At 40.6% G+C, this 144,179-nt stretch overlaps 4 protein-coding genes across 8 annotated transcripts in view; 2 read left to right on the top strand and 2 right to left on the bottom strand.

The window, feature by feature from the left end:
- Positions 1-33,609, bottom strand: part of LOC121869096 (rab GTPase-binding effector protein 1-like) — a 48,206-nt gene extending 14,597 nt beyond the window's left edge. The window contains exons 1-8 of one of the 4 annotated variants that reach the window (XM_042370252.1): positions 33,433-33,609; positions 30,440-30,565; positions 25,613-25,816; positions 6,593-6,723; positions 4,388-4,594; positions 2,919-3,125; positions 921-1,064; positions 566-716 (exon numbers count right to left, since the gene is read on the bottom strand). In XM_042370252.1, the coding sequence (XP_042226186.1) occupies positions 566-716; positions 921-1,064; positions 2,919-3,125; positions 4,388-4,594; positions 6,593-6,723; positions 25,613-25,816; positions 30,440-30,565; positions 33,433-33,481 (1,219 nt within the window). In that variant the 5' untranslated portion in view covers positions 33,482-33,609. Of the gene's footprint in view, positions 1-565; positions 717-920; positions 1,065-2,918; positions 3,126-4,387; positions 4,595-6,592; positions 6,724-9,498; positions 9,599-20,180; positions 20,486-25,612; positions 25,817-30,439; positions 30,566-33,432 lie in introns of those variants that run through there. The other 3 variants (XM_042370253.1, XM_042370254.1, XM_042370255.1) reach the window with 3 other exon arrangements.
- A 3,130-nt stretch (positions 33,610-36,739) lies between these two features.
- Positions 36,740-55,535, top strand: LOC121869094 (peflin-like). Of its 2 annotated transcripts, XM_042370248.1 has the most exons (6): positions 36,740-37,020; positions 42,936-43,016; positions 50,422-50,593; positions 51,381-51,542; positions 52,626-52,769; positions 54,573-55,535. In XM_042370248.1, the coding sequence occupies exons 1-6, from the start codon at positions 37,015-37,017 to the stop codon at positions 54,794-54,796; spliced, it is 789 nt and encodes a 262-aa protein (XP_042226182.1). In that variant the 5' UTR covers positions 36,740-37,014; the 3' UTR covers positions 54,797-55,535. The 2 variants fall into 2 exon arrangements, with proteins under 2 accessions (XP_042226182.1, XP_042226183.1); XM_042370249.1 differs by lacking the exon at positions 42,936-43,016.
- Positions 55,536-60,122: 4,587 nt separating this feature from the next.
- On the bottom strand, positions 60,123-142,341 carry LOC121869093. Its single transcript, XM_042370247.1, has 14 exons — positions 142,296-142,341; positions 112,284-116,358; positions 98,302-98,381; positions 95,810-96,071; positions 94,906-95,055; positions 93,632-93,761; positions 92,692-92,788; positions 78,194-78,858; positions 76,930-77,610; positions 74,868-75,071; positions 68,727-69,671; positions 67,390-67,641; positions 65,800-66,489; positions 60,123-64,165 (listed from the first exon to the last, which is right to left on the bottom strand). Exons 1-14 carry the CDS (start codon positions 142,315-142,317, stop codon positions 64,037-64,039), a joined length of 8,382 nt encoding a protein of 2,793 aa, XP_042226181.1. The 5' UTR covers positions 142,318-142,341; the 3' UTR covers positions 60,123-64,036.
- LOC121869095 (probable 28S ribosomal protein S25, mitochondrial) lies at positions 101,408-105,430 on the top strand. The gene is made up of 3 exons (XM_042370251.1): positions 101,408-101,635; positions 104,240-104,344; positions 104,931-105,430. The coding sequence occupies exons 1-3, from the start codon at positions 101,549-101,551 to the stop codon at positions 105,246-105,248; spliced, it is 510 nt and encodes a 169-aa protein (XP_042226185.1). The 5' UTR covers positions 101,408-101,548; the 3' UTR covers positions 105,249-105,430.
- Positions 142,342-144,179: the final 1,838 nt, after the last annotated feature.

Below are 144,179 nucleotides of genomic sequence, written 5' to 3'. Positions count from 1 at the left end.
CAATGCAAATTATAAATACCAGGTACTGTGCTTAGTAATCTTTACCTGCTACTAAAACAGATAATATTTTAGTTCGTCAATTACTGTAGTTCTTTCCCCATTATATTATTGTTTCATTCCACCGTTCAAGAGAAACGTTTCACAAATGACCAGAATCAGATACTCCACGGGTCACCCTAAAAACGGGACAAGTTTTCCCACTATCAACGGCAAACAACATCTGGAGCTTAAACTGCGGTACCAACGATAAACTAACAATCTGGTGCTATGGTAAACGTTGCAGGTATGTACTGTACTGGATAAATGATTACAAATGTTAAGACTTAAACTATAACAGATTTATATTTCAATGTTATCCGTGATATGGAGGGTTTAACACCAATCAGACCCTCGACATAATAGATTTACATCTCCATACAGTTCGTTAGATGGAGGTTTCAAATCTAACGGTCCCTCGATATAACGGACTTTCATCTCTATATACTCCAATAAATAGAGATTCCACTGTATATTCTAAAGACAAAAATAAACCAGCAGTACTGACGGGGGAATCGGTCGTGCTCACCTTCCAATCTCCGCTGCTGGTCGTGGGTTAGAAAAGACTGCATCCTCCGCATGTCGGCAAGGTGGAGCCTCTGTGCCTCGAGGAACTGGTCATTAGCCCGCTGCCAAGTGTGCTTCAAGTCTCGGTGTTGGCGGCGCTCCGTCTCGTACAACTGTGGAATGATTTACTCGTCTGTGATTACTTGTGTAGCTCATGTCTACTGTAGTGCTTAGTGACTACGTTGTATGGTAGTATTGTATGGTAGACCACTCACATCTACAAGGTTCAAGTGGGTGTGTTGTATGGTAGTAGTAGTGTATGGTTGACCCTTAACTATGCGGGCACCAGAACACCGAACACAGAAATGAACACCTACCATTCTCAACTCAGTCAGCTGTGTGCGCAATCTGTCGACGTCGTCAGTCAGGGCCGTCTTCTGTGTGTTGAGAATGGCCGTGTACAGTTCTAAATCTGCTCTGGATGACTTCTCTGCTTCCAAGGTGCTGCTTACGCCCTTCAGCTGAAAAAGATAATTAACATAAGTGTTGCAAAATGAATGCCATCAATATGTGAATAAGACAAGAGATCGAACACCACACAATCGGTTTAAAGGTGTTAGATCCTTCTCCCATCTTATATTACAATGGCAATCAATAGGTAAAACAAGAGATCAAACACCATACCACCACACAACAGCTACAATATAAAGGTGTTAGATCCTATTCCCATCTTATAATACAGTGTTCCTTTTTTAATTTACAGTCACACAAACATCACCACCACCATTATACAGCCACTGTCCATGCTTCTCTCTCCATTATAAAGTACAGTACACCCGAGTCACAGCTACAGTACTATGATCAACGTGTTAATAAGTCCTACAGTACAGATATATTTAAAAATTAAGAAGCTATTTACCTTAATATCTCAACCTATGTCAAAATCAGTTCAGAGAAAGTGAGACATAAAATAAAAAGTTTTAAAGTAGAAAGTAATATATTTCTTTGGTCCCTAAACTTAAAACACAAAGCTGTTTTAGAGTTAGATGGTGGGCAGATGAGTGTCACTTCAAGCCAGGCAGATAACATGTGTACTGGTATCATATCTTTCTGGCCACTGTTATTATTTTCCAAAAGTGGTGTTTAATTCTAGGTAGCTAATATTAAATTTGATTTACATACATACAGTACTTTATGTCTGAGATAATTATGAGGTACAATGATTAATAATAATGATAATAATAGTTGGTGTTCTATTTCTCAAGAGTACTTATTTTTTTAAGGTACACTGTAATTGTAATGACATACAACATACAAATTTTTTTATGAAGCCAACATGAACGACAAACACACGAACATTATAACAGCAGCAACAGCTATAGTGTACAGTATAAGAAAAACAGCATACTTAAAGTCTCTAATCAATGTTTATATTTCAGTGTGTAAATGAGTTATACATTGGTTAAGGCAACACCAGTGGGAATCCATCAAGACTAATACTGTACTGTATATGAGAAGGATCAATAAGACCACATCTATATACTGTATTATAATCCATGTTTCTAACTGCATAATTTGGTCTTATGTGATTGAACAAATGAAATCATGGTCTGTGCCACTTCCTGCCTAACAACACTGTACGGTTGCTACTCGTCAAGTGAGTGAACTCCTCAGATCTAACCTTATATGCAAAATCATTTGTAACACTAATCTGCCCATCATGAAGACAATCACACCTATACATTATTGGTGCTGGCTGCTACATGGCCACTGTTTTAAATTTTGTATGAATCAAGCCTCACACACCTGCCACCTCTCATGTATAAATATTCTATAATTTATATTTAAATACTTAAATATGTGGTAGGCATGTATTACCTCAAGAATTTGTGACCCTGCCTTGCATTGCCAACTGTTCCCATTTTGTGAATTGACATTAAGAAGGGCATCCAGCCAAAAAACTTTGCTACATGCCAAATGACATCTGTATCACCAGAGCTGTGCCCATCCCCTGGTTTCTGTCGCATTTTCTGGGCTGGCACCCTGGGTCTGCAGTGGTGAGAGGAGGGAGGGGAGCTATCATTGGGTAATCATGTCTAGCCCAGGCCAGCTTGGATAATGGCCATACAACGTTGATGATGATGATATTTCTAACTACTGTACATATACAGCATAACTTATCAGAAAAAGCTACATGCTCATACTTGGCACACACTCCACATGACAATCTTTAGAGCTACAGTACAGTACTATGTTTTGGGGTCAAACATCAGAGGTAAAGATCACAACTTTGAATACAGGTACTATCCGCCATGAGTTAGTACCTCACTTGAGTGCGGTCTTGTTCAACTGATACAGTACTCGACGTTACCTACCTTCTCATCAAGCTGTTTTACCACCTGCGCTGCATCCATTCCCTGCAGGAGTGGCGCTACAACATCAGCAGTGTGAAGAGCAGCTGCCTGTTGGGCTTCATGAGCTCGTAACTGGGCGTCCTGTGCTCTGATCTTCTCCTTGAGAGCTTGTATTTCCTCCTCCAGCGGTTCCACCAGCGACCGTAATAGATCAGCATCTTCCTGGGCCTAGCGGAGTTTAATCTTTATAAGTGATCACAGGGTGGGAGGTCACATCACAGTGGACACCAAACATCCGTGGAACACCTTCTTAAATTATTAAAAACTCAAACAATTTAAGAAAAAACTTTTTATAAGAAATTAAATTCAGAAGTTCAGAAAAATCTCACAAATTCAACCTGTATGAGGGTCTGGGTGAGTGAATTAGCCAACAATATGATTTATGGAGCACAATTTGTAAATGTATTCCAGTGTATCCACACAACAAAAACTGATGGTAAAAACACTGGCCAAGCATGGTGGGCAAGGCAGTGCAGTGAGGGGTTGTGGGCTGAGCAAGACAATGGACAGTAGGGGATGAGGGACAAGGCAGGAGGTTGGCAGAGAGGGGTGGTGGGTCATAAGAGGTGGTGTGCTGAGCCTCCAGACCAAAGGGGTAGGTAAGAGGCTCTGCACCCTCAACACCCCTTGGATCTGCCTATGTTATGTACACTGCTTGAAAATAAAAGTACTAAACAAGGTCAAACAGGTTAACAGCCTGGAAGCTGAAAAAACAAGCCGTGCTTGACAACCACGAGGTATAAGAGGGTCCAGGACCTGTCACTGGCAGGTCAGGGGATTTAAGAGACTAATTTAAAGGTAATGTCTTAGTAGTTATAATCTTGAATGCTCATTTATTTCATTAATAATACAACCAGTCTTGAGTAAGTTGAAGAGGAAAGGAATGTACTTCAAATGCACAAGCTTGAAATGGGAAAAATTTTGTTGTCTACCTAATGCAACGAATAAATGGGTAAAAATTAGATTTTTGCATACATCAACCTGCTTTAAACATGAAAACAGATTTAATCTTAACAGACAAATCACTCCTGAAGTGTATGAACTCTTAAAGGGTCTTATCAGGGGTTCAAAGTGGACTTGGCACTACTTTTGGAACATGTGCATGTGTACTGTATAAAAAAGACATTTACAGGGTGACTGTGAGTCTAAAACTGTGTCATGCCAACTTAAACAGATATAAAAAATTAAATGTGTTGAGATATCTCTCTAACACACCTGATTTTTTTTGTAGACAATTAAGTTCAAGAATTCAAAGTTACCATAACACTAACTTTTTAGCCCATAGACACACATCTTTCAACAAACACACACAGAAAAGTAGAGAAGTTCCACACCAGTACAACACCAACTGTGAAACCTAGATATGATTCCTTTATAAATTCATACATCCTACTTGGTAGTGTCAAAGTGATGAGGTCTGTGGTACTCACTCTCTTCATACTGTCTTCCAAGTTTTCTGCATCAACCCCTGTGCCTAATGAGGAAGGAGTTCCTATGGCAGAGCCAGAAGTGGTCTTTTCTGGGGTACTTAGTGTAGATGGACTTAGACTGGGGACTCTCTTGGCTAAAGACTTTGTGACGGCTGACAACACTCCCGGGCTCAGTAAGCTTTCACTCTTTGTTCGTATGTCAGATTCCTGTGAGTGACAAATATTACACAATATGACCAGGTATCAATTAATTTCAAAGGACTGGAAAGTACTGGCAACCTACAGCACTAAGGTCAAAAAGAGAGACCAAATGATCTAAGGTCACTGATAAAAAAAAAAGGTCACATACTCCCAGGATCAATAATACCCAGCACCAGTTCTATTACACTTCACTAGTTAAAGGAAAATTACACTAGGTATACGAGTTGGTATTGTTCAAGTTACTGTACTAGCATATAACACAGTCATCTATGCCTCCAGAGTGACGACCAACTACATTATATAGCCAATGTTAAAAGAAACTGCAGGGATGCCACATTCTGGTGTTGTGAAGGGATTTTCTCTCCTTTAAATAGAATCAAAACACATTGTACAAGTGTGCTAATGAAGAGCTTATATCTTTATGCTTCATTCATAATATCTTGACATAAAGCAGTTTACATCATTCTTCCTTGTACTTGTCATTAGAATCAGTGGATAAGTTAATAGAGGGTCTAGGAATATTTCAGGAGTTACAATGGGTTTGACTGGATACTGTGTAACATGGAGGAAGTCTATGGGGTTCAGTACAGGAAAGGGAGGATGGGTAAGATCTCACCTGGCAACTCATATCAGCAGGGAAAGCAATGCTGTGAAGCTGTCTATGAAAAGTAATTGTGCTGACACTGTTACAATCATCATGTACTTAAGACCTGCACAGTATACAAATGAATCTTGTGAGATTTGTAAAGTGATCCACCCTAGTGCACTAAAGATATATGTACTACATTATCCGTCACATTTTCCCAGTTATGCCATATTGCCACAATTTACTAATTACAAAATCCCTTAACAAGAATCCAACTATATTATGTCATCAAAACTTAAAACCCGAATTATTATTAACCTATCTTAAATTTGCTACTTTATCAATTTAGTATATTATCCCTCTTTTACGTGGGGTGGATCAAGAGGTACAGAAGCTATGAAGTAGAAGAGAGGAACTAACATGGAGATAATAGTGAGAACAGTGCAAGACAAGGTGAGGAAAAGTAACTGGAAAGCAATAGAATAACAAGCAGTAACACCCACAAATATTTGCCCTTATCTCCTTAACTTATGTACGTACAGAGTATGCAAAAAGTAAACCTCAGCTCCCACAGCGATTCACAGTACAGTACATCATCATATCTATTCACTAGTAATACTTAGTCAACAAGTTTGGTTCTGTTGTTACCAGTGATATATATAAAACACTCCAATTCATGATTCTCAATAACTGCTCAGGCATTACTGAACAAATTCACCTAAGTTATCCATCCATTTTTTTCTGTTTCCCTCTCGGTGTCATGCCATCAACTATAACCTTCACAGCATTTATTTTTAACACAATTCTCCCACAAATTTCATCAAAATACACTAACCATTCTTTCCATCAGACTTGACTAATAGTACAGCAGCCTCCGTGGTATATATCCTGTGCCCTGCTGTGTCATCATGTCTCCGTTTCATATTACATTCATTTATTTCCACATACAGTATTCAACAGACATATACTGTACGATGTAACTCGGATTCAGAGGAGTTTGTTTCTAAAGCAATCCTATGTACAGTACTGATGTATTGGCACTACATTGTCAATACCTCGATAATCTGATGCAAAAAAAACAACAACATCTGGGGGAGCAGTAAAGAAGTAAGCCAAATTAAAATACTGTACTGCACACTCATCTCACTATAGCTGTACATATGAAGCCTTTACTTAGCAGCTGTGTTAGGCAAGCTCTATGGGCACTATTTAGTGGAAGATGCAATTCATATATGGATCATCTAGTTTAATAAACTGTACAAAGCTAAAAGAAATTATATAACTCACAAAACTGAAATGCATCGTTTTCTCTTGGTTCTTGACTCAGATGTTCACTCTAGTAGTTTAAATAGTGCATTGTGCATAAAACAATAAAAATCCTCTTAAGATATATTCCGTAGTAAAAAATAAAAACTTACCTCAAGCTGTCTTTCATAGAGTCGACGGTAATGTTGTTTCTCAGCGTCCAATCGTTCTGTGAGTTTTTTTAACCTCTTGATTTCCCCCTCGTAGCGGCCACCTGTCTGTCCAACTGCACTTGCCACCTCCTCTGTTGGTGATTGACACAACTTAGTATAAGATATATTTTCTAACTTATAAATGCATTTGTTACTCATTTTACAGCTGCACTGTTTTGTTATCTTATACCTCAGTTACTCCCACACAACTTGACCCAAACTATACTATTCTGTCTTAACCACAGCAGGTCTAATGTTACAGATGACCTGAACATTAACCCCTGCAGCTTATTTCACCTTATGATTAACCACCCTAATAATACTACTACTTACTACTTTGCTGTCACTCGGAATTGAGTATGACAATGATCCAGATATGACAAAATGATACGAGTTATTAGGGATGTCACCGAGGTTAGTGAGTTTTGAGGTGACTAAAGAGGCCGATACGGGACCGGCAGAGTCGTCCACATTCGTTGCACATGTGGAGGGCTCTATCTACTGTGGGAGGGGCGGTGTCAGTGTCTTTCCGACGTTGGCGCTTATCTGCCTCAGTATGTAGTTGGACTAACTCGAAAACACCTAACCATACAATAACCTAACACATTCAAACCTAGCCTATCCTAACCTAACTCTACACTAATGGCGTTTATTGTAAGGCAATTTAAGATGCACGGAATAGCTTTCCCGGACTGTCATTAAAAAATACGACATTGTAATGCGTCTTTGGAATAACTATTGTACAACACAGTCTTCAGAAAACACTAAAATTAGAAGAACTGTTTTTTTGGACACAATACAGAAAGAAATAGTGAAGGAAAAATATAGAAAATTATGGAAAAAAGACAAAAAAGGAAAAAAGGTGATCAGTCAACAATAAATAATAAAAACAAAATTGGGCCCGTTGTACAGATAATTTCTCCCGGATCGTGAAACCCCACAAAATGACTAGAGTAGCTGTACGCTTCTTCTCTCAAAGCTAGGTGTTCGCATATTTGTATATGAAATACGACAAATTTCAGGCTCGTTTAAGTCTAAATTTTTGCACTTACAGAACTGTAATAAACTTGTTCACCCTTATTTAAAGTATCTTATGAGTAATGATATTTAAGTTTTAATCATATTTGAGTAATTATCAATATTGTTACACCAAGTCACCAACGGCTAATGAAATCAGACAGCCCCCACTTAAAAATGGGCGGAGCCAAAACTGGTTTCAACTTGGGGCGATCCTTTTCAATTCTTTCACACCTCACACTTTGTTTAAGGTCCTATCCAATATACAGTACTACCGTATATAGAATTATTTTCATTATTATATCACAGTTTTTTATTGCCTTACATGCCCCCAACTCTTCAATATTAATCAAAATATTCTCCATAAGCAGCCATAATCCGCGTATTTTCAGTGGAAGAAATCGCTGATTGGTTGTTAGCTATCTGGGCCGCTTAGGTGCTGCACAAGGCTGATGCCTGATCGAGGTGTTCGCATTTCCCTCTGAATGTGTCATGGGCACAACACAAAAGTAGCATCAGCGCTTACAGAATAGTTGACGCGTTAGCTATTCCGTGCATTGAAAACACCTAAACCTAACACATTCAAACCTAGCCTATCCTAACCCTACACTAACCTAATAATAAAACCCTGGCCTATCCTAACCTAACAATTAAACCTAGCCTATCCTAACCTAACCCTACACTAACCTAACCTTCAAACCAACTCCACCCTAATACCAACCTAACCTAACCCTCCCTTGGAAACATAAAAGGCATTTAATCAGATAAAATAAGCAGAGGGGTTAATCTTCAGGTAATCAAATGTGTCATATTCTGACGTGAGAGTTACAGTATCATCTAACACCACTCGGCATCAACCAACAAAAAAAAATGAAAAGTCGACCACATGAAAATTCTGAGTGACGAACCAGAAGATGGATTTTCGTCATTTAAAATAACTCAATACCCGTCAATATAAATATGCAACGGAAAATTATTATAATCTTGGGCATAATTTCAAACACTGACTAATAATTACTCACTTACAGTACAGGTTTCATATCAAAATGTCCCCCCTCGGGTAAATAATTCACACATGTGGTGGCATGGCTGGGGACCTATAATTACATATAATTCACTTGCGAGCGAGAAATAAAGCAAGTTGTGCATACCATCTATAATCCTTTCACTATGAGACTTCACTTTTAAAATTTAATAAAAGGTAATCACAAGTCAATAACGAAATGTCAGTAACCAAAAAAGACCATCAATAACCACAACAAACCATCAATAACAGCAAACACTCAATAACCACAACAAATCAATAACTAGAACAAATCATCAGTAAAATAATCAATAACTAACAAATACAACAATAAACACAACAATCCATAACCACAACACCATCAATAACCACAACAATCACTAAACACAACACCATCAATAACCACAACAATCACTAAACACAACACCATCAATAACCAAAATTAACCATCAATAACTATAACCAAACCATAACCACAACAAACCATCAATACCATTAAACTCAATAACGACGTATCAATAACCACGAGTATAAAACATTGACAAATAAACCATTAATAAAAAACTATGGATAATAAATTGGGTTTGTTTTCTACCGTACCTGTGTTAATGAGCACGTGTACCGTACCTGTGTTAATGAGCACGTGTACCGTACCTGTGTTAATGAGCACGTGTACTGTCACTGTATAATTATTGAAGGTCATCTCAATCTAACCACTCCCTCCCCTTGGTCGACGATTTTTTTGGTTATAGTTAATTACCAACAAACTAGAGACATTACTCACCATAGAAAATATATTATAAAGTGCCATTATAAATCTGCATACCGTAATTAGTGTTGGTAGAGTTCTGTGAAGTGCCTAGTCGTAGTGCCAGTGAGTATGATGCGGGTGTACCATGTATGCTCTCCATGCTGATTACGGGGGTAGGGGGTGAATCATTCAGTTCATACTGTACTATGGGCTGCCGATATTTACAAACCGATAAGGACTGACTGAGACAGATATTTATATCAAGTGTATGTCATCGGTTGATTACTTCCACTATACCATGTAATGAGGGGGGAGGTAAAGGAAGATATATATTTACACTTATGCTTAGAAACTGGGTATTTTCATCAAACGTGGAGGAGGAACATTACAAAAACACGAGTTTTTATTGTATATAAAAAGGACCAACAGGTCTTCATTTTACTTCGCCATTGCGCCTCATCTCAAAGGTGACAGGACGCTCATCTCTCATCTGCACCCGGGGACCCACAGCCCATCCAACTGTGCATTGGTACCTTACCAAGCTTATAAATTAGAAATGTGCCAATCGTAATGACTTTTTGTGTACCGAAGACCGGAAGTTAAGTAGACTGTGGTCCAGGCGTTATGTCTGGGGTCTACTTCCACAATGAAAGCAACCTCCCAATTATACTGAACGGTATTTATTGTTATGGGGGAATGGACAAGAACAGGGATTCACAAAGGTTGGTATGTATGTGCTTCGCAGATGATGGTGCAAGAATGTACCTTGCTGTTTGACTTAGGTTAATGAAAAATTTACATCCAAATTAACAGAAAAATTACAGCAAAAAATCTTGTCTCCTAACCAGTGTTAGTCTCTCGGTGTAATTATTTTTCATGTTATTTTTGGATGTATTTTTGGTCTACCTAAAGTCAACCACTCAGGTGCTTTCTTTTATTTACAGTTACGAGGAATATTCACCGTTCGAATCTTCGTTAATTTTCGCAAATGTCAATTATTTCACCCTAATGAATAGTGTGAAGTTGTAAGTCACCATCACACCTCAGTCCCTCACAACACCCCCCCCTCCCCCTTGCCCGGCAGACATGACGTGTACCGGATTTTTTTTTTTGTGGCCGTAACAACACCAGGATACACTATTGTCCAGGAAGGATTATTAACCAAAACAACAAAAACATGACGTATCCTGCGATCAATGGCACCACACTTTATCACTGTCAGCACTACAGTTGAACAGTTACTACACAAGTAATCACTAACAATATAACTATCCGTAACACCATATTTTGATCACAAACATAACATTAACTATGGCTATAAACATAATGCTTGAAAAAAAACACGAAGCAAGTCACTGGAGACACGTACAGTGATTACCATAAACAGCTTAAGCTCTGATCACTGACACATAGAGCTAACACCAACCAACCAAGACCCTGACCATAGCATCACCATCAAACATGTTCAATCCACTGTTCACCAGGATATCACACAGTTCACTTATTAATGATCACACACTTCAATGGTCACTTAATAATGATCACACCACTGTACACAATGATCACACCACTGTACACACGTTGATCACACCACTGTACACACTGATCACACCACTGTACACAATGATCACCCCACTGTACACACCACTGTACACACCACTGTACACACTGATCACACCACTGTACACACCACTGTACACAATGATCACACCACTGTACACACTGATCACACCACTGTACACACTGATCACACCACTGTACACACCACTGTACACACTGATCACACCACTGTACATGAACACTTTAACGATTACTGACACTCGGATCCTTTGCACTTAACAATATTCTCACAAGGCTGGACAGAGAAGCCTGGGTGATAAAACATTGAACTCTCGTGTAGGTGACAAACGTGGTGACACATACACGACACATCAATCTGTGTCGTGTGTGGTTAACCTCATTCAGGCGTGTATGTAATCGCCTAACCACATCAAGGTTAAATGCGAGCTGTGAATGCCGGTGTGTGCTTAAGATTAAAGTACCAAATGAATGAGTCATATAGAGAGCTCTTAGTGTATGTATGCGATGATCAATGTGCTCTATAAGCATGAATGGGTGGAACACTGGAATATCAAACCACAGATACATACGCGTAATGCGGTGAAGTTATGCACACCACTATGCACCCAATGCAGTGTAGACGCAGATATATTGTTATAATAGGGGGATATGTACAAGGAGTAGGGTGTATGTGAGTGTGTGTCTATGTGAGAGCCACGAAGGATATACAACCACTGAGTACAGTAGTGAGCAGTAGGAGATAGAGCTAGAAGCAGCTGCGGCCGCGTACAGTCAATGCCGGCAACCGTTCCCGCTCCACCACCGTCGTCAGGGCTGCCAACATCGCCACAGGTCTCCCTCCACCTGCATGATCCACAAGTGTGCACCACTCATTCACACACACGCACAAATACACGTGACGACGTGCCCTGCAAAATAGGCCCAAGGGGAACACCACCTCTCTATCTCACAGCACAAAAATCACATTAACTTCATGTGTGTAGCCCACTGACGACACCAATTTACTGAATTGAATTGAATTGAAACATTTTAAATGTTGTACCTCCTTATCAATCTTGTCACCTTATTCCATGTGTGATTTACGGGATAAAACAGAATCACCACTCCAGGAGCGTTCCGCGCTATGCATTCATGACTTCCGGTCTAACCATGTTCATAACCTTGGCAATCTGAGACGAAACCAAACCGGGCCTATTGCCGTTATTCATGTTTACGATTGACGAGTCGTATTGGCTGTTCTAAGTTGACATGATAGTATTTCTGTAATCTAAATAGTTGTTCTTGAAAATAAAGACGTTAAAGATGTCTCGGAGTAAAAAAAATCGGTGAACTTGCAAAAAAAATTGAAGTTGGTTAAAATATGTGTACATCTCCCAACAAACCTCAATGTCTGTACATGTTCAATATTAAAGGATCAAAGTTGGCATGGCACTGAATTTTAAGCTTCTATGCACTATAAACATTTCACTGCAGACAGAGGTTCCCTAAGCCTTACCGTGCCCATTCTTGAACCCCCAGATAAGGCCCCTGAATGAAGTATACATAAGTATCGAATTTCAGCAGGCGTCAGCTCAGTCTCCTCAGATCTACACTTTGTCGTGGCGGCCCTACAAATATCCGATGCATATCAAATAATCAGAATACCTCCCGACCCTCCCCGTGTTATTCGCATGTTATTTAACGTATATATTAGTATACAAAAGCGTAATTTCTTAGTATATTTAACGTATGTATTAGCATACCAAAGGCGCCATTTTTTTGGTATAAAGATGATTTGTTTTTTTAGGAGCATAAACTGGGCGCCGTTTCTCGTTTTGCCTTTTTTGTATCAGGATAAAATATCTCAAGCTTTCCAAGTATCCCTTATGTATTTTATGTTGTGTATGTTTGGTAATTTTACCCCTGTGTGTAATCACGTTAAATATATACACACTTTCCCCCAACATTTATATTGATCTTTCATACATTTTACTGTACTGGACACACTTTCTCCCGTGTTAAGACTACAAGGACACTTTCCCTGCGAGCTTTATTCTGTCTGCATTCAACAGGTTCCCCCAGTGTAAACATCTACAATGTACATTTTCCTTGGTTGCTTAACCTTGTCTTGCCTATCAGTTATCAATGTTGGTTATATGCTCACACGCAAAATTTACCAGCGTGTGTATGTTGTATGTATGTATGTATGTATGTATGTATGTATGTATGTATGGAGACAATTTTCTTTGTCTGCGCCTTATTCCTTGAGAAACAACACTTTTCCAGGCCAGTCACTGAGTCACCATTCAATTTTATACCAAACAAGGGGGCGCACACACACCAACTAAGACGGTACAAGTCAGACATTACACAAGGTCACATAAACACAAACCTAAATTGGTGGTACAACAATCAGAACACACACACACACAGTGGCGGTTCTACAATCAGAACAACACACACACCAAAAATATTGATGTCACAATCAGACAGCGTGTCCTCAACAACAGCCAAACCTTATGATATTGCTCAATACAGAACACGTTTCCCGCATCACCCTCACCTTACCCATTAACTATTATCACTGTCCTCAAACTTTATGAAGCAGTGAAAAGTACTTGTGATCGAACATTACAGTGCAACCAATCTTACTAACGTGTAAACATATATTATTAAAAATTAAAGCAGATATATTATCCCTTGAAAAATATTTATTTAATGGTGACATACAACTGCCATCCATTCTAAACTATAAATATTAATGACACGACAGGAAGATGTGACTCGTGTAGCCCAGCTGTTGGTGCGGGCAAGGCGTCAGCACTCAGCAGTCTCAGCACGCGCGACACACATTTACTGTCCTCTGGGCTATACTGGGTTCAATAATGTTCTTTTTTTTTAGATAATAGAATCCCGTTATCATTATCCTGGGTATGGAGACATCAGTTTTTTCTTGGTCATTCAGTATTCCCGCCCTCTACTAGCTAATACGTCACCTCTTCCGTTAAAATAATTGCTGTCCGTCCTTATGTCGCTCTTTCCGCGGGTACTTGTATTCTACAGCTCTTTTAAACGTCTTGTAACCTCACACTTCTTATCTCGTGTAAAATACCCCCTTATCACCTACATTAAAGTGCCAATTGTTTTGTGGGAACAACGCCCCGTATTATCGCCAGGTAGTGACCGATAATAAAAAAATAAGATAAGATTGAATTTTAAACCAGAACAATACGTCACCATGTTCTAGACACCATTACATAAGTCTCATTCTCTCAAGATTAAAAATAAATAAATTCAGTAGACAGTGTTATTGCCTTCACCCAATTTTTTTTAACAATCTTTGTCATGCTATCGCTAGTTTTAGTAAATATTTATGCCAAGATGATGAAAATAATAATAATAATAATACTAATAATAATAATAATAATAATACATGATATACCTGTACCACAATTTTCACTATTATGTTTTACTGGATTTTCTCCATCATCACGGGTGTTACAGGATTCTATCACTGATATTTTGTCCCTGCAGGCGGTATTCAATGGGTTATTTCCTCCTTCAACTGCGAGGGTCAGTCACTCGTTCTGGCTAACCAAAGTTGCCTCCAGTCTGCAGCTGTAGGCGCTAGGCTTCAGTGCACATCATAGACTACGTTGGAATAGGTTAATTAGACTATGTATAGAGGTTTCAGCGTACAATATTCTATCCAAAAGGTGTTGTTAGCTTTGGATTATATTATATCACGTTAATTTGGTTATACATATATACTAGGATGCGCCTCGCCTAAGCTATGTTAGGTTAGGATAGCTTAGGAGTGGATAAGACACATTGATCTAGGTTTAGGATGCCACTAAAATGAAGAACTTGGAGGGTGACAGAGGGAATTCAGTGCTTGCTTCCTGTCAAGCTGGTCACCGATTCATGTGAAGGGAATCCACAGGTCACCCAGTTGTTAATGAGTACAGTCAGTGCCTGTTTAATTATGTTATATGACGCATTTCTGAAAACCCATATGTTAAGTGGAAGTACATTAAACGGACATGTTACTTTCCCATAGAAACCCATGTTATAAACTGAGGTATGGTCCAGAACATTCCCCCAAAATTCTTCTCTTATCCCGAACTGCCTCAATATGGAGAGAATGATGAAATATGAGTAAATAAACTTAATTTATTGTATCCATTCATTCACTGGCCTTGAGGAGTAATTACAGATGAGGGGCAAAATTATTGCTTGGGGGGTAGAGGGTGACTCGGAGATTTGATATGTACACAGTTGCCTTTTGTAACAGTGATGTTTGGGGAAGTTGTGCGTCCTTCAACTTTTTATACGAATTCATCCAAAAAAAAGTTGTTGGGTTGCCTTTTCACTCACAGTAAGGTAACTATAATACTAAAAGTGTGTGTGTTTGCACAGAGGGTGGTGAAATGCATCTAGTGCAGCAGCATTATGTTAGTGTTAAGGTGTAAGCACAGCTTGTTCCCTCTCGCTTTCAGCTACCGCCACTGGCTAGCCCTCGTGGCGAACAGGGAAGCAACTTGCATAAGTTTTCCCCTGCCAGTACACAGCCTCGTCACCATCAAGACTCCTGCAGTGCCTCCTCTCGGCAACACACGGCAACTGGGTGCCTCGTGGGCCCAGGCTAGACCAGCAGGGGATCTCAGAGTAGCAGTAGGCCCCCCAGAGGGAGGGCGCATAGGTCCACTGGCAGGTGGACACGTCCTGGCGCCTACCAACCATTGCCCCGCTGCCTTGCGGATTAACCTCGGTAGGTATAAGGCTAGGGGAGTAAACTACGAACGAAAGATCTGCGGTGGAGCCCCGCATCAGGCAGACATGCTTACAGAGCTCCAACAAGACCCCAACGGCAGTATAGGCAGAAGAGGTGATCAACAATGGAACCCAGCGACTACACTGGCGGACGAAGGTAATGTCTGATGGACAGGCTACTAAGATGAAACCCAACAAACTGGGCTATCAGCAGTCCATTGCAACTCTCCCTCTCCCCAGTCATTGCAACACTTGCACCACTGGATCAGGAAAAAGGGAGAGCCAAGATGTTTGGTTACAGCCTGCGCTCCTGCCTCACCACATGAATCAACTCAAGCGCAGCCATCATCCAGCTCATCATACTTATCATCATCAAAATCCCTATACCACCAAAAGTCCTATGGCGACGGACGAGTGGCGATGGGGACAGGCAGAGATGACTGCCGGGAGTCTCTAGTCACAACTCTGCACATGGGTGGCACAGATAAGATGGTCATGTATGCATTGGGATCTAGGCAGCAGTGCAATCCGGTCCTGTTTGTGCGACTGAGCAGCCCTTTCGAGGAGCCACTCTGCTCACCCCACCTGGAGAGGGGGCTAGAAAAGGTGACCTAAACATAGCCTGCTTAAAAAACCAACCGGACTGGGCAACCGCACCTAGTAAGGTCATCCTTATGCGGTCGAAAACACAATTAAAATCACAAATCGAAACAAAAACTAACTATACAACCTCTCATGGTCGCTCCATGGAATGTCAGGACCCTTCTGGATACTGGCACAAATGAACATCCTGAAAGAACTGCCCTTGTGGCAAAAGAGCTGGCTAGGTATAACATCGACATAGCAGCCATCAGCGAGTCCCGGTTCCCAGACGAGGGTCAACTCACAGAACGGGGTCTGGCTACACCTTCTTCTGGAAGGGTAAGCCTACTGCGGCGAGAAACCACATTTATGGAGTTGGCTTTGCCATCCGCCAACGCATCCTACACAGGCTAACTGAAATGCCTATTGGGATCAACGAGCGCTTCGTGATGCTCCGAGTCCCACTGAATCACTCACGTCATGCCTTCTTCATCAGTGCATACGCCCCAACACTGAATGCAGAAGATGACACCAAGGAGACCTTTTACGCTGACCTCAACAGAGTGCTTAACCTCTATCCCCAGAGAAGATAAGGTTGTGCTCCTTGGTGACTTTAATGCCAGAGTTGGCACACATTTGGCAGGGAATCATAGGGAGAAATGGACTAGGCAAGTGTAATCCCAACAGCCTACTACTCCTCAGCAAATGTGCTGCACAAATCCTCACTATCACCAATACCTTGTTTAGGCAGGCTGACAAGTTCAAGGGTTCGTGGCAACACCCGTGATCCAAACACTGGCATCTCATTGACTACATCATTGTCAGAGAAAGAGATCGCTGAGATGTCCTCATCACCCGTGCCATGAGTGGCTCAGACCTCTGTGACACTGATCATCGGATCGTCAGAGCCAAGCTCTCACTTCACATCACCCCAAAATGGCGAAGGCAGCACGCCTCAAGAAGAGGTTTTAACAATAAGCATCTGGAGGATCCAGAGGCAGCACATGCTTTTCAGAGAGCAGCTCAAACAAGGGCTGATAAACAACCAGACAACAAACAACCCAAATCCCAGTGCCAAATGGGAAATTCTGACACTGTCGTGACAAAAACCTGCAGAGAGACCCTCGGAGACATCGAAAGGATACACCAGGACTGGTTTGATGAAAATGACCCAACAATCAATGTACTCGATGATAAATGTGCTGCTTAAACTGAATGGCAGAACAACCCTTAGTCTCGGATCAAAGCTGATACCTTCCACAAGAAGAAAGCAGCTGCCCAGCGGGAACTTCGCAATCTAAGGAACGACTGGTTTAAAAATAAAGCATGTGAAACACAAAAATTTGCAGATCAGCACAAGATACACGAATTTTTCAATTCCACTAAAACATTTTATGGGCTAATCACTCGACCTTGAGGTGAATGTACACAAGAGTCAGACTCTCTTTCAGCCTGACCCTGGTTCAGCCACACCTCCACCATCCATCCAGCTTAACGGTACTACCATCACTAATGTTACCCACTTTCAGTATCTTGGCTCCCAACTGTCCACCACTGCAGACATCAATGAAGAGATTCAGCATCGGATCACATGTGCATCTCAAGCCTTTGGCAGACTTCGAAACCGTGTTTCAGCTGTAGGGAGCTGAAATTATCTACAAAGTTACACGTATATCGAGCAGTGGTTCTCCCCAACCTGCTATATGGCAGCAAGACATGGGTCACATACAGGAGGCACCACAAGGCACCTGAAAACTTTCACCAACGTAGTCTACATTCCATCCTCCGAGTTCCCTGGGAAGACGAGAACAAATGCCAGTATTCTCACTGACACCAACTGTAGGAGCATCGAGGCTACCATTATCCATTAACAACTACGTTGGATTGGCCATGTTACCCACATGGACGACAGTAAACTGCCAAAGCAGCTACTTTACAGTCACTGAACGAATGGTAAACATAATGCTGGCGGGCAATGGAAAAGGTATAAGGATAGTCTAAAGACAAACCTGAAAAGGTGCCGTAATGCTTCGAGGAGCACCACACAAGAAGGTGTCAATACTCTCAAGCTAGCCCGACTGCATACCGAGGCAGACAAGCGCCAATGCTGGAAAGAAGCTGCCGCTGCCCCTCCTGCACTAGATGTAGCCCTCCACACATACCACACCTGTGAATGACTCTGCCGGTCCCGTATTGGCCTCTCTAGTCAACTCAGAGCTCACCAACCTAGGTGACATCCTTAATACCTCATATCATTGTATCATAACTGGATGATCGTCATACTCGATTCCGAGTGACAGCAAAGTACTGTATATACATCCAGTATAGTCTCGATTTACGCGGATTTTGTTTATGCGTTTGGTCATTTACGCGGCACCTTGCCAGAATGAAATTTTTTAATTACGCGGTTAATTTCATCATTTACGCGGCGAGCGGCGCGAGAGGTCCAGACGCGCCGCGCCATTTTTTATTCACGCTGGACCCCCACCACCCCAGAAAAACCTTGAACCTGGACCAAGCCATGGTTATGTGAAGGAAGTCATCAAGTTGGGGGAGAAAATCAAGCTCATCCTTGACAAAGACACATTCAAGCATCCCACCACAACCACAGCCAGCCCAAGTCAGTGATAGTGACAGTGACGATATGGACTTTGAGGTGTTTATCAGAGAGGCCCTGCAAACCTTTGTGAATAGTGATAGTGATTCACCGGAGGACAACTAATCTGCCCTCTGCCTCGGAACCAGCCGCCATTCAAGTATGCCGACCCATCTCTTCTACTAACGTAAGTGTTAAACCTTGATTTTTCTTTTACCCAGTACACTATATTATTCTCTTATTGATATTTCTCTTCTATATTATGTGTGTGTGCATACCATCATAAAATTAAGATACTATTTTTACTACAACGTACGTATTGTGTCGGAAAAAGTGGAGTTTGGGGGTTGGCCCAGTCTCTATTTCAATTAATCCCATATGTTCTGTTATTTCGTTTACGCGTTTCTCGCTTTACGCGGACCTGTCAGTCCCAATGTGTTTAAGTATTTCACAAATTTATTCCATTTATCTCTAACACTTGTAGAGTTCCTCAGTCTACAGCTAAGCTTTCACTGTGTCATTCTACTACCATCACCAGCACAAGGAGTGAGCCGGAGCATAAGAGGGGCAGAAAAAGAGAACATTAGATTTAAAGTTATAGGTTTTGAAGAGAACTTAGAGCAGTGAGAAATTAATTACATTCATACTTTTAAGGACATAACCCAGACAAAAAGCAGGGACCACCCATACTCCAAAAGAATACCCATAAATATCTAATATCAACACCACAACAACAACCATACACTACAGTACACAGTATTAATATTATTACTTATTCAGGAAAAATTTAGCACAACACTATTTCAACCTTATGAACTGAGTGTTATCATTGATAAACACTATCAAATGAAGTGCAGTCAAACCTTCAAACAGATAAAGCCTTGTGAACCTATTTCCCATAATATCTAAAGTCATGAATGCCACAAGCTTCCAGGGACACTCTCCCATCAGAGAAAACCAACAATAAATGACCCACAACACCAAAAACTTACCACAAAAACATAAAGAAAAACAAATTAAATACTGTACCACTGAGTGAAGTTTATCAAAAGTCTTTAACTCTATGTACTGTGCCCTTGTTGGTCATGCTAGATACAAGGGCATTTGGGTATCTTTTGTCCTAACAGTCACTCAATACTCTTAAACACTATGCCCCCCTCCACACACATTCTGGGTTAGGGTATTGTAAGCTAGAATGGGGCCCCAAGGCATAAACTACAAACACTGGCGACGTCACATAACCTGCCTTCGTGATCCAGGTTGAACAGGCGGGTGAATCTCCCCGTCACATTTTTCAAACGTTTGAGATTGTTATTCATGTTATTCACTTCCATATAGGTTGTTCTCATGGCCAGTTCTTGTTAAATATTCTGATAAATAATTCACGCACTACACGATTTATAACTGTTGGGCCGCGGTAATACGTTCACTGTCCACGTCGACGCTGCATTGCGGTATACTGCGTAATGTGTCTTTAGCACTGTAACGCCATACCGACACTCTACCCTCTCATCTACCACTACCGATGTAACATTACTGTACTCTATAAGATGTATTAACTCTGTAACACCACACTAGATATGGCACCACTGCCCCACACAAAAAAAAATTACAGTACAGTATGTCATTGCCCTTGTAATACAATAACACTATATGTCAACACCATAAGCATTACTGTATGACTTCCATCACCACTATAACACTATAACTGAGGAGTCACCATCACTCCAAAAAATTGTGTGTGTCATAATTACCAAGACACCATAACACGAGACATACGATCAGCACTGACTATTTCTTCATTAGCCTTAATATGATGTCTCAACAATATATCTACAATACAGTACATATAAACTTTCAAGTACTGTACGTTAACTCTAATGTATGTCCACTGCACTATGACACCTCTGCCACTTACACAATGCAGTACACATGCGCACACACAGACATCTTAAGAAACTTGTATCTAAATCCCAGTAGAGTCCAAGTGAGGAGTCATCCTAGAGATACCAAGGTTATTTAGTTCATATCTAACAGTGTTATCATCCTGTCATGATAACACCCTGGTTACCCTACAACTTATCATGCAAACGTATAAAATTATCTTAATGTTCGTGTAACCCCGCCTATCACTTAATGACTGTTTATTTGTTTAATACAAAACTTACTTCAATAGTAGATTTTTTCCTATGGTGCATACTGAACCATCCATGTTATCTCTCTTCCATACATATTTCCTAAAGTTATCAACCAGCAACACAAGTCTCTCCACCATAAATCTGTGTCACAGAAACACCAGCTGATGACAATGATAACAGCACAACAGGAAACATTACACACGTATTCTAAACTCTGACATGAGCAGCCATGGATACCGGTGTAAGATTTTCACAATTAAGAACTGAAACTTTTTAACACGTGCCCCATCTCTTACATATTAAGCCTAAATTTTGACTGAGATTTTCTGAATATGAAATACTGCATAAATATTATTTTTCTTTTTATGTTTTAATTTCTTCTTTGTGGCTCATGGGGGATTATTTGAAAAGGAATATATCCTGTATAGTAACTGATAACTGGTACAGTATACCTATCCTTCCCTGACCAAATACCTCCTCGACAACATTGACTCCTGTGATGTACAGGGTATTAAGTTTCCAACATCTTTGGGGAAAGATAAATGGTGTGCATTTCATGCAAACACTATTTTATGCCGGAAATGTCATGATAAGAGAGATGCTCATATTTTATCAACTGTGCAAAAAAAAAAATATGGTTGGCAGTGAAAAAGTTGATCGGAAAACTGGAGAAAAGATCATGAAACCAAAGGTAATCCTGGATTAACATAAATATGCATCTTGTGGATGTGAGTGTAAGAGAAAATCAATAAAGTGGTACAGTAAAAAAAAAAAAACTTCCACTTGACTGACATCACCCTGTTGAACGCATACAATTTATACAAGATGATATCCGAGAGGTAAACCTTAATTGATCGAGTTCAGAAACAGATCCTGTGCTAGAAACATAAGGTCACCAATTTGATGCTTCCTACAAGAACCCCCACAGTAATGTACAGTACCAAACCCAGACACAGAACACCTCACTGAGAATGAAAACAGAAGCACCAAGACACTTATTATTACTGTCCTGATTGTGATGCCAGACTGAGTTTCAAGGACTGTTCTATATTGAAGAACGTTTTAAGTAATGAAAATAAATATACTGTATGTAAGTGTTCAGTTTTACAAATACTGTACTTGAAAGTGTTAGACCGCATACAAACATTACAATAACAGCGTGAGACAAGTGCCTTTTGCTGGAACTGGACCCATTAAAAAAGTGTATGATCTATATTTCTATTATTTAGTGAGCAAGACAGGAACAGTGTAGGTGCATATAAAAGAATATAAAGAGAGAATAAAATTATTGAACTGAAACAGATAATTGTGTGAGAAAGTTGTTGGCAAGGTTACAGCTGCCAGCCATAACTACACAAGGTCCTTATTACTCACAAGGGAGACCAGAAATTGTCAGATAGCACAATATACTGTACCGTTTTACCACTAATTGAATCAGCGCTAAAATGGGTCATCATACTATTATATATATAAACAATACCTCACTAGTCAAGAATCGAACCCAGGATCTCCACATGTGAACAGAGACCGCTACCATGGCACCACAAGGGCAAAAAGTTATCCTAAGCTTTGTTGTATTTCACACAAAGCCTGCGCCTTCGTCTTGCTGCACTTGGTAAGGCAACTGTATCTCCATTACTAAACAAGAGTAGAAGAGGCAACCTAAACTGATGAAGGTGGTGGTGGTGAGTGAGGTTGTAATGAAGTGTTGAGCGAGACGATGTGCTGGTTGTTCATGGCAACTACTGCACTGCCTGGCACTAGTGGTCAGCTGATGTCTACAGCCTCAATTTATCATTATCAACAGTTTCTTTACTATCACTGTACATCTACATCATAACAATACTCATTATTAAACAATGATAACTTCCATTAAGACAGAAAACTGACAGTCTGGCACCCCCCCCAACACACTTACAAACACCCGCCCTTATGAACGGAATCCCAATATATTCATAAAAAAAATCTGTAACAAAAATTTAATTTCTTACATTACTTTCATTGTTCTATATTGTTTAACCTAACTTTATTTACTGTATTTACATTGTACGTTATGTATGGAATATTACTATTGTTTTGTATGGGCAGGGTCGTGCTGTAACCTAACCTAAACTATGAAATTAACACTGTTCCGACTTACAAACAGGGTCCAGGAACGTAAATTGTTCGCAGTTGGTGAATTTGCAGGTAACAATGACATGCTGTACCACAAACCTGGCCATCTACCATGAATCTTTCTCCCATAACCACTAAGTCAGGCTGATTTCTGTGTTTTTTGTACATACTGTTTGTTTTTATACTACTGAAAATGTTAATTTCTTAAGTTTGTGTCAAAAAGTTGTTTTAAGTTTGTCTTCTGATGTTATTGTTTTATTAACCCCTTGTACATGGTGTCCCCTCTGAGCTGAATAAAATCGTCTGACAGTAGCCAAATAAAATATTAAAAGTGGCATTGTTAGGTGGTCAAAGTGTTAACAATCTGGAAATAATTTAGCCGCTTCATCTTGTAAAAATCCTCGTGATATGATTCTAATAATCTCCTTATGGAAGCAGCATAATAACACTGAGAAAAAATGGCATAGGCAAAAAACTGATTCTTCTCAATAAGAGTACAATATAAATCTGCATACACAGCTGTTGTTTATTGGAATTTGTCCGACACAGCTGTTGCTTGACAATGTCTCCTCGAATGTAGAGTTTTCACTGAAGTCCAATCAAGACTGCCATACCCTGTACTTTTTCATTTTTTCATCTGGTTGGAGAGGCCAATGTTCTTGGCTAAATCAGGGAACTTAAGAATAGTTACTGTCAACCAGGCCTTATAAATGTACAAAAAAAATAGCCTTTGAACTGGCTCCTCCTTTTGTTACAGCAATTATTAATCTCTTCTCCATTTTGTAACACCCAATCACTCTTACTGCTGTAAAAGCCTCAAGAACCACCTGACACAAACCTTTCCTGTGACACACCAGTGATACAGGAACACAAAACTACCATCACCTCAATACACTCAACCCCCCCCCCCTCCAGTAACCCCTCTTAAAGTCTTAACTCTACCACAACAGCCTACAGGTCACCCTATCTACACAGCTTCTTCTCCTTCACCACTACCTTCATGGGGGCCTTGGCTCTCTGTACTGTACTCCTCTCTTATTCCTTTCCACAGTGATACTCGTAGATATCTCGGAGTTCATGAAGATTAGGAACCTCCCCCTACTTATTTCACATGATGATTAAAAGGATAAATGCTAACCAAACCTAACCTTAACCTCCCTCTTCCCCATTAGGTAGTTTTAATATGAAATGAGTGCACGAGTTTGAAAATCTCTCCATCACTCAAGTAATTTTCATCTTTGAGAACTGCATCGTGTAGACACATTATTAGCTCGTTATTCCTTTTGTTCTCAGCCTTACACGGTGAAAATGGATTCCACAAGCCTGACCGCATATGAGAGACAGATCAAATACTTTATATTATAGTCTTATCCCTTTATTTCTGTACACAAGAGATAATGCAGCCAAAAATGCAGTCAATTGCCTTCACTTTCCCTTTCACAGGTGGGTGGACTTGGGGAGCCCTGTCCATAAATCATCAAGCCCTTAGGACAGACAGCAAACACACTGGCTACTCAACAGCTACACCCAGTAATCAGAAGAAGAAAAAATATATATATATACAAACAAACCAAGAATTATGTTTTCCCATCTAATTCGACTTAAGACACCTGCTTCATAACCACCTTATTTCAGTCTCTGCCTCGTATATAAAAACAACATTAATTAAAAATAAATCTTGTGCACAGCCTTCTTTCACTTGCATCAAATTCAAAAACGTTCACTACATCTCCTCTCCACCTTTGCACATACAGTACTTAGGGAAAAAACTTAGTACAGTATAAAACTCGTATTCTCCTGTACACTGTACGTATACAGTACAGAACTTCAAAGACTTATTGCTATGTGCTCCAATCAATTCTTCTATCATATCCCTCTTCCAGTTCCACCAACCTTGTCTCCATCCACCAACACACTCCCTCTCTCTGATGACCTTCCATACACATCTTCACCACTCCAAGGTACTGTATTCACTCACAGCCAATACTTTTAATGTCACTTTGTTCTTTATCACCTTGTTTTGTGTTGTTTTATTTCTCACCTCTCCTCACTACTCCCTTCAACAACCTTTTCATTTACATAGACTCTTTTGTTCCAATCCTCAATTATGGAAATACGACAAAGTGACTTGAACTCTTGGTACAATCTGCTGGAGAGTGTTGTGATGACACCAAGGTCGTGAGCTCATTTAAGGCCAGACTTGACCAACACTGGTGCAGGTACAGATACAATCTGAAGCCAGTACTTGCCAACAGTGCATGACAGAGACGTGACTGACAGCCCAAGTGGCTAGCAGGCTGATCAGTTGGGAAAAAATAAAGTAAAGTTAAATAAAATAATTAGCCCCCTAGTGACTTCTCCTTTCTCCCTTGAATAAACAGGAGCCTTGCCACTATTCCCATCAGTCAAACAATGCAACACTCACCCTTCATAAGCTGCTGGACTGTGGCGATCTCCTCCTGACACTTGCGTTGCTCCACGGCGATGTCATTCTCGGCGGTGCACTGGGCGATGGTGACAGCACTGTGCGCCTCCTCTAGATCTGCCTGTAGTTGTCTTACCTGTGCACGCAGCACCTCTACTTCTGTTGCTACAGCACTATTCTGCTCACTCTGTAGTCGCAGCTCCTCTGTTTTAAAAATGTTGAAAAATATGTAGTACAAATAGTCCATATTTTTACAAAACCTCTCTCTATTTATGTAATTTTAGAATAACATGATGTATTAATTAGGGACAAAACTAATTTATGAAAGCAAAATCCCAATACTGTACTGTACTGGTGTTTTAAAATTTGTCAAGACCCTTGTTCCTACCACATGCTGTACAGTGTGGTCTGTTTAATATTGCTTTACTTGCACAGTATCTTCTGCAATCTTTGTTAAGGTTTATATATTCTTTATCTTTTAATTGCAGAAAAAATTAAAAAGCTTGAAAGATAATTAGCTCAGCCAAGAAAGTGAACATAAGGAGGCTCAGAGGACGAGAGAACTGAGGGCGGCAGGAATGGCCAGCAGTGAAATTTACTCTTCTTACAAATATATACAGTATGGTACTGAGTGCAGCTACTAATGTGAGGCATTTTTAAATAAACAGGCATGAAAAAATATAAATAATGTAAATCCGTGAATTTATTCAAAACACTTTAAGTTTAAGTTGCATTAGTGTCATACAGTATTTACAGGCAGAGTAAAGGACACAGCTGATGGTAGTGGTGTGAAGAAGCAACATAAGACCATTAACCTTGCTACGAAAATGGAGGTTTTAAACCGGGAGGAGGAGCCACCCGCCGGGTCTCAGTGACTCACCACCCTCCTCCTCCTCCTCCTCCTCCACTTCACTACCCACCACACACTCACTCCACCACCTCCGTTCATCAATGAGTACAATACAAAATGATTTAGTTTATTTATATACAGGTGCTCCTCGACTTACGAACTACTCGACTTACGGCCACCCAGGCATACGACCGCCGCAGCCGTATAAAAATTTTTTCTAATTCCGTACGTATTTTCTAGTACCGAAACGTTTCCTTCCCGTACGACAGTGTGGCGTGGGCTGGGCCGCCTCGTGATGTACGGAGTCCACGCCGTAATGTGCTCAGTTGGTGTTTAGCCGTCGTTGTTGTCATTAGTGATCGCGCTGTGTACCGACAATATTTTTGTTTCTAATTCCCTTTAAAATGACTGGCAAGCGTAAAAGTGAGAGTTCTGGTGGTGCTCAGAGAAAAGAGACAGTCAATTACTTTTGAAATGAAAATGAAAATAATAATACAATATGAAAATGGAAAAATGGTAGGAACCATTTCACACGACCTAGGCTTCTCTCACTCGACGATATCAATAATTTTGAAGGACAAGGAATGAATTCGTGAGGTAGTGAAAGGATCAGCACCTATAAAGGGAACAATAACAACTGTTTGAGGATTGGTTCCTAAGTTGTTTCATTCCACGAGTCAAGGAGTATTGTCTGCAACAAGGGGTTGCGTTCAAGATATTATTAATTTTAGATAATGCTCTGGGACACCCACCACACCTGGACGACCTGCACTTAGAGCGTATTAATTACGTATGACCTTCGCTCAAGCTGTTGTTGCTACTGAAGGTGAGAAAACGCAAAGAGAGTTTTAGAAGGACTACAACATTTTGAAATGTATAAAGAACATAGCTGCAGCATGGGATGAGGTTACAGGTCAGTGCATGAATGGAATATGGAAGAAAGTCCTGAAAAGATATGTGAACAGTTTCAAAGGATTTAATGAAGATGAAGCAATTTCTGAGATTAGTAACAAGATAGTGTAGTTGGGTAAACAGCTGGAGTTAGAGATTGATAATGAAGATGTTGAGCAGTTGGTTGAAAGTGTAGCAGAAACAAATGGCAGAGGCATTTGCTACTATTAATAAGGGGATACAAATGTTTGAAGAAATGGATAAAAATGTTGAGCATTTTGCAAAAGTTGACAGAATGGTCCAAGATGCACTTGCTTGCTACAGGGAGATTTACAATGAAAAGAAAAGGCAAACTGTGCAGTCTAAATTTGACATATATTTTATGAAGTCCCCCACTGCTGTCTCCTCACGCCCCACCACTGCTGCCTCTTCACTCCCTAAAGATGATACCAATACCTTCAACCAGCAAGTACGTTAGCCTGTCTCAAGAAAGCGAAATTGATGACTCACCCAGCCCTGTTTCCTCCTCTGCTTCATCCAATTAATGTAGTCTCCAAATTTAATTAAAATATTATTGAAGACCCATGTGCATCCAGCTGACTACATTAAGGGTAAATGCACAGTAACTCTCAATTCATTTTTCATTATTGATTACTTTTACTGTACCGTATTTCATTTTAGATTTTCTATGTATTATTTCCGCATTTTCGACTTACGACCAATTCGTCTTACGACCTGGCCATACTATTTTCTATAAAAATGCCATTGAATTTCTGTATATGTACTGTAATGTATTTCATGGGGCAAAGGGAGGCTGGAGAACGTAACTCCCGTGTTTTATCTATTTCTTATGGGGAAAATTGATTCAGTTAACGTTGCGATTTTCAGGAATGGAACCACGACGTTAAGTGAGGACTTACTGTATATCCATTACCCAGCAAATCTGGGACCAAAAATAAACAAGATTCTAAAGTTTTCCAATTTTTAGAAATAGCAAGCCTAGAATATACAATATGTACTGTAAATAAAATACTAAATAAGGTATGAATATAATATGAATATAATGAAGTTTAGAGGATGCAATTCCCAGAAAACCCCAGAATGAAATACCTGTACAGGTACGGTATATGAAGTACAAGTTTTATATTACCAAAAACACGATTATGATTTGTTAATTGAAGAAAATTTGAGCTCTATACATACAGGTAAAGTACCAAACCGTATTTATAAAAAGCTACAGAATTAGACAACCTATTGCTAAAGTTAGTTCTGACCGTTCATGGTACGGCATTGTCTTTTCCTCTCCTACGTGAGGAAGTGATAAACACTGGCATAGATTCCAGGCAAACTGAACCTCCACTCATAGGAGGGAGGGTGTGGTCCCTCCTCTCCCACTACTGTACCCAGACCACTGATCAATGCCTGTACTGTACTGTATCAACACTTCAACATCTCCCAAGGATGAAAAAATAAATAAATAAAAAATAAAATATAATATAATTTTAGGTGTTTTGTTCAAACAACAAAGCAAAGGATAACTTTATTTTTCACATGATCTAACCGTAAATCACACTGCAAATCATGATAACCACCAAAATGTGGGTCAAGTAGGGTCTTGTGAGTCGAGTTGGTGTAAGTGCTGTATGGCTCAGGCCGCCACCAATCACACAACATCTTACAGCAGTAAAAATGTACTGTACAGTTTTCCACATTACTGTTTTCCTCACAATCTAATTTTACATGTTGATCCAGTACTGTACTCAGGTTAACAAGGCCTAAGTTTGGAGATACATACACTGTACTGTTCTTCATTACACTGTACAGTACAGTGAGTTCTGCTATAACGCGTGTTTTGACAACGCGAATTTGCTCTAACGCGATTTATGAATTCGGAACAATATTTGTATAACGCGAACGCTTGTTTGCTATAACGCGATTTTTGCTTACTATTTCTCCAATTTTGTGGTATTAACTGTGAATATGGTAAAGAAGAATATCTCCAAAAAGCGTCCTGATGATAGAATTCCCGGTGATTATTGTAAAAGAAAGGATATAACACTTGAAAAGAAGCTCGATGTTATCAACCTCAAAATCACCCTTCTCCCCCATCAAGTTACATTCATATTTTTTCAAGGTAAAGTGTTAAATTTACTGTATGATTTCATTATTAGATATGAATGTAACATTTATTTAGACTGTGCTATCCTTTGTGTTAGGCTAACTACTAAATTTTTTCGATTTCGAGTAATCTGCACCTAACCCTATTTTCTCCATAAGCCCTGTTATTTCTATTACGCGACTTTCTATAACACGATATTTTACAAGAACACAATTATCGCGTTATAGCAGAACTACCTGTACAATACTAATGGAAGCCCCTCAAAATCGAGGATGGCCAGCCCAAGGGCCTCCAAGGCATGAATTTGTTTAAGGTGTAGAAGCTGTCGCCAACACAACAACCACACCCTGAGATAACAAGCTGCATGACCCAGTGTCAAGGAATAGTCCAGCTGCACTGGCTAACCATTACCCCGGAACACGATCCACAAATCAATTAACATCCAGGTTCCCAATTACTGCTGGGTAGACAGAGGCAAATGGCGTAAAGAAACTTGCCCATAGTTTCACCCTGCCCGAGGATTGAACCCGGGTCTGCTCACTTGCGAGGCGAGGACGCTGACCATTACACTACAGGTCACCATACTACACTATACAACACTACACTACAATATTCTACACTACACTATACTACACTACACTATACTACACTATACTACACTACAATATTCTACACTACACTACACTATACTATGCTACACTACACTACCTGCTTTTCCCAATGTTTGCTATTCAACATAATTTTCTTGCTCCATCACCCTACTCTTACCCTATTCTTCTTTGCTCATCCAGCTCTTACTCTCTCTTTCCTTCAACCTTCCTCTCATTCTTTCCTTCCTCACTTCTGTCCTCACTCAATTTCCTTCACCTTCCTCACTTCTCTCCTCCTCTCTCAATTTCCATCAACCTTCTTCACTTACCATCCTTCACCCTACTTCTTCTCCTCCCTCCCCTCCACACACACACACCTTCCTTCTGCAGGTAGAGTTCCTTCAGCTTGGCCCGCCGGTGACCAAAGTCCTCCTCAACACGTGCATGTTCCTCCCTCAGCTTGCGTTCTCGGTCCTCCAGCTCCTTTAACCGGGCCTGGAGCTCTGAAAACACCCGGAAATAATTATCTCATCATTCTATTAGGTAGTCAAAGCGAATTTAATCGAATCTATGCTACATATGTAAAGAATATCACCTGAAGATTTGACACACCAGTTTATGTCACCGGAGCATTAACGAACCTCAAATTACCTGGGGGGGGTTGGAATAGGTTAAGTTAGGATAGATTAAATTAAGTAAAGTTAGCATTAAGTTTGGTTAAATTAAATTGGTTAAAGTTAAATTAGATTAGGTGAGCATTAGGATGGTTAATCTTTGGGTGAAATGAGCCAGCATGAGTAATCTTCAGGTACTCAGTATAAAATCATCCGTAGGGGGATCAGACAGTCCCTACAAGAGGCACCACTACATACAGCGAGACAATAAGACATCCCTTCACGTTAGGCAAATCAAGGCGGGACTATTCAGAGTCATGGTAGGTTTCTGGCCTTCATGCTAGTAAATTTCAGAGTACCGGTGTGTTTCAGCATTGTATAATATATTTTAAGTATAATTATAGTACAGTATACTGGTTAGAGCTAAATAATACAGTATTGTCTAAAAAATTATGGGTCAATATTATCAATAACACTATCAGAATAAATCAATTTGTGGATTTCCAAAACAGCGTAGGTGATTGAGTCGGTTCACAGTGACGCTCCAATAAATATAATCATTGCCTTTAATTAATATCTAATTGTTGACAAAATATACACAAAGACGCTACTATTAACTTTAGCAAATAAATGTTACAATCATTTAATATTTCTTAGTACAGTACAGACTTAAGTGGGAAGCAGCATTAGAGAAAACATCATTGGTACGCCATTCTTGTATACCCGTACATCTATATCTATGGTCAACTATTACAGCAACTTTTTTGCTTTGAAGAAAAGTTGTTCCTCATCTCAAGAATATCCCCCACAATCACCCCCAGGAATTGCAATTTACATGCGGTGGGTGGGTGGGCGGGGGATTTATTTTTCCATTTATTTATTTCCGATAAATTCCGAGTTCAACTTTAAAATATGCAAAAACAACCTAACCTAAACTACCTTTCAGATCGTTCAGTGTGGTTAGGATTCGTTAAATTACCCCAGGTCGTGGATGGCTCGTGTCATCTTCAATTTAATGTCAAGCTCCGACCAACATCGCTTCCATACTGTACTGTATACCCTGTTGTATATGTGAAGACTAAAGAATTATTTTTTTTTTTTTTTCATTAGTCTGGTAGTAAAATGAGATGACCCCATACGCATAAAGACACCATTTAGGGCACAGCACGGCCGACACTGCACAAAACTGCATTCATTTCCCCAACCATAAAGTTAGGGTCCCGGATCTATTTACAGCGGGGTGACCTGGAAGTACCTCGGGATCAGACCAGAAACAATTGGGATAGGTGGCAAGTGATCTATCCTGCCACACTCCACATATTTTGATAATAAAACGGCAATATTAAAATGGTCAGGTGATAGAGCAGGCATCCCAGTTTATTTCACCTTATGATTAAATAGATTGAGAAGGGTTTAGAACAGATCAGGTCAAGTTAGGTCAGGTTATGCTGCATTACTGTACATTAGACTAGGTTAGGTTAGGTTAGATTAGGTTAGTCTTTTGGTGTTTAATCAAGTGAAATTTAGTTGGGTACTTAATCTGCAATTGATCCTATTAAAATACATATATTTTTTTAACAAATTTGAGATACAAAAATTTACATGAATCAAATTAACCAAAATTAGTATGAAGTAAAGACTGTTTGGCTAGGTTAAGTTAGGTTAGGTTAGGTTAGGTTTGGTTTGGTTATCTCATCTATCCTAAACTATTGATGCTAAAGTCTTGCACTCACGGCAACAGACGTACACTAATATATTTTTAATTTGGCATAACTGCATTTTCGGACAAGACGCCCCAATAGTTGTGCATTGTGTTTCCTGATGGCTTAGAAAATTTTATGACACATTTCTTCTATGGCGTTTCCATCGCAAATAACGTAAAATTACCTAACCTAACCAGTCTGCAAGGGAAACATCAGGGAAGAAAAATGCCTTAAAATTGTCTAAACCATAGGAAACACAACGTCTTCCATTTCATCCTGCAATAAGAGGCGGTGTTTAGTGAATATGTGAAATAAATTAGATTATGATTAAATATCCTAATGTTACCTATGAGGGTCAGATTAGATTAGATTAGGTTAGGTTAGGTTAGGTACCCCTGTAATAGTAAGTTAGGTTAGGTTATGTTAGCTTTAGGTTAGGTTATGTTAGCTTTAGGTTATGTTAGCATTAGGTTAGGTTATGTACCCTGTATTACTATGTTATGTTAGGTTATTAGGTGAAATAGCCTGGGATCTGGGATGTCTAATTTTCAGGTGACCCCAAAAATGCCCAATTACAGTAGTATAGTTACAGCTTTGTACAGTTAATGCAAATACTAAAACAGTGAGACCACCATCTAACAAAGTATATAAAGAAGAAAGTCCATTATATCGAGGGTTCGTTAGATGCGAAACCTCCATCTAGCAAATAATGAGACCAGTCAGTTATAAAACCATTCCACTGTATAAACATGAGCCCACAGGTATATATCCAGAGGCAGAATGACTGTATCTTATTAGCTTAGTCACAAAAGTTCAAAAGATCCTTAACCAAATTTAATTAATATTTAACATTGTCAGTATTCCTGCATTAGTACATTTTTAGTATACCTGTACTGTATTGTGTATGTATTCTGGATATGTATTCTGGATTGCCTATTCATATGCTGAGGTGACAAAGGACAAGAGTGAACAAGTGGTAAAAATCCACCTATGAGGTATAGTGTAAACGTCGAGGGTGAGCCACATAGTTTAAGGCTCGAGGAAGACACTCACCCTCGACAATGGGCTGTGGTTCTTTATGAGGGGCCTCTGAGTCCTCCATGATGGCGTTATCCTCCTCACCTCCCTCTCACTCAACACCTAGATGACATTCTCACCAATAATGTCATCTCTCTTCTCACTGGGAAATCAGCTGCTCGCGGCCCAACTCCACCGGATGTCGCTCCTACAACCCTACCAACACCGGGCGGACCAATCACAATGAGGTGTGTTTCTTAACCTTGTTCTGATTGGTTAAAGAATCATGAATGAGTCTATCCAGAAGATTTTGAAGTGTATTGATTAGATGGTCATTTTATGTTGTTTACACATGAGGTCAAAGGTTAATTGTTGTTTATATTCAATTTCTTTAGATCTTCCTTACATACAAATATAAAAGAAGTTATTAAATACATAAAACCCATTTTAATGAGCTTTAACGTGTCATGGCCGCAGTGAATAACTCTAAGTTACTGAACTTAAAATTCTGATTGGTATTTTTGTCTACTCACGGGAGTTTTATATTGCCATCATTAAATATAATATTTCAGGAGTTTATATGGACTTATAACTTACTATTGAACATCTGGAATGATTTCAGTGTGATTAGAGCTTTTTTATATCAATGAACTCAAACGCTACTTAAGTTCTCGCCTTCTCGGACCATCGTGAGGTGACTCAAGCTGTCACTGTAGGCCCTATAAGGTCGTTCACACACTTCATCAAAGGTGAGGTGCTTTCCCGTTAAGAGTACTGTCTGGTCCCCGAGACACATATACTAGAGACTGTCAGCTGATTGAAAATGTCCAAAGGAGGATCACCTACGGCACCTCAGTTACCTAAAGAAATTAGAACCCCTTGAACTGCCTGGCTTATACTAGAGATGGGCAAGGGGTGACCTAATAGAGGTTTATAAACATCTGAGAACATTACTCAGTCGAGTGTTCACACTTGGAGCTGGCGGATACCTTCCCCAATACGGGTCGTAGCTTTAGGTTGAAGAAAGTTGAAAGTTTAGAAAATTATCAGGGCAAACTTTTTTGGAGTGAGAATTGTAAACTATTAGAAAAATCTGCAAGAGAGTGCTGTGACACCGAGCGAGATCTTTATTCAAGACCAGACGTAACCATCATTGGCGCAGGCACTAGTCTGGCGGTCCCCTGGACATTTTCAAACTATACTGACAGTTTCTTGCATAATTCGAGGACCAGAGGGGAGGTCAGTACAGTACTTCAGACGGGGAAGCACCTCGCGTTTGAAGAAATTTATGAGGATCGCATCGTCTAGGTGTGTGAATTAACGCCCGTCTTATGAGACCTAATTTATTAGCTTGTGGGGCTCAGAGATATTGTCTCACACTCGGGATGGGTAGGAGAAAGGAAACTCACAATGTATATATATTGTAATGGATGTACAGTGTAGCTTGGTGTTGGGAAGTGGCAGTGTGGTTACAAGCCTGGAGTAGAGAGAGCTGGTTCGGGAGCGTGCCCAGAGGAGGTGTTGCTTGCTGTGTGGCTGAAGGTAGAAGAAGGGGCAGGTGACGGCGAGGTGAGGTCTTATATAGCGGGGGTAGGCGTGGCTTGATAGTTGACCTTAGACCACGAGGCGTTGGCTGGGGAATTCGAAAAGGGGTTGGCTAGTCAGCGACAAATGGCAGTTGTAGTTGTAGGGGAAATTTCCACTACAAGCTTAATTAGTTGCTTAATTCACCTTGTCACAACGGTCCGAGAACTTCAGTATGTGCACCCTTTTGCAGTTAGTGGTTAAATCTTAACAGCCATTCTTTTGACCATGCCTGAAGCTGCCAGAGATCTTCCTTTAAAATTTCACAGTCCGATTGATTCCTTATTTCTCTGAATAAATTGGCATCGCCCGCAAATAATTGTGTGGGTAAGTGTATACTTTTTACTTCGCTTTTCTCCTCCTCGCTGCTGCTGCTCGTTAGTGGCTTGGGTGCTCGGTCACGTGTGGGTGTGTTCCTTTTACTGAGCGTTCTTAAACCCCATTTCTATCACTGGGTCATTGAACCTGAACACATCAGTGAACTCTAAAATATTGTTTTTTTGTTTGCTGACTTTTGTTAGATACGGTATGATGACCCTTTATAATGTTCATTTTTGCGGTTAATATGTGCTTCTGTTTTAATTATAAATTTATAATGTTATTTGAACTGTTGTATAATGCATATAATGCTTTCTTTATTAAAATCTTGTAATATTTCACATGTTCTAGGGGGCTTTGTCCAAGGAAGGTTTTTGTCCAAGGGGGGTTTTATCCTAAGGTTTTTTGTCCGAGGTACATGCCCAGTACTTGCCAACAGTGCTTAACAGAGACGTGACCGATCGCCCAAGTGGCTAACGAGCCGACCAGTGGTGAAGAGGATAAATGATAGAAGATGTACGTGATTACCTGAAGCGACTGGCGACGCACTTCCTCGAGGACTACTGATTATATGTTCTGAAAATTTATGACTTAAATTCACACTAAATTGTCTGGTATATCGCGGCGTCCATCCATTTAAGGAACTTGTATAGTATATATATACATATAATCGTCTACGTAATCTAACGCATTACATTATCCTTGCAAAAGAAGTTGACAGCAATACTTGTTTTCACTGTTGTTCAACTGCCAAACCAGTCACTCAAATGACGTCACTCCAGGATTGACGTCTTTTTCACGAAAGCCGTACTGTGATCGAGGAAGTCACATGATTTAATAATGTTACAGGCGACACGACATCGGTAGACTATCCCGCCATCTTTGTCACACGTCCGGCTTCCTCCTTCCCTTGTACAGGCGTAAGAGAACTAGAAGTGAGGCCTGGGGGAGAGGGGTGACTGGGGGAGCGGGGTTACTGGGGGAGGGGTGACTGGGGGAGGGGGAGGGGGGTGACTGGGGGATGTGGCAGTGGTCAATATGGAAAACCCCAGAGATAAGGGACAGTCTATTACACGGGGAAAGAATTGCACCACTGATTTAAATGCAACTATTCTATAGGTTTAACTTAAATGTTATTTGTGCTTCTTGTACCCCCATAAAAGACATGATAGTGAGAGGTGTCCACAAGGAGTCAGTAGTAGGAGGTTAAGGTAACGGTACACTTAACAAAACCTTAAAAAACCCACGTTCAGCTTTCGTCATGCCGCCTCTTCCAATACACACACAAAAAAGATTGGAATATATTAGTAATGTATATAATAGAATTTTGTATACATGAATGATAATACATATATTATGATGTTAAGAAGTATTATTAAAGAGATTAGAGTTAAAAGGTTGTATATATTTGAGCGTTCTTGACCATGTTTACGTCAGTCAGCTGAGAGCTCCGGCCTTAGGTGGATCACGGCGGATCACTGTAGCCTTATCTCTTTTATCAGTCGTATTTTATCGTTAACTCATGGTGTTATGACCACAAGTGTTGTAGTCGGTGCCAGAGTGTAGCAGTAACAACATCCAGGGAGCATACTACCTTTAGAAATACTGTTAAAAGACTTAGAGAAATTAAGGTACACGTGACCGCTACCAGAGGAGTCAGTTTGTTAAGTCACCACAGTACCACAGCCTCCACAGCACCGCCCATATTCCTCTATCATGAGTGTATGTTCTTTCCTGTTCCATACAAATGTTAAACCAAATCAATATTTTCGTTTCAGCCGAGTGATCGTTTTTGAACTAATTGAAATACGAATAAGAATGTGAAGTTGATTTTATGAATGATAGAAGATGGATACCGTCACACCTGTTAAGTAATAACCTTTATAGTGTGAGGTTTAGAGGCGATATTATATTACTGTAGATAAATTTTGAGACAAATCTTAACGTTAAGAGTGACCCTTATGGAGTTCACTTTGTGGTTGGTAGTGGTGGTTCCCGGTGTTCCTGAAGTAGTCTACCACTTTTGTGTTAAAAAAAATGTTCGTGATGTAAAGCAGATTAAATGATAAGTGTAATGGTAATGTTGTATTAAACGGGAATTTACTGAAGAATGGTACCATATATATTGCTGTTTTATATAAATTATCGTTCATAAAGTGAACCAAATTAACCTGCCTAAACCTGACCTTCTGCTAAATATTAACACCATATGATTTAGGTTAGATTAGTTTGGTTTATTTTAAGGTAATGTCTGAGAACAGCACTACCACCACAAGGAGTTCTTTGATTTTGTTCATTTTTTCCACAGAACCTAATAGAACCTGACCTGACCTTACCTAATTTGGTAAATATTCGTCCATTGGCTGTCCTCAGGTTTTGATACAAAAATATATTTTTGGAACGTATTATTGTGTGCTTTACTCAGATTTGACCTTCATTTCTTGTGAAAAATTAGCATTTAAAAAAAATAAAACTTCATTTGTAACCGAAACGCTAATTTGCACCAAAATGGCAGTCAGGTTTTAGCAAAACGCACTAAAAAAATCTAATCTAACCTAACCTAGCAGGGGGAACTTCCCTGCTACTGTGGTGGAGGATACTGCTGGGTGATCTGGAGGATGGAAGTGGTGGAGGATAGTTTCTTGATTCTTAAAATCTGATTAAAATAAATACAGTATGTGCCAAATATTTATTATAGTGCTCCCTCCTGATGCCTCAACACAACACCCAGGTTTTAATATTTTTTTACACAAGCATTCAATATTTTGGGTATGGACGCTGTTTTGTGGATTCACAAAGTTATCACTATGGTTAACAGTCAAATGTGAGTAACCTGGATCACTCAAACCATTAGGAAGAACAAAGGATCAGTAGTATTAATGTCTGAGCGTCACGTTGGTCGACAGGCAAGATTAATTTTCTTTTACATTCACCTTCTATACCTCCAAGCACCTACACACCGTTAATTTGTCGTCCTCTACCGGACTTAGATTTTTCAAATTTTGACTCGTCCAACTCCACAACATCCCTGAACCACTAATTGCTTTCTGATTATGAAACCAGTTCTCGAACACCTCCCCACAGAACAAATGCCAGTTAACTGTAGTCTCAGAACTAAGATCAACTTGGTTTTCAGCATAAAACTGTGGAAAATGTTATTTAACATAAGTGTTGCAAAACAACTTCTTGCTGGGTGATAAATTTGCTTTTGTGGATGCTACTCACATGTCCTTAAATAAACTGACCTGAAAAGCACATTCAATAACTCGCTTTGAATTCTTGTCAGTACTGTACACTTAGGACACAGTCTTGATGTTGGTATGCCAACCGAGATCTTGTAATATTTGGATTGCTTCACTTTTGTTCTGATAAACTCGCTGAATAACAGCTAGATAAGGGAGTGAACACTTATCACACACCATCACGAGCCTTCAAAATTGCGTGGTGGAAGGCCAATGGATGAATATTAACCCCTAACTTCTCTGTCCCCCCTGGATCCCCCGCCATATTAAACAGAAACTATCGTACTTATATTGATATTTGGTACCAATGAAGAAACTTTATTGAAGCATCATGGTGTAATTTTATGTTTTTTGTGTACATGAGAGCACACTCAGACCGAGCAGGTCAGTTGTAAACAATTGGCAGATGATAACATGCGCTGACAGCGGCAGATATTTTGGAGGAGTTTTTACGTTAAATAATTTCTTTGTGTACAAAGCACATAGAGACATCATTTTAGTTTCACATGTTCAGTTTTTCACTATGTTTTATCCTGCAATTGCCCTGATCCTTCGTGCACTGCCTACTACTGGTGATTTATGATTATATATATACAGTCGTGAAAAAAAAAATTAAAATTTAAAGTTGTCGCCCCTCTTAAAATACTTACTATAATAATAAGAACATCTGTGTAAAAAATTAACAAAATAGAACAACTCATTCTAGTGTTAGTGCTGTTCTCAGACATTACCCAGTTTATTAATGAAAAATTATATAAAATACTGGTAACAGTACAGGTGCTCCTCTATTTATGAATGAATTGCGTTCCTGAGGCTTGTTTGTAAGTCCAACTTTACTTTTGTAGTTACCAAACATATTGTAAAAATTGAAAAGATTATGGATATTTAGTACAGCTATACCCTTTAATACAGCCTTAAAACCTGGCTCACTCTTCTCCTCTTAGGTAATGTTTGTTCTATCTGGAATTTTCTTCAAAATAATCCAGTCTCAGCCACATTAAACACCTGTTCAGGCAAGTAACCCCCTCAGTGATGATGTTTGTATCTGAAAGTTTGTAAGTTGAACGTTCTTCAGTAGAGGAGCACCTGTATCTGGTACCTTAGAAAGCTCTAAAGGCGCTTCTCAATTTACACTTGTTAAATACAATATTATTTTAACTTTGAGTGGTAGAGGAGACAATAGGTTAAATGTGTTAGGCTAACCCACTTATTGGCTGTATTAACACACTTACTTTTATCCTCTCTGCCTCTCCATATATGGCATGTCTGCATTCAACCAGAGGTGGACTGTTCCACATGTGGCATCGTTTTTGGTAATACAGTACTGTACTCGACTGTAAATATTTTAATAAGAAATCCCATAAAGTGATGAGGATTTGCAATTACATAATATTATTTTGTGAATTTTTTGTCTTTGAACACTACTGTAGTATACGTTGATGCGTTATGGTGCCTCTCAGTAAAGACATCTTCAGTATTTTCAGCTCTAAGTGTTATGTTCCATACTGCTCCACATACACAATTAACCAAGGCGATGATGTAGATTAGTGTTCAGGACAAAACATTTTGTTAGAAATATGATACTGTACCCCCCTGTACTGTACTGTAATATCATGTAAATTGCAATTTCTAGTCACTTTATGGAATTTTCTTGAGGTAGGAAAGCATTCAGTAAATAATATAGAAATATTAGCTAAAGTTCCTGGTTAATGTGTGATACAGTATCCAGAAATACTGTACCAGGGTTTCTTAGGTTTGACTGTGACTGACAAGTTAAATAGTAAATCTAACCTTTAACAGATTTAGTTTATTTTTTACCCGATCCAAAGGGACAATTGTTTATAATTTTTGGGTAATAGTTTATGTAGAACGTACAATATAAAGATAAGTAGAGTGCTGTACTAAGGTTGTTTTTCGTCATGGTAGCTGTAGTATCGTGCTCTTCTCTTCAAATTGACAAAAATTTTCCATAGAAGATAAAAATATATAAAAAGTGCAAAAGGAATATGCTTAGTGATATATCAGTTTTGATGTGCGAAGTGGCTGGAGGAATATGGCTAAACACGACCTTGTCACCAGCGCCATGTTTAGACTGTATGAATTGTTCTTTTAACAGGAATGAATTTTAATCTATTTTAGAAGAATATACTGTACAGGGTACTGTACTACGAAATAACTGTAGTAATTTAGGTTAGGTCTGGTAGGTTAGTTTGTTCTTTTATGAACAAATATTTATTAAGTAAATATATTTTGCTACTTGCTAGCTACAGAATGTTACTTATGTTTTGAGCACCAATGGTGCCATTTTTAAAATCACTTAAATTTTTTCACCACAGTAAATTTCAGAAAGATGTTGTTGAGATAACCTGTTCATGTTGTTTAAGAGATTATGTCAGATGAAAAAACAAACTTGGGTTGCTATTTGATCACCGTCATATGTAAATAGAAAAGAAAATCTCTGGGAAGAAGAACAACAGCAGAAATCTCTGAATGAAACGAACCAATGGTTCATCCCAAGAAGGTACAGTATACAGTATTGTACGTATAAACGGAGCAGGGGGAGGGTCGAGAGCTGCTGCCTCTTCATACACGGAAAAACTTCAAAAATCATAAGTGAAGTGATGCAAAACACAATTATTGTTCATCTTTTTGTGTTTCTCAAGGTAAGAAAGTTATTAACTTCTATGGAGAAATTGTCAGGTTGCTGCTACGTTCGGACCTCACTCGCCAAGTTCTCTGTACTGGATTACCAATAAAGAAACGATGAACTTGACCTCATCTTATCAGTAATTTATATTTTTGACCCTTAGGTTAGGTTTTGGTGTTATGCTTTCCTTGATTTAAAGGTTATATATATACTGTATATGAATCTCAACAAAATAAGTTTTGAGTACTGGACTTATAGTCCAAAGGTTTAGGCCTTTTTATTACAGAGTTCAATGATTGGATTTTTTCCATGATGTTCAACTAATAATTGTCATCTATTACATTAATATCAACCGTGATTCTGGTCTTTATAATTACTGTACTGTACCATGGGTAGTTAAGCTGTAGGTTAGGTTATTCCTTTGACTAAACTACTGTACGTACATTGTAATGGTAATTGGTAATACAGTAATTTACAGTACTTTTGTTTTGCATTATAACTGCTGGTTACAGTACTGTACTATACTGTATTTGGAAATGTATATACAGTACAGTGGTAGGCTGAAATTTTTTTTTGTACCATCCCAGTACAGGTACAATATTACCAATCACCAGATGTCAATTTTGATATATGATGGTTCTGTTTTATTTAGTACGTACAGTAATTTATTTTGAAGTACTGCAACTACAGGTTTGTTTTAAAATGTAATACTACTAAATATTGAAAAAATGAGAATGAATGCAAATTAACCATGATGATGTAATTAGATAATATTGTACTATTGCATTTTGTATTTATTGATTTTTAAGACAAATTTGAATAGGACCAACCAGAAAATTCTTTTAATATTGGAACCAAAACTCTGGTGACATTCAATAATGGATCATTAACTTGTTTTTAAAATCGATGTGTATGGATCTAAAGGTAATAAAGTTTTAATTTTTTTTTTGCATACCCTGTACATTCAAAGACAGTACAGTGCAGTGCAGTAGTTATGGGGTGGAAGGAAAGCGAAGTTTACATATACGGGTATTTTTGACTAAGTACAGTGTTAATCTGATGAAATTGAAACCGTTTCATTTTCTCCGAATTTAAAACTACGTGATGTCAGAAGAAGAGAAACTGATAATGGAAATACTGTATAAAGTGACCTTGTGATGTGTTACTGTCGTGTTAATAATGATCTGTTATGGAAGGTGTGGGATAAAACAGGTAAGATAAATCCACCTACGTCACGATCTGCCTTCAACTGTTTGGTTTATTCCGGCACAGCAACTGGATAAACTCGTCAGTGTTGAGATGAGTGAAATGTATTTATATTTCACACACTTGAACTTGATGGAGGTTGATGAAGTTTGCTTTTGTATATTTAGTGGAGTGTTTGGTCTACTCTGTTGTGTGAAGGTAGATGGATAATGCTCTATTTTGTCTTTTCAAACTGGGCAACTTGTATCTTGTTTTGAACTTTATTCTACAGTATTCTTTTTGTTGGAGACAGGTGAAGTTTCTCTTATCTCTTGAAACTGTGAATTACTTAATTTTTTTTTTCTTCCCCCCTTTTTAGCTATGACCAGCCCATCATTTTGTAGGTTGGGTAAATTTAATTTTAGAAAATTTTCCCTTGTGTGAGTTGTGACCTGGTCTGAGTGATCATTTAAACATGTACTACTGTAGGTGTAATGCAACTGTGGTTAAGGTGTCCTGGGATGGTGTAGGTGTCAGCTTTTCATGGAAGATGTTTCTTGCAGGGTTACCAGGGCTACGGTCAGCCCCAGAGAGGCTACCCAGGCCAGGCTCCGCCTTCGGGCTATCCCGGCCCGGCTCCAGGGGTGAGGCACACTGTCCTTGCAGCATGGAGTGTTCAGTATTGATAATAACTGCTTCCCTTGTTATTGATCTCACAGCATGATGTAATGGCTTCGGGATATGGTGTTGTAAGGCTGGGCTTAGGTTGTATGGCAATAGTCAGTATGGTAAGACTAAATCGTAGCATGTGTTGGGTGTGTGTTGCAGGGGTCCATGGCTTTTGTTGAGCATTTGTGATATACACCTGCCAGAAGGTGTGTGTACACATTGCATTATAACCCATGAGTCATATGATAAAAGTATTCTGTTCTCTGTTAAGTATTGGTTTGTGTAACAAATCACAATCAATAGTTAATGCACAACGAATATAGAACATTATGCTTCAAAGGTCACTTAGCAGTACTGTACTGTAGTGCAGTAATTGACCTGTGGCCTCAACTGCCTGCTCTTACCTTGACACTGGTGTCCAGTTTTAGACGAGTTTATTCTCAGTCCCTGGTTGTTAGTCACTCTAAAATACTGTATACCAGTTGTTCCGTATACTGTACTTTTGATATAATTTGATAAATGCAGTAGTACTACAAGTGTGCATATATTTGAAGTGATTTAATACACACAGAAAAGGCCATTTACACATATATAAATAGCAGTTTACACGCAGAAAGGACAGCTAACAATGAAGTTGGACATTGGTACAATACAGTATTGTACTGTACAGTATTTTGGAAAATGGGAGATATGGCATTTATATTGAGTGACTTAACATTTAAAAGAGACAGAGTTATCCTGGGGAAGGCTGGTAAGGTGTTGGGTGTGGATAAGAGGTGAAGAAATGATAAGTTGGATGACAAGAATATACAGTATGCTGGGTTACCACAAGCCAGGAAATTTTTTGGCAGTTGGGAAAGATTGTGTTTTTAAAGGTTGGGGAATTCCATATAAACTTTCAGAATTTTATATTTTCCAAATTTCTCAATAACTTTGCTGAGAGAGACACTTCAATCCATGAAACCCCTTCTCTGATTGACATAGTGATCGGTGGACTGCTTGCTGTATATTGTGGGTGCCTTTTGCTCTGTTTCTGCAGTCCCTCTGTTATTTGGTCAATGAGTCTCCAGCAAGAAGATCTGACTACACAACAAAGTGTTTCCCGGCCAGTTCTGTGGTACACGATGATTGAAGATTGTACAGTAGCAGAAGGGCCATCTTGATCTGGAAAAATGTCAAAAAATATCCAGTCTGTTGTTCATAAGGCTGTTAGTGACCCTTTAGCTTAGTGTATACAGCAGAGATAATGTATATAACCCTTCCTTGAAATATTTCAGTCTGATAAACTGATGACATCAATCGTTGAACGAGAAGTTGGCATGCTCTACAGGTCTGATGGAGAACTTCATTACAAAGGATCTATTATTAGAAGATCAGTCAGACTCATTTTTATCACCCAAGAAAGTTGACATTGAAGTATGGAAAGTAGGGATTGGATTTGCTGTCAAAACCACTCTGGATAAAGAAGTTGGTGTCCCAAAACAAACTGAATTTAAGCACCAGTGTCTTTCATGCTGTAGATCCATCTTGTTCTCAATACTGTACATGTACACTTACAAAAAAATACTCTGAAACCATCCACAACGATCACTGAGACAGAAGCTGTAATGGGTGCCAACAGATTTCTTGGTCCGGTGCGTCATATTGTATAACCCTGTAAAGGTGCACAATAAACTTTCAGTGAGTGTACATGGTAAATCATGCTAGTTTTAGTGATACAAAGTTTGAAGAAGTTCTAACAACAATAATTGAGGAAACAATCTTGCAACCCGTCGAATGTGATGAGCTTTTGGAGCAGTACAAATTATTATCCGATCTAAGGAAATTAGAAGAGTAAGAAGATTGTGCTCAATATATTACAGTGGGAGAGCAGCTGGATGTTCTTTCTGTTAATATTATTGGCGAAGAAACTGAATATACCGTAATAAACCTTGAGAGTTGATTAAGATACGTTTTACCTTATCACGTATAGTGTAGTGGAAACAGACTAGTGGCACAATGAGTGATCTGTGATGGGGTTTTGAAGAAGAGAAGGCGACGTGTTAAAGGTGACTGTTACCAAAGAAATGTTGAGGTATTGTAGTAGATTTGGATATAAAACCTACGTAAGTGAGAAAATAAATATACGTAGAGTGAGCAAGACAGATATTATAGTGTTGAAACTGAAAAATCTAGACTGAAAAAAATAGATGCAGAGAAGAAAATGGAGCTTAAACACAAAAATGATTTGGAAAAGGAAGCTGATGATTTAGCAGAAAAAGAGAAGAAATTTGTCTATACAGGTATCCCCCATTTAACGTTAATTCACTTTAGCGATGAAATTTTTTGACACCGTATCTCACTTATCAGGTCAAAATTCAGTTGAGTGATACACTAAGTCCTCGCTTAACGTCGGGGTTACTTTCCTAAAAATGCGACGTTATACGAAACTACGTGAAGCAGATCAAATTTCCCCATAAGAAATTGATAAAATACGGGAGTTACGTTCCTGAGCCTCCCTTTGCCCAATGAAATACATTACATATACAGAAAATCTTTGCTATTTCTATATAAAATAATGCATACATATACAACTACCAAGTTTGTGTTGGTAGTCACCGATGGGCGGAGGTGGTGAAGCAGAGGAGGGGGAGGGTGGAAGCAGAGGAGGGGAGGGTGGTGAGTCATTGAGACTGCGCCAAGCCGAGAGAGCATAGCGTGGCCAGACGATTGAGGGTGATGCACCGTAAAATTAAGTCTGTGATGACACAAAACGACGTAGTATTGGATCTCCGGGACATTAAACAAATTTTTGGTCTCAAGTTTTGCAACGTAGTACTGAAACAACGTTAAGCACAGACTTACTGTGTCTTGACTGGCTGGGGATTCTGAGCTCCAATTGCTCATCTCTACTGTGACTTGTCTTATGTTTACTATGTGCCACCTATCCACCCACACTAAGTGTTTACCACCTGCCGTTTGATTGTTTGCTTTCCATGCATCGCTAATATCCCTGTATATAGTATCGCTGTGCATCACTGTTATTGTTGTGACTTTTATGGGTTATTCAGTACTGTACTGAGTTTTGGATATTGTGTAAAGTGAGAGAATTTTGAATAATGTTGTGTGAACTTGCTGCTGTTTCACCTGCCTTCTCAGGCAAGGCCAAGCTCTCCCACAAGTCCATGAGCTTGGAGGTGAAGCTTGACATTATACTGTGTTACGAGAATGGTGAAGGGTCGAGCTCCATTGCGAAAGCATTTTGCCTTACGCAGTCAGTGGTGTTGACCATAATTAGGAGGACACTTGTGCTGATGGCTGCTGTTGAGCACATAGCTCTAGGATCATGAGAGTATGTGATCCAATTATGGATAACATGGAGCAGCTTTTGCAACTGTGGATTGAGGACCAGAGTCAACACTGAATGCCTTTCTCAACCATCACCATTACAGCCAAGGCATCAAAGCTGCAGGAGGTAATGAAGAAGGATGCGACCCCAGGGAGTACTACTGTTGAGTCACTCAAGGCCACTGCAGGATGGCTTGAGCTGTTCAAGATGATGAGGTGGGTGCTCAGGCCTTCCAAGGCTGCTCTGGAAGAAAATGCCCTTCAGGACCTTCATTGCCAAGGAGGAGATGGTGGCACAGTGGTTCAAGGCAGCCAAGGACTGTCTCACTGCTGCTGAGGGTGACCTTAAGCTGAAGCCGATGCTCGTCTCCCATGCTGAGAACCCCAGGGCACTGAAGGGTTACATTAAGGGCCATTTTTCATCATTTAACACTCTTAACTCCAAGGCATAGGTGACCACTGAGCTGAAGGAGTACATCAACAAGAACATCACTAATATATTTCTCCTGATCCAAAATAATGCACCTTTGCACCCTGCCAGTATGGAGAATTGGGCTGACAACACTGTCAGTCACGTCTCTGTTAGGCACTGTGGCACAACTACAACACTAAGAAGGCAACCAACAACATTGGTGCGTGGAGTGAGGTGAAATCATCAACACTGAATGGTGTGTAGCCCGAGTGTGTGTACACTGGGTTCGAGAGGGAGGAGACTCAGAGCAACATTGTGACTCTCGCACCAGGCTGGGTTTGAGGAGATCGACCAGGAAAATGTGACTGAACTTCTCTACAGCTACACTGATGAGCTCATCAACCTGGAACAGCAGTGAGTGGTGGAAGAGGAGGAAGTTGAGTTAGAGGAGCCTGTCAGGTTCCTCACCTCAGTATTGACATGTTTCAGCTAAACCTCTCCATTATTGATGACGTCCTTGCTAGTTCCCTGAAAATGACCCAAACCCAAACTGGAGTGCTGAGGTGAAGCGTTTGGTAGAGAAAGGCATTCAGTGCTACCGAAACCTCTACACTGAAAAGTGGCAGAAGTACCAGTTATCCGTCATCTACTTCTTCAAGCTGAAACAAGAGCCAACGACACTCGGCACCTTCCATCTCAAGCATCACCCGCTTCAGGCCAAAAGCTCTCACCCGAAACAGTGCAGACTCTCCAGCCTCATTTTCCGACGTGGAGAGTGAGTGACATGCCTGCCCTAGCAACATTTGTCCTCCAGCCTTGGAGAAGATACACGATAACGAATTTGCTCCCGGTGTGGACTTGTTGAGTGTTACTATGCTGTAGTTTACTATTACAGTAGCTACAGTAAACTATTGTTACGGTAAATGCAGTGTATTTAGGTGAAAAGATTCCTCAAAGACCGATTCTCCGTGTTAATCCCTCATTTAGTGATAATTTTGCTAAATGTTAGGTTTTCAGGAACACAACCCCATTGTTAAATGAGGATAACCTGTAAAGCTTCCTTAGAAATTAAAGGTGTTCGGGAAGATACAATTGCAAAAATGGTAAAACTTAAGGATCAGTTGAAAAAATTGAACTGTATTGCTTATTGTACAGCTACATCTCATTGAATTCCCACAGCCTGTCATGCCTTGCTTGTTTGCCAGGTAGAGTACTGTATTACAGTTACTGCATTGAGCACATTTAAAGACGAGATTTGCTTCTTTAGTAATGTATTGTACAGTATTTCTCTTTGGACATTGTTTTGCACAGGTTACAGTGTTCACCTATTAATTCTATTTTATTTGCATTATATTAATTTTGTATCTTGTGTTCAGTTGTGAATTATTGTTTGTTGAGTTCATGTAATAATTAATATAAAAAAAGGTCCATTGATTATAAAGTGGAGGCTATAAGGGGAGGAGGAGGCCTCAAATCCTTACATTATTTGTTATAGATTAAGTTTTACCAGACCACTGAGTCCTTATACTCATTTGGGTTAGCTGAAGAATTTAGGTTTATTCAGTTTTGATTATTTGTTTTGTTACAGGACAGTTGTCACGTTTCATGATAAAGTTGGTTGATGAACAATATGTTGGTGATGGTTGGTAGTGTTCCCTTGGGGTTAGCTCTTCAGGTGGGAACTAAATCTTCCCATGGTCAAGGCCAGAACCCCTGATGATGAGTAGTGCAAGAATGTAGGTGAATACATCCTCCAGTGTGTGACCACCATATCCTGCCTCACAGTCACTGGAAACATCAACTCAAACTTTTTCTGTCTCCTTTAAAAAGTCAGGAATTTGTCACAATTCAGTTAGGAAAAGTCAGGGAATTTATTTTGTTATATTTCTGTGGCAAACATGATACTGTATGTTGGAGGGAAAGCTGAAGATTAGACACCCCAGCTTATTTCACCTGATGATTAACCTTCTGTTACTCTTGGCTGTGGTCGGAAACCTCACCCCCTCGCTGTCTTTCGTCACAGGTTACGTCGGTAACAGGAATGTTTTTTTTTCTTTTTTTTTTCTTCATTTTAGTAAACATTGGGGAGAGTGATCCAGACCCAAACTGCACCCTAGAGATGCATCTGCCAGCCCACGAGGCTAGTGGGAGGAACTTAGGTGGTTGATATGGCCGGTCCACTGTTCCTGCATTTCTGCTTACAGGAGGGGTACTCTCAGTGTGAGATATGCCTGAGCAGGAGGGGTCAGGCCAGCACAGGAACGATTAGTGATTCAATTTGCGTCGAAAGACCACGAGAGGGTTAAACACCCTCAGTTACCTTCCCCCCAGGAAGGTAACTGTTTCCATATTTCAAAATGAATGTGATTTGTCTGACTGAAAATTTAGTAATCCCTATATATACAATAACTGTGAACTGTATAACATTGTACATGTATACAGTTATTGGGAATCTTTGAAAGATTTTGATATTACGCATTTTATTGAAATTAGCAATGATGTACTAAATGAATATGCTATTTCCTAGTGATCTCTTAATAATTTAATAATTTACATTAAAAAATAAGATGTGGTGAATCATTAACACTGTACACACAAGACTGAAGGTTTGGCAGAGTGAATTAAATTAAACCCTAAATACTGTACTGTATCTGGTAACATTGTAAGACCTTAACTGAACATACTTGCTACATTCTTCAAGAAAAACCATCATATTTGAGTAAACTTTCTATATATGACTTTGCATAGATAAAATTGATGACTAAACCAGCAGAGACCTTACATGTGGTATTTGCAGCTGTCACTGAGGCAGCCTTGCAATGTTGTGGTAAAGAATAGTTTTCAGAGTTGATTTGAAGATTTATTTTTGTTGTCAGTCAAAGTTATCATCTGTCTTTGCCCTTTCAAGTTTTACCTGAGTCTTTATCACCTCTAATTCACCACTTGTACCAGTCCTTAATGAAATGTCACAACTGTGAGATTTAGACTTCACTACAGTCATGTTCTGCCATTGTGTCAGCACAGTACTGGAGACCCCTGACCTCTGAACCTATGTGTAAACCACTGTATGTAAACACTCATGGCACACTAGAGAGCCTTATTGTTCATCCCCTGTTGTGTTGAAGACAGGCAGTGGGAGGGAGGTATGGAAACACAGTAATAATGTTCCTTCCGTCTTGTGACTGATAAATAGATGTAGAGTTTTGATGACATATCGTACAGTATTGTATGTGGATGTATCCTGACATGATCATTGTTCAGTTTGATAATCATTGTTATTCCTCCATATTTTGAGAAGTTATGGTCCATTTTGTCGTCGTGATGAGCTTGTTTCTTGTGTTGTCCGATCTTACTTGTGTTCCTATTATTGATTTCCTCTCGTGGTCTTCTTTATTTTTCCTGGTAACACATCTAGTTCTTGCTACATCTGGATTTGTGTTGTTGTTGATGGCTGCGAGGGCTTTCATTTTAATTTTTCCCGGACAGTCATTAAAGACTTGAATGGAAATTGTCACAGGGGATACTTGTACCTTCATTGGTTATAGTGTACAGTACATTGATATTGCAGTACAGTCTACCAAAATGAGGTTTACTGATAATGGTGTCGATTGTTAAATAGGTTTGTCTCATCTCACCAACAGGCACCACCACCTTCAGGCTACCCAGGTCAGCAGCCCTATGCTGGAAGCTACCAGCAGGCTCAGGGGGGCTATCCAGGCCAGCAGCCTCAAGGATATCCTGGCCAGCAACCCCATGGAGGTTATCCTGGCCAGCAGCCTCCTCAAGGATACCCGGGACAACAGCCCCAGGCAGGTAGGAGTCTATATGGGACCTCCTGGTGTTTGTTAATTTGATTTGAATTAGTGTTATTTTATACTGAACCATCCACATTAGACACAACTAAATGCTGTACTCAGCATTGATCTCTCTTTTTAATTGTTCCTGTGATTCAGATATACAGTATTTTAATTCTGTTTTATTTTTGATAGTTTGTTTCAATAGTTTTCAAACTGGTTTACATCCAAGTGGGGTCAAAAGGTTGAGCATTAGGGGTCATTTTTTTATGATTTCTTCCAGGTTTTCAGACAGGGCTGTAGTACAGTATTAGTAAAGGCTCCAGTACCACAAGGTTATTCTGAATGTCGAAATTACACTGACAGGTTGGATATATATTGTTCATATTTATGTTAATGAGCTGACTGCCTGCATATTATCTGTATTTTCAAGAAATTTCTCTGAAAAAATGGGGGAGGAGGGGGAATTCCAGGAGGGCACATGGCTTCCCCCTCCTTCCCTACCTGTATGTTGATGCTTACCCCACTATCTAGCAGTCTGTAGTTCCTTTAAATTTTCATAACTTGAACCTAAACACGAGTAAAGGTGAGGATATGAATCTCATTACAATAATACAGTACTGCACCATGTCAATACCTGTTGGAGTCTTTGAGTGTTAGTACATCTGTTCATTGTGTAACTATGGGGAGGTTTATGACTTTTACTTGAGTAGAAAATATTATCAATAACTTTTGCACTTTTGAATGTTTCAAAGGGAGAAAAGTACATTAGTGTAGTGTATTTCCCTTGTGTTTTCCTCTCTTAGGATACCGTGGAGCTCCCCCTGGCATGGACCCCAACATCGCCTCTTGGTTCCGTAGTGTGGATCAAGACAACTCCGGAGAGATCAACGCACCGGAGCTGAAACAGGCCCTGCAGAATGGCAATTGGTCGCAGTTTTCCGATGAGGCGTGTAGACTCATGATTTGTGAGTACTGTACTGTGCATTTGTTTTGTGATAAGTTGATAGCTTATTATGAGTAATTAGTATACAGAACATTAATAATAATGGTTAGATTACTGAAAGTAGTCATTATTTAATTTATTTTTGTTAATTAGTATAAAGGATGTCTGATAATATTGGTTAGATTATTGTAATTTTTCATTATTTGTACCATTAAACATGTTGATGCTCAGCTGTGCCCCAGAAAACACCATATAATATATAATTTACCTGGTATTCATTTTACTGTAAACAAGCATGGAACAGTTCATATTGGATACAGGAGTCCTTCACTCAAACAGCACTGGGGATTGTGTTGCTAGCGGAAGTCTGTGTAAGTTAAATTGGTGGAAACAAAGATACAGTACAGTAAACCCTCTCAGTAGGGGATATCTTTTTGTCTGGTATAATTATTGGACTCAGTCAGGATTTGTTAATGGGAACATCGTCCACTATTGACCAGATGCACTGCCTTTAATGTGCCTCAAAACCAACACAAAGGTGATGTTTGCAAAATGAAAACAAACTGCTGACTCATGGTTTTTAATGGAGAGAGTGCCCCTTCCCCATTGTGATGACTGTCTGGTCCCATTGACTGTTTGACATATCCTGGTGGAGTGCCCCAGTCTCAGAGATCTTCGTAAACACCTCTCCCAGTGCGGGGGGACGGGTCTTACCATCTCTCTTTGGTGCTGGGGGGAGGTGGATAATGTGGGAGGGGACGTCCTCGCTGGCCTTCTGCACAAACTTTTAATTTTATCTATTCACGTTTAGATATTTTTTATGAAAGTTCTATGCTATTTTTATTTGTTTTTTTTACCTTGTATTCTTTGATTTTAGTCTTTTACGCTTTTATTTTAATTCACCAACATATGACCTAATCTATTGTGTCACCAGGGAGGTAATTACCACAATCAATCGATCAATCAGTCCTTAATTTTTTATATTCTTATGAGATTTATTGCTTCGAAAACCATTGATTCCCTGTGCATTAACATTTCGTAGTCCACATATGCGTTGGCTATCGAGGTATACCTGTATTTATATACATTTTTTTTTATGTTGCAGCAATGTTTGATCATGACCGCACTGGCACCATCAACATCCAGGAGTTTGGACAGTTATTTACCTTTGTCAGCCAGTGGACGGAGGTGTACCGCCGCTATGACCATGACAACTCGGGCACCATTGATGAAAATGAGATGAACACAGGTGAGTACAGTACAGTACTTGTAGAGTAGAGTACAGTACTTGTAGAGGCTGTAGTAAGGTGAGGTGAGATTAATACAAGTGGTGGAATGGGAGGTGTGAGAGAGAGGAAGAGAGTAGTAAATTAGGGAGGTAAATAAAAATCAAGAAAGGGAGAGCTATAGAGTGTGGGATAGTACTGAGAGAGAGAGATACAGCTCCTACATATCATCAGTCATAATTGCCTAACTCATATTTAGTAGTTTTCAAAAGGCACCTGGATCAGCATGTGAAAAATGCCTAACTAACACTACTGATTTAGGCAGATGCATATTTTTGGCTGGAAATAGATTTGTTTGTTAATCACTTTGACACTTCTGCAGCAGTTGCACCTGCTGATGGAGAGATGAGTTCGGCATAAGGCTCAATCTGGCAGAAAATTGAGTTAGGCAGTCATGCAAGCCGGTGAGAGGGTAGTGAGCTGGACTGGTACAGGATATGTCAATCTGGAGTTACAAAAAATATTTATTTTTGTTTCATGATTATGAATGAAAAATCCAAAGTTATGAAAAATAATTTCACCATTTTTGTAAGTTTTCCTTAACTACAATAACATGAAATGTCAAAATAAAATTAAATAAGAGAAAAATTTTCTTTATCGTTTAATTTTGCTGCTGATTATGTACAACAAAGGTTTAGAGTTATGAGAAAAGGTGTGGAATTTGGAAGTGAACAAAAGTGTGAAGGTGTGGTAATTGTCGGCAACACACATGAGAGCATAAGTGTAGCGTCAACTGACTGATGGCAGTGTTCATGCTATGTTAACAAAGTAGCAGGAATTTTTACTTCGCTGTTCTCGGTTATTCGCGGGTGACACCTTGGATGTACTCAAGAATGTCTATGGGTAGTTTTAAAGTTGCCGGCATTTTCACGGCTGGGACAGGGAGCCTTTCATTCTAGAAACGGTAATTTCCTTTACCTGTAGTATTGTAAATATGTGTGTGTGTAGATGCACACATACAAGTAAATAATGATGGAAAATACTCTCACAAATAATCAGAAACAAATTTATTAAAAATTTGACAGTCTACCCTCAAGTCCGTGCTCTATTAATAAAGTACAGTACTCTAGTAGAGCCCGGAATTAAGGGTAGACTGTCACATTTTTAATAAATTTGTTTCTGATTATTTGTGAGAGGATTTTTCCATCATTATTTATTTGTATGTATTTTGTGCATGTATGTGTGTGTACACACACACATACAATACTATAGGTAAAAGAAACGAGTTTCCTGGGGGCAAACACATAAAGGGAATATACATTTCTTTGTACACAAGTAAAAATGTTTATTCGCAGATTTGGCGATTCGCAGCCTTTTTGAGAACCTAACCCCCACAAATTTGGGGGTCCCCTGTACTGTATTTGTGGCATTTTATCTCAACTTTTATGATGGGAGTCTCTTGAAAAATGTGATCCTAAATACAAAAAATCAATTTATGGAAGGTGTTTCAGGAACAACACTTTGGCAAATGGGGGAATACCTGTACTGGTTTTGTGTAACTTTTGACCATCCCTTCTGCACACTGTCAGGACTTACTCCAGGGAATCTTATGCCCTTCACACAAATTTCTGAGAGCTGTACAGTATTGAAGTTAATGGGACTTTAATTTTATTTATCCTTCATTTTTCATTTACAAGATATTTTACTCTTTGACCAAGTTGATTTTTTAACACATTGTGGACACAGTTGATGTTGTAAATATCTATACGTACTGTATGTTCATACTTGAAAGGGCTAAATTCAAACAATATTTTCTCCCCTGGCAGCCCTGCAGCAGATGGGGTACCGTCTTTCCCCTCAGTTTGTCAGCTTCCTGGTGTCCAAGTTCTCACCCAGGATGAGGAAGGTGACTCTGGATAACTTCATCGTCAGTAATATTCAACTTCGCAATTTAACAGAAGCCTTCAAGAGCCGTGACTGTGAGATGAAGGGTATCATCAGCATTTCCTATGAGGACTTTGTCTCCCTCGCTTTTACAAGCCTTATGTAGGGTTGGTTTTGTGCTGGTTGTCACACTTAATAGTAATTGCATTTTTTTCACCAAATGTCAACAATACTGTAAGGAGATTATCTTTCAGTTTTCACAATAAATTGTTGGATTATTTACAGATTCTACGAAATGGCATTTAAATCTCCCTTCTCCTGAAATAGTTAGTTTTCAGGAGGTAGGTGGAAGATTGTGGCCTTAGCTTAGATAGTTGTAATATTAATTTGCTCATTTTTTTACTATTGATTTACTCTAGCATCCAATGTCCTGCCATTACAAAGTACTAATTCATCTTGGTATATAAGTATTATGTGTTCTTATGTACTGAGTATTACCATTATGATCACGATATACAATGTATTGTTACACGTAAATTATTGAAAACAAATCTTCAATTTGATTATAATTTGTGTTATGCTGAGGTGCTGTAATACCAGGGAATACACTACATTAGTATAGCATGCAGAGCTCTGACTGTAGTCGACGTGTTCAGTATTGGTTGTTAAGAGAAATGGTGGTAAGGTGGTTGTACTTAGCTCATGGCTTGCAAACTTTTTTAGCTTTTGTAACTATTGTACTGACCTGTTCTTTAGCTAATGAAGTAAAACGATGGTAATATATATATTTTTTTGCTGTTACTAATTAAATGAACTGCCCTTTCATTCGCTTAAGGGGTAGTGATGTTATTACTATCTATATTTATAAAGGTTTTTAATGTTTGTCAATAAATGATGCAGTTTGATTATGGCTCTTTATTATATACTGACAAGTAGAATCCTCTTAGAAGTTCACACACAGCCTTATAGCTCAGTATCTTCATATTAGGTGTATAGTTATGCCTACTAACAAGAGTATTAGATTGTTACTCTTTTAGGATACTCATTTCAGAGTTGCAGTAATTGTATTGTAGTGATAAACCTAAAACACTACCATCAGCACCTCTCTCTAACTGATACAATGTTCTGTACTGCTGTAGGATGGCATGTGTCAAATCTCCTCACAACCAGTTAAACAAAAGCTGCACTATCAACATCACTAAAGCTCATCGTACTTACTTCATTGTGGCCCTTCTACCATAACTTTAGTGTCTTACTGATGTACAGTACAGTACTTCCATATACTGTATACTTATTACTTGTGCTCACATCAATACTGCAGCTTTTACCTTAATGTCGTCTTTCGGTAAATCCCTCTCGCATAATTCTTCACTTGGTCAACTCCACATCCACATTATAGAAAATCAGGTTCAACTGCTAACTCTTTATTTCAACTATACAGAGTCATCGACTTCCATCCACCCGCACTTACGCTCATTATATCAATATCTTTGTCTTAAGACTCACTTGACAGCTTTCTTTTCTCTTTTATTTTTATATTCATACATTTAACCATATTATCTGTGCTCCACCGAACAACTAGTGTGGTAATACAGTACAAAACCTATGTCAAATTCTAGTATTTTTCTAATGAAAGAGTTTGAATCCTCTCCACCTCCTCCTTTGGTCATGTTCTATATAATTAACCTCATCATAAAAAAGTCATCCCATAAACAGACATACAGTAGTTTACCATTTTTTTTTTTAAACAATTACATATACCCTGTAGATAATACATTATTACAGTTATCCCTTGCTATACCAACATTCTAGACTTGAATATTCGCTTGTACGTATTTCCTAAATTGTCACCACAATTTTGAGATACAGAAGCTTTCCTCACTTGTGTAAATTTGGGTCCCGGCCAAAATTAAAATTGTCAAATCACGCGCCCCCGGGAGTCAGCCTAAGCGGCCACATCCCCCAAGCACACACTATACCAGGCTGAGGTAGGGGTTTATGTTATGGTTATTTTTCAACTTGTATTTTCGAGTAGATAAACATAACTTTCTTTCATATTTTTTTATTCAGTTACATGCACACAATCCTACATACAGAATGTAGAAAAATAATTATCATAAGGTTAAAATGATAAAGGGAACAAATATTTATTCGTGCACCAGCAAGAGTTAGCAAGATGAGCTGGGGGTTATGATTATTTTTCAACTAGTTATTTCGGGTAGGCAAACTTAACTTTCTTCATATTTTTTACTCGGTTACATGCACACACAACCCTACATACAAAATAAAAAGTAAATGAAATAACTATCATAAGGTAAAAATAATAAAGGGAATATACTGTAAACATTTCTTTGTGTGTGAGAATGGGAGGGGGAGCATCCCCATTTGGGCTGGGTTGCCATGGTGAGGCTTGAGGGCAGCCAAACATGACAAAGCCAGTGTATGCAAATGGCAGCTGTGTTGAACTTTGATTAAGCTTTACCTTAATGTTTTAGCTGCATATTTTAATCTAGATAGTATTTTATTAATGTATTTAATGTGTTAAGTAGTAAATTACAGTAGTTGTGTACTATTATCATTGGTTAGGTAGGTTTTTTGTTGTTCGTGAACCAATTTCATGTTTTTGGGTACGATATTGGGGTCTTCTTGTCATTTGCGAACCGAACCCTATTTTTTCCGTGTATTCTAATCACTATACAAAATTCACGTAACCCTTAAAGGGCGGCAGACATCATAATTTTGATGTTTAGGTTTTTGTGCCATTGTTTGGGTGGGCTCATGACTGTGTTGTTGTCTGGTTACTATGATGACGTTGGTGGCTCATTTCAGAGCTGGAAAAACATGTACTCTCTGTTCAACTCATGATTTCTCCAAGAAATTATTATTTCTTGTGTTTATTAACTAAGTTTGAATTTGTAGAAAAAAGATTCAACTTTCAAATGGTGCCCCCAAAAACCTCATTTAGGAAATATTATATGTTTTTAAACACATTACCTTACTGGGCATACAGTGAACATATAAATATATCTACCTTTTAAGGGTTAATGAATGGTTTTCAGGAACCTGACCCATTTGTATAGCGATGGATACCTATGTACTAAGGGACTTTTGAATTATGGTGCAAGAACTCAATTTGTAGATACACACTTGGAGAGGTTACTTAGACAGATATAAATACCTATATGGGTGGAGTGGTTAAAGGGTAAAGAGTGATGTCATTTAATAATTCTTAAATATATATTTCCTTCTCTCTTATTTATATATGATTTTTTGTAACCATACTACAGTACTGTACTGTATTGTACAGTACTGCCATTTTCACAAACCTTCCACAATATGTAATTCTACAGTGGCTTAACATCAGTCATTCTTAAAGTTATCTCGACTGGCGTCATCTTCTGATGTGTTGCACCAGTATATGAGTTTGATCTACAGAAGCACATTTGAGGGGAGAACTCAGTGATTGTTCTCTTGGTTTTTCTTGCTTGCTTGCCTGGCCAATGTCTTAGGTACATTTTGAGTATGGAACTTGAAATTTGGACACATTAGTACAAGTGACATGGGAGGATAGTTTACTGTACATTGAAAATACCACTACAGTGAAACCTCCATATAATTGACTTCTTTCTCCATGTAATCCATTGAATGCAGGTTCCCATCTCATGGACCCTCGATATAACGGACTTCCATCTCTATATGAGTATAGTTCGTTAGATGGGGGTTCCACATCTAATGGACCCTCGATATAACGGTGTTTCCTTTCCATATAGTCCGTTAAAGAGACATCACCGTACTTGTCTATCTTGTATCTTTATTCCATTCCCATATTTGTGTGGGATGGGTCAAGAGATACAGAGGCCTCAGTTGGGGAGAGTTGTATCAGACAAGTGGAGAGTGACGGGGAAGGGTTATGTAATTGAACATGATAGCAGTTCTGAGCTTGTTCCTAAGCATGGCATTATTATACACCACTAACAATATAAATAGCAAGCCATTTAAATATTGAAAACTCTTTATAATATATAAATATTAAATATTTTGCTCCTTACCTCTGTTTTTGTTTTGCAACTCCTCCTACTTGTGTCAACCTCACTTAATTTATATCTGTAGGTAGAATACGTGCACCCAGTCAAAACAAAGAAAATCTAAACCAAACTGTCTTTTTTTTCTTGCACCATTAATTACTATCGCCAAAATCAAAACCATTCAGTATAGTAACAAGTAGTGTATAGTAGTACAGTACTGTAGTATTCCATTTTAGTGGTAGGAGGTAGGCTGTATTTTGTCTCATCTGTCAGAATTTACAGAATGTAATTGTTAGTTCTCTTGATATTATGTCTTCAGAGCTATGAAAATGGGTCCCACACTATGGGGATAACATATTGTAGTTATGTAGTAGGAGTCAAGAGCCATATCTCAAAACAAATGCAGTAATTGAATTTTCCATAAATATTCGGTGATGAAACTTGTACTCAAAGGGGCAACTGATTTGTATTTTTACTTTAAACCATGACTACAGAATAATCAGTCTGCCCCTGTGCACAATATGAAAAATAAAATGTTGAAAACCTGTTATATTCTTATAAAACTAAAGGTATGCATGCATATGAATAAAAATGTAAAATATAAATAACCAGTACATACATTTGTTGAACTGTGGTGAGTGTTTTAAGTGAGCATGTAAAGGACTGACTTTTAGGGGGTGGGGGAGAAAGAGTCCATCAATGGCAACAAATGTGCATCTTTCATGTTGAAAAGGATAACTGAGAGCCCTTAGAGGTGTGGATAGCGGTCTCATATCCTGTGTAAAGTGAAATGTTTGCCAAATGGCAATGCAGTATTTTTTCTTTTATTTATTATTTTTATTTATTCCTCACATTTACTGATACAGTATATTACTTTATGTACAAATAGCTTCTTCCACATGCAAACCATCCTCTCATCCTCTGGGTGACATGACACAATTCAACTGCTCAGCCTGGCAGTCACCAGGGACAGCCACAGCCTCCCATGCACCTCGTTTGGGTTGCACTTGTTACACCATTCCGAGATTGTGTCATCATATCTCGGATTACTGTATTGCGAGTTATTGTGCATCACTTTTTCATAGCAGTGACAATGCAGAAGAAGCATTCATCCGCTGTCATATTTTCTCAACACAATTTTGTATAGATAGACTTTTAAGTGACTACAGAAAACTTGTTTGTGATATCAACCAACTAAGTTGAAATGTGAGGTTCAGTTATCTTTACTGCACCTGGCCACATTATTTAGGTACACACTATATTAATATAATTGACAGGATGAGGCAGTATGTCATCCTCGACTGCAGTTAGACATTGCACAACACCTTTGTTTTGGGTCAGTCAATATGGTGCTGGGCTCTAACAGGCTCTTAATATCATCAATCAACATGTACCAGTAATCTTGGGATGGATACAGAGACAAACTTTGATACAAAGGTAATGGCATTAAAGGAATAAGAAAAAACATATTTAGATTATTTTATTAAGCATATAAGTAATATTTATAACTATGGAAGAGTTGTATCAAGAGAACAGAAGAATTACAGTATACTGTACCTGTATTGGAAAACCAGCACAAGGAGTTCTTCACTAATTATTTTAATACATAATTTTATGTTGCAGTGCCTAACACCGAGAGGTGGTCACTGGTTTGTGTGTTTAAGAGCATAATTAACATGTGGCTTTTTCAGGAAGGAGAGTTAATAGAGGGCAAACAGCTTCAAACACATACAGCACACAAGAGGTGGTGTGAGAGTTTGAGCAAGGTGGATGTACTGTACAGAGGATGTAAATTTTATAGAATTCATAAGTGTGCGGACTATTGATCTTTATAAAAAAAAATTAACTCCAGATATTTTAACAGAATGTAGAATACTGTATCAAATACTTAATTTAATGTACAATATTAGATCAGGTTTTTTCATTGGGGTCAATAAAATTCCTTTAACTGGAAATTATATTTCAGTTGCTTGAATCTAACTAAAGAGTGAAGAATAATACAGGTATCCCTCGCTATCTGAATGATCGCTATTTGAAAATTCGCTTATCAGAATTTTCTATTCATATGCAATCCGAAGGTGATATTTACTTAGCTGGATATTGGGCCAATTGAAAATAAATTTTTGCATGCCAAGTGAGGCTATTTTGGTTCCCAGAAACAAAGTATTGTACAGTACCAACTGTATAAGCATTTTATTTAGTTTTATATTTTTTTTAAGGAATAATAGATTTTTGTGTGAACTGAATCCATTTGTTTTAAGGTATATTTTTGGTTCATGAACCCAATTACCAGTATCTTTTGTAGGTAAAATATTGTTTTTGTTTTGGATTTGTTTGGAAACCAAGCCCTATTTTTCCCATTTATTATGTTTTTCACTACTGTATCTGAAAATTCAATAACCAAATGGTTTTCAAAGAACCTAACCCATTAGGATAGTGAAGAATACCTGTAATTTCCAAAACTAACTGGAAGCAAGAAATAAACGGATAAAAATGGTTGCAATTACTGCAAGGATCACTAGCAAAGCCATTAACTTGAACTACAGCTTTATAACACTACTCTAGATTCTCTATTAGCGTGTTGAGACGTTTATTTTTGTTTTGTTTTTAGGAAATCAAGTCGGGAGTATAAAAGTAAACTAAGTTTTTGGGTGGTTGGAATTTTTTCCTCTTTTAGAAATTGCAACAGCTAATTCTAGTTTCAGAATACGAGAACAAAAAAATCTAAAACTTAGAGGAAGTTAGTAAAGAGTTTTAGAAAGTGGGTGAATTTAACGTATTCCAAGAGTGCAACTAGTGAAGCAATTATAACTTCTCAACTCTGGATTCTGAACTGGAACAGTGAAGAGAATATATTTTAAAATTTTTAACAATCTCGGTTTTAAAGATGACAGAACACCCAAGTTTCATCTTTCTCTTTGGTTGAAATTTTTTTGTCTCAAAACTGAAAATTATGGTTTGGTTACTTGATTTTAATAACATTGTAAAAATGACAAAAACTTACTGGAAGAAAGCAATTAATATTTTGAACTGGGGATCGTTTTTGTTCTATGACTATTCAAATTTGATGCAGTTTAAATTAAGGGAGAGATCTAGGCTGATAGTATACAGTATATAAGAGTAAAATATGTTAAGTGATTGGAGATAAGAGAGTGTTGGGAGGAATGGATGCTAATGTACAGTTATCAGACATATTTATATAAAAGCTAATAGATATTTTAAGTTCTAATTTCTTTTGATATGAATACAGGGACTATAGTGTGTACTGTACCTTAGTAACATAAGCTGGGTGTGACTGTACAATATGCTACATATCCAAAACAGACACTCCGGTTACCAAGACTATTATGTAGCATATAGTTTTAGATTTATATACTGAATCCTAATATCGGTGGGTTTGTATTTAAAAACGGTACAGTACTATGAAATTTATTAATACTGTAGTTTTTTAATATTATATGTATTTAACTTTTGTAAGGTCAGAGTGGCTGTAACGGTACAGTACAAATCTATGGCAAAGAAACACTCCAGTTACTAATATGTTGTGTTTAGAGGAAATAGTAGTGTGTTTAACTTCCTTAGCTCTGTGTAGCTAACATTGTCTGCAAGTTGGGTCTGCCTCCTACCACTGTTCGTTCCATACAGGCCAAAATTGAAAAGAGCCAAGTTGGTTACTGTATTAAACTTTCGGTGACTACAACAACAAGGTAGCATATAATAAATTACATGTTGTAAAGAAATTTGTTAATTTTTTGTTTGGATGTCGTAGGGTACAGTGGTAATGAATTTGAACATACAGTAACCCTACCTTATTACATTACTTCTTATGGCACAATTCCCTTTTATCATCACTTGATTGATGTTAAGGGCAAATAGGAACATAACCCCCTCCTCATTCCATTAATTCTCTTTGGGAAATTTCCTCACTATCAGTTGTTCAAGTATTCGTCCCTATTTTTCAGTAAGTAACCCCTGACAAATAACTGTACCAACAAGAAGTCTGTTGGCATTGAAGATTTAGATGTACTGTAATTAAATTAGAAAAAATTGATTAAAAATTCAAGAAAATACCAAACAAGAGGATTTCAGCAATGTGTGTAAGAATAAGAGTGCACAACCCTGCTGGAGAGTAGGATATATTGTGTTGAATCATGTAGTGTAATAGTGATTGATACAGAGAGTTCTGAGGTATGTACAAAGAGGAGAGTGGGTGTTAAAAGACAAGCAAAGTGTGTGTATATATAAATAAGCAGAGGTGAAGTAAAGGCAGAAGTGGACTAGGAAAGAGGTGGAAAATGTGCACAAGGGGTTAAGTTAAGAGTTTGGGAAGATGATATAAGAACAGGGATATGTGGGGGTCTGGTATGCATCATTCTGTAATACATATATGAGATACTGGACACAGAACAATAGATAATTTCATCATGGTTAAACTCTTGAGCTAGTGGGCTGAAATAACACAAACTTATATTTAGCAACTACAAAGAAAAAAATTACTATAACATCACAGATGAACATCACAAGAGTTTATCTCGTGTGAGACAAACTCATCCAAAACCACAATATTATTTCATTCAGCACAAACATTTCAAAATGCTAGGAATAATAATGAATAATTCCAGACTACAGATATTCTATAACACCTGTACTGATAATAAAATGAATTAAATGTTATGAATTCCAATTGTGGAACTGAGATTTGACAAGACAGGCTGCACAATATACAGTCTGGGAGCAGTCAGCACCTGGTAATGTTGGCACCTTGCTAAAATGATGATAAAATGTACACATTCACATGCATAGATATACTGGAAGTTTCCTTTGCTATAACTATACAATAAAATCGTCATCACAGTTACTTAATGGAAATACCTACATATCATGTTAACCTCCAGCAGCCTCTGTACATTTGAAGAGTTCAAAAATCTCTTAGTTCACATTGGAAGGCACATGTGTTTTCCTTAATTAAGAAGGCACTCAGGTGTCTACTGAACATGGAAGTAGTTTTTAATAGCAAAGTTAGGCACTTAATTCATATCTGTGCACAAGATATAGCTAAAATAATATACAAAACAATACCATAATGTCCTTTGGTTCATGTGCACCTGATGAGCATTTTCTTCACAATCAGACACAGTCAATGTTAGCATCAAGCAGCTGAAGACATGACCTATAAATATGAGATAAAACAGTTTGAGTGATGTGTATACACTTGTGCTAATATTACTACAATAAACAACTGGCTCACAAAAATACAAAAAGCACCCAAGCTTTAGAAGCAACATCTGACAGCAAGGTTGAATCTCAACTGTTAGAGCACATTCATAGATTTTTATATATACTAAGGATATTTTAATGTTTCTTGTGGCCACATAATGTGGTCATTTTAACTTGCTAAGCAGGAGTTGCATCATAGTTTTAATATCGGCCACATCTGTGGTTTGTTTGTGCAGTTGTTGCTGCAGAGCCTCTGTCTGACCCAACACCTCTTGTCTCACCAGCTGAGCCACCTGTTGACAATGAAAATATTAATTTCCTGTACACAACATTCAATCAAACTCTTATACAGTCTATTGTATTGTACATATTTTATATGATATGATATAAATAAGCATTATGAAGGGTGTCTGAGACAAGGAATGTACAGAGAGCCCCCCAAGTTTGCAGATTTTTACTTCGCTGTTCTCGGTTACGGTATTCGCGGATGACACCCTGGATGTACCCAAGAATGTCTGTGGGTAGTTTTAAAGTTGCCGGCATTTTCACGGATGGGACAGGGAGCCATTCATTCTAGAGACAGTAATTTCCTTTACCTGTACAGTGGTCCCTCGGTTAACGAGCGCCTCGGTTAATGAGTTACCTTCCATAAGATTCTTAACTTCGGTTAACGAGCAATCCCTTGATTAACGAGTTTCTTACGAGCCGACCTGAACATGTTTTCGCTTGCATTTGGCGGTCCACCAGCTGTAGTATTAGTCCGCCAATACAGTAATCGGTTCTAGGGCTTAAATTCCTTACCATTTTAGCAAATATCAAGAAGTTTATACTATTCAATAATTTTAAAAGTTTAATATTAAATTTTTTAGTCATTTTAACAATTATTGAACATAATTGAAGGTAATGAAACTAGTTTTATGAGCCTCTCATCACACAATACAGGCGTCAGTCTTTGTGTCATTTCAGTGGAGGTAACATCTTGCTTGAGACTCTTCAACTAAACGCTTTTTTCCGTGTTTGCAAGCAAATTATTGGTCATTTTGAAATTTATTTTACATATTGACAATATATAATGCAGTGCAGTGTTGATTTAAAGAAAATAATCTTGAATTACACCAAGAGAACTAAAATTTTATGGGTGAAATGGCACCATGGGGTAACTTCTCTTCCACCCCAATGCCTTCTCTTCTCCCTTCTCCTCCACCCCCATTGTAATTCCCATCATCATCATCATCCAGGAGCCTTCTACATACACACCTCAAAGTAAGTGTGCTTTTCTACCTTTTTTGTTGAATTTAGGCAATTTTCGGTGAACTGGAACCAATTACCCAAAAACCCATTGAAACAATGGTTTCGGTTAACAAGTTTTTCGGTTAACGAGCAACCTTCTAGAGCGAATTGTGCTCGTTAACCGAGGGGCCACTGTATTATAAATATATGTGTGTGTAAACACACACACACACACAAAACATATATAAATAAATAATGATGGACAAATACTCTCACAAATAATCAGAAACAAATTTATGAAAAATTTGAGTTTGCCCTCAAGTCCGTGCTCCATTACAGTACTTTATTAATAGAGCACGGACCTAAAATCTTACTATTTTTCTGTGGCTGAATGTGTGTTGAACTTAAGGCTAATCAATCACACTGCAGCAGAGTGGAGGAATAACCTGCTCACACTCACAGGTTTGAGAGACGGAAAGAGGCTAAAGGATTGCTCGCTGGCGCCAATTTCAAATGACAAAAATTTAAGGGTTTGGACAAATGTTTCTTGCCTGGTAAAGGTCCGGACTATCCTACATCTGGACTTATGGGGTCCGGACTTTCGAAGGTTTACTGTAATATAAAACTGCAATGGCAAACAACACATTCCATGAATTATATATACTGTATATATTAAGTAGTGTATGGGGCAACTTACCTGTCCATTAACATCTGAAGACAGACTACTGTCTGCATCAACAGCTCCTGATGCAGATGTCGTACAGGACACTGGTTCTCTTTTTTCCCTTTCAGCTTCTTGTCTCCTTGTAGTATCTTGTATTTGGTGGTTATTTTGAGGTAAACTTTTTGGGTCAGAAGAGTAACTTGAAGATTCTTGTGAAACTGAACGACGATAATATCCGTCTTTTTCTAGGGAAAAGTAATTAGAGGAGCCGAATGAACTTGAAGTATTAGCATTATCACAAGGTTTTTGTGCCCCTGGCACTGTACTAGAAAGTTCTTCTAGTTTTATAGGAACATTTTTGTCTTGAACTTTTACATTATAACTGGAAGTCCCTGGATTGTCTGAATTATGCTTAGAAAGTTCTGGAATGGCAGACATATTAGTATAAGTATCCAAGAGAACTGAATTATTATTCTCTGATCCTAATGATGTTGAACTATGCTTCACTTCACCTAGAGAAACTGAACTATCCCTCAGGGGATTTTGGTGAGATGAAGGGTTCTCCAGAAGATCTGACTGACTAGGGGGATGACTGTGGGACACTGTTGGATCTTGGCTGTTGGCACAATAATCAGAAGGTTCTGGTGAAGGCTGTCTTGATGCCAGGGTGAGCGTCTCCAAGTCACGACATAGTTCTGATTGTTGTTGAAGAAGGAGCACCATCTGCAATTGCAGTACGTATATAAAATAAAATAATTGGTTCCATTTCAGGTTCATAAAAATGTTCTAAACAAATTAACTCATTCTGTCTACATTTGTAAACGTTCCCTCAATAATATTTACCATTTTCAGTTGCCAGATTTTTACTTTATACTGAATGAGAACTAAATATGGATATCTAGTCACTAGATATGAGCCTATGCAGATATACCAACATTTAAACACAGGGTTTGAATTTGTGAAGGCTCAAAATACAAAATATTACACAAAAATAACTTCCTTACTCCATATTCTTACTCAACTAAGACTACAGCTGTTTAAGACTACCCAACACAGAAGTAACCCACAGAATTTATGACTCCTTTTTTATTTACTAATTCCTAATTATTGAAGATTAATCGATATATGACCATTGGAGTATGTAGTTAGCTTTAAGTCATATTATGTATAAAAAAAAGACTTCCATTAACTCCTAAGTCACAAACAAAAGTCCTGTTGTCTCTCCTGCTGCTCCATGAACCCAGAGATTCAGACTTGTGAATCCAAAGCATCCGTGGACATCAGTGTCAACTGCTTTGGGTTCACTGGTCTGAATCTTGGGGTTCATGGAGCAGTAGGAGAGGCAATAGGAATTTTGTTTGTGACTGCATATAGCTGTTTCACACATCTAAATACACGGTAGTTTAATAATTAAAAAAAAAAATCCACTGAATTTTCTTCTGAGACACAGTGAGGAATTGTAACTTAAACCTGGTTTATGAAACACACAAGGGAGATATATATCACACAGGTTTTGGATCAGCTGAGCTAAACCAAGTAAATAAAGCTGAAAAAATAATCAAGCAACAACATTATAAAAGTTAATGAAGAAATGTGAACGTGTAGCCTCCTGCCCCTGCTTACCTGTGCCACAACTCTACTAACACATGATTGACTCAGAGAATTGGGTTTGGCTCCTGCCATCAGCTGTTCCATGTGGCTGACTTCAGCCCGGATGGCAGCCCTAATGGCCCGAATGTTGTGCAGCTGCAGGGACACTTGCTGGGAGGTCACAGGAGAGGTGGCTGTGTCAGCAGCAATTCTGTACAGCTGATGGGACAGTTGCTCCTGATGTAGCAGCTGCTGACGGTATGACTGAAGAGTGTTCGTCAGCTCCTGTGTGTAAATACACTATACTGTACTGAGAGCTTCTTCTTATTGCTGGTATATTCTGGGGCAATAGATATTAAAATGAACAGAGCTTCAGTGACAAACTTACAGTCATCCCTTTATGTGTGGTTAAGTTTGAACATTTCTCTTATGCACCCCAGTAAATGAAAAGGTTTCTCCAAAACAAATTTTCATGATTTTTTTTTTAAAGGCTGTTAAGTGTCATTGCATTACACTGTATGAAGAATGAGATAACAACTAGCAAGCACTGTATGTAAGTAGTGGTGGTATGACCAACATTAAAAAGAAGTGAACACTATCAGGGGATGAATAATTTGAATAAGATTAGTTATGGTGAATCTTAAAAGGATAAAGTCATCAAAGGTATAGTCATATACAATAGTATTAATCTTAAGAAATTAAATGTATTAAATAAATATATATATAAATTTTTAACCAAATCTGTGAATGGCAATAGTCCTGGAGAATTCATCCTTACATAAGCTTGGCTGTTTTTATATCTAAAACTTGCCCTCACTCTAACCTCATGAACAGGTATTGTCAATCATCACTTTGCACTTCTAAATACTGTACTTTAAATATGCCAAAAAAGTCTTCATAAAGTGCACTGGGTTGAGTCTCCCTAATATTTACAGTAAGGTGTTAAGTGTGGTGTAGTCAAATATGGAAAGATAAATAAATCACAGCTGTACACAACTTTAAACTTGAACATAGTTAACGTTGTTATAATTTCTTTAATATACTGTATATTGTATGGAAGGAATTCTCCACCTACTGTCCTCAATAAATACATTAAAGTCAATAATACTAACACTCCCTTCAAACACACAATCCTCAAGTTGGTCTTCCATTACACTTCTCTTGCTTTATTTACAGGCTTTAGCACTTCTCTTATTGAATATTCTCTTTTAATAAATGTTTTTATACATCTTTTTCCTGAACCTGTTTAAGCTACCACAGTATTTTTTGTTAAGTATTTGTAAATAATTTTACTTTTTGTTACCCAGACCAACTTCCTTATTCCTCTACGTGTACTACATGAACATCACCTCCAAGGGTCGTTGACTTACATGAGACAGGGACTGTGGCTCACAGGTCTGGTTCACACGTTGATCGGTGATGGTGTCCTCAAGTTTCCTGCCCTCACCACTAGAGAAGTGATTGTTAGCCAAGCTGTTGCTGTTAGTAGGAGGGAACAGATACTCACTACTGACAGCATGCCAGTGGCCCTGGGAAGGCTGGTATGGGTCAGGCAACAAGGATGATTGCGCTAGCTGCCTCGGTGGCTGTAGTTGTGAAGGCACTGATTGGGATATCTGGTGTTGCTGTGTAACAGTGTGGCGTGGTTGTCTTACTTCAGGAGCCAGGCTGGGGGGTAGACGCTCAGGAAAAGAGTGCCGCCTCTGCCTCACCTTGTGTTTTGAGCTGGAGGGCTGCTGCCATTGTGATGTGTGTTGTCTGCACCAAGTGTCAGATGGATGATATGAATTATGTAACGAGTTTCCAGGTTCTGGATACGAGGTGAAGTACTGCGTACACGCTGGTGTATGTTGCCCATTAGCAATTACTTTTGGTGCATGCTCTACTGGAGGTTTAACGTGGTATGCATGAAATGCTGAATTATCTAGACTATGACTAGGATTTACAGGAGTGGGATGAGAGTTGTGGCTGTGACTAGATGATGAACAATCGAGACTATGAGCATGATGAAAGTGGGGATGACAATTAGAGGCAAGGCCGCTGGCAACGGGACCCACGGTTAAAGTGTGACCCGTGTGATGGCTCAAGTTATGGTCCCGACAACCGTGTGGAGGGACGAGGCCAAGGACGCGGCCACCTTGAGTCCCAGAGCCGTGATCTCGATGAGTGGTTGTCTGGTCGAGGCTGATGGTGCGAAGGTTGGTCTGGCCTTGAGGACTAAAGCCAGGACGCAGAGCCTTGGTACGGCCGAGTGGCATGTGGCGGATGGTGTCCATGCTGCACCCGGTGTCACGACTCCACCACCATCCGTGACCCTGTGCATACACACCCACACACACAAGCATCACTACCCTTGTACACATGCATTGTACCTAAATTAGATTATGGAAGCTACTACCAACACAACTGTTAGTACAAAATTATGACTGAACAGTCATTTTAAGTACTACATTTATGGCAAATTTTTGTGTAATTTAATAAAAATGTATGATGACTGAGCAGACTAGTTTCTATATAGCCAGGCTTGCACTGGATGATCTACTGTACACACTAAAACATTATAAACCAAGCATAAATATTTTAATCAAACTATTTCAAATAACCATTCCATAATTTATGTACAGTCAACCCTCGCTTCACGCGGTCCCACATTCCGCGTTTCCACGTTTACGCGGTACCCTGCCGAAACAGGAATGCTCACATTCCGCGGTGCATGTACCCCTTTACGCAGAGAGCGGCTGGCGAGCTGCGCCATTTTTGGATCCAAACCTCTCGCCATCTCTCCCACCCTCTCTCATCATCCACCATGTTGTGTAAGCGGCGCGAGCATGATGCGCACAAGGTCGCCCAGTCATCAAAACATTACTGAGTTCTTCACCCGCCACCCACCACAGCCGGCCCAAGTCAGTGATAGTGATAATTATAGTGAGGATATGGACTTATATGGACTTTGAGGGGTTTGACAAAGAGGCCCTGCAAGCCTCTGTGGTGGATAGTGATACAATTGATACAAGTGATACAGGTGAGGGCCAATAATCTGCCCTCTGCCTCGGAACCAACCCCCATCCCCGTGTGCCCAGCCATCTTTTCTACTAATGTAAGTGTTAAAAAACCTAATATTATTGATATTTCTCTTAATTATTAATTGTGTGTGCATACCATCATAAAATTAAGAAGTTATTTTTACTACAACGTAGGTATTGTGTCTGAAAAAGTGGAGTTTGGGGGTCGGCCCGGTCTCTATTTCAATTAATCCCATATGTTATGTTGTTCACTTTACGCATTTCTCACTTCTGCGGTAACCTGTGGGTTGAATTAACCGCGTAAAGTGAGGGTTGACTGTATTAATGAATTACTTTATACAAAATATGGGAATTATGAAAATTAAGGAACCATATAATCATTTGCAACACAAATATCATAAAAATATTAGCAAGAACAAGAACTACACACTAATGAAAGAAGGCACAGCCCTGGCAGCCTAAATAAATCATAAAACTTTAACACAGGGAGCAAGGGGTCTAACTCAACTGCAACATATTGAGTACTGTATTACTCTCTGAAAAAAAGAGCAACGCCACTTAGTGAATGCACCAACTAATTATTTCTAATCTAAATAATTTTATGACATGAAAATCATGCATGAGATATTTTATTAGTGTAAAATATACTTATGTAGAATTAACTATGGTACATTACTGCCTGATAATATGTTAACCATAAAGATATTATTCGACTACCCAAAGTTGAGGCTAGCTGGTGGTGTTTACATTATGCAACAAGAAATTAACCCACTGGAGAATGACTGCTTCATTAACCCGGGGATATATTTGTCTTTTTCACTTTATTAATTCGTTTCCCACTATGGTGCAGGGTGGCCTTGGATCAACACAGACCTCCTCGATCAATATCATTCCTCAGCCCCTGCTGCCGTACCAGAGATATTCAGCCCCAGTGTTCCCTACACAACAAGGCCCCCAAGATATATATTTACAAGAACTAAAATCTCCTCCACCACATCGCACACCTTGTCTTTGTTATGATGATTTAAGAGGCACAAGCAAAACAGTGACGAGGCCAAACTTACCCAAGAGAAGGTGAAACAGACTATTCCAAATTTACCTAAAGGAAATGAGTGAGAGTTCATGAGCCAACAACCTCATCTAAGGGGGTAAGAGGCAAAACACAAACTATGTAAAACTCCCATAACTTTCTCTCAAAAAAATACCTTTGTGACAGGAAGTTCCACTATCAGTTTATCCCAGTTCTTGTGATTTAAAAAAACAAAAACAAAAAGGGTGACTTTCATATGAGGCATTCCGATTGATAGTGACAAATCAACCAATGGCGCCCAAATCAGATTCTTGTTTCAACAGGAAGTTCCGACTCTTTCTTTACCCAATACAGGATGACCAATAAACCCTGTACAGTTTTGGGTAGAGAAAGAGTCACACTTCCTGTTGAAACAAGAATCTGATTTGGGCGCCATTGGTTGATTAGTCACTATCAATCAGAGCGCCTCACATTATGTAAATACCATGAAACTGTGAATTAGTATCTAAAATAATGTTTCAAGAAGAAAATCTATTCTACACACACTGATATATGGATGAAATAGATCTATCTTTTTATATTCAGTAATCTGTTTTTATCTTTATTTTATCTTTTTAATCATCTCTATTCATACCACACACTGCCATTCACACATTCCTCAGGTACAACCTTTCAATGTCAGGATAACACGTTCATTTTATCATCAGTCGGTTAACCAGTACCATACTATATCATAATTTCAACAATCATCAGTACAAACCACAATCACTATAATCATCCTTCATGTCACTCACTCATTTAACAATCACTAGTTTTTACAGTCATATCTTATTATCTAATGTCTTTTTGCGGTCACTTGTAAAACCGTGGAAAGTGGATTTAAGAGCCGTGCTATGGTATATAACTCGACCGGTCTGATTCACCATGCCCTCCCCACTCACCCCAAATTTTGCAAGGTTTTCCTCACTATATCAAAGAGTGGCCAGATACATGAGTGACACATACTCTCCTTCACTAACTGACATCCACTCTTGTAGCTGCCTTCCCAGATGTGTTCTGCTTCAGTACAGTATTGTGTTTCTCTCCACAATAATGTTGCTTGAGTTTCTTTATATAAAATAAAACCTCACAAAATTTGTCATACTATAACAGTATTAGGCCCACAAGGACATTAGGATACAGTTGTTACTGTATTAGAGGTATTTCAGGGTACAGTATTATAATTAAATTATACAAAACTGCATAGTGCTGGAGAAGCTACACAGTGATTCATGCCATGACTACTGCACTGTGAGTGTCATGACTTCTATATTCTGTAGCCATATATTACTGTGACTCTACTACTACAGTACATCAGTGTGTCATACTCACCATGGCATAACAAATATGGGTCCCATGGGTCTGACAGGTATAGTACAGATATTGCACACTGAAAACTAAGCTTATATCCTATACACAAGGAGACAGTGTGGCCAGCAAAATATGTGCAAAAAATTTCAGGCATAAAAGCCAGAAGCAAAAGGATATTTTGCAGGGCACTTGAAGCAGCAGCTAATGTGACCGCCTTGATCCACCTAAAACTCTCTACAGATCTTTATCTTCTGATGGGTGCAGTACAATGTTTATGTACTGTATTGCATTCCCCATTATTTTTATATTTACATTATGTACACAGATGAATAACTCATGTTTACACTTCATTTTTATGTCACTACAGGTCCAAATTAACCCTAGAAATATTTATATAAACTATTGTTGATTGTTTGAATTCATAGGTCAATATTTTGGGTATAAACCGTTAAAAAACCCTCATAGCCTCAAAATCCTACACACCAGTCTTAGTGCCTTATAGAGTTCTGATCCTGAAATATTATTGTCTATCAAAGTCCAGACCCCAAGCAGCTCCTAGAACACAAGCTACTTACTGGAGGGTCCCATGCCCTTTGTCAATTCCTTTTATATCAGCTAAGATTCATCTGTAAACACAAATTGCATTAACTAATTATCATTCCCTCCTCATCACATCTAACCAGCACCTCAGTTAATTCACATCCTTTTCTCTCAGTCAATATTGGTTGAAATATTTAATCACTGTGATTTAAGGTTACGATTAAAAGGAACTCTCACTGTCTCCATACAAACCTCAGTACAGACACAGTATTCACTCAAACAGAGAATAGGATATACTTACCCTGCATTATTTATCAAACAATTTAATAATAATGCAGTGTTTAATCAGTGTTAAATAGGAAACATTCTAAAAATTTATTACAACATCCCACAACAGTAGTAAGAACAAGGATATTGAATTAGACTGGCAATATCAAATCATAGGGTTTACAACTCACCCACTGATTATACCAAAAGTGTACTATTTGTAATACACAGGAAAGCCAAAGTCTCTGAGGAAAACAGGCCTGAAACTACCAATCTTTGTCCCACAAGCTTAATACAACTGCACAAGGGGTACCTCACATTAGGAGATAGTTTAGGAGGAAGTTCATATATTCCTCAACTAAAAATAGACTTCAAGAATCAAACCAGCCCATCCCAGGTATGCACTAATGCTTTAACAATGAAAAGCAAATACATATATAGCAAGCCCTCAAGATAATGGACAGGGAGATTGAAGTGTAAATTTAATACTCAATCAAGTCTGCCCATCTAATGAGGCCCCCCCCCCCCCAAAAGCCAGTTTATGCCCATCAGCTAAATCCCAGCAGTCTTGACTATCAAATGGTGCGAGGCCTGATCCGTGTGGAAAAACCACAAATAATATGGACTGAGATATAATGCCAATGAAATTTCATGTTGCATGGATCAGGTCCAAAAGGCTTATCACCCCACACTCAGGAAGGTCAACAAAAAGATGTCTACAAACCTTTGCCAACAACAGGCTTATGAAATAACATCAATCTTACTTGAATGGTTACACTAAGAACTACACAAAATGTAATATTCCTTGACATGTTACAAAGGGGCTGGATACCTAGAGTTTTGTAATAAAATAGGTAGGCTTAGGGAGGGCTAGTCTGACAAGTCTGCTCTTGATGGCAGTCAGCTTAGAATTGATTTCTGAAATGGAAGACTTACAGACAGATAGTGGAGCCGAGGTCTGGCAATAAGTGTGCACCGGACTCTACAGGATGACCAGTGTACCTGATCTCCCCCGTTTGAGACAAATGTGTGATGGGGAGGAAAAGGTAAGTGACTTACCCAGAATGGGTCAACAGCTCAACTAATGAAGATTGTTTGAGGAGATATAACTCCCAGGTAAGTAATGAGTGTTATAAGAACCACCTGGGTAAAGGGCACAACCCAGTAATCTATTTATATTTAGTCTAATGACTTCAATAACTTCCCATTTTTATATCTGGGATAATTATTAAAATATCCTCATATCTTTACCTAACTAAATGACCTGCACACAACACTAGAGAAGCAGGAAGAACACTTACGGTGGGGTGACTTGACGTGCTCGAGTGCTGGACACTGGACAGGGGTAAGGGATGGACAGCAGGTCCTCGGGTCTCTCCCTCGCCAGTGTCTCCCTCCATAAAGCCTGAGGAGTCTGACTGGGCACTGCCTGAACGACACAGTGGCCCAATTGCCCCCAGCCTCCCACCTTCATCCTGTGAACCATCATGGCCTCCCCCTCGTGCCTGTTGAGTTACCAACAATTACAATTCAAAAGAGAATGTGACTGTATAACGCATACAGTTTTGACATAATTACTGTTTAGAAAGGAGATTTTTATTTTATATTTTTTTAAACTGAATCTTTGTAAACTGCCTGCACTGTATAGCCTCACACACACACACACTCAGATACCATGCTTGGGACACACTCTTATAGTAAGCAGGACTTGAACTAAGGTGGATGGCATCCCCTTATTAACTCAAAATCAAATACAAGTCTGTACAAGTATCCCTTGATTTAAAATCATCTGTTTTACGATAATCTGTGTTAAATTTAATTAGGTTTTAACATCCTCTCACAATTAACATTAGGCAAAATCCATGTTATTGTTAGGCTAAATTCTATGACGCGGAATGTAAACACTGGAGAAATGCATCTTTCCCTTCACTTGTCAAATCCAAGATGGCTGACATGAACAGAAAGTTCACGGCCACCATGCGAGTTACAGTCCTGCTCTGTTTCAACATGACCTTGTGATTGCTTCGATACTTTGCCATTATTGGTGAAAGGAAAACATTAACGTTCAGATTATGCTCAATTTTGGTGACTGTGAAGTGATCATTGTAATCGTGTAACTTTGAAAATGGCTAGCAAGCGTCCTGCTGACATGTGATGCCGACCACGATTGTTTTTGTTTTTATTTACTTAATTAGTGTAGGATCATTTTTTCTGCGTTACATGTCTGTGTCGGACAGGCCAGGAATGTGTCCCATTGAAACCCATGTTAAAAGGGTCGCAATTTACATAACGTTTTTTTTTGGAACACAACCCTATTGTAAACTGGGGGATAACTGTATTTTACTACGATAATAATTGATAATTCTAGTGCATATATTTCCCTCAAATGTCACCAGAATGTAGTATTATGCAGTTACATAATTACTTCTACTTTTTCACAAATTTCAAGAGAGGAGGAATACCCTTCAACCCTCTACCTAACCCAAACTCACTACCAACCTCTTTGTTGTCATTTAATAATTTGAAGGGATAAGGTAGGATGGATAAGAGGGCCAGAGGGAAGGAAGATACTGGGAAATATAACTGAAATGAAGAGCTCTGTCCCCTGAGATATACAAAGTCTGGGAGAATAGGTAAAGACAGCCCACAAGTGTCTGGTGTGGAGGGCCTTGGTCAACAGCCTCTGACATAAGGGTGACATGGCTGACACCTTGATTGATTGATTGATTATAAACTATTTTGGTATTACAGTTATTGTACTTATTAATGGAAAGAACCCATATGGTCTTTTCCTTTTCCACAGTTATAACGTAACATAAAAGTTTCAGTTTCCACAAATAGTCCCGTCTTCATTCTTTAATAGATTACACTCAAGTTTGAACTCCAACTGCTCAATGGAATATGGACATTTGAGGTCTGATTGTGCCACTCTCCCTGACAGAGGAAGTTTTCATTTTCCCCAAGTTCATCATTACCACAACAATATTTTCAAGGGTGTCTGCTGGAGGAAAGGGGGGGGGGCAGTTGCAAGTACAGGCTGTGTTATTCAAAGTAAAGTACCTATGCAAATACCCCATCTATATATAAAAGCGTACCAAATCCAGTTGTGGAAGCTAGTTTATCCCTTTGCTCCCCCCTCCCCCCAAGATTAACCACCCTTACCCCACAGGTAGCATTAGTGCTTAATCATCAGGTAGGGGTTAATCTTCAGGTAATCCAAATACTTGATACTCAGATTTAATGACCTGGTCTTAGAGAGAGTTAGAAGTGTTCTATTCTACAGGTGTTGTTCACCTTGTGTGTGGGGGAGAACTGCCCTGTTTAAAACAAGAAGTGACCTGGGTAATGTGTAGTAGTACTGACCTGGTCTGCAGTTAAGGTGTGGGGGTGATGCTGCTGGAGGTGAGGCCAAGGGAGATGTAGAGTAGGCGGTGACTGACACCTGACGTCCGCACAAGTTTCATCCACACATTGTTGCCGTCGCAAACTGCACGCACCCCGATGATTTGGCACATTTCGGGGATCTCCAATGACAATAGGGCGATTTATCAGATGTGATCTTACAGACTCACTGCAATTATCCATTACAACAGTAGAGGCTGAAAACATATCTGTATGATGTGCTGTTGGGTCAAGGGTGCAGGAGGAACAATGTAACAATGGTTGCAATGGGTGAAAGGCACTGTGAGAAGGTACATGTACAAGAATATTTTGGCCAGTGTCAAGTGCACTCCTGGTTGCTTGTGTGATATATACAGAGTTCTGGGTGTGCATTTCACTTGATAAGTTTTGTGTGAACTGTTGAGGTGTATTAAAGTGTAGAGAGTTGCCAGGATCACTGGAACTGTGGACAGGCACATCAGCCTCACTGATTATCTGGTGATGGGAAGGCTCCTTACCACCATCATCCTCCAACTCTTCCTCTGGGATCAACTCATCCACCTCTCTGCTGCTGTTGCTGCTCACTGTACTGATGCGCTTACTGCTGCCCAGGCGCTTCAGTAGTTTGCGACGACGCTCGGCAGAATCTGCTGAACCACCCAGCTGAACGGGTCAAATATATTATTAATTAAGTGTTCTATAAAAGTACTGTCATGTATTCCTTGTCAACTTCAAAGCTACATACTGTACTTCTACTCAAAGATAATGAGCACAGTGCAATGAAATTATTTTATAAAGATGCTAAAACAATACAGAACATAAAATTTTATTGTAAAAGTTAAACAAATATAGATACATATTGTAGCTGTGTGTTATTCCAACTCTAACCTTACACTGTACAGTATCAGTGACTCTACCCATAAAACCTTCCATGTTGGCTCTACACTAGTCTTTAGTTACCTTCACTCTCTCAACAGATGGAGTTCTAAATATAATAATAAATACAGGTCCAAAATTTTTTGCTACGAACTCAGAAAAAATTCAATATACTGTACAGTATATATCAGGTGCCTAAAAGAGAGCTCAGGCTCTCAACTGGCTCAGCCATATGAATATTGTTATTATTATCCACTCTGTATCTGTGTTTTTCTGGCTAAATAAACTGTTTCAATTCAAAAGTATGCCAAAAAGACAGCAACCTTTGTAAGCTGAAGAAGAAATGAGCATAAGAATAGAAGGACATTACCGGTTGTGGGGAGTCGAGAGAATCTCCTGGGGTGGTGGGTGTCTCGGGGGCTTCAGAAGGTGGTGGGTGACGGGTCAACAGCAGCTGTAAACTACGTCGTCGGTCACGCAGCTCCTCCTCGCTGCTTTCAACGCTGGTGGCTGAGCTGGCCATGGACCATACCGAGTCTTTGTGTTGTAGAGGTTTGTGAGGTCGATAACTTTGCTCGTCATCATCTTCTTGATCTTCCTCATCTTTGGAGTCAGGTTCATCTTCTTCCTCAACTTCTTGAGGATCCAACATAACATCTGGCCCATCTAGATCATCCTCATCATTGAGTAGCTGGCCATCACGGTCCAGGTCAAATGAGGCCTGACCAATGATGAGTCGCTTGCGTGGAACTTCAGGCGACTTCTGTCCCTGTAGATCTAACAGTCGACGGTTTTCTGGGTTCAGGACCGACCGTCCAACTGCCGCCAAGGTGTTCATCACGGCACTCTTCACTGCCGTTTTCTTCGCAACTGCAGCAAACCTCTTTATCCCTGTTGGTTGAGCTGGGGCTGGAGGTGTCCGGGGAAGTTCATCACTGGAATTTCCATGCATAAGTCTGGTGCGAGACTCCCGGAAGTTATCAAGCAACTGGGTCATCAAAGGGGAAACTGTTGCTACAGATGACCGACGCAGCGCTGCTCAAATAGATGAATAACCAAACAAAACGATTAAAAAAACAGAATTAAATGAACATAAAAGAAAAATACCAAAATAAATGAGTAAATGCGTCAGAAATAAAGGTAAGTTAATACATAAGAACATACATTTTTTTTAGCTGAAAACAGTTATTCCTCTACAGTATTTATGAGAGGGATATACACCTAAAAAAAAGTGGATAACGAAATTCATAAATTGATAAGGTCTCCCCAATGATTGAGAAAAAAAGAGGCATGTGTGTGTGTGTGTGTGTGTGTGTGTGTGTGTGTGTGTGTGTGTGTGTGTGTACCTTACATGATCTCCAGCACAGCTGTGTGTCTGGGATTTTGTAAACATAAGAATTTTTGGCTTGTGTCTATAAAAAAATAAAAAAATAAAAGTTCCCTAATTTATCTAATAATATAGTAAAGGAACATATTAAATACTGAAAATATATAGAGGAATAACTATACATAAACAAACCACAAACGACTTATATTCCTGACCTATATAACTGCTCAAAAAAAAAAAAAAAAAAAAAAAATGGAAAGTGAAATATTAACATGGAACAGTAAGTGATAAACTAGATATACCAAACCCAAGATAATACTTAATATAAACAATAAATAAATAAATAAGGTAAAACTTAGGACGAAGAGACTGCCAGACCACACAAACATTGATCATTACAGCTGTACAGTATGCATGTGTATTACACCTGTACTGTACTGGTGACTAACATACAAACAAACCACTCAAACAACCTCCTCAAGTCTTGTTTGTATCTATATATAAATCTGGGGTATAAACATTCATTATCTGGGGTATAAACATTCATCATCTGGGGTATAAACATTCATTATCTGGGGTATAAACATTCATTATCTGGGGTATAAACATTCATCATCTGGGGTATAAACATTAAAAATTCCCTATAAAGTCAACACTTACAGTATACAATTTATAAAGCTGAGATATAATGGACAGTATTACGGATTTTCATTTTCAACGGAGGTTTTCTGATACTGTATTGTACCAGCTGTAACTGATATACTGTACCGGCCGTAACTATGATTCTGTACTCCCTTAAATTGTTTTTGTCATGTCTTAATTCTCAATCTCTCCTCTCATTCAAAATTAAAATCATAATAAAGTATCATATTTGTTTTCTATACATTACTATCAAAATAACATTGATAATATATAACTACTGTATATTAACCAGATCTTAGTATCAATATAGAGGAGTGATCTGTGACATTTTCAAGACCCCCTGTTTGTTATATTCTGAGGAGAAAATATAATGTGTAATATGATTAATCCTTTCTTTGATGCCTTGATGAAGTCTTGTTAGAATGTTCTCTCAGTCAGTCAGGAAAATGTGGTGCATATGTACACAGTGCAGTTTATTTGAGGCTATGCAGGTAGAAGTAAAATTTTTTATATTTCTCAACTAATTCTAAGCTTGTTGTTTCGCATACCAAGGAAGCAGAACTACAAGTTGGCAATACTACGACACTATGACAGTTTGCAGTTGCTGGTCTGTTTATGAATTCAGTTATTATGATCTCAAAACATACGGTACTAGGGTGTATGATTCAACTATACACGCAAAAATTTCTCATGCAACAAAAATTCCAGATATGTGGTATGAAAAGCCAATGTGACCAAAACACTAAGTTTAAGTTTTATTTCATATGTTTATTATTGAGAAAATGCATTATGGTAATAACTGTCAGTTCCAGCTAATAGAGCAGCTGTAAGTAGTAAGAAATGTTACCTAGTGAGACCACAGATACAGCTCTCTCTCTCTCTCTCTCTCTCTCTCTCTCTCTCTCTCTCACATACACCATTCCTTTTGTAAAATACATATTCTATAGGGTAGAACAAACATATATAGTCAAGTATCACAGAAATATATATATATATGTATATTTTTGTTTTTGTACACTAATTATATAACATTTTATATATACTGTATACTGTAGTATAGAGAATAAGGCTATTAATACTGTTTACACATCTAACAATATTACTTGATCCATATAAAAAGCCACAAGTCTCTCATATAACTGCTAGAAGATGCTATAACACACACACACACACTAGACCACAACTAAGCAAGTCCAAACTGAAACAATCATAAGTTTTGTATAAGTTAAACCAGTGATGAACTGTGTAAAAATGTAAAAAGTCTGGACACACTACAGCACGAGTCTCTTCTGACAACAACACATTATGTTAACAAACTGACTGATGGGCTTCACTGATAACATGAGCAACAATTAACAATAATACTGAGAAGGTTCTATATAGACACTGTCTCATTCACAGAATGTTACAGTAGCCTGTACTGTACTGTACTAACTAGTAGCCTTATACAAGGTAGTACTGTACAGGTTTACACAACATTGTACAAGTACTATAACACAGTACAGTACTGTATGGGTTAAGGTACCACAAGAGTAGCCTGGGTTATGTAACACTACAATATCTTAATATATATCTCTTCTCTAAACACACAGAGACTCCTACTGAGTGTCCCGCCACAGTACTGTACAGTACGTGGATCATATGACACTGGTACAGTGGTTAATGATGAACAATTTACCTTACTAAAGTATTACCATCATAATAAGCTGGGTATTTATCATATAGTCTCTGCAGTACAACACCAGCCACTCTCTGCATCTAACTCGGTGAGGTCATTTGTGGCCAACACACGGAGACTTTGTGTTATCACATTTTTATACTGAACTAATCTGCATAATGTATGCATATAAAACATCCGTATATCAAAATAAAAATACTGTAGTATAATAAACTTGATCAATGAAAATTAAATTTTATTAACCCCTTTGTTATGCCTCACAAAAATACTATCATAATATAAGTTAAAATTTGCTTCTGTTTATTCTTGTCTAAGAGACACAAATTTCTCAGTTTAAGATAATCATAAAAAGTGAAAGTGGGTCCCATAGGCATAAATTGCCCGTTAAGGACAGTGTGGATACAGCACACTGTATACATGTACTGTACTAAGACTTCAGTGCACAAGGAGGCAGCATGACCAGTACTGCTCTCAACCGCATTCATTTCCACAAGTTATAAACTTAGGTACCCATTTACACCTGAGTAAGCTGGGAGTACTATGCAGGGATCAAATCATCGACCCATAGAACAGAAGGGAAGTGCTGTATCCACTTGACCACTGCATTATACCTCAACAGTTATTCATTAAGTGTTCAAAACTGGAAAATGACTTTTAAGTTAAATATGTAAAACAGATTGTTGAGTAGGCATTATTGATCTCTAAGTAGCAAAGGGGTGTAAACCAGTTGCCAATCACCTTGAATATTTTACTACACTAATAAAGCAGTTCCAGATTTTTGTGTCAGCCAGTTCAAGTTACACCACACTTGTATTAGTTGTCCCACTATTGTCCCCACTACTGTATCACTTAAGTTTCTCACCCACTTATTATCATCCCACTATTGTTTAGGCCACTTCTTATCACCCCCAGTACTGTGTCTCCAGTTCACTTAAGCTCCTCCTATTATCATGTTCAGCTGGAGATGATAAATCCACCTCCAGCAGTCACCTCTCGAGGCCAACACTCAGGTCGACCCCCATAGATAAAGTACTGTATCTCATCTTAACCTTTATATGGCCCAGGGAGATCCTTAAAATATTATTATATTTACTACTAATAATAAAACTGATTACATAATAACAATTAAAAAGGAAAATAAGTTACAGTTATTATTTGAGACAATCTAAAATAAAAGAATGATCCTTCTTAGCAATGCATTTTTTTCAGAGTCATATTTGAGAGTTCAAGGTTAGCACAGTAATGTCTTTGTGGAGCCAGTGTGTGTGTGTGTGTGTGTGTGTGTGTGTGTGTGTGTGTGTGTGTGTTGCTAACTCTGAACCCTTAATACCAGTTACTTAATCACAGGCTCAATAATACCCAATACACACAAATAAGCTAAAACACATAGGGTTTTTATGGTCCATTAAGATGAACACCAAATGTATAGTGACCAAATTTTCACCTTTTATTTCCATCATAAATAACACTACACTATGCTTGTCAGGAGTAACGTTCATGCATGAGGTTATGTTAGTGGTGTGAGTTAATACCTTGAGCCATGATTATGTTGTCTTTACAGATAAAATTATAATCTACATACTATATATACTGTATATGTGATAGGTAACTGACTACTGTACTGTACACTGCAAGTAAGTTACCCACACTCCTTTTGTATCACTAGCACACAACTGTCATTCTCTCCAACACATATTCACTCTCTCCCTGAAGCTCTCCACTGACAGTCTTATTACGTCCACTCTCATATATCATGGATCTGGGGAAGGTTAGATACAGTTTCTTTACAGTTGCCTAAAACATTGAATTTCATTACCCGACACATGTCCCTAATTTCAGGGTTTTCGCCACAGTCTTTGAAGTGTGTCAGCCTTCTCTAAACTCGGGATGATTGGAGGGAACTTTTTACTCTTACATACAGTGCTGTCTGCCCCTGGGGGATGATGTTCAAGACAGTATCATACCTGTGAAGAATTTAATTTCAAAAAAAATTTCAAATGTTTTATTGGGAAATTTTGACAAGTCTGTGCTGACAAACTACAGCACTTTGGGGGAAAACCCTGAATTTCATGTAATTTTCTCACAACCAAATAAAACAGCTTTTTCTTAAACCTCTGTAACAACGGGAGCTGCACCAAAGTTTGAGGTAAATGAGTATTTGTGCTCAGAGAATTTATTCACTATCTGGCAGCCAGCACTTAAGATGTTTTTGTAACATTTTGGTTACTATAGATATACAGTAAATGGTGGACTTAATTACATAGAAAGTGAACTTATTTCTCAAGTTAGGATTTGAAATTTATCAACATTTAAAAAAAATGCATATACGTACACCATTGTGAATGCATGACCCTTAACAATATTACTACACAGCAGATTCTTAATAACTAATAAGGAGTTAAAACCCATTCTTAAGTAAAAATTTTACAAACATATACATCAGTCTCTCCCTGGTGCAGCATAACTGACCCCTGAGGGAGATGTACTGTACTGGTAAATTTACTTGACTGCCAGGAGCCCCCCACAAGCTGGGACACATCTCCAGTACACATCTGTCAAGTAAATAATGAAACTGAGGCAACACTGGTACCGCTACTCACAACATTTAGTCCAGCTTAATCTAAAAGTTTGGGAGGAGTTTCAGTTTTTGATTACCCAGCTTTCACTCCATTAGTTGAGCATCACCACTGGGGGAGTATCATTTGTGACGTTTATTGGCAAAAGTTTTATTCTATACCTGTAATGTATCCTCTCCCACCACCTCATGTGAGTGGGCGAGAGGATGTATATCAGATGTATGTTTAGTAATTGGCCAACCAGCATTAGCCAATCAGAGGACATAAATGTTCACATGTGGAGTGTAGTGCGGCTGGCGTACAGTACGATAAATATAGAATGACTGAACATACTTTACCAGTTTATTATAAGGTGTCAGATTATTGCAGTATACTGTACTACCAGGTTGTGAGACTAAAGAGAGGCATAATGTAGTTCTCAATCTGTGATAAAATGGAAAAACAAAACAAAACACTTAATAAACTGATCCATCAACACCAAATATCATCCCATTCTCAAACTAACTGTTCATGATCAGCAATATATGTGATGGCTATAAGTATCCCTAATATACTGCCCCTCAGCCTGCAAGTTATATTTAATTATAGTATAAATATTTGATACATACACAAACAGATCTTCATTTCAATGGAGAATCATGCATGAGTCAGGAACAAGGTGGAGGAGGAAGACACGTTGCATGGAGAGTGTTTGGGTATTCTAACATGGGAAACATTCATCCTCAAACATAACACACATGAAAACTTTTCCTTGTCCGTGATGTTACTTTATAAACCAGAGGATAACAATACAATTTAAAATAACTGATAAGTAATGGAATACATCACAGATTTAAGCGAAGTTTAATAGACTGCACATGCTTAGTTAAAATTTGACCATGCAAGCATTACAATATATTCATGCAAAGATATAACGCTGTATAAACACTTCCTTTATATGTATGTACTAAGTTGTATAGTGTGGTACTTAAACAATATTTGAAATACACATCATACACAACACTTAGTGAAATTTGTCACTGCAGCTCCGCCCACCATATAATACTGCACCGCAATATGCATTAATTCCTCTCTAAGTGGAATTACAGTTGTTATGTTTATAGTTACCTTAAATCTCACCATAACTATATACTTCATTCATAAATAAACTGAGAAAGCTGCACGCACGCACGCACACACACACTGGTCTGGCGTACAGATGAATAAAACAGTCATCAGATGTAAGGAAAGTCAAAACTATATTAGCAACCAGACTGCACTTTAAGGGTACACCAACTCATGCCGGGCGGTGGTAATGGTGGTGCTCTCTTCAAGGTTTTTATCTCAAACATTGGCCTTGAGACCTTGAAATGGAGTACTTTATTGATTCCAAAATCCCTTATGCTGGTAGAGGTCATAGTTAGGCAGACCTCATTATACAGGTCCCTATAATGTCGGCCATCCTTTACTCCTGGATATACTGAGAACTCTTCCCTTCCTCTTGCACTGTTCACTTCAGATGGGAGTGACTTGGTACAGCAGCTACCATAAGAAAAGGTGGAGGTTATTGTCTGCCATCTGTGATTCAGGTAAACCTACTACTTTCTATTCAGTTTCAGGCGACTAGTTACAAGCCCAGAGGAGGAGAGTTATGGCCCGTTGGCTCTCATAATGCTAAGACAGTTAAAATATGAGGTGAAACAAAAGATTTAGGAATGGGTGGCTAAATATCTCCTATGTAGGATGGGTCAGAAATGCATTACTCTATAACTCACTTATCATACAAATCTGGTGTTCGAAGCTCTGACATGTGTCCAAGCATTGATATGGCAGGACAGTGCAATCATTACATAGACCAATTCTCTGGTAATAGTCTAGTATTGTTTATTAATACTGGGGACTGCTGTCACACTACACACACACCAAAAAAAAAATCTTGTCCAAAAACCGATTTGCCACCTACCATCCTCTCACCGTCTTCGAGAATATTTACCTCACTTGTAGAAAAGAGAAATCTAACCTTCACAAGGGCGAGTCCCACAACTTCTTCCTCAACACTCCACCTAACTATCTAAAGGTCTGACTAGGTGTTAATCTAGATTTTACTCACTAAAAATCTTGCCCCATCAAACACAATTAGAACCACCCTAGTAACTGTATGCACTACAGTACGCTCCAGGAGATGATCAGAATCAATCAATCATCCAGATACACCACACAGAATACTCCTTCTTTAAGTTCATATCCAGAAGGAGTCCTTAAAATTTTGTTCAAGAACCTGAGGTAGCATTCTTGTCAAGATATGCATGGCAAGAACTTCCTTAAGTTCCTATGAATTGAGATGTGCTAATACGGTAAGGATCCTTTAAATCAATGAAAGTAAACCACTTTCCCAACTTACTTAATTGTAGTTGACTGAAACTTGTGACCAGGAATACCAATATTTGTTCATTTTACTCCAAACTACTTTGTGACTCCCATATCCTTATGAACATCCTATGATGGGACAAAGTCCACCATCTTCCACTGAGCCACCTGAGAAGTTCATGGATACTTATTATAATTTATTTTTTAAACTGTGTTAGTTTACCTCAACTGTGACTGACTTACTGTACTTCTCTTTGTGTGGCAGAGCTTCCTCCTGCTTTACCTCCAGACAGTAGGAGGAAGCAGAGAATTCCACTCTTATTCTCCATGAAAATAAGCCACAACTTTGGCATAAAATTCAAGACAAATCTAAAACAGTCTGAAGGTATTCAGCACTATAAAAAAAGGAGCAGGGCTGACCTGCCATATACAGTAGTTTGTATGTATCAAATTTGTTTATAAACTTTATTTATTACAAAATATCAAAGAAATGCTACAGGTCGAATGATCTAAACAATATGAACAGCTCATTAAGTGTACAGAAACTGACAAGCTATATTAATTGTAAAGTCAAAAGCTGACTGCTTATTTACCTTATGAGAATATTATCTGAACAAAAACTACGGCAATATTCTGCCAGGGCAAATGAGGCCTCATGATAACTCTTGAACACTTTGTTAATACAGTACTGTGGGGGGACCAACTTGGCCAACAGATCCAAAGGTGCTGATGGTTAACTCTTGTAACATTAAACCACAGCAAGTAAGAGATGACCAGTATGACTGTTCTCTCTGACTGTTAGCCAGGGAGTAAATAGGTAGGGAAGCCTCAAGTATTGTGACGACTGACTGGCCAATCACAACTGTAACAAGACCTTCATCCTTTTGGGGGGTACAGTACCAAATCTTCCTTATTCGAGGCCAACAATATCATGGGACAGGGAAGAGTGATCACTATGTCCGAATGGATGAATAGGTTAACCCTGGCTGACAGTATAAAAGGTTGATCTATGCTGTTAGTAAATCCCCCTGTAATGTATTATGAAAGCTACCCAACTAAAGCTTGTAAACAGAAATACAGAAGCAGCTCTATGGGTTGTAATGGTGAATATATAAAACTATACCCAGGACAATCAGTTATTCTTCTTATTCTCAACTTATGCCACACAAACATATAATTTGATATGGTACAATAGTTAGTTAATTGTCAATACGGACGCCCTTACTGATGCAACCACACCAGCATGAGTAATGGGACAAGCAAGACTAATAAAAAAATAAAAAAATTAATGCTGGAGATTCAGAGATTAAACTGTTAATAAAAGAATCACAATAACTCACCAACTGATGACTCACTCACTCCTTCACTGTCACACTAACTTTCACACACACTCTGATATTTCTGTCCAACTCTCTCCTTTTCTGATTTTTTTTTCACTTATAATTCCTTATGCTTCTTCATCCCCTCACTCCTCGTTCATTCACAAATCCTTAGTTTTCCTGACACAGCATAATGAGGATTTTTTCTCCATTTTGAGACATAAACAACATCAAGGAGAGCTCTTTAAGAATTGCTGTTATGTCTCTGGTACTTGTAGATATAGTGTAGGAAAGGTCAGGAGCTGCAACTATGAGGGGAAGGAAGGGGGAAGGTTCTGAGGGGGAAGGGGGAAGGGGGAAGGTTCTGAAGGGGGAAGGTTCTGAAGGGGAAGGGGGAAGGTTTTGAAGGGGAAGGGGGAAGGTTCTGAAGGGGGAAGGTTCTGAGGGGGAAGAGGGGAGGGTCTGAGCTCACTACCTTGCCATGAGTGTGGGAACAGCATGCACAACGAAGATGAAAATTAAGCAAGCAATTTCACGTCTAAAGCACAGAAATATTTTTACTAAACTCCAGAAGGTACATTAAAATATACAGTACATGTAATATTCTGCTACGGGAACACTGCACTACGGGGAAACAGTCTCCATCAATGGTTTAATAAGAATAAGGGAAATTAACACACGTCATCGCTTGTCTATTAAGTTTCTGTCTTTATTGACATAGAAAACGAGGCAGCACACAATTAACCCCACCCCGAGTATTTTGATTTATGATCCAGACGTGAAGAACCAAAGGCAAGGCTGGAGACAATCCTCGGGGGACTCTGTGTTTGTCTGGCTCTCATGTATGTGATATCATTATAGCTGCTGGTGTTGAGAACAAAAATTATGGGAGGTCTCAACAACAGTACTCATGGGAGGGAAGAAGACCTCAGGAAACAGACAAAGTGTGAAGAAATTAATTTGTGGAGAGTTTATGTACTAAATATATGAGAGAGAGAGAGAGAGAGAGAGAGAGAGTGTGTGTGTGTGTGTGTGTGTGTGTGAGCGTGTACAGCAATCATAACATTATCTCACATACGATTCTCTTAAATTCTCGCGATTCTAAGGTTTGCGTATTCACAACAACCTGCCATCCTTTACACACACACACACACACACACACTTATTTTCTTTAATATTAATGAGTATTTAGAGGAGCATTGTTAATTCTTTTTTTCAACTTGGTAGCAGAAAATGTAACCTGAACACACTCAATCGAGTCTACCCATACCTAAACTCTATACAAACTTTAACCAACCTAACCTAACCTAACCCAACCCAAAATGATGGGATCCCGTACCGGTCGGTTAGGTATCCTGCCACTAGATGTCGTACACGCTATAGTCTTAAGCACGGAGGCAATGGAAGATAGAGCGATCACACACAGGAGTCGATGGTATAGGCTACGGAGATTCACGACAAGTGCAGAAGTAAGGCACGTAGAGAGAGCCGGTCGAACTTATTGGTATTTACACGAGGAAGCTGAGATAATGATTAGACAGTCTTGTTGAACAGTTTTAGAGTGGGAGGTTAAACACAGGGAAGGTTAAGGGGAGGTTAAAGATATGAGGGATTAAGGTGGGGTTCAAGGGAAGGTTAAAGATGGGGGAGTTAAGGGGGTATAAGGGAAGGTCAAAGATAGGTAGTTAAGGGTGTTTAAGGGGAGGTTAAAGATGGGGGAGTAAAGAGGATTTTAAAGATGGGGTTAAGGGGAGGGACAGGGGTTTTAAAGACAGGGGGAGTTAAGGGGTTTAAGATTTAAAGACAGGGGGCTAAGGGAGGTTAATGACAGAGAGTTTAGGGTGTGTGAAGGAACAAACATGCTTGATTAATAATGTAACAGGCTGTGTGTGTGTACCTTTCAGCGACAAAAAAAAAAAAAAAATAGACACCGTTAAATAGCTGGAGAAAAATAGGCAGCTAAGATTTTAAAAGCAAAAGGCAAGTTTCACCGTACGGGCTCTTAACTGGGTTTATTTATCTATAATTAGCGCCTTCCTTATTGATGTCTATTTTTCCGCATTTTTTGGTCCCTTACCTCATAATTCATAACTGTTTATGATGAATATCGGAATATATACTTTACTGAATTATAGGAATGTATCATTATTGGCTTAAATTCTATTAATATTCAAGTATCAAATAGCTTTCTGATCTGTCAAACAATAAGCTAATCTAGTAGAACCTCTTCACTACCTCAGCTATTTCTACAACCATGATCCCTCACTTGTTTATCTTGGGTTCCTAAGTCATACAGTCAGAATTAATTACTTTTACAATCTTATCCAAACATCCGAGTCCTAAAGCACCACAATCTTGACCACCTTAACTGGTATCATTATCGTACTATGGGTGTTACTAAGAAGCACAAAATGAGAGCCATGTGTCATAAATCATCTGTGATCGTCCTCTGCAGGTACCAAAGACAATATCAACTCGACATTAATACTGCGGTCCCTGCCCACACTGCACACTACCCATACAGTACAGGAAGTTCACACAAAGTCCCTTGATGTGTGTGTTGACAGGGTCCTTTAATTATTAATCTAAACCAATGGTGTGTGTGTGTGTGCCATCTCCCTGCAGGCATAATGTCACGGAATACAAGGTGAAGACTGTGATGGAGTAACCTTATAGTCTTTTGGATGTGTAAATTCCTTGTGGGAGGCTGTACACACAAACCTCAAAAGGTTTTGTAAACATCCTGACCATTACCCTGACACTGTTCTGTATACTACACTGGGACTCTTGTAACCCTGTCAGCAGGTGCCTAATAATATCAAGTACTGCACTGTAATACTAACAATCCTATTAGCTAACTTCTAAATGCTTCTACTCTAGCCAGCACCATTTCTTACTCTATGCAAAATAATGGGCCCCAATGCATAGAGTAGTACTGATAATACTGAGCAAATTTTCTAAAATAACTTCTGCAAAAGATTCCCAATAATAAATCTTAATATACAAATTGAGTTGTAGTAGTCTCTTGTAACAAAGGAAAAGCCAATACTGTACAAAAGCCCTTTCCAGAATGTTTTTAAGTAAGCAAATTTCACTAGGATGATATGTATTTATAAATTTAAATGTTGCTTTATCTGCAATGAATTTAACATGCAGAGAATGAATCATTCTTAAGGTTGTATTTGTATGAGGATATGTACAAGTTTCTAGCAACTGTTTCATAAGGTGAAGTGATGATGTATTGTTTAGAAGTAATCATAGAGGAAGGACTGTGATGGAGCTTGAGCGTGTCCATCTCTTTGGACTGTGAGGAAGCGTGACTTGCTGTAGTGTTGGAGAGATGGCGGAGCCGAGCGAATTGACGGCTGTGGCGACTGAGGCCTCAGGTAGTAACGACGACGATAGCGGCGGCGGCCTCTAGGAGACAGCCCGCCTCTCATCATGGTCAGTCCTGTAAGAGTGTCCCCCCTGCATACTCTCACCTCCACACTACACTACACCATCAACTCACTACTGAACAACACACAACACTATAATTGATGACTGTTGGTAAACTGAAGGACAACTTACATATGAAGTAATCAAGAAGTAAACTTTGTGTTCACTTAACTAATATTTGGTGTGCTATAAAATACCCAGGAAAAAAATCTACTTTGAGAGCATGCACCCAAACTACTGTAAATAGTAACTATATTTACTGTATGGTATATGTAGAACACCAATATAGTTCCTCATCACAAGATACAGTCAACAGCATTAATAAAGTAAACTAACCCCTAAAGCCTCATAAAAGAGACTCTCACTTGTGGTTATGTCTACCACCTTCAAAATTTCTGGAGTTGAACAAGAGCCAAAACTCCTGGACTTAATTTTAATCTTATGGAGCTGTCTACTGTACCAATTTATTTTCCAATTGTAAATCCTTTCTCAAGTTAGTAAATGAACATGACTTTGCTCAGATGTACAGACAAATGAAGGAATGTATGGATGACACGACAGACAAGAGTAATCCTATAGGCTAATAATAATATGCGGTACATAGTATAAATAAACGTTCAGCTTCACAAAGTTACCAAAAGTTGTTAGTTCCATCAAATTCCCCCTAGATGTGTTAATGACCTCTTATGGTGCATGATGATCCTCTCAGTAATGTTGGGCTGCTTAGAGCATAACACAAGACTGTCTTGACTGATCATACAACACTACAGATATAACCGAGTCTCAACACACAACTGAGATGCATCAACCCAGACTATAAAATAAGGAAGCAAGGAATGACATACTGTACTAGTGTGATGCCGAATTTGTTGTAATGTGACCCTGAGTTAAGTCTGGGTTGGACCTAAAGGCTGAACAACAAAAACCCATGAAGCAGCGAGGGAAAAAATAAAGCAATGCAGATAAATATCTTTCTGTTGCAATTAAAAGCAAAACCTTGTGACACCTGAGCTGAGGCAAAGCGGACAATATTGACAGACCGCGTTCAAGCTAAAGCATAAATGTACAAGTGCCTTGAGGCCTTGTGACACTGAAGAGGCTCTGTCACTCTGCCTTCACTGCTATGTCTTTCATTTAAAGTTCCCGTTATTAGAAATATGAAGATTTGCTGTCTCACTGCTTATTTAATAGTGTAAAACACATCTCCAGTCCAACTTCTTTTCACATCCCGCCAAAAAAATAAATAAATGATAATAATAATAAACAAATAAATAATAATAATAATAATTCTCTCCTTGCAGAGGTTCACTGAACATACCTGTACTGTATACTGTACTTTACTGCTACAACAAATGGAATACTGTACTGTATTGTGCACCAAATAAAACTTTCACTAACAGCTGAATCATATCTGAACTCTTATTTTGGTACAGGAATTTAATTAAAAATATCAACTACCAAGAGAAAACCAACAATGGTAAAAATTTCCTTTGTTGATCCTGTGGTACTGTACTGTACTGTGTCAATTACGAGCAAACATACCTTGTGGGTCTATGCCAGGCATCATCTCTGCTGTCTCCATCATTTCTGATATTTCATCTTCTGACCTCATAAACTCGTCAATATCATTGCCGGGCACCTGTAACGTACAAGGTGTGTTACTACAGTCCTTATTTAGGTCATATAAATCAATGAAGCAACACAGACTAAGAAGCTCACAAGGCATAAACAACCACCCATTACACTACACTACACAAAAGGATGTCATGAGCCTGACCTTTATTCCACCATATGTACTCATGGAAGCCCAGAGCATTTCTATCATCTTTGGAACATTATCGGAGTTATTTTACAAGTCAGTTTATTTTTGTATCTATCATCACAGTGTCTAATGTTGTGTGCTAGTAAATTGAGTTGGTAGGTGAACCCCTCCTCAACTGAAGGACCCACTACCTCATTCTTGGGTGATGATCCTGCCCTGACATAAACACATAAATATGATGTGTACCATGATTAAAAATTATTTAAATTGTTTAAAAATTATTTAACCCCTTCACTATAGGGATGCCACTTTTGATATTTTATTTGGGTAATGGCAGACAATTATACTCAGTTCAGAGGGGAATCTATACACAAGTGGTTAACTAATAAATTGTAAAGAGACAAAGAGGAAAAGTTATCATTTGCTTCCCTGGCTCACAGAAACAGTCTCTGAGGATACAGTACTATTAAACTGAAGACAACTGCAAAAAATTCATCATTATTCATCATCATCACAAATAAGGGAAACTTAGTAAAAATATACCCATGGCTGTCTACCACAATAAGTATGTTCAATGGGAAGATTTTAAATGGTTGTATGAATAAAAGTCCCTTGAGAAGCCCGGAAATGTAAACTTCCCATTCTCATAATACCGTCCAGTCCCCGAGTGTTTGAAAGAACATAAGGCAACATGAAGAGAATAAACCCCGGGAACAATACCTGCGAGGGTCTAAGAAACCTCTCTGGAATACGTGAGATTCCGTCCTGCGCATGGCCACCAAACCCGAGGCTCAGCAGCACTTCTACAGGATCAGCTTGACGAGATTCCAACAGCGAATCGATGCTTGACCTGATGGACAATTGAACGGTGTGCTTTTTCATCTGGTTGTAACTGTAGCCAAAAGTCATAATAAAAATTCTTATCTGCCTTATGAAATGACTGCTAATATTATTATGGTTATTATTTCAAGAAAGGTACTTTACCTGTGTTTAATACCAGACAGCCAATCAGTGCTTTACATTAAGTATCAATGGGGGGAAAATATAGAAGTTGTCCTTTCTTTACTTGATGACTCTCTTCTTTGGCCAGATTCAGGCTGCTCTATCTGGAATTTTTTGGGGGTGATGAAGTACTCACTACATGCACCTAATGTTAAGTTTGGATGACACTAAACACTACTGTACTAGAAGAGGTAAACACCACAATACATCCCAGTCTATATACGTATGATAAAATATTTCTGGTAATAATACTGTGTAGCTGATCCTACTAGAACACTCTTGGGGTGAAAGTGGGTCACATAGGTATGAATGCCCGTTAAGAACAGCGTGGACACAGCGCACTGTATACTAAGCCTTCGGTTCACAAGGAGGCAGCATGGCCGGTACTGTACCCAACTGCGTGCATTTTCCTAAGTTACAAACTTAGGTTACCATTTACAGCTGGGTAAACTGGGACTACCCAGGATTGAACCAACAACCCATGGAAGAGGAGGTAAGTAAATGGCGGTAAACAAGCAAATATTTCTAATTTGGTTGAGACTGACCAAAAACATGCACCGAACAACAAACTTTACTAGTACCTAAGAAACAGCTTTAGGTGCCCAAAATATTATTACAGAAGAAGATAAACTCATACTAGTGCTTTTACAATGGCAGTTACTGTATTACTCTTTACAGTATAAGAGTACAGTACAATATATACTGCCTATTTACTGTATCAAAATTATACACAAACCATGCTAGGGATGACAAAACTATTTCCTTCACTTCCTGAGAAAGAGAGCATGAGATTATATGTAAGTTTTCCATATCAATATTTCTCACAAGGAATACCAGGCACTCAACAACAGGTACAGACACTAGTATTACCCACCAAGTGAACTTATTTAAACCAGCCATAACTCATATATTAAGACAACAAATATACAAATTAGACAAATGTTAGAATCAAGAGTATGACCACTGTATAGAACATTAAATACATTACATACTTGCTGTGGAAGGAGAGGCCTGAAAGTTCACTCTGGAAAGATGATTGTTTTTCCCGGAGTGAAGCAAACTGAGAGCGTCGCCCCTCAACCCCCATCTTGTCAGCCTGCTGCTCCTGAAGTGTTATTTCCACGTCAGTTAGGGTGAGTGGCCTGTAAGGGACAAGAGCAGCATTAACAAGATATTAATATATTGTGGAGGGGTGAACTAATCATACTGGGAAATAGCACACTGTATATATTCTTTGTTCTCCCAATCCATACTCACAAGCTTATAAAAAAATCTTGTGAGCTGTGCAATTGTTCAGATTAATTAATAGAGACAGGTACCGACTGCATGTGATTTACAATACCATGTGACTCCAGGCCCAGCTGACTGATTCACAACTTGACTCCAAAAGGTCAGTCGGACAATCCATGACACAAAAATATTTACAGTGACAGCCATTGAATTTCTAAAGCAAAGTAAATTTGCCATACAGGGGTACAATCTTCTCAACTCTGCATAAACTACATTATAAAGCAGCTGTAATACTTTCAGGGTACCTGGACCCCAATTTTTCTCAAGTTAAATTTTTACATTTGTCTTCTACTTTCTTAATGCCAAAGCCCCTTGTAAAAGAATTCATGTCAACTGTTAGTACAGTACTACTGTAGCTTGTTAACTTAATACTAAACATTCACATTTTATCAGCATGTTTGACAACAGAAAGAACAACTTGTTCCACTGTCTCCTTCAACACTGCAGATTGACATAATAGACTTTTCTATTACAGTATATCAGCATGTATCATTCTCTACAACATATTTTCATCTTCATCTTTGGGTGCTTACATATGATGACTACTACCTCTACAGTACTGTACACGTCACAGCACCACTGATGACTGTATCGTCTCTGACTAACCTGGTAAAGACTGCAGTAGCTCCATCAATCTGACTAGGCTGGTAGAAGGACGAAGGTGGATGGTGTAAGCGGCCTCCCATCAATGATGCGGCGGCATCTTCGGTCACACTGATAGCACTGGCAGGTTGGGAGGCTGTTGATGTGGCAGCACCAGCAATTGTGACAGAGGCAGTTACTGAGGCATCTGCCCGTGACAACCGTGCTGCACCGGTCGTGGTTACTGAAGATGTCACTAACGATTCTGAGACACACATGAGACCAGCTGCAACAATATAAGTACAATTAAAATGTGTACATGATGGTGGAGATGAGGGAGATGAACAGGTGACATTATCATCACTGTTTTATGGTCACTTTCCACGGCTGCTGCATGGGTAATTACCTGATGGCATGGTGTCCTAGTTACCATCAGGCAAATATGAAACAAGTGTTACAACCAGATGCCCTTCCTATCACCACCCTACTTTATACAGAGTTGGAACTTAGTATTATATGTAGGATTTCCAAGCACCCTCTTAACTGGTGGTTTTCTAGAAATATAAAGACTTCACAGTAGAGGAGAACTGCAGAACCTTTAACAGAGAAACAACATAGAAAATATCCCTGTACAGTATAAGTAAAACTGTAGAGAACATCTTAAGGGAAAACCAAGAAGGACACACAGTCAGAAGCGAACAACAAATTAACCACCTAAAGGGTTAAAAATGCATCTTTAACTGGGAGGAACAGATGAGGTTCGGAAACTTTGGAAAGATCTAGAGCAGCGGTCCCCAAACACGGGGTTGCTACCCAATTTATGTATCATAAGGGGTTGCATACTGGTCAAGAGGTCGATGGGGTTGGATAGAGCTGTTAGGGTCACTTGCGTCACCTGGGTCTTGCAGTTACAGTACTCTCCTTGTGTCAGGTCAGGTCAGTCCAGGTCAGGCTTGCCTTGATGACACGTTACCCAACAGAAGTTCCACAGTCTTCCTTTGAACTGTTCTCAGCTCAGTTCACTCTCTACTTTCCATGGATATAGACAGAAAATGGCAGCAAATTTCAATGATAGATTCCATAGCTGCTTACAAAGTCTTATGATCTTGTTCAGTTTCCGTTCAATACAGACAAAAAACAGTGTTGCTCTTTTGCGCTCAAAATGTAAGATTTTACACGATGACAATGAGGCATGGGTGAATTTTGACATTTATAATGACATAACAAAGTTTTGGATTACATTATCAAACAGACATTTTGCAGTTAAAAATTGAGCTCTCAAGGTCCTGGTACAATTTGCAAGAACCTATGACTGTGAGGCATCATTCCCTTCAATGGTGTTTATAAAAAAAGATTATCAACAAAACCATATATAAAATTTCAACTTGGAAAATTATACGTTGCTTAACCTCATATACTGTACCCCGAAGAAGAGAAAAATAATAAAATGATTACGTCTACCTCTTACATATGAAATGACACAGTTGTAGCATATGACTCATGACAGTTGTAACTTAGAAAAATAGTTTGCCATGTTGTATAATTATAACCCCAGTTAATTAGTTAAACACCCTTAAATTCCCATTCCACGCTAAAGTTATATTTTGGGTGAGAATCTTAAAGCAAAATCTTGATCTCTGGAATTTAGTTTAAAATCTTGGTATAGGTCCTTCAGAGCACACCGGTTCTGTGGTCCATCATCTAATTGTGGGGTAATTAGTGGTTGAAATGACACTTAGCATATTTATTGACATTATTTCAAAGCTAATTTCACGCTAACTATGAGCTCCGAGGCACGATTTTTTTTATTTTTTTATTTTGTTATTCTGGAAATACTCAATAGAAAATGTATTAAATGATTTTCAATACATGTCACATATGAATTATGACAGATGCAACTTACATAAAAAATTAATTAAATGGTGATAAGGGAGAAAAAAGTGATATCAAACAATAACAATAAGAAAAAAATTGGTTATATATTTTCGTTGCACAAGTTTTTCTCTGAAATTAAAAATCTGACTAAAATGTCTGAATTTCAGCTCTAAAATTCTAAATCTATCTGACTCTAAAATCTGAATCCTTCCAAAACTCAAAACCCGACACTAAAAACATTCTGAATCTCAAATCAAACTCTAAATTTGTCTCTAATTTTACAAAGGTAACTCTAAAACTAAACTTGGCACTAAAATAAAAAACTAAATCTGATTCGCAAACCTCTAAATTTCCCTCCAAGCTTTAAAGAGTATCCTAAAACCCTGTCTACAGCTCTAACTCTAATTCTAAATCTAAAAATACAATAAAAACCCCAAAAAAATTGCCCCAGAAACTCTAAAAATATCAACTTCCCAAATAACTAAAAAAAAAAACCTCCAATAACACCTTCAAACTTCTAATATTAACTTAAAAACTCTAAAATTAAATATAAAAAAAAACTCTAAAATTACATCCCAGCTTTTACTACAGCTTCCTCTACAAATTGATAAGTAGTTTAGTGTACTGGCAAGCTAACTAACCCTCGGCGCCCAAATAGAGCATATCCTCGTCGCCGCCGATCACCTCCACGGGGCCCCATGTCTCGCCGTCCTCTTCCACACTGTCAAGGAGAGACGAAATAGTAATTAGATTTGATAGAAAGTTAAATTCGGTTTGGTTTTGGTTTGGTTTTGGTTTGGTTAGGGTTTGGGTTTGGTTGGTTTGGTTAGATTTTGGTTAGTTTAGTTAGGTTTTGGTTCGGGTTTATTTCATTTGATTAGGTTAGATGTAGTTTGGTTTGGTTTAGAACGTTGTGAAGTTTTATTACGTTTGGTTAGGGTTTGGTATGGTTTTCGTTTGGTTTGGCTAGATGTGGCTTGGTTTGGCTAGATGTGGCTTGGCTTGGCTTGGCTTGGTTTGGTTTGGTTTGGTTTTAGTGTGAGTCAAAGGCGTGTTTAACAGAGGTACAATCGGCGTAACATACAGATAATAATCCCCTTATATTGCGCGCCCAAAAGTACTGACATGCAAAAATAAAAAATTAAATAAAATAAAAATACAAGCTGGAGGATTTTAGTATTGTGCTCTTGTCTCATGTTCAATACATTAAAAATCACAGCTGTTTTAAATATTTTACTGAAATTTCACTTACTGTATTATGACTCAGTTGCGTGCGTATATTTTGAACTGAAATATAAAAGTCAAGTGATGGTGTACCAAGATACGGGTAATATTGGCATTTTGATAGATAAGAAAATTTAATAATCGGAAAAAGTAATTGGCGTGTTGGTTCTTGCTATCAAAACCGAGTTGTTTGCCGCTGCTCTGATGCCACGTGTTAACTGGGTCCCTATTATGATAAGAAATCGACACAGACCCACGAAGACGGACCTGATTGTATGATAAAATTAGACGGTGATAGGAAGACGTGTTTTGGCCTCTATAAATGTAATTTTATACTGATTTATAAAAAAAAATTAAAAGTACGCCTGAACGATATTTTCCTAGCATCTATGGAAAACAAACTAACAATATTATTTTGAATTACTATTACAATTTACAGGAAAAATCAATTAATACATTATGAAACCAAAGAAGAATATAAGTGATAAATTACAGGAAGGACGAGCAGTGATATAAGACGAGGAAAAAATATTCTTCAAACGATAAGTTCTCCTGAGGCCAAATCTAAACCCTGGAACCCGACGGAACTTAACACAGATATGACTGATTAGGTCACTGTTTTGTTAAGTGTACAACGCTATAATAGAGTTCAGTGCCCAAAAAAACCTACAAATATTAACAAATATAACTGGATACGTTTGACAACAGACATAACTCACAGGTTTTTCTAAAATTATCTAACTCGTATATATATATTTTTTTATTTTTACTTAAATTCAAAACGTTAGGTACATTCTCACATCTTCACTTGCGAGGAATAATCATTGCTGGAAGCTATGAGATTATGTCCTGACCTAAACTGGATCCCCCGTGTTGTCATTTACATAAACCACAGGCAACCACCGGCAACACACACACACACACACACGCACACACACACACACACACACACACGTCCTCTGATTGGATATCTGGAAAGACGGCGAGAACATCATTTGGGCATACTGTACTGTACTGTACATTTTATTTATAAAAATAATAAAATGACCCAATTACTTTTAATGCTTTATTCATATACTGTACTCATAATTACTTAATATTTATCTTAATTAATCATTTGTGTCAACCATACAGTGAAGTGTGGGAACAACTTTTTCCCAAAACAAATTTCATAGAATATTGACCTTTTTGTAAATAATAGAATTATATTATTGGATATATCATATTTTAAGGAATATTTCTATGCATATTGAAGCTGAAACCAGTTGTTTCTATCACAAACCGTAATCCAATGAGCCAGTCAGAGCCACGGTCCAGTACATACCTCTGCTTATGTATTATTACAACAGGCCCAGGGAACCAGTACAGAACCCTGACCAAGATACTGCAACAATTTCTAAGTTAAAGGGGGGTTCACTGAGCATATTGTAACGTATCTGTACCGTTAACTGTACCTAATGTAACCCAAGTAATATGCAGTAGATTACAAAATTATCCAAGACTTAAAACAAAATCATTCGTATTTCACATTTACAACCAATTCTATATATAATAAAGAGTATAGTATCTGACAACGAGTAAAAGATATATATTGTAATGATAAAAGAGCTCTTAATTGATTACCATTGACTTAAAGGATATGTTGTATTCCAACCACCACCTCAGCCATCTGTCCCGGATGATTTTGAGGAAGTGAAAGTTGGTAGAATAATTATATAACATTAAGAAATAAGTACCAATTGTTCAAACTTTTTTTTTAAAGTTTGTTTTCACTTAAAACACTCACTCAGAGACGGGAGGCAGGATACAGTTGTTGGCTTTATATAGCTAGTTTATTACCCCTCCCTCCCCTCCCTCCTGGTTAGTTTATAATATAACACCGAGGAAAAATTGACCAAATATAACTTTTTACTTAAGCGAAGTCTGACACACTTTGAACGTTGTCTTTATTACATTTGTCCCACTCAGGAAAAGTTCGCTGCTTGGGGAGATTAATTATGAAGTTGCGTTCAGGTCGAGGTGTTCACTTTAAAAACTTTATCGATCATTAATAAATTATTGTAATTAACAGATATACTGTATTACCACTTTTATCCATCCATTAATACAGCTTATATTTGGTATATTTTTGTGAACAAGAAACTGAAGTAATAAAAATATATCTATAATTAATGGAATGTTAAGAGCGAAGTGTCACGCTGTTCTCTTTAAACTTATTGAACGTTTTCCTTCCAGGTAATGCTCTCAAAATGGCGGCTTTCAGACATACGCCATTTTGGTCTGATGCTGCAGGTAATCATCCCCACTGAACCACCACCACATTAAAGAAGAACAGCTCCTTCGTCACGCTATGTAACCTTCCCCCTACTGAACCAACACAACGACTGTGACTCTCCGTAACCGAATTCAAACTGGCCAGGCCGGGACCGGGAGCATCAAGTCGTCTACCTGAACGCCCCCGACTCCGGCCACCTGAACGCCCCCGACTCCGGCCGCCTGAACGCCCCCGACTCCGGCCGCCTGAACGCCCCCGACTCCGGCTGAACCTGCGCACTTGTCACCAGCTGATCAGTTTGTTTACACTCGTGGTACATGTTGGAGGAACAAGAGAGACCTGCTGCCACAACCCACTAACTCAATTAATTATCCAATAAACGTGACAAGATGCCGTTCATGAAGGGCAAGGCGCCCATCAGGAGGACACTACAGTACCTACAGTCCTCCCGTCTGGTGCTGAGGGAGAGAGTCAAGGTACTGCACCCCGGCCTCGCCTCACACCTAACCATCTTCAGCAATTGATCCACCAATCCTTTCTGTAATATTGAGCTTCCCTTGTGTGATCTATGATTTGTATTAGCCTTATAACAATAACAAAATTGTGTCAGGTAATACATGAAGACCTTACCCACGTATAAATTACATTTGACAAATATTTTTAGAAGACAACTTATATCCTACACCAAGAAAATTATAGTAATTGGATAGAGTAATTATCTACGACCAAACAGCCATTGATTTTTCATATCAAAAAATTAAAATAAATAAAATGCTGTAATTTCACCGATTCATAGTGGACAAAAATCGTAGTTATGGCAAATGTGTTAAAAAGTGTTTATTTAAATCGTTAAAGTTAACCTAACCATCCTTAACCGAACATAACACTTGCTGTGGGTGAACTTACTGCTATTACCGAGATGGGGGGGGGGGGGAGGCTGTGAAGTCCTCCATATTAGCCTTTGTTACACCTATTGTGCACTTGAACCAGCAACAGAAGGGCATTTCTCCTCCTTGCCTCGTGAGAATGCCATAAAATGGATAATGAAAATATTTCTTGCAACATCATTTTTCCTTTCCTGAGCATTAATCTCTGGCCGGAAGATCTGCACTCCGACACTGCCAAGGCAACTGTACCTTATGACTATTTAGGCTACAGCAACTGCTACATAATATGATAATGAACCAACCTTGTGTAACAATGATGTGGCTAATATACAGTATTTGGAAGAGGTTGTGTACATAAGAATGGAGGAAACTGTAGCCGTGTACCTCCAACTCGGCCCACCTAAAATAACCAACTGGGCCCACACATTACTACTCGGCCCATCTTGCACACTTCAAACAAGTTGCTGACTAGAGGTTCAGGAATGAGTTTGAGATTTGTTTTATGTCTCTCTTGGTTCACTGAAATACGAAGAGTCTGAATGAATGAATACCAGGATTCTGGCACTGCGCCCGTTTTTAATGACATGTTAAACAAATTTCCTTCCTTATATTCCTTTAATATAATCTGGCAAATATCTCATCGGGACCTGGTGACTTATTAGGCTTTAGCTTGTCTATTTGTTTACTAACATCGTTACCAGTCACTACTATCTCACTAAATCTAGTTTCTTCACTATCTCTATATAGTCGGTGCCTTGGGTATCATGTTTAAATTTTAGGTGGTGAAAACTGTTGAAAAATATATGTTCAGATTATTGCTCATTTATCCGTCGTTATCAGTTAGCTCGACGGTATCTGACTGTATTGGTCCAATCTTGGTCTGTGTTTTAGTTTGATACATTTGATAGAATCCCTTGGGGTTTGTCTTTGCCTCCCTTGCTACCTTCAGTTCATTATTCCTCTTTGCTTTTCTTATCTCGGTCTTAACCCTACTGGCCAATACCTTATACTAATCTCTGAGGTAAACTTCACGCATTATTCTCCTACCTATAGCCTTCCTTTGTCCAATAATATTATTTAAATAGTTATTTATCTATTTGGGGTCATTGTTATTTGATCTGAGTTTTCTGTATGGTATGTTCTGCCTTTGAGCAATTTTTCACTAATATAGTTTTTTAGGCTTTGTACTATATATATATGTACAGCATTTGTTTTTAACCCTGCACTTTCCCTCTGCTTCACAGGGTAATAGTCCAACAGTGGTTTCCAATCTGTAGTTTTGGAATTGCTGGTCTGTCAATTTTTTTTTTGCCATTGCTTATTTTGTTTATAATTTCTTAGTAAAACATAATTATCCTAAACTTTGTGATCATTAGTAATAATACTGTGCTCAGTTAATTGGTAATATTTAAATTAAATCTAATCTGTAGCAACTATGAGCTGACTCCTGGGTGGCCTGGCGGATCATGTATTGATCTTTAGCTTTTAAGTTGGTCAGGAGGGAAAGAATGTCTTGTGTTCCTCTCTGCATTACCAATATGAATTGCTGTTTTTTAAGACTACAATCACCTATGATGCGGTATAAAGGTTAAAAGAAGACGGTAATATACTGTATGCACCTGTATGTATTACAGTGGAGCCTCAATGTTCAGCTGTTACCAATGTTAACTGAAATAAACATTTAAACATTGTAAAGGCATTTTTGGTTTAGTTTTCAAGTCTCTGGTCCCATACCTCACCTCAACCCATTAATTCTATAATAAATTGCTTTACTGTACTCCAACTACAGTATAATCATAGCAACCTTCTAAATTCTTCCTTAACATTTTGTAACTTTAAAAATGATCTTCAATTTTGCTAATTGATAAAAAATTTTGGTAGTACTGCACTGTAAAATACAGCCCACAAGTACCGCTGCTGCACTGGTACATGTCCTCACTGGCACTGCAGCTTTAAAGTTCAGAATCACTAATTAGATATGATTCTTTATTTATAGTTAATCAATGACATATAATGACATTGTGCAGAACAATAAAGTTTGAGTATTACAAGCCTGTGTTATTTTTATATAACTGCAGCTCTGAAAAGATACATTGTTCAAAGTAAGGCAGAAAGGCCAAAAAAATAAAAAGTCTTTTGTGTGCAGGAGACCAGTACAGTACAGTAGAGTATTAACAATGGGTGGTGTTGCAGGTGGTGACCGTGAACTACAACACCATCGGGGACCACCACAAGGGGGCGCAAGAGTTTGTGTTCTGGCACCTCTCACAGCTACAGTATAAAAACCCACAAATACAGGTAAAGTACAAATGTACAATACATCAAATATAAAAAATATAAAAATAAAAATCTTTATTCTGTTGCTACTTTCAGCATATTATGTACTGTACTGTAGGACAGGTACAGTACTGTATATGGTAAATTGTGTATATTATCTTAATTTTAACAACAGTACTGTATAATTACACATACTGTACAGTAATATTTCATGTAGATCCACTAGTCACGTCACCCCCTTCTCTTAAGCTCCTCTACGTGTGTGTTGGTGTGGGGATTAGTGGATGACATCATTATGACCTGACCTCATGTTTAATAAGGTCACCCTGTATATTTAAGCCTCTCTCTGTCCATGTAATTCAGTTGCCTCTGAAGATGTCTTGAATAAAGACGAAAGCTAAGGTGCTCCGTTGTTTCCCTTTTCCCGTGTGATTTTATCAAGACACAGCAATAGTACAGTGTTGTAGCTGAAAAAAAACTTTAGCCATTTAATTTTTAGAACTATAACATCCTTAAAACCTACATTTTCATAATTTTTTCTTTTACATCTTACAAAAATTGAAAACCAATCTTAATTCTTATGTAATTTCTCTTTTTCCTCCTCTAGGTTGCCACGTTCAAGAACATAACACCGTCACCATTTATACGAGTATTCTTAGATGACGGGGGAGACGTCCTGATGGATGTCGACTCTAAATCTAGGTCCGACATCCACGATCATTTTAGGAAAGTGTTTTGTAAATCCGACACCAAACTAGCGGAGGAAGAGAGAGAACGCCAGAGTCGCGACAACCCGGCAAACTTTGGATGGGGATGTGACCGACAATGTATCTGTGAGGTGCCCGGGCAAGTGCCTTGTCCTGGTGTAGTCCCGGTGCCTAAGTTGATGAGAGGCAAATATAAATATGGAAAGGTTTTGGACTAAGTTTCAAATTTCATTGTCTGGAATAAGTGAACACCACTGTGTTGTTGCTCTAGGGTGGCAAGTGTTAAACTGTATTGGGTGTTGACCTTTATCGTGTTAATGTATATATAGACAATATCCCATTCTGCCTATACTGTACCTACTTTTGTATAAAAAATACAATTAATAAAAAGTAATATTAATGCATATTTAATTTATAATGAGTGCCAAGCCAACAGTAGACATGAGAGGTTTTATAATAATACACAAATAAAAGAAAAATACTTGTACTATTTTCAATTAGGTAAATACTGTACAGTGATTGTTACAGGGAAAACCCTTCCACTGAATAAGATGGCCTCAGTATAACCTTTTATGTGTAACATGGTATATTGTCACTTCAAAACCATCAGGTAAACACTGCTGATTCTCTCTCATATTACCGGTGCTGTACAGGTTACCCCCAAGTTATAATGTCTCATGTTACGGATATTCGTTTTAACGATGTAGTCGTACTTATACCCCACACCTGAGTTACACTCGGTTATTCTTGGTTTAATGATCACCCCTACGGTCACCTGTCTTCGCCTGCCAAGCCAACTCTGGGCCCCAAACTGTTACTATTCCTTGTCCACATTCAAATTGCTCTCTTTTATGCCAGTTTAAGAATGGAATATTCCCTGAGTGCTCGGCGTTCCACAATTACACTTACAAGTGATTGTTTTAAGAACAATGACTGTGAGACTCGCTGCGACTGCCCAGTGTTTACAAATCAATAACTGACTGCGGTGACATTTTGTGTTGGTTTGTAAATGTGAAATGTTTTCTTACCCAATCATATATTTTTCAATTAATGTGTTTAATGTATTATGAGTAGGAGAATTGTATTGCCTTATACAGTAATGGCTATCAGCTTTTATTCCATTGTGCTTGTCGTTAAGTAGGCAGGGGAAATAAAGTCGAATTTTCTGTTCTCCAAAAATGTAACCTATACGATTATTCACCGGTCCTAACTTGGGGGTCACCTGTACATGAGACTATTCATATGCTTACAGTAATACAGTAGTTGACTTTCAATACTGTACTGCATATACCAACCTCACATATGTATTCCTTCACTTTTCCACATTATACAAGCATAACCTTATTCTCACACGAATCTTCCCACTTTTTGTACTTTTCATAACCTAACCTAACTCATGGATTCCTGAAGACTACATTCTACGCGAACTTTCTTTATATTCCTTTATACTGTACACACTTGTTCCTTAATTTTCTGCACTATTCAAAGACATTCCTAAGTCTTGCATTACCTAACTTTCTGCACTATACAGTATATAAACATTTGTCACACATAATCCCCAGCTATTTTTTAATCTCACACTATCAGTAACGTTCATACTATAATTATGTATTTGCAGTTTTTTTGGCATTTCATAAAAATATTCCTAAAACATGTACGGCTAAGTTTTTGCATATTACACAAACTTTCCCAACACACATACAGTACAGGACCGCATTCCTAACTGTCTACAGTCTTCTCATAAGTTACTCTGCCTTGAATTCTTCACTTTTTCCTTTCTATCTTCTGTCTTCATCCTGATTTACGAGTTCCGCTTAATTACGATACTTTTAATCCTTTCAATTTCTTATTAGGAAACAAGAATGAAGTTTTAAAGCACTACTAATATGTCTGTACTGTACTGTACTGTAACCTTCCCTTTTCAAGTTACAGTGTCTACATCACAGGTTTGATCATACAGTACTTGTATCACAATTTTTCCATCCCAAAGTTGACGAAACATTTGAATATATATTTCTGATCCATTAAAAGGGTAAATATAGTGAATAAAATGGACCTTGGCTACTGTAAACTGCTTAGTGATGCATAACCTACCAAAATGCTAATCTCAAAAACTAACATAACAGGTACTACAGTACTGTATGGAGTACACAGTATTTACTTTTTAAAGTAAGATACTGTACTGTACATTGGAGAACACAGAGCAGTTGGTGTCACATAGAATACCCTGTACTGTATGTGTATTTAACATTCATGGGCAGGTCAAGCCTTGACCCCACCACTCTTAAAAGAGAAAAGCTCAGCTCCACAACCAGAACTGGCAATAATAAATGTTCACCTAATGTTTCCTGGGAGTGTCACTGAGAGGAAGAAGCTCAATTCATCATAATGAATGAATGATTATGAACATTATCTTAGTGCCACAACAGCCAAGGTCATATGGCACCTGAGATAATTAATAGTAAAAGGTTAAACAAATTAAAATAATGAAAATAAAACCAAACCGGAAATAAAACGACAAGTATTAATAAACCTATAAAAGAGACGAGGTCAAATCATTCTAAAGATGAACTAAACTAAACTACCCCATAGGAAGGTCTACTATTCCTCTCTGAACTACCCATCATGAACTTGACTTATGCAACTGTGATTATCCGAATTAACAATATAGACTACTGTATTGTTCTAAACCACCACATCCAAAACTCTCGTAACAGCACAGTATTAAGATGGCCCCCTAAGAGTTCTTTTTAATTCAATAAGTAAGGAATTTCACTCCTAACTTCTTAAAGCCCTAGAGGAGAGAATTGAGTTGACAATTATCCTTCAATCCATTAGGCTCAGTAGACCACATACTGTACTCCCACTGTGATGATCAACCTCCTTTATATAATACTGTACTAATCACATTCAACTGATCCTTCATCCATCATTTCACCATAAACTGTATAAAATCTGGTGTTTAATGGTAAAGTAATAATCTCAAACTATGGATTATGTCTCGAGTTAAACTTAAAAAAAATACACAGATATGTAAAGGTTTTTTCCCTGAGAGTCACTTAATTGAAAACATCCATTGGTTAAGCAGGCATTTTCTTCAATTTGTACTACAGGAATGTGGGAGTTCACACGATGAGCACGTACTGTGTTTAATTACAAAATCATTTAACATACGATAAGCTGGAAATTGGTGTGTACAAATTGAGTAATTATGAGACTAATTAATTCTTTAAACATTTTACCGGTCGATATAGTTTACACAAATTTGGCCGGAACCATGAAATTGAAAATGTAGTGTGGGTGTAACAGGGTGTATTGGTGTTGTGAGGGTGTAGTAGTGGTGTGAGGGTGTAGTGTGTGTGTGAGGGTGTAGTGGTGGTGTGAGGGTGTAGTGGTGGTGTGAGGGTGTAGTGGTGGTGTGAGGGTGTAGTGGTGGTGTGTGGTGGTGGTGTGGTGTAGTGGTGGTGAGGGTGTGAGTAGATTGTGTGGGGGTGTGAGTGGGTGTGTGAGGTGTAGTGGGTGTGTGAGGGGTGTGGTGGTGGTGTGGGGTGTGGTGTGGTGTGTGAAGGTGTAGTGGTGGTGTGAGGGGTGTGGTGGTGTGTGGGGTGTGAGTGGTGGTCGCTGAGGGTGTAGTGGGTGTGTGGGGTGTAGTGGTGGTGTGAGTGTAGTGAGGTATGTGAGGGTGTAGTGGGTGTGTGAGGTGTAGTGGTGGTGGTGTAGTTGGTGTGTGAGGGTGTAGTGGGTGTGTGAGGGTGTGGGTGTGTGAGGTGTGGTGGTGGTGTGGGGTGTGGTGGGTGTGTGGGGTGTGGTGGTGGTGTGAGGGTGTGTGGGTGTGTGGGGTGTGGTGGGTGTGTGGGGTGAGTGGTGGTGTGGGGTGTAGTGTGTGTGTGGGGGTGTGGTGTGTGTGTGGGGTGTAGTGGGTGTGTGTGGGGTGTGGCTGGGTGTGTGAGGGTGTGGTGGTGGTGTGTGAGTGTGTGAGTGGGTGTGTGGGGTGTAGTGGGTGTGTGGGGGTGTGGTGGGTGTGGTGGTGTGTGAGGTGTAGTGGTGGTGTGGTGTAGTGGGTGTGTGGGGTGTGGTGGGGTATGTGAGGTGTGGTGGGTGTGTGAGGGTGTGGTGGGTGTGTGAGGGGTGTGGTGGGTGTGTGAGGGTGTGGTGGGTGTGTGGGGTGTGGTGGGTGTGTGAGGGTGTGGTGGGTGTGGTGGGGGTGTGTGAAAGGTGTGGTGGGGTGTGCGAGGGTGTGGTGGGGTGTAGTGGGAGTGTGAGGGTAGTGGGTGTAGTGAGGTGTGTGAGGTGTAGTGAGGTGTGTGAGGTGTAGTGAGGTGTGTGAGGGGTGTAGTGGGTGTGGGGTGTAGTGGATGTGTGAGGGTGTAGTGGGTATGTGAGGGTGTAGTGGGTATGTGAGGGTGTAGTAGGTGTGTGAGGGTGTAGTGGGTGTGTGAGGGTGTAGTGGTGGTGTAAGGGTGTAGTGTGAGTGTGAAAATTAGGATTAACAAGAATCAACGTTTAACCATTACTCAAAAAATAAAAATATAATTCAAAATAAATACGACAAAAAGATTAACAATAAAAAATAATTAAATCATATAATAAAAAAAAACAGGGAAGTCCTACACGAAATTTTACTGTGGACATAAAAAATCACCAGCAATTTAATACATATATTAAAAAAAATCCAAGTCCAGGAAATGGGATTCGGTTATCTAGTGAACAATGTAGATAGAGAGAAATGAGATTATGTGAAATATTTAAAGATGATGATAGTATGTTTAGTACAGTAGGATTATTCGGTTCAAATTTGGTCAGCGGACTGAATAAAGTTGCTCTTGAATGTAATTATAACATATTAATCCCTGGCAATATGGACCTTCCGTATAAAGGCATTAAAAACATGAATTTATATTTTCTTGAGAGACGTGGTGTGTGAGGCGAGTGTAAATGGAAGGTGGGATTAAATAAAGGTGGTATAAATAAAGACAAACTATCAAATCAGGAGCGAACACGTAGCATTTTATTTTTATTTAATTTATTTAGATTCAGGATGGAATTAGATAAAAACTTTGATCGGGAAATAAGCTACCAAACACCACCATCAACACGAACTGGCTGGTAAGTTTTTAAATATAGCTTGGACAGATATACGACAGATAAAGGCTGGGTGTAAACAGGAGTTGCCTCGAATGGAACAATACGCCCACATATAGATACCTTTATTTCTATAGGTTATTAATATGTGACCTAACCCAACTGAAACACCCTGGATAGATTGGCACATTGTAAGGTGCAGTAATTAGGTACAGCGTAGGTATAAGAGCGCAGATTTAGCATATATGGATGGTAAAATTTCACCTCGACCGTGCATAAACTTACGATCCTTCACAACTTGTATAGACTACCTGGTGACAGTAAAAAAACAGGGCAATAGACCCCAGGGGCAATAGACTACACACCCGGGGCAATAGACTGCACCCCCAGGGCAATAGACCCCAGGGGCAATAGACTACACACCCGGGGCAACACACTACACCCCCGAGGCAATAGACTACACCCCCGGGGCAATAGACTACACACCAGGGGCAATAGACTACACTCCCGGGGCAATAGACTACACCCCCGGAGCAATAGACTACACACCAGGGGCAATAGAATACACCCCCGAGGCAACAGACTACATTTTAAGGCAATAGACTACATCCTAGGGCAATAGACTACATCCTAGGGCAATAGACTACATCCTAGGGCAATAGACTACACCTCCATGGCAATACACTACATTCTAGGGCAATATACTACATCCTAGAGCAATAGACTACATTCTAGGGCAATATACTACATCCTAGGGCAATAGACTACATCCTAGGGCAATAGACTACATCCTAGGGCAATAGACTACACACCCAGGGGCAATAGACTACACCTCCATGGCAATAGACTACATTCTAGGGCAATATACTACATCCTAGGGCAATAGACTACATCCTAGGACAATAGACTACATCCTAGGGCAATAGACTACACCCCCGGGGCAATATACTACACCCCCGGGGCAATATACTACACCCCCGGGGCAATATACTACACCCCCGGGGCAATATACTACATCCTAGAGCAATATACTACATCCTAGGGCAATAGACTACATCCTAGGACAATAGACTGCATCCTAGGGCAATAGACTACATCCTAGGGCAATAGACTACACACCCAGGGGCAATAGACTACACCTCCATGGCAATAGACTACATTCTAGGCAGGCTACACCCCCGGGGCAATATACACATCTAGAGCAATAGACTGCATCCTAGAGCAATAGACCACACCCCCGAGACGTAGACTACATCCTAGAGCAATAGACTACATCCTAGAGCAATAGACTACATCCTAGAACCAATGAACTACATCTGAAGACAATAGACTACATCCTGGGGCAATAGACTACATCTGGGACGTAGACTACATCCTGGACAATAGGCCACATCCTGGGATGAGCTACATCTAGAGACAGCCAGAGCTACACCCAGGGGCAATATACTACACCCCCAGGGCAGCCCATACTACACACCCCGGGGCAATAATTTACCCCCAGGGGCAACAGACTACACCCCAGAGGCAATACTACACCCCCTACACCAGACTACCCCCCAGGGCAATATACTACACCCCCGGGGCAATAGACTACACCCCCGGGGCAATAGACTACACCCCCGGGGCAATAGACTACACCCCCGGGGCAATAGACTACACCCCCGGGGCAATATACTACACCCCCGGGGCAATAGACTACACCCCCGGGGCAATAGACTACACCCCCGGGGCAATAGACTACACCCCCGGGGCAATATACTACACCCCCGGGGCAATATACTATACCCCCGGGGTAATAGACTACACCCCCGGGGCAATATACTACACCCCCGGGGCAATAGACTACACAAGCCATCAATTCATCTGTTTAATAATCTTGAATACAAAAGATGGATCAACATTTAAAAGGTCTGTATGCAAATGAGTCCAGATAGATATCCAAATGAGTTGTGTAGTGTTAAAACATTCTAAGTAAACATTGATTACAGTACTAACATTCTTACTAAACATTCTATAGTTTGGGTGTGTGTTTTGGGGTCAGGTGTTGCTTAATGTGAGTCCAGGTGAAGTTAAATTACCTGCATTGACACCTGTGGATACTGTACTGTACACCTGGGCTTCTGATCACTGTACAAGAACACGAGAAACAAAGTGTACGCTGATGTACTTACCTAATGGTCTGGGGGAGGGCGGCCACCCACTCATCCACGGTAATGGGCGATTTGGGTGTAGGTGGGCGGGGATGGGCAGCCAGGTGGGCGGCGAGGGTGGAGGCTGGGGTGAAGGTGCCTTGGGTGGAGAATGCTGCCCCCTCTAGGGAGCCGCCCATTCCTGACGCCGCACTACCACTCTCGACCACTATGGTGGGCGTGGTGCCGGAGCTCACGCCCACAGCCTCGGTGACCAGGATCCTCGGGCCGGCACCACCGTCCATGCCCACCAACACCTCGTCTTCACCGCCCATATCCATAGTGACGTCACCATCATCCTGGGTCACACTCACTCCTTCATCATCATCATCATCATCTTCCTCGTCACGATGACCCACCGCCACACTCTCGTCATCATCGTCATCGTCGTCACTCTCCACCACCGGAACTTGGCCTCTGTCACCCACCACACCTGAGCCTTGTTCACCCTCAGTGACACTCTCACTAATTACTGGCATCACACTTTGTTCTTGTTGGCTCTGACTGAGGTCACCAGTCACTACCGGGGTGTCACTGGGCTCTTGTTGGCCCTGACTGAGGTCACCAGTCACTACCGGGGTGTCACTGGGCTTTTTTTGGCTCTGACTGAGGTCACCAGTCACTACCGGGGTCACACTGGGCTCTTGTTGGCTCTGACTGAGGTCACCAGTCACTACCGGGGTGTCACTGGGCTCTTGTTGGCTCTGACTGAGGTCACCAGTCACTACCGGGATCACACTGGGCTTTTTTTGGCTCTGACTGAGGTCACCAGTCACTACCGGGGTCACACTGGGCTCTTGTTGGCTCTGACTGAGGTCACCAGTCACTACCGGGGTCCCACTGGGCTTTTGTTGGCTCTGACTGAGGTCACCAGTCACTACCGGGGTCCCACTGGGCTTTTGTTGGCCCTGAACGAGGTCATCACTTTCTACCGGGGTCACATCTGGCTCACTTTGAACAAGGTCAATACTAATTTCTGGAATGATATTTGGTTTTTGTTGACCGTTATCAAAGTCATCACTAACATCTGAGGTCATATCTGGGTGTGGCAGACTCTGGACAAGGTCAACACTAATTGCTGGGATCGCACTTGGTGTCTGCTGGGTGTGGTCAAGGTCATCACGGGTTAACTGTGGTTCCTGTTGTCTTTGATCACCACTTACAGAGGTCACTCCTGCCTCTTGTTCACTTAAAACAAGGTCAACACTAATCACCGGGGTCACATATGGCTGTTGTTGTTTGTGGTCATCACTTATCACCTGCGTCACTTCTCTCTCACCTTGACCAACACCGTCAGTTATCCCCGGGGTCACGGGTGGTTCCTCTTGACCCCCGGGCACCACCTGGTCACTCCCCTTACCTCTTCCATCTCCCGTGATCCTCTCGATGACTCCACCAGCCAGTCTCTCTGCCATCTCTCTCTCTCTTGTTACACTTTTATCACCACCTGTTTCTTGATCGTTCTCGGAGTAATCTGACATCTCATCGGGAAGAGGTGCGGGACGACCTTCCTGCTGGCCAACAGATACTTCTTCCAGGTGCCAATCTTCTGTGGTGGTGGAGACATACACTTCATCACTCTGCTTAACGTCTTCACTACCTCCGTCACTAGCACCTGGGAGCAACAGTTCCTTCATCTCGGTGCCCTCACTACCACTGTCTCCTTCACTCTCCGTTTCACCCAACAGAGAGGCGTCGTCATCTCCGCCCATCATACCTTCGCAGAACTGCTTGCGAGTGAGGGAGAGAGCTAAGCGTGGGCTGGCGACAGGGGGCGGATGTGGTAGCGGGGAGGAAGGCGTGGGGTGCGGAGAGGAAGGCGTGGGGTGCGGGGAGTAGGTGTGTTGGTGACCATCGTCCAAGCCAGCCAGAGAAGGACGCTTGGCCACCGGCTCTCCCTCACAACTGACGCCGTCGTTACTGCGTCTGGGCATCCTTCTTGATTCTTGAGTATCATTAGCGAGGTCAGTGAGCACCACTTCACTCATGGCGTCAACCTCGTTTAGTGAGGCTGTGATGTCGGTGTAGGAGATGTGGGGAGTTAGATCACCCTCGTCCAGTTCCTCTTCATCAAGGTCTTGGTGTGGAGTAACACCTTCCTGCAGCAGGTTGTCACCCCTGTCCATCACCACAGCCTCGTCTGGCAGGGCGTCACCATCATCATCATCCAGTGTGTCAGCAGCCAGAGACTTGAATATGACGGTGCCTGTGCTAGTGTCCCCCGTGTCATCTGATGAGGTAGTTCCTGACGAGGTGCTGGGCGACGACACTCCCACTGGCGACGTGCACACCGATAAACCCTCCCGGGCCTCGCCTGACGTGATGCTCGTCACGTCACTGCCACTCACGCCGAGGTCCCCACTAGTTATGAGCTCACTACTACCACCCAGGTCGTCGAAGGACTTAATCTGAGACACATCTGGTGAAGTTTCTCCGTCCACAAGTTCATCGTCTGGGTAGTTATCTTCCAGATCCAGATCAGCGCATGTTGGTTTGTCTGTCACTGATCTCTGTGTTCTGCGGGTGGGCGGGGAGGCCGCCCACGGGTACTCCTGCCTTCCTACTGTTTCCTCCCGTCCTGCAGTCGGTTCCTTCTGCCCTGTTATGGGCGTTGAGACCTCGCGTCTGAGGAGGCGGTGATGGTAGCGCTGCTTAATGGCAGTGGTGAGGCAGCCTACACTACCCTGGAGACGCCTCCACTGTGATAAGGTGGAGGACACCACACGCTGGACACCTCTCACACCTCCACCCTCACTCACTACGCTTCCTATACTCTCCCGCCGACCGCCTCCACTCCTGTGTTCTCTCTCACCGTTCTCCTCGCCCTCACTCGGCACACCGCTGCTCTCTACCCAGTGTTCAGTGTCTTCATCACGTGGCCGAGACGGTTGACCGGGTGCGTGAGGAGCGTGTAGGGGAGAGTCACGTTGGGGTAGGGATGCAGCGTGAGGTTGACTGGTGACGGAGGAGTCAGTGTCGTCGTCCTCGCCAGTGCGAGGCTGTAGAGTGAGGGAGGCGAGGAGAGGCAAGGGGTGGTGTTGTATGGTGAGGGCAGTGTGTGCCTCGTCACCTGCTGGTGTCTCCCCTGCTCTCACTTCCTCTCTCTCTCTCTGGTCTGGCTCTCTCTCTCCCTCACTATCGCCACTATCTGTTTCCGCTACAGTACTGTCGTCCACCTCAGGCGTGCTTCCGTCCAAGTGTGTGTCAGTCGGGATAAAAGACCGCCCTTTGGTCGCTTCGTCCCCCGGGGGTTCTGACCATTTAAATAATATCTTCTTGAGTTTTTTCCCCAGAGTGTGATAACCTCTGGGGTGTTTACTCGTAGCTCTGGTGTCGGGTAGAGCGTCCCCTGGTGCGTCACTGTGGTGGGTCGCGCCGCTCTCCTCACCTTCACCGCCACTGTCGTAACTCGCACCTGAAATCGTGGTGTGGTAGACTGCCGCCGTGTTATCACCTGCAGTTATGTTATCAAGGGTGCTGGACGACTTATCAGCGCCAGTGGGGAGGAGGTGGAGCTGGGTGTGAGGTGGGTGGCGGTGTGGGGGAGCATCGGACAATAACAGTCGTTCCTCACACGTGCACGGCTCCCGTACCTCAAATACGTGTGAGTCTGGGCGTGCATGAGGCAAGGCTGGGTGATGGTGGTGGTGGTGGGCGTGGAGGGGTGAGGCGGTCAGAGGGCTGGAACACTGGCTACACGAGAGGGTTAAATGACTATCACTGTCTGGCGTGGGCGGCGTGGAGGAGCCCGTGGGCGTGACGGGCGGGGCGCTGGGCGGAGTGTGGGCGCATATAGGCGAGGAGGAGGAAGAAGAGGTGGAGTGAGGATGGATAGTGAGGGCGGCGGAGATGGTGGTGATGTGAGGTGGTGATGGGGAGCCACGACCACACGAGTACCCCTCACCCCCCACGTACCTCACCACGGGGGACCCCTCACCCCCCACGTATCTTACACACGACTTGTCCCCAGGTGACCCCTCAGCTTGGGCGGGCACGGGCGTGGCGTGGGCGTGGAGGGAGTGTAGGAGGCCAGTCAGACGACTCGTCCACCTGCCACCTGTAACACAACACTAATGGTCAGTTCTCATCTGAGGAGGAGGTAGTGGGGAGGGCACAGTGGGGAGATTATTATGCCCGGGGGTAGTGGGGAGGGCACAATGGGGAGATTATTATGCCCGGGAGGTAGTGGGGAAGGCACAGTGGGGGAGATTATTATGCCTGGAGGTAGTGGGAGGGCACAGTGGGGAGTACATGCCCGGGGTAGGGGAGGGCACAGTGGGGAGATTATTATGCCCGGGGTAGTGGGGAGGCACAATGGGGAGATTATTATGTGGAGGTAGTAGGCACAGTGGGAGATTATTATGCCCAGGGAGGAGTATACACAGTTGGGGTGACAAGTATATACAGTATTATGTACCACAAACACACTTAATAGCATATTTATTTAGTACTCTGAAATGGGCAATAAGAAAAACCATCCTCATTACTGTACCGCACTATTATGTACCGTACTTTTGTTACTATTACTGTAGTTATCAACATGAATAATCACTTGTTTACTTTGTTCAATGTAAAAGTTGCTTTCAATAGTTGTTTATGTTGATAGTCATTTGTTTATTGTGCTGATAGTCATTTATTTATTGGGTTGATAGTCATTTGTTTATTTATTAGTACTTATAATCAACTTTCTTGTACTTATAAATCCATTGTACTTATAGTGACCTGTACTACTTATTGTCTTATGTTAGGATCGAAACACTTATATTATAGATGATAAGAGTCGACATTCTTTTGTTTACGTTAAGACGTTTATAGCTTCACGTCCCCATCCTCACCCAGTCAGTTATCACCTGAGATTGATCAAGTCAAGTGTGTGTGTGTAGCCTCATCAATGACCCACTCAGATAACAAGATAACACGACATACCTTCAGAAAATTTAAACTACTGATCATTTAAAGCCTAAGATAACATCAGATGACCACACGACTAAGATAACATACCTCCACACACACACAACGATAGCCTGTTATCTTAGAGAAGCCAAACTTATCAGAAACAAATACTTTAGGAGTTGATTGAAGTAATTCGGTTATCGCATTGTTCACATTAAACCTTCATAGAGAGATTGATTAATGTCAACAACGGTGGGAAAAAAACAGAAAATATGAGATAGTTTTAATAATTGTGACTCTCTCTCTCTCTCTCTCTCTCTCACCGACGCTGAGTGACCTACTGACCTCTTTCCCTGATCTGACTGATGTCGTTTTACCTACAAGAGCTGCAATATAATTTTTTTTCTTCGGGTGGTGATGTAGTCTATGTGATGGTGGCAGTGTGATGATGGCGAGGTGTGGCAGTAGTCTAGTGGTGAGGTTTTCACATGACCACCACCACTACCACACACACTAGCCACCACTGCACCTCTCTTATGTAACGTGGCGCGTGTCTACGTGAGGGGAAACACATCTTAAGTCTTTAGTCAGATGTGTGTGTGTGTGTTCCATCCTCCGAGTTCGCTGGGAAGACAAGAGAACAAATGCCAGTATTCTCGCTAACACCAACTGTAGGAGCATCGAGGCTACCATTATCCATGAACAACTCCGTTGGACTGGCCATGTTACCATCATGGACGACAGTAGACTGCCAAAGCGGCTACTTTACAGTCACCTAACGAATAGTAAACGTAACGCCGGCACGCAACTGAAGAGGTATAAGGATAGTCTTAAGACAAACCTTAAAAAGTGCCAAATCGACCCCTTCAACTGGGAGACGATTACTCCACACCGTAACGCTTGGAGGAGCACCACAAGAGAAGGTGTCGATACTTTCGAGTTAGCCCAACTGCATAAAGAGGCAGACAAGCTGGTGATGCTGCCGTCTCCCCTCCCGCGCTAGATGTAGCCCTCCACACGTGCAACATCTGTGCATCTGTGGACGACCCTGCCGGTCCCGTATCGGCGTCTCGAGCCACCTCAGAGCTCACCAAAGAAGACGATACCATTAATAATTCTTATCATCATGCTGTTGGTAGATGACTGTCAACCTCTACTTCGAGTGTATGTAAGTGTATACACAGTACATGGTAGGTAGGGATGTATGTATGTAAGAATGAGTGAACACATGTAGAATCACACTGGTAAACACATACTTGTTAATACTGTAGACCAACCAAACAAGGAGGCCCAATACACGACACCCGGCCAGTCACCTGTACTGGCCAACACCCCATTAAAAGGTATACCATTTACTCCCATATATGTGTGAAATATTTACATTCTTAACATTTAAAAAACTCGAAATAGTAAAAAAAAAAAAAAAACAGCCTTTTTTTTACATATAAGCAAAAAACAAACAATTCGCATCAGAATGTAACGAGGAACACGACCTATGTTGTTTACTGCTACCATCCCACACCTGTTACCACACTACCTGCTACCACACTACCACACTACCTGCTACCACACTACCACACTACCTCACCTACTACCTACTCCTGCTGCTGCTAGGTGAGGGGGCCAACAGCAGGTCAGACACACGAGAGGACACCCAATCATTAATCCCTATATATTATACAGTCTCTCTCATAGGTCACCAGTCGAAGGTAAATTACTCTTCAAATTTCTTCTCACTTTTATTATTATTATATTACTATTATTATCGTTATTATTATTATTGATATATTACGATTTTCTCTTAGTACAGTACATAAACCTCAATATAACAGACTTTCATCTCTATATAATTAGATGGAGGTTTTAGATCTAACGGACCCTCGATATTACTGGCTTATATCTCTATATAGTTCAATTAGATGGGAGTTTTATATCTAACGAATACCTCATTATAACGTACTTTTTCCTCTATATAGTCCGTTAAATAGAGGTATCACTATACTCTGTTTCCTTCAAGCTTGTAATTGGTCCAAATGAAAGGCGACTCCTGATTGGTCGAGTAACGTTGGGTGAAAATGCGCGGGAGTTTGCGATCATTCTTCACTTAATGATATCTACGTCATTAATGCATTCCTCGTGTTAAATTAAAATTCCCTAACTTGGCATATTATTGTAGATTAACACATGATTGTTAATATTACCTTAAACTGTAGAATATAAAGAAAGTTAAGTAAATAATGAAGAGATTTTAGATTAACCCAACGCGTCTTCTTCCGCCAGCCAATCAGATGCCTTGATAAATCTCCTATAGGCTCAGATTGCCAAGCTTATATGAACCGAGTATTATTATTGGTTAAGAACTCTGTATTCCTACGCTCACACAGAATTATTATCACAAATAACTTTATTATAACCCCCAGTACTGCCATTTATAACTCACAAATTGTCTTCCTCGTGAAATATAAATTGAGACAGATGAAGATTAGGTTGGGGAGGAGAGGGAATGGAGAGGGAGATGGAGAGGGAGGGAGAGAGGGAGGGGAGGCGTTAACTAGTTCAAACACACAGTACAGTACCTGGTCGGGGGTGTCGTCGGGAAGGGGCCGTCGTCACCCCACCTTCCACAGCCTGAGGAGGAGTGGGGGTGTGGGGGGCGAAGCAGTAGGCCCCACGCAGCCGCCAACAACAGCAGCAACAACAATAACAACAAAAGCAACACCGCACCATCACTCACAACAATAACAACAACAATAACAACCACAACCACCATCACCTTCGACCATCACCACCACTGCACCAATAACCTCCGTCTCATGATGCTTCACTATCACCATCATCAGGTCACAATCATCACCATTATCACCACATGTCTTAACCTTCACCATCATCACCATACGGGTCTACACTATCAATCATCATCATCATCATCATCAAGAAGACGACGACGATTCATTCAGGGTCTTGCTTGTATCACCATCATCATCACTATACACTCACTATCACCATAAGAGTTGATTCCTCGATGTTTCCGTTGCACTATCACCCTTCATCATCATTATCACCATAGTCATTATCACCTCGTCGATGTCATTTTCTTTTCACTATCAAAATTCACCATCACATCTCAGCGACACCATCACTAAATTTCACCATCATCACTATATTGTAAGTCACTGTATCACTATTATCACCATATCATGTTAATTTCTTCACCACATTTGTCACAATCTTCAGTCACTATAAATGTCAATAATTCACTATTTAACTCACTATATTTTTCACTGTATAATGGCATAAGTGGGTTGGTCACTACAATAACCACACCCCCTTACAATAACCACACCCCCTTTACAATAACCACACACCCCTTACAATAACCACACCCCCTTTACAATACAATAACCACACCCCCTTTACAATAACCACACCCCCTTACAACCACACACCCTTTACAATAACCACACCCCTTTACTACACAACACCCCCCTTACAATAACCACACACCCCTTACAATAACCACACCCCTACAATAACCACACCCCTTATACTTTACTTTAACCACACCCCCTTTACAATAACCACACCCCTTACAATAACCACACCCCTTTACAATAACCACACCCCCTTACAATAACCACACCCTTACAATAACCACACCCCTTACAATAACCACACCCCCCACACACAATAACCACACCCTTACAATAACCACGGCCTTACAATAACCACACACCCCTTACAACCACACACACCCCTCCACATACAATAACCACACACCCCTTAACCACATACAATAACCACACACCCTTACTAACCACACCCCACTTACAATAACCACACACAATAACCACACACCCTACACATAACACACACACCCACACACCACACATACAATAACCACACACCCTACAATAACCACACACCCTTACAACACACACCCCTTTTACAATAACCACACCCCACAACCACACACCTTACAATAACCACACACCCTTACAATAACCACACACCACACACGCCCTTACAATAAACACACACCCCTTACAATAACCACACACCCTTACAATAACACACACACCCACCCCTTACAATAACCACACACAATTACAACACACACCCCTTACAATAAACACACACCCCTTACAATAACCACACACCCCTTACAATAAACACACACCTTACAATAACCACACACCCCTTACAATAAACACACACCCCTTACAATAACCACACCCTTACAATAACCACACTTACACAACCACACACCCTTACAATAACCACACACACCCCTTACAATAACCACACACCCCTTACACACAACCCTTACAACACACACACCCTTACACACACCCCTTACAATAACCACACAACAACACACACCCTTACAATAACCACACACAATAAACACACACCCCTTACAATAACCACACACACACCCCTTACAATAACCACACACACCCCTACAATAACCACACCCTTACAATAACCACACACCCTTTACAATAACCACACCCTTTACAATAACCACACCCCTTTACCACACAACAACTTACAATAACCACACCCTTACAATAACCACACCCTTTACAATAACCACACACAATAACCTTTTACACATTACAATAACCACACCCCTTACAATAACCACACACCCTTACAATAACCACATTAACCACACCCCTACAATAACCACACCCCCTACACAACAATAACCACACCCCCTACAATAACCACACCCCTTTACACATTACACCACACACCCTTTACAATAACCACACCCCCTACAATAACCACACACCCCTTACACACACAATAACCACACACCCCTTACACATAACCACACCCCTTACAATAACCACACCCCTTACAATAACCACACCCTTTACACAACCACACCCCTACACAACCACACCCCTTTACAATAACCACACCCCTTTACAATAACCACACACCCCTTACAATAACCACACACACCTTTACAATAACCACACACCCCTTACAATAACCACACACCCTTTACAATAACCACACCACCACTACAACCACCCAAAATACAGTAAAAACCACAACCACAACAACCACCCAGGCCACCCACCCATTTTTAGTACGAAAATGACATCAATGGCCAATCAGGTAGAGACGAACGCGTTTCTCATCACACACACACACACACACACACACACACACACACACCAGGCTTAAGAAACACACACCAGGCTTAAGAAACACACACCATCCTTAAGAAACACACAAGTGAAAGAATTGACAGTGTTCCAATTATTCAAGTCAGGTGTTGAGACGTACAGGCCATGGCCATCCATACCTGTGCATAATTAACCTGACAGAGAGTTGTTCTTTCCCAGGTAAAAAAAAAAAAGTGTGTGAGCTTAGCTGTTATTGTGAACTATTTTTCAGAACCTTAGCTCCCTCCTCCTCCTAAAAAGCTATATATACTTTTTTTCGAAATATTAACTGGCAATAATAAAGGTATAAAAACTAACAATAAATGAAAAAATATACAATTTTTTTTGTTTTTCGAAAGTTTAGTTGAAAGTATATAAAAAACACTAATTCTACATTTCCAAACATTAGGTGACGAAGAATCAAAATAAATAATGTCTTTTTTCCTTGTCGTTAATATAATAAATATTTGTTCCTTGTGTTTATTTTTCTGGCTACGACCAACATACACCAGCAGGAAGTGGACTGACTGATAGTGTCAAAAATAATCATGTGTGTCGGCTGCGTCAGGAACTGTTGAAAAAAGGTTCAACCCAGACTTAATTTTTAATCGTCGTACTGTCAGGACAAGTATTACCGAATTCTCAAAGCGTACGGTATATTTTCTGAGTATACATAAGAGGCGCTAATAACCTCTCCTGTGCATATATAGGAATACTGTACTATTACCCTCTTCTGTGTATACATGGATACTCTTAGCTTATTCTGTGTACACATATTACTAACGATTCCTGTACATACACACACTATTAACGTTTCGTGTGCACACACACACACACTCTCTCTCTACAAACAGTACGGTATCACCTTAACCCCAGACTAAATACTGTAATATAATAATAATAATAATAATGGAAGCCCTCGAAATTGAGGATGGCCGGCCCAAGGGCCAACTAGGCGTGAATTTGTTTTAAGGTGTAGAAGCTGTCGCCAACACAACAACCACACCCTGAGTCAACGAGCTGCATGACCCAGTGTCAAGGAATAGTCCGAGAAGACCGGACAACTCGCCAACTGCACTGGCTAACCATTACCCCGGAACACGATCCACAAATCGATTAACATCCAGGTCCCCAATTACTGCTGGGTAGACAGAGGCAAATGGCGTGAAGAAACTTGCCCATAGTTTCACCCAGCCCGGGGATCGAACCCGGGTCCACTCACTTGCGAGGCGAGGATGCTGACCTTTACACCACAGTATATAACAAACATAGTAAGATACCAAACAATAACAAACCCCCCAACAAAATCACTAAATAAAAAAAAAATAATAATTACCAAAAATCTAAATAACAACAAAATATATAAATTACAAAAAATAAAAAAATAAAAAACAATAATAAAAAATAAACAAAAACACTAAATAAAACAAAAAACAAAAAATACAATAAAAAACAAAAATAAACAAAAACAAATATAAATTACAAAAAAACAATTATAAAAAATAAATAACAAAATAAATAAATACATACAAAATTAAATAAAAATTAAATTAATATGCCAACACGACTCGGGAAAGAACCACAGCACTGCTTTCTCAAGTAACTTAATACGGGGATTTAACGCATTAAGACAACAGTGGAGAAAAGCGGACTTAAAAACACCACAAAAACACACACACACTTAAGACATCAAAAGAAAACGCGGGAGGCAGTAAAACGGTAAGAACACACCCCAAAGTGTCGAGCTTAGGTTGAAGGAGCCGCAATTCTCGACCATGATGACAATAAATGTGGCATTGTTCTGTTTTATCCACACACACACACACTAAATCTGGTTAAAATACATTACTACTTGAGGATGACCTGAAAATTAGACACCCTAGTTTATTTCACCTGAAGATTAGACAACCTAGCTGTGTTTCCCAATATTTCCCGACCAAGCAAACAAAGTAATGTCACTCGAATGATTATGTTGGATATGAGGATTCAATATTGTATTATTATTAGTAGTGGTACAGTGTCAGTAACTACAGGGACAACATAAAATAAGAGCTGCCACACAAGAAAATATTATAAAACCGTTTCAAGTCGTGGATATGTGTAAAATAAAACCCTCTGTTGTGTCTGCAGTAAATGTAGTGAATTATAATCTCATAAAAAATAAACTCGACTCAACTCACGTATTTATAACAAACGCCATTGCGCATGCGTGTAATATTTACGAGCATGCAAAAACTCGTTGATCTATCGGCTTATAAACTAAAGTTATAATTAATATATTTGCAATACAATCGTTTCTTTTTGGGCTCGGAAAAAAAAATATTGTGATAAATAAATGAGAAATGAAGCTTACACGAGACGCAATTACCGGATGTCTACCCCCCTTTCGTGATCAGCGGGAAACTGACGGCAGAGTGACAGTCGTGGGAGTGGTGGCGCGGCGCTATCTACCACTTCCAGTCGTAAAAAGAGACGTTACTAAGACACATCACTGCCCTAGTTTACTTCAGAGAGAGAGAGAGAGAGAGAGAGAGAGAGAGAATTATATCAGGTCTCTGGGTTTACGTGGCCTAAAGGTCCACCTGGCTGTCACCACTCCTTCAGGCACCTCCGTGTGTCTGAATACTCCTGTAACATGGACCAAAACTTACACACACACACACACACACACACACACACACACACACCTAATCCCTCTTCACCCCACACCTCCCCACCACCCACGGATTAGGGATTTACAAGAGAAAGACTCCAAACAGATACGTAAATTTCCCTATTAGATGTACCAAAGAACGGACACACTTAACAACGGGACCCTTATCGTTCCCTTGACATATATACTGTACTAAAATATATGACGTCATTGTATCGTGCCCTAAAATATATGACGTCATTGTATCGTGCCCTAAAATATATGACGTCATTGTACTGTGCCCTAAAATATATGACGTCATTGTATCGTGCCCTAAAATATATGACGTCATTGTACTGTGCCCTAAAATATATGACGTCATTGTACCACAGTATACAGGTCCATCACAGTACACAGGTCCCCCACAGCACCACCACCACAGTATACAGGTCCAAAACAGCACCACCACCACAGTACACAGGTCCACCACAGCACCACCACCACATTATACAGGTCCACCACAGCATTACCACCACAGGTCCAAAACAGCACCACTACCACAGTACACAGATCCACCACAGCACCACCACCACAGTACACAGGTCACCACAGCACCACCACCACAGTACACAGGTCCACCACAGCACCACCACAGTACACAGGTCCACCACAGCACCACCACCACAGTACACAGGTCCACCACAGCACCACCACCACAGTACACAGGTCCACCACAGCACCACTACCACAGTACACAGGTCCCCACAGCACCACTACCACAGTACACAGGTCCACCACAGCACCACTACCACAGCACACAGGTCCACCACAGCACCACTACCACAGTATACAGGTCCACCACAGTACACAGGTCCCCCACAGCACCACCACCACAGTACACAGGTCCACCACAGCACCACTACCACAGTACACAGGTCCCCACAGCACCACTACCACAGTATACAGGTCCACCACAGTATACAGGTCCACCACAGCATACAGGTCCACCACAGCACCACTACACAGTATACAGGTCCACCACAGCACCACAACCACAGTATACAGGTCCACCACAGTACACAGGTCCCCACAGCACCACCACCACTGTACACAGGTCCACCACAGCACCACTACCACACACACAGGTCCACCACAGTACACAGGTCCCCACAGCACCACTACCACAGTACACAGGTCCACCACAGCACCACTACCACAGTACACAGATCCACCACAGTATACAGGTCCACCACAGTACACAGGTCTACCACAGTACACAGGTCCACCACAGCACCACTACCACAGTACACAGGTCCCCACAGCACCACTACCACAGCACACAGGTCCACCACAGCACCACTACCACAGTACACAGGTCCACCACAGTACACAGGTCCCCACAGCACCACTACCACAGTACACAGGTCCCCACAGCACCACCACCACAGTACAGGTCCCCCACAGCACCACTACCACAGTACACAGGTCCCCCACAGCACCACCACAGTACACAGGTCCACCACAGCACCACTACCACAGCACACAGGTCCACCACAGAACACAGGTCCACCACAGCACCACTACCACAGTACACAGGTCCACCACAGTACACAGGTCCACCACAGCACACCACACCACAGCACAGGCCCACAGCGCCACTACCACAGTACACAGGTCCACCACAGAACACAGGTCCACCACAGCACCATTACCACAGCACAGGTCCACCACAGCACACAGGTCCCACAGCACCACCAACCACAGTACACAGGTCCACCACAGCACCACCACCACAGCACACAGGTCCACCACACACAGGTCCCCACAGCACCACTATCACAGTACACAGGTCCACCACAGCACCACTACCACAGTACACAGGTCCACCACAGCACCACTACCACAGTATACAGGTCCACCACAGCACCACCACCACTGTACACAGGTCCACCACAGTACACGGTCCCACAGCACCACTACCACAGTACACAGGTCCACACCACAGCACCACCACCACAGTACACAGGTCCACCACAGTACCACTACCACAGTACACAGGTCCACCACAGCACCACCACCACTGCACACAGGTCCACCACAGCACCACCACCAGTACACAGGTCACCACAGCACCACTACCACAGCACAGGTCCACCACAGCACCACCACCACTGTACACACAGGTCCACCACAGCACCACTACCACAGTACACAGGTCCACAGCACCACCTACCACAGTACACAGGTCCACCACAGCACCACCACCACAGTACACAGGTCCCCACAGCACCACTACCACAGCACAGGTCCACCACAGCACCACCTACCACAGTACACAGGTCCACCACAGCACCACCACACAGTACACAGGTCCACCACAGCACCACCACCACAGTGCACAGGTCCCCACAGCACACCACCACAGTACACAGGTCCCACAGCACCACTACCACAGTACACAGGTCCACCACAGCACACACACAGGTCACCACAGCACCACTACCACAGTACACAGGTCACCACAGCACCACTACCACAGTACACAGGTCCACCACAGCACCACCACAGTTGGGTCCCCACAGCACCACCACCACAGTACACAGGTCCCACAGCACCACCACCACAGTACACATCCACCACAGTACACAGGTCCACCACAGCCACCACCACAGTACACAGGTCCACCACAGCACCACCACCACAGTACACAGGTCCACCACAGCACCACCACCACAGTACAGGTCCACCACAGCACCACCACAGTACAGGGTCACCACAGCACCACCACCACAGTACACAGGTCACCACAGCACCACCACCACAGTACACAGGTCCACCACAGCACCACTACCACAGTACAGGTCCACCACAGCACCACCACCACAGTACACAGGTCCCCACAGCACCACCACCACAGTACACAGGTCCACCACAGCACCACTACCACAGTACAAGTCCACCACAGCACCACCACCACAGTACACAGGTCACACAGTACACAGGTCACCACAGCACCACCACCACAGTACACAGGTCCACCACAGTACACAGGTCCACCACAGCCACCACCACCACAGTACAGGTCCCCACAGCACCACCACCACAGTACACAGGTCCCCACAGCACCACCACCACAGTACACAGGTCCACCACAGCACCACTACCACAGTACACAGGTCCCCCACAGCACCACCACCACCCAGTACACAGGTCCACCACAGCACCACTACCACAGTACACAGGTCACCACAGCACCACTACCACAGTACACAGGTCCCCACAGCACCACCACCACCACGTACACAGGTCCCACAGCACCACCACCACAGTACAGGTCCACCCCACAGCACCACAGTACCAGGCCTCACAGTACACACAGGTCACCACAGCACCACTACCACAGTACACAGGTCCACCACAGCACCACTACCACAGTACACAGGTCCACCACAGCACCACCACCACACACAGTACACAGGTCCACCACAGTACACAGGTCACCCACACCACCACCACAGTACACAGGTCCCCACAGCACCACTACCACCACAGTGCACAGGTCACCACAGTACACAGGGTCACCACAGCACCACCACAGTACACGGTCACCACAGTACACAGGTCCCCACAGCACCACCACCACAGTACAGGTCACCACAGTACACGGCCCCACAGTACACAGGTCCACAGTACACAGGCACCACAGTACACAGGTCCACCACAGCACCACCACCACAGTACACAGGTCCACCACAGCACCACCACAGTACAGGTCCACCACCACAGCACCACCACCACAGTACACAGGTCACCACAGCACCACCACCACGGTACACAGGTCCACCACAGCACCACCACCACAGTACACAGGTCCCACCAGCACCACACCACAGCACCACCACCCAGTACACAGGTTACGCACCACCACCACAGTACACAGGTCCCCCAGCACCACCACCACAGTACACAGGTCCACCACAGCACCACTACCACAGTACACAGGTCACCACAGTACACAGGTCACCACAGCACCACCACCACAGTACACAGGTCCACCACAGCACCACTACCACAGTACACAGGTCCACCACAGTACACAGGTCCACACCACCACCACAGTACACAGGTCACCACAGCACCACCACCACAGTACACAGGTCCACCAGGCACCACTACCACAGTACACAGGTCCACCACAGTACCTGGGTCCACCACAGCCTGGGACCTGGCAGGTACAGGGAGGGAGGCAGCGCCACCACACGAGGTCCTGAGTAACACACTAAAGGGATACACTGCTCTCTGGCGTATCATGTATCTCTCTCTCTCTCTCTCTCTCTCTCTCTCTCTCTCTCTCTCTCTCTCTCTCTCTCTCTCTCTCTCTCTCTCTCTCTCTCTCTCTCTCTCTCTCTCTTGTTCTACCTTAACCTCTCTCTCTAATCTCTCTCCCTTTAAACTCTCTCAATCTCTGTGTGAACCACCTTCCACCTCTCTCTAATCTCTCTCTCTCTCTCTCTCTAATTCTATCTATCTCTCTCAATTGACCTAGTTATCCCCCTCTCTCTCTCTTTCTGCCTTCTTAACTCTCTTTAATTTTTTCTCTCTCTCTCTCTCTCTCTCTCTCTCTCTCTCTCTCTCTCTCTCTCATTTGCTCAATTTCCACATAAATCAATACATATGGTCTTATTTCCCAAGCAACACACTCAATAATCCTAGCAACACCAATAATCTAGTAACACACTCAATAATCCTAGCAACACACTCAGTAATCCTAGCAACACACTCAGTAATCCCAGCAACACACTCAATAATCCTAGCAACACACTCAATAATCTAGCAACACACTCAATAATCCTAACCAGCTTACCTCCAATAATCCTAGCAACACTCAGTAATCCTAGCAACACACTCAATAATCCTGGCAACACACTCAATAATCACAACACACTCAGTAATCCTGGCAACACACTCAATAATCCTGGCAACACACTCAGTAATCCTAGCAACACACTCAGTAATCCTGCTAACACACTCAGTAATCCCTAGCAACACACTCGTAATCTAGCAACACACTCAATAATCCTAGCAACACACTCAATAATCCTGGCAACACACTCAGTAATCCCTGCAACACACTCAATAATCCTAGCAACACACTCAGTAATCCTAGCAACACACTCAATAATCCTTGCAACACACTCAATAATCCTAGCACACTCAGTAATCCCTAGCAACACACTCAATAATCCTAGCAACACACTCAATAATCCTGTAACACACTCAGTAATCCTAGCAACACACTCAATAATCCTAGCAACACACTCCAGTAATCCTAGCAACACACTCAATAATCCTCAAGCACACTCAATAATCCTAGCAACACACTCAAGTAATCTGCAACACACTCCATAATCCTGGCAACCTCATATCAGCACCATAATCTAGCAACACACTCCAGTAATCCTGGCAACACACTCAATAATCCTGAACAACACACTCAGTAATCCTGGCAACACTCAGTAATCACAACCCAGCACACTCAGTAATCCTAGCAACACACTCAATAATCCTGGCAACACACTCAATAATCCTGTAACACACTCAATAATCCTAGCAACACTCAATAATCCTGTAACACACTCTAATAATCCCAACAACACACTCGATAATCCTAGCAACACACTCAATAATCCTAGCAACACACTCAATAATCCTAGTAACACACTCGATAATCCTAGCAACACTCCAATAATCCTAGCAACACACTCAATAATCCTAGTAACACACTCGATAATCCTAGTAACACACTCAATAATCCTAGCAACACACTCAATAATCCTAGCAACACACTCAATCAATCCTAGCAACACACTCAATAATCCTAGTAACACACACTCACACTCAATCAATCGTGGACGGACACGGACTTAAGGACGGACAGACGGATTGTCTTGAGAGATGGACTGACGGACTTAAGGATAGACGGACAGCGGAGGAGGAGAAGGAAAGACTTACGGACGAGGGATGGACGGACGGACTTACGGACACAATTTTTGTTCAGGTAAAAAATCCTCTCTCTCTCTCTCTCTCTCTCTCTCTCTCTCTTTTATTCGTGCTGAAGGCCCAGGAGAAGAAGAGGGAGATTAGGAGAAGTGGAGAGGAGGAGGAGGAGAAGAGGAGGAACAGGTTCGGTCTGAGCCTACAAAGTTAACACTGCACCCTCCTCACCTCTCACCCTCCTCACCTCTCACCCTCCTCCTCTCACCTCCCTCACCTCTCCTCTCCCTCCCTCACCTCTCCCTCTCACCCTCCTCTCACCCTCTATTACTCCTCCCTCCTCTCACTCACCTCTCACCCCCTCTCACCTCCCTCACCTCTCACCCTCCCTCACCTCTCACCCTCTATTCCTCTCCTCACCTCACCCTCCTCACCTCTCACCCTCCCTCACCCCTCTCTCCCCTCCCACTCACCCCTCCTCACCCTCACCTCTCACCCTCCCTCTCACCCCTCCCTCACCTCTCACCCTCCCTCACTCTCACCCTCCCTCCTCACCTCTCACTCTCCTCTCACTCTCTATTCCTCTCCCTCCTCTCACCCTCCTACCTCTCACCTCTCTCTTCTCACTCTCTCACTTCTCCTCTCTCTCACCTCTCACCTCCTCACCTCTCACCTTCCCTCACCTCTCTCACCCTTCCTCCCTCTCACTCTCTCACCCTCCCTCCTCTCACTCTCTCTCACCCTCCCTCACCTCTCACCCGCCCTCACCTCCTCTCTCTCACCTCTCACCCTCCTCACCTCTCACCTTCCCTCACCTCTCTCCCCCTCACCTCTCACTCTCCTCACCCTCCCTCACCTCTCACCCGCCCTCACCTCTCACTCACCTCTCACCTCCCCACCTCCTCACCCTCCCTCACTCTCTCTCTCACCTTCCTCACCTCTCACCCTCCTTCACCTCTCACCTCCTTCACCATCTCACTCTCCCTCATCTCTCCTCACCTCTCATCCAATCCCTCTCACTTCTGCCCCCTCATCCCTTGGGGTGAGGGGGTGACAAGTGAGAGTGTGAGAGGTGGGGGTGAGGTGAAGATGAAGGTGAGATGAGATGAAGTTGAGGAATGAGATGAGATGAGATGAGTGAGATGAGTGAGGTAGTGCTCTAGCTCAACATCGATCTCGTCACCTGCGACCTTGACAATATCATGAAGGCTTCTACCTGTGTGTGTGTGTGTGTGTGTGAGTAAGAAGATTATGTATATGTATGTGTGTTTCGTGTGATGTATGTATGTGTGGGTACTTTTGTGTTGTATGTATGTAATATCAGCAGCTCCTGGAACACACAGCTTCCACACACACACACACACACAAAAACACCGTAATTTCATCAGCTTTAGTGCCCGTTTTAAAAGTGACCTAATCCCACCAAATTTGTACCTTTCATAATTATTACAGTCAAAAGCAGGTTAAAATACAGGTAAGTTACAGACACGGGTACGGAATAATGAAAAAGACAGGAAGGGTTACAGGAACAGGTAAATAATACATTTTAAGCCCCCATAGACAGGTAGGAGAATACAGTATCCCAAACACAGGTACGAATACAGGTAAAATACAGCAAAAAGCCTAAATACAGGTAGAATAAGAGCTCACAAACACCATTACAGCAGTGGTTATGTATCATGCACTCGCCGGATTCAATTTCATATTTCATTACAGCAATTTATACAGTAACACGTGTAGGTTACAGGTAGTTACAGTTAGAGCTAGAGGCATTAAACCAAATCTATCCTAACCATTAACACTACAGGTACAGCTCGTTACAGGGTACAACTCGTTACAGGTACAACTCGTTACAGGTACAACTCGTTACAGGTACAACTCGTTACAGGTACAACTCGTTACAGGTACAACTCGTTACAGGTACAACTCGTTACAAAATTGCTAAGCTCGTTACAGGTACAACTCGTTACAGGTACAACTCGTTACAGGTACAATCGTTACAGGTACAACTCGTTACAGGTACAGCTCGTTACAGGTACAGCTCGTTGCAGGTTTCGGCTGCTTACAGGTTACAGCTCGCTACAGGTACAACTCGCTACAGGTACAGCTCGTTACAGGTACAGCTCGTTACAGGTACAGCTCGTTACAGGTACAACTCGTTACAGGTACAACTCATTCCGGGTACAACTTCGTTACAGGTACAACTCACAGGTACAGCTCGTTACAGGTACAGCTCGTTACAGGTACAACTCGTTACAGGTACAGCTCGTTACAGGTACAACTCGTTACAGGTACAACTCGTTACAGGTACAACTCGTTACAGGTACAACTCCACAGGTACAACGTTGCAGGTACAACTCGTTGCAGGTACAACTTTACAGGTACCACTAATTACAGTTACAGGTACAGGCTACAAAATAACGACTGTACTAATACCTCAATACATGTATAATAATATAATAATAATAATTAACGGTTTATTGAAAAAGTTCTGCGAGCCCGGGCTGAAAATATACATTGGGCATAAATGACTTATTACATTCATTTGGTTTAAAGCCTTCATTAGAAGGTAAAGACATACAGTGAACATACAGATTAATGTAGGTGTTGAACAGCAAACATGTAGTGTAGTAACTCCCTCCCAGATGGTGTTAGGAGGGACCTCACGGTGTAGTGGTTCCCTCACAGATGGTGTTGAGGGGTCCATGGTGTAGTAATTCCCTCACAGATGGTGTTATGAGGGGCTCACGTGGTGTAGTAATTCCCTCACAGATGGTGTTATAGGGGGCCTCACGTGGTGTGTGTTCCCTCACAGATGGTGTTATAGGGGCCTCACGTGGTGTGTATTCCCTCACAGATGGTGTTATGAGGGGCCTCATTGGTGTGTGTTCCTCACAATGGTGTTATGAGGGGCCTCACGTGGTGTAGTAATTCCTCACAGATGGTGTTATGAGGGGCTCACTGGTGTAGTAATTCCCTCACAGATGGTGTTATGAGGGCCTCATGTGGTGTATGGTTCCTCACAGATGGTGTTATGAGGGGCCTCCGGAAGTGTAGTAATTCCCTCACAGATTGTTATGAGGGCTCACGTGTGTGCTCCTTCAAGATGGTGTTATGAGGGCTCACGTGGTAATATGCTCCTTCACATATGGTGTTATGAGGGGCCTCACTGGTGTAGTGAATTCCTCACAGATGGTGTTATGAGGGGCCTCATGGTGTAGTAATTCCCTCACAGATGGTGTTATGAGGGGCCTCACGTGGTGTAGTAATTCCCTCACAGATGGTGTTATGAGGGGCCTCACGTGGTGTGTAATTCCCTCTACAGACGGTGTTGGGGCCTCACGTGGTATTCCCTCACAACGGTGTTATGAGGGGCCTCACGTGGTGTAGTAATTCCCTCACAGATGGTGTTATGAGGGGCCTCACGTGGTGTAAGTAACTCCTTCACAGATGGTGTTATAGAGGGGCCTCACGTGGTGTAGTAACTCCTTCACATATGGTGTTATGAGGGGCCTCACATGGTGTAAGTAATTCCCTCACAGATGGTGTTATGAGGGCCTCACGTGGTGTAGTAACTCCTTCACAGATGGTGTTATGAGAGGGCCTCACGTGGTGTAGTAATTCCCTCACAGACGGTGTTATGAGGGCCTCACGTGGTGTAGTAATTCCCTCACAGATGGTGTTATGAGGGGCCTCACGTGGTGTAGTGCTCCTTCACAGATGGTGTTATGAGGGGCCTCACGTGGTGTAGCTCCTTCACATATGGTGTTATGAGGGGCCTCAGCGTGGTGTAGTAATTCCCCACAGATGGTGTTATGAGGGGCCTCGTGGTGTAAACTCCTTCACAGATGGTGTTATGAGGGGCCTCACGTGGTGTGTAACTCCTTCACATATGGTGTTATGAGGCTCACGTGTGAATTCCCTACAGATGGTGTTATATGGTGAGGTGTGGTTCAACCTTCTATCGTAGACGGATTAACACATCGCTGGTAGTTGGGTCTCATGGGCCGTTATCACTGGGTACCTGGGACCTCACTGTGTGAAAGGTCAACTTGGGTACACTGTTACTGTTGAGTTGTTCTCAACAAACACTGTTCACCACTGTTCACCTCTGTTTGACACTGGTTCCATTTCTTTCCTAAATGAAATATTTCTGGCGTGAACTTGTTGACATTCAGTTGGGGAGTAGGGTTCAGGGGAGGGAGTTGGTATGGGCCAACATAACAGTGTATGTGTGTGTGTGTGTGTGTGGTGTTGTGTGTGTGTGTGTGTGTGTGGAAAAATATACAGCTCTACGCTTGATAATCTCCTTTATGCTATCAAACAAACATTAACGGAAGGAAAATATAAACCTCCCTCACCACTCTCACAAAAAATAAGGAGGGATAATAACATAATATATATATAATATAATAATAATAATAATAATAATAATAATAATAATAATAACACAATCAACAGCATCATACTCGACCGCTGATTGGCTGAGGGACATGACGTACAAACAAGATGCATCATACTCGACCGCTGATTGGCTGAGGACATGACGTGTACAAACAAGAAGCATCATACTCGTCCACTGATTGGCTGAGGTGACGTGTACAAACAAACATCATACTCGACCGCTGATTGGCTGAGGACATGACGTGTACAAACAAGACATCATACTCGACCTCTGATTGGCTGAGGGACATGACGTGTCAAACAAGATGCATCATACTCGATCGCTGATTGGCTGAAGACATGACGTGTACAAACAAGAAGCATCATACTCGACCGCTGATTGGCTGAGGACATGACGTACAAACAAGATGCATCATACTCGACCGCTGATTGGCTGAGGGACATGACGTGTACAAACAAGAAGCATCATACTCGTCCACTGATTGGCTGGGGACATGGCGTGTACAAACAAAAGCATCATACTCGACCGCTGATTGGCTGGGGACATGACGTGTACAAACAAAGAAGCATCATACTCGACCTCTGATTGGCTGAGGACAGGACGTGTACAAACAAGATGCATCATACTCGACCGCTGATTGGCTGAGAGACATGACGTGTACAAACAAGAATCGTCAAGTTAGGTGGGTCACATTAGGTCAGCTTCGGTTAGGTTGGTTAAGCTTGGCTTCGGTTGGGTTTGGTCACGTGTGTCAGGTTAGGTTAGGTTAGCTTGGCTTCGGTTAGGTTGGGTCACATGGGTCAGGTTGGGTTGGGTTAGCTTGGCTTCGGTTGGGTTAGGTCCATTAGGTTAGATTAGGTTGGGTTAGGTTAGCTGCTGGTTGGGGTTAGGTCACAATAGGTTAGGTTGGTTAGGTTAGCTTGGCTTCGGCTGGGTTAGGTCACATTAGGTCAGGTTAGGTTAGGTTAGCTGCTGGCTAGGTTAGGTCTGGGTCAGGTTAGGTTAGGTTGGCTTGTTCTGCTAGGTTAGGTCACATTAGGTTAGGTTAGGTTAGGTTAGTGGCTCGGTTGGGATTAGGTCATTAGGTCAGGTTAGGTTAGGTTAGCTTGGCTTCGGCTAGGTTAGGTCACATTAGGTCAGGTTAGGTTGGTTGGGTCATTAGGTCAGGTTAGGTTAGGTTAGCTTGGCTTCGGCTAGGTTAGGTCACATTAGGTCAGGTTAGGTTAGGTTAGCTTGGCTTCGGCTAGGTTAGGTACGTTGGTCAGGTTAGGTTAGGTTAGCTTGGCTTCGGTTAGGTTAGGTCACATTGGGTCAGGTTAGGTTAGGTTAGCTTGGCCGGCTGGGTTAGGTCACATTAGGTCAGGTTGGGTTAGGTTGGCTTCGGCTAGGTTAGGTCACATTAGGTCAGGTTAGGTTAGGTTAGCTTGGCTTCGGCTGGGTTAGGTCACATTAGGTCAGGTTAGGTTAGGTTAGGTCACATTGGTCAGGTTAGGTTAGGTTAGCTTGGCTTCGGTTGGGTTAGGTCACATTAGGTCAGCTTCGGTTAGGTTAGGTTAGCTTGGCTTCGGTTGGGTTAGGTCACATTAGGTCAGCTTGGTTAGGTTAGGTTAGCTTGGCTTCGGTTGGTTAGGTCACATTAGGTTAGATTAGGTTAGGTTAGCTTGGCTTCGGCTAGGTTAGGTCATTAGGTCAGGTTAGGTTAGGTTAGCGGCTTCGGCTAGGTTAGGTCACATTAGGTCAGGTTGGTTAGGTTAGGTCACATTAGGTCAGGTTAGGTTAGGTTAGCGGCTTCGGTTGGTTAGGTCACATTAGGTCAGGGTTAGGTTAGGTTAGCTTGGCTTCGGTTAGGTTAGGTCACATTAGGTCAGGTTAGGTTAGGTTAGCTTGGCTTCGGTTAGGTTAGGTCACATTAGGTCAGGTTAGGTTAGGTTAGCTTGGCTTCGGCTAGGTTAGGTCACATTAGGTCAGGTTAGGTTAGGTTAGGTCACATTAGGTCAGGTTAGGTTAGGTTAGCTTGGCTTCGGCTAGGTTAGGTCACATTAGGTCAGGTTAGGTTAGGTTAGCTTGGCTTCGGCTAGGTTAGGTCACATTAGGTCAGGTTAGGTTAGGTTAGCTTGGCTTCGGTTAGGTTAGGTCATAGGTCAGGTTAGGTTAGGTTAGCTTGGCTTCGGCTAGGTTAGGTCATTAGGTCAGGTTAGGTTAGGTTAGCTTGGCTTCGGCTGGGTTAGGTCACATTAGGTCAGGTTGAGGTTAGGTTAGCTTGGCTTCGGCTAGGTTAGGTCACATTAGGTCAGGTTAGGTTAGGTTAGCTTGGCTTCGGTTGGGATTAGGTCATTAGGTCAGTTGGTTAGGTTGGCTTGTTTCGGTTGGATTAGGTCACATTAGGTCAGGTTAGGTTGGGTTAGCTTGGCTTCGCTAGGTTAGGTCACGTTAGGTCAGGTTAGGTTAGGTCACATTAGGTCAGGTTAGGTTAGGTTAGCTTGGCTTCGGTTAGGTTAGGTCACATTAGGTCAGGTTAGGTTAGGTTAGCTTGGCTTCGGCTAGGTTAGGTTACATTAGGTCAGGTTAGGTTAGGTTAGCTTGGCTTCGCTGGATTGGGTTACATTAGGTCAGCTTCGGTTAGGTTAGGTTAGCTTGGCTTCGGCTAGGTTGGTCACATTAGGTCAGGTTAGGTTGGGTTAGCTTGGCTTCGGTTAGGTTGGGTCACATTAGGTCAGGTTAGGTTAGGTTAGCTTGGCTTCGGCTGGGTTAGGTCACTAGGTCAGGTTAGGTTAGGTTAGCTTGCTTCGGCTAGGTTAGGTCACATTAGGTCAGGTTAGGTTAGGTTAGCTTGGCTTTTGTTGCTAGTTAGTCACATTAGGTCAGGTTAGGTTAGGTTAGCTTGGCTTCGGCTAGGTTAGCCTAATAGGTCAGGTTAGGTTGTTAGTCACATTAGGTCAGGTTAGGTTAGGTTAGCTGGCTTCGGCTAGGTTAGGTCACATTAGGTCGTTAGGTTAGGTTAGCTTGGCTTCGGCTAGGTTAGGTCACATTAGGTCAGGTCAGGTTAGGTTAGGTTAGCTTGGCTTGGGTTAGTTAGGTCACATTAGGTCAGCTTCGGTCAGGTTAGGTTAGGTTAGCTTGGCTTCGGCTAGGTTAGGTCACATTAGGTCAGGTTATTGGCTTCGGCTAGGTTAGGTCAGGTTATCGACCACACGGCAGGTCCCACACCACAATAGAACACAGGTAACAATAAACTAGAGGAGACTCACTTAATCCTCTACACCCAGGGTCTGTTTCACACATCTGGTCAACCTAAATATACACCACTGACACCACCACTGACACCACCACTGACACCACCACCACACTGACACCACCACTGACACCACCACCACTGACACCACCACCACCACTGACACCACCACCACTGACACCACCACCACTGACACCATTGACACCACTTACTCTCTTTACCACTATCACCGATAATTAGCACCACCACCACTGACACCCAATCACCACTACTACCACTATCGTTACCACCACTACCACTATAACTACCAACCACCACCATTAACAAGAACTACCATCACTACCACCATAACTATCACCAACCACCACTACCACCACAACCACTACCACCACCACCACCACCACCATTAACAAGAACTACCATCACTACCACCATAACTATCACCAACCACCACTACCACCACCAACCACTACCACCACCACCACCACCACCATTAACAAGAACTACCATCACTACCACCATAACTATCACCAACCACCACTACCACAAACTACTACAACTACTAGCATAACTCACAAACTTGATAACTTAATAATATGTAGTAAAATATTGAAGTAATAAGTTAGAGAATTACTAAGATATTACGAGAGAGAGAGAGAGAGAGAGAGAGAGAGAGAGAGAGAGAGAGAGAGAGACACAGAGAGACACAGAGAGAGAGAGAGAGAGAGAGAGAGAGAGAGAGAGAGAGAGAGAGAGAGAGAGAGAGACTGAACTTGATCCCTTCATTATTTCTTCTCTGTCTTTCTTACCATTATCTCTCGCCTTCCATTTCTTTATTATGGCACCTTTGGACTTTATTATGGCACCTTTGGACTTTATTATGACACCTTTGGACTTTATTATGACACATTTGGACTTTATTATGACACCTTTGGACTATATTATGACACTTTGGACTTTATTATGACACCTTGACTTTATTATGGCACCTTTGGACTTATTATGACACTTTGGACTTTATTATGACACCTTGGACTTTATTATGACACTTTGGACTTTATTATGGCACCTTTGGACTTTATTATGACACCTTTGGACTATATTATGACACCTTGGGCTTTATTATGACACCTTTGGACTTTATTATGACACCTTTGGACTTTATTATGACACCTTTGACTTTTATTATGGCACCTTTGGACTTTATTATGACACCTTTGGACTTTATTATGGCACCTTTGGACTTTATTATGACACCTTTGGACTTTATTATGACATTTGGACTTTATTATGACACCTTTGGACTTTATTATGGCACCTTTGGACTTTATATGACACCTTGGACTTTATTATGGCACCTTTGGACTTTATTATGACACCTTTGGACTATATTTATGACACTTGGACTTTATTATGGCACCTTTGGACTTTATTATGACACCTTTGGACTTTATTATGACACCTTTGGACTTTATTATGACACCTTTGGACTTTATTATGGCACCTTGGACTTTATTATGGCACCTTGGACTTTATTATGACACCTTGACTTTATTATGGCACCTTGGACTTTATTATGGCACCTTTGGACTTTACTATGGCACCTTTGGACCTTGTGGCGCAGAGAGGGTAACCCCAAACAAGTCCTGAAGGTGCATATCCCAAAACACATTATAGAAACAACTGCAGGTGAGCGGGGTACTGTACCTGAGAACGGCTATGTGTGGTGTGTGTGTGTGTGTGTGTGTGTGTGTGTGTGTGTGTGTGTGTTACCTGTAGAATAAACGACCTTGCGCTGACCTGACCTGACCTATCTTAACCTATCCCATCTTTACATATCTTAACCAACCTAACCTAACAAACCTATCTAGTCTGACCTGACCTGACCTGACCTATCTTAACCTATCCCATCTTTACATATCTTAACCTAACCTAACCAAACCTATCCTAGTCTGACCTGACCTGACCTGACCTATCTTAACTATCCCATCTTTCATATCTTAACCAACCTAACCAAAATCCAACTGCCTGACTGACCTGACCTATCTTAACCTATCCCATCTTTACATATCTTAACCTAACCTAACCAAACCTATCCTAGTCTGACCTGACCTGACCTGACTTCCCAAATAGTATTAGGGTGGTTAATCTTCAGGTGATCCCATACTCTATGTATGTATGTATGTATGTATGTATGTATGTATGTATGTATGCATAAAGCTAAGAGTATGTGCACATAAGATGAATAAAAGGGTAATCATGTATGTGTGTACGTGGGCAATTATGTATGAATGGATTAAATTGTATGTAGGTATATGTTTATGTGTGTGTGTGTGTGTGTGACGGGTCTTCATGTACGTAAGTATTTCTGTACGTATATATATTTATAAATAACTTTTTATCAATTATTTCAAGATAGGAAGTCGAAACACCGACCCGGCACCCCACCCTCACCCCGCCACCAATCACAGCCCTCAGATATGATGATGTCACTACACCTAAGGCCTCTGATTGGCTGCATATAATACCGCCAAGTTACGCCTCTCAACGAACAGAAAATAAATAAATAATCAAATCTTTTGTAAATTCTCGACGAAATATTTGATTAACTATTTCCTATCCGATAAAAGTTATAATAGAATTTGTATTTACTTTAGGAATACAATAACGGCGACTGGGTTTATTGAGTGAACGCTGTATGGCAACACTGTTCAAGGGGAAGGAGAGAGAGGGGGTGGAGAGGGGGAGGAGAGGGGGGTGGAGAGGGAAAGGGGAGAAGGGGATCATTATGAGGTACACCTTGTGACTTCGTTAATGAGGCACAGGTGGAGATGCTCCGTCTACAGGTGTGTACACCACGCTCCTATACTACCACCACCACTACCATACAGGTACCTAATCATGATACACACATACACACACACACGTTTTCACAATGAGGCAGACACAAAAAAACGTGTTTGAGCGTATGTGAGTAGATGTGTGTATGTGTGATTTTGGGTATATATGTACGTGTATACAAGTGTACATGTACGTGTGTATGTACATCATCGACTGGAGACAGGAGTGGTGGTGGCAGTACAATATCATACACCGGGCAGGTCAGTAAGGGCCACACACCCCTGCCAACACACCGGGAGCACCGCCCTCCAACGCCCGCCTCACAGCCTCGCCGGGCCAACACAGTGCCAAGCCTCACGATACGCGTACCTTTACTCAACCTCTAACACAGCGCGCACCACCACCACCACCCACGGTACACTACTGCCGGGGGTGGTGGTGGTGGTGGTAGGCTGGTCAGTGGTCAATTACCACTATCACCGATGCTACCATAAGTGGGAGGGGGAAGAGGATAAGAGGGGGAGGGAAGGAATCAAATGTTTGTCACCCCTTGCTACCCCTCCACCCCCACCCAGCTGTACATCACCCCCAGGTACCCGACAGGTGTGTTGTTCCTCTCTACGCTGCAGTAGACCACAGGAGTCACTGTCAGTTTTTGTGTTCGAGGGTGTCTGTCAGCCCACCTGTCAGCCCCCACCTGAGGTACTGCCACACCTAGAGGGCACACACCTGCAGGGTCGCCACACCTGAACGCACACACACACACACACACTTGCGCCGAAAGGGAAACAGTATAAAAAATTCACTGCCCTACCTTGGCCTGGCTCCAGAGACATGGCGGCCACCCGCTCCAGCACACACACCCCTGGCCTCTCACTACGCCTACCCCCCCACCGCCCACCCCCATCTCTCTCCCTCACTCTTTTACACTCACTCCCCCTTCCATCTCCAATTACCCCTCATAATTCCTCTCTCTATCATCCCTTCGCCCCAACTCGCCCCGTCTCTTTAAAAGTCTTTAATTCTATCCACAACAAAAATGATCCCGTCTCGCGGCCGTCACATCCCTGAGTATTGACTTCCGGCTAACCCACTTTCAAACCCAACCAGTAAATGTCAAAGAGAAATCCTTCCAGAAAAAAACATAAAAATAGAATAAATAAGAGATGCATCGATATATTTAAACGACGCTACACTAAATATGGACCAACACAGCAACATGCATCAGTTGTCGACAATGTTTGGCGCGCAAAGTGAAAATGGCGCGCAAAGTCAGTAGGAGGTTCACACCGGTCCAAAACGTCAATAAACACTCCGCCGAGAAAAGGGAAGCTATAAATGGAACTCAGCGGCAGTACATATCGTGATCCTGCACCAAATACGGCTCTAACAGACAGGTTTCCAGGGATGGTGGATAAAGTTGACGAACATGTAAATTTGGCGCGCAACCCAGTTCACACAGCTGGACGGTCAAGTTTCTGGAGCGCGCGCCAGTCTACGACCCCCTGCCACTCACTTGTTCCTGTCAGCAACTTCTTATTGTGCTGACACTCACACGGGCAATGTTCCTGACAACCTCTACCATAAACCACCACCACTACCCCCCAGCGTTTCTCCGAGGTGGGATGGATAGAGGTCACTGCTTGCTAGGTAAAGAGAATGAACCCGTTGAGCTGCACTGTACTTTAAAACTAACACTACAACATATACCCACTGATAACACGATACACTGACCCTGAACTAATGTTGGGGGTTAGGTTACGGTCACATCAAGTTTAAATTGGGTTAAGAGCAAGATTAAGTTAGGTCAAAGTCACAGTGGGTTGAGTGAGGTTAAAGTCAGATTAGTATAACCTACATTCGGTTAGGTTAGAATAAGGTCTTTCAACAAGCGGGGTTAGGTTAGGTTAGCAATACAGAATTCAAACTTTAACTCACGCGAATGGACACCTTTAAAGTTACGATACCGGGAACTAAAATCGGGTTAAAGTATTCACGAACTCCGATATCATAACGTCATCCTCTGTCGTCAGCAGCCGATATTGCTAGGCTACACATATCCGGGGGTTTACAAAGACGAAATATTAACGTGCCGATAAATTTTTAACTTCAAAATGTTAATGTTCCGAGACCTTTAACCTCATAATTAGCATATTAATCTCTCAATTAAATATACATGTAATGAATAAATAAAAAGTTATATCAATGACATTAATTTATAAACGACGGCGTCATAATAATATTCATAACACAATAATATTTCACTACAATTTTACGTACAAGAAACACAAATAAAAATTCGACTTTGATATTACAAATTATTTTAAAGGTATTTTTGTTTTACGTGAGAATTTATTATAATTTCACAATAACACTGTTCTTCCACACTCGGAATATACCAAATGGAATATACAGCTGTTATAATTTTTACAGAATAACAGAATTGAATATATATACTTCAAACAACGTGTGTGTGTGTGTGTGTGTGTGTTTGAGAGATAATATACAGATAAGTTAGTTTCCTGGACTAACAAACTAATTATCGTCTCTCTCTCGTAATCCATATACGTCTCCTAACCTACCTGGTGAAATATTGGTGACTGACCTATACTTGGTGATGCAGATGGTGATGGATGTGGGTGGGGGGTGTTTTTTTTTTCAAGCACGGTGCACCAATAATAAGTCTTTCTTGGTGAAC

This window comes from Homarus americanus, unplaced genomic scaffold (assembly GCF_018991925.1).
Source record: "Homarus americanus isolate GMGI-L3 unplaced genomic scaffold, GMGI_Hamer_2.0 scaffold24694, whole genome shotgun sequence".
NCBI classification, from domain to species: Eukaryota; Metazoa; Arthropoda; class Malacostraca; order Decapoda; family Nephropidae; genus Homarus; species Homarus americanus.
The sequence above is the reverse complement of the archived record's forward strand: the minus strand, read 5'-3'. Positions and strand labels throughout refer to the sequence as shown.

Coding starts and splice junctions, on each gene's coding strand:
- LOC121869094 (XM_042370248.1), top strand. Junction 50,594..51,380: donor GGGACAACAGCCCCAGGCAG/GTAGGAGTCTAT, acceptor TTCCTCTCTTAG/GATACCGTGGAGCTCCCCCT. Junction 51,543..52,625: donor GGCGTGTAGACTCATGATTT/GTGAGTACTGTA, acceptor TTTATGTTGCAG/CAATGTTTGATCATGACCGC.
- LOC121869095 (XM_042370251.1), top strand. CDS start 101,549: ATGCCGTTCATGAAGGGCAAGGCGCCCATCAGGAGGACACTACAGTAC. Junction 101,636..104,239: donor TGCTGAGGGAGAGAGTCAAG/GTACTGCACCCC, acceptor GTGGTGTTGCAG/GTGGTGACCGTGAACTACAA. Junction 104,345..104,930: donor ATAAAAACCCACAAATACAG/GTAAAGTACAAA, acceptor TTCCTCCTCTAG/GTTGCCACGTTCAAGAACAT.
- LOC121869093 (XM_042370247.1), bottom strand. CDS start 142,317: ATGTCTCTGGAGCCAGGCCAAG. Junction 96,072..98,301: donor GCTCTATTTGGGCGCCGAGG/GTTAGTTAGCTT, acceptor ATATTGTTGCAG/CTGGTCTCATGTGTGTCTCA. Junction 77,611..78,193: donor CTCTCGACTCCCCACAACCG/GTAATGTCCTTC, acceptor TGACCCGTTCAG/CTGGGTGGTTCAGCAGATTC.